This window comes from Bubalus kerabau, chromosome 1, assembly GCF_029407905.1.
Source record: "Bubalus kerabau isolate K-KA32 ecotype Philippines breed swamp buffalo chromosome 1, PCC_UOA_SB_1v2, whole genome shotgun sequence".
NCBI lineage: Eukaryota > Metazoa > Chordata > Mammalia > Artiodactyla > Bovidae > Bubalus > Bubalus kerabau.
In genome coordinates this window covers 15,896,810-16,037,853 of record NC_073624.1, presented here as the reverse complement: position 1 = coordinate 16,037,853, position 141,044 = coordinate 15,896,810, and the positions used below count along the sequence as shown (strand labels likewise).

The 141,044-nt window shown below is 50.1% G+C and overlaps 4 protein-coding genes and 1 long non-coding RNA gene across 5 annotated transcripts; 2 read left to right on the top strand and 3 right to left on the bottom strand.

The window, feature by feature from the left end:
- Positions 1-8,106: 8,106 nt before the first annotated feature.
- Positions 8,107-17,371, bottom strand: LTBR (lymphotoxin beta receptor). The gene is given in 11 exon segments (XM_055568939.1): positions 8,107-10,257; positions 10,259-10,476; positions 10,771-10,999; positions 11,957-11,982; positions 12,295-12,402; positions 15,537-15,628; positions 15,761-15,857; positions 16,228-16,380; positions 16,471-16,596; positions 16,850-16,946; positions 17,064-17,371. Coding segments are annotated over 11 exon segments (1,374 nt in total). The 5' UTR covers positions 17,181-17,371; the 3' UTR covers positions 8,107-10,146.
- A 10,616-nt stretch (positions 17,372-27,987) lies between these two features.
- On the top strand, positions 27,988-53,030 carry SCNN1A (sodium channel epithelial 1 subunit alpha). The gene is made up of 13 exons (XM_055566071.1): positions 27,988-28,316; positions 29,000-29,360; positions 37,426-37,693; positions 39,220-39,413; positions 44,538-44,641; positions 45,250-45,413; positions 45,835-45,933; positions 46,133-46,250; positions 50,323-50,401; positions 50,521-50,578; positions 50,706-50,761; positions 51,132-51,207; positions 51,620-53,030. Exons 2-13 carry the CDS (start codon positions 29,005-29,007, stop codon positions 51,998-52,000), a joined length of 1,953 nt encoding a protein of 650 aa, XP_055422046.1. The 5' UTR covers positions 27,988-28,316; positions 29,000-29,004; the 3' UTR covers positions 52,001-53,030.
- Positions 53,031-54,407: 1,377 nt separating this feature from the next.
- Positions 54,408-57,913, bottom strand: LOC129641345 (uncharacterized). The gene is made up of 4 exons (XR_008709309.1): positions 57,798-57,913; positions 57,465-57,623; positions 56,668-56,730; positions 54,408-54,571 (listed from the first exon to the last, which is right to left on the bottom strand). It is a non-coding gene; the product is annotated as an uncharacterized LOC129641345 (long non-coding RNA).
- A 246-nt stretch (positions 57,914-58,159) lies between these two features.
- Positions 58,160-70,925, top strand: TNFRSF1A (TNF receptor superfamily member 1A). Its single transcript, XM_055568931.1, has 10 exons — positions 58,160-58,463; positions 65,337-65,490; positions 65,715-65,843; positions 66,068-66,217; positions 66,370-66,448; positions 68,620-68,690; positions 68,807-68,920; positions 69,204-69,232; positions 69,434-69,809; positions 69,949-70,925. Exons 1-10 carry the CDS (start codon positions 58,425-58,427, stop codon positions 70,254-70,256), a joined length of 1,449 nt encoding a protein of 482 aa, XP_055424906.1. The 5' UTR covers positions 58,160-58,424; the 3' UTR covers positions 70,257-70,925.
- Positions 70,926-71,207: 282 nt separating this feature from the next.
- On the bottom strand, positions 71,208-86,429 carry PLEKHG6 (pleckstrin homology and RhoGEF domain containing G6). Its single transcript, XM_055568917.1, has 15 exons — positions 86,292-86,429; positions 84,972-85,127; positions 83,551-83,715; positions 82,211-82,306; positions 81,918-81,968; positions 81,504-81,653; positions 80,547-80,657; positions 80,298-80,447; positions 79,972-80,109; positions 79,628-79,747; positions 78,545-78,677; positions 78,320-78,435; positions 73,130-73,275; positions 71,782-72,477; positions 71,208-71,341 (listed from the first exon to the last, which is right to left on the bottom strand). The coding sequence occupies exons 1-15, from the start codon at positions 86,427-86,429 to the stop codon at positions 71,332-71,334; spliced, it is 2,376 nt and encodes a 791-aa protein (XP_055424892.1). The 3' UTR covers positions 71,208-71,331.
- Positions 86,430-141,044: the final 54,615 nt, after the last annotated feature.

Here is a 141,044-nt window from a genome sequence, read left to right as displayed (position 1 = left end):
TCCACGAGCTGGAAGGGTGGTGCTCCCCAGCCTCCATGGGAGCAGTAGCTCCTGTATTCTGGACACTTCCAGACCTTGTTCTATGTACCTCTTTATCTGGTTGATCATTTTTCTTCTTTATAACAAACCTATAATAGTAAACCAAATGCTTTCCCTGAGCTCTGTAAGCTGCTATAGCGAATTATCGAACCTGAGGAGAGGATCTTGGGAATCCCTGATCTGAGCCCCTTGGACAGAAGGGTGGGTAACCTGCTAACACTGAGTATTTAGTGTTAAAACCGAACTAAGTTGTATTAATAACACACCCAATAGGTGTCTGCAGAGAACTGGAGGGTCTCTTGCTGTGGAAAACCCACACATTTGGTGTCAGAAGTGTCGTGAATAGAAACAGATCCCATTAATTGCAGTCGGAGCAGTGGGATTTGCTAAAACAGTCCTGGTTCCCGGAAACTTGTGGTTTGGGAAAGAGAAAGTATAAAGGGTGGGGGATGAGGAACCTCTGATCCCTGATGGCTATCTAGTCACGCGTAGTCTGAAACTGCAGCTTTGCGGTGATGGTTACCAGTGGGATTTAGAAACGGTGGTGGACTGGATTTCTGAGAAGCTGGCTTATTGAGTACATAAGGAAATGCAAAATAATCAGAAGCATGCTAAGTACACAGTCCCACAGTTATTGTTAGCTGACATAGCGAAAGTGAAAATAAAAGGGAGTGATACGGACTTAATACTGGACCAAGCTCACACTGAGGTCAGTCTGAGCATTGGCCACCAGCTTCAAAGCCGCTCCCAAAGGGAAAAGTTGTGCCAGGAAAACAGAAAGCAGGACAAAGCCTCTGCTTATCTCTAAAGTGGTCAACATGGAGGGAGGACGAAATCAGGAAGCGACGGAAGCCAGGGAGTACAGGGAGAAGGAATTGCCTCACTTTGTAGACTGGAATCCTCGGCTCCCTGAGGAACGTTTAGGGAGATGGATGTGAGTGTGTTTAATCTGGGGGCTGTGTCTTTGGTTTTGACATTGCAGAGGCGGAAGAGCATGTTTGTGTTGATGCCGGGCCACTGTTGAAGAATCACATATGGCTGGGTGAAAGCCACTGCACAGTGTATTTATCCTGAGAGGAGGGAACACTCCACTCCCCCCATCAAAGCCAAGTGGAACATTCCAGATGAAGTGGCTTATATGCTTCATGTACAAGCCCCAAGGACTGGCTTTAGGATGACCCGGATACTCACCTGATGAACATGCTCATTATCCGGTCGTAGGAAATGCTATGACTATGGGGTGTCTTTAGGACACACCCTGGTGCCTCAGCTAGTAAAGAATCCACCTGCAATGCAGGAGACCAGTGTTCGATTCCTGGGTTGGGAAGTTCCCCTGGAGAAGGGAATAGCTACCCACTCCAGTATTCTTGCCTGGAGAATCCCATGGATAGAGGAGCCTGGTGGGCTACAGTCCATAGTGTTGCAAAGAACTGGACACGACTGAGTGGTTAGCACTTTCACGTTTCACTTTAGTATGCATACCTCATATAATTTTCCTGCTGCAAAATTGGACCACAATAGCAGAAGCCCTATCAAACTTGCTGTTTCAGCTTCCTTGTGATCCTTTTTTTTTTTTTAATTAAATTTATTTATTTACTTATTTTTGGCTGCACCGAGTCTTCCTTGCTAAGCAGGGGCTTTCTCTAATTGTAGTGAGCCGAGGCTACTCTCTAGCTGTGGGGTGCTGGCTTCTCATTGCGGTGGCTTCTCATGTTGCAGAGCATGGGCTCTAGGTTCATGGGCTCAGTAGTTGTGGTGCACAGGATTACTTGCCACGTGGCATGTGGGATCCTCCTAAACCAGGGATAAAACCAGTGTTCCCTGCATTGGCAGGGGGGTTCCCAACCACGGGACCACCAGGGAAGTCCCCTTGTGTGATTCTTACTGATACTGAGAACATTAAAGTAATTAACAAGAAAAAGGGGTGAGATGGAGGGGAGCACCCTGGGCTGTGCCAGCAGAGTAGAAGTCTTTAGATGGCTATTGAGAAATGAGGGGAATGATGGTGGACTTTTGATGGTGTTGAAACATAGTTGTTGATAAACTCTACTGAAGTTTATCCAATGGACCAATTGGATCCTCTGCTGGTCCATCAACATTAAAAGGCCCCAAACTAATTTATTCCATTTACTCCATTTTGTAGGAGTTTTGCAAATTGGAAGGCAAAAATTATGATGAGAATTGTGCGGGGCAGTGTTTAGCTTAATCCAGGTAAAGACTGATGGATAGGCCAGCGTCTTCTTGGTCCCATTTCCCAGCTGGGGACTCAAGGCCATATGCATGTGAGTGGATAAACAGCTGGGGTGTCTCGGGGAGGTGTTTCTGGGACTCCTTGACAGGACAGCTCAATACACTATGATTTCCATTGACAGATGAATGGATCAAGAAGAAGTGGTACATGCACACAATGGAGTATTACTCAGCCATAAAAAAGAATGAATTTGAGACAGTTCTAGTGAGGTGGATGAACCTAGAGTCTGTAATATAGAGTGAAGTAAATCAGAAAGAGGAAAACAAATATAGTATATTAACACATATATATGGAATCTAGGATAATGTCTTTTAAAAAATTTGTGTAAAGTTTATTTAAATTTATTTTTAATTGAAGGATAATTGCTTTACAGTATTGTGCTGGTTTCTGCTGTGCATCAGCAAAAATGAGTCATAGATGTACATATATCTCCTCCCTGTTGAACCTCCCTCCCACCTCTCACCCCATCCCACCACTCTGGGTTGTCACAGAGCTCCAGTTTGAGTTCCCTGAGGCACACAACAAATTTCCACTGGCTCTCTATTTATATATGGTAGTGTATATGTTCCTAGGCTACTCTCTCCATTCATCCCACACTCTCCTTCCCCACCTGCAGGATAATGTCTTTTACTAAACCAATACATTTACATAGTACAAACAAATAACTGATTACACTATTTTTGCCAGGGTAGGGGGAGATGAAAGAAATAAACTCCAAATTTAGTTCAACGTTTGTCTTTATATAGGTTGGTACTCAGCAGAGACACTTGATGAACCAAGAGCTGACCTGCAGCTGCCAGGGCAAAAAATGAAAATCCTCATTGCTAATGTGCGTTGCTAGGGAATGAAGGTGTGAGTGCTGGGGGCAGGCAGAGCTGCTCCGAGGGTTATCACTCCAGGAACTGTGGGTTATGACTCCAGGCACTACCTGCCTAAGAGGAGTGCCTCTCGGAGGCAGGAACAGACGCCCTTTCTCTCCCTGAGACGGCTGCAGTTTTAACACTACCACCACCAAGAGTGGCCTGACCAGGGCAAGAGCCAGTGTCTCAAAACTGTCATGGAGCTGGATCAGCAAACGGTAGCTTTTGCCCAGACGGAACTCTGGATATTTCTCACAAACTCTCAGCACTCACAGCCTAGACATCTCCTTATCAAAGTTGCTTCTCCATGTGTTCTGATCCATATAAGCCCCCGAGAGTCTCCTCAGAAGTTAAGCTCTTTGTGCTTATCAAAGACAATAGATGAGGTGGGGACATCCTGACCCAAGGCACTACATTCTTACATCGAAACAACTTTCTATTTTTTTTAAGTAATAAGTAAAAGTAAGACTTTATTTTTAAAACATTTTTATTGGAGTCTAGTGGCTTCACAATGTTTAATTTCTACTGGAGAGCAAAGTGAATCAGCTATACGTATACATTTATCCCCTCTTTTTTGAATTTCCGTCCCATTTAAGTTACCGCAGAGCGTTGGGTAGAGCTCCCTGTGCAGGAGGTTCTCGTTAGTTGTCTGTTTTATAGATTTCCCTGGTGGCTCAGTGGTAAAGAAATTTCCCTGCTAATGCAGGAGACACAGGTTCGATTCCAGGGTTGGGAACATCTTCTGGAGAAGGAAATGGCTATCCTCTCCAGTATTCTTGCCTGGAGAATCCCATGGACAGAGGAGCCTGGAGGGTTACAGTCCATGGGGTCGCCAAAGAGTTGGACATGACTTAGCCACTAATCAACAGCAACAAACAGTATTAATAGTGTATACATGTTAAATCCCAATCTCCCAATTCATTGCCCTCCCAAGCAACTTTATTTCTAAAACAACCTTTTTAAAAAAATCTTTACCATGAACAAGTGGATTTAAAACAGCTTCACTGACATCATAAATAAGCAGATCTGAAATCATATCAAACCAATACACAATAGGATTTCCGTCTGAAATGGAACCTGGGGAATAGAAAATGGAGACACACATGTGTACTCAGGAGAAGGGAACTTAAAAAACGAGAGACTGATTTCCATCAAATGCCTGACTTACGGAGACAGACTTATCTCCTGACCAATGAACGCCCAACCAAGGTTTTCTCCCCATTCTGAGGCCAATGAACCTACTTCTGGGACCTTGCCAATAAATCCAGCCCACTCCAAACCCTCAATTTGTAGCTTGCTGGAGATTCCTTTTCCCAAATTGCGATTCTTTTACTGTTTCAGAATAAACTCAATTTCTGATCCTTTGTTCAGATCAACACTGACAAGGTCAAATGGCAGCCTGCAAAACTGAGTGGGCAGTGCCCTGGAAGACCTTCTGTTCATACGATATGATGGTGAACTAGACCAATGGTCAATGACCAAAGGGAGCTGCAGTGATTGGCCAGTATCTTTGAACTCCTATTTTTCAGGCTACATCTATTACAAAGGGTATCACTTGGGAAGCAGTTTCTGACAACTGCTTCCTGCTGGGCCTTCAGACCGGGTGGTGTATGGCTCCCAACAGAATTACGGCTGTGCAACTATAAATCTTAATGATAAAATTCATAACAAGGCCCCCGATTATAATTGACAAGATACAATAGCAGCATGCATGCCCAGTGTGCCATTCCCATTGGGTGCTATGCACTAATACACATCACCCTTGTTTTGTGGATGGAAAGCTATTAAGCACAATAGGAAAAAACAATGAGTCCTGGTTGGAATTAAAAGAGGGGGACATCACGTGGTGGACTTGAGTTCCGGGAGACTGGCCCCGCCTTGAGACACGGGACACTGTGAGAGGCCCCCAGGGCACACTCAGGCTAAACTACATCTAGGTGTGTGTGCTCAGTCATGTCCCATTCTTTGCAACCCCATGGAGTGTAGCCCACCAGGCAAGAATACTGGAGTGGGTTGCCATTTCCTCCTCCAGAGGGTCTTCTCAACCCAGGGATCAAACCCATCATCCCTTGCATCTCCTGCATTGGCAGGCAGGTTCTTTACCACTGAGCCACAGTCACCTAACCCCGGTGGGGGGGACCCAACGTTTTTGGATGCAAAACATGTATCCTAACTGCACAGGGGTCGTTAGTACCCAAAGGCAACAGCACGTACAGTGGACTGGCCCACAGGACAGGTAAAGGCCTTAGGGGACATAGGTGCTGGTCTAGGTATCCTGGGACAAATTGGAGTTTGCTTCAATGAAGAATGACATTCAGAAGAAAAGATTTATTAATTAGGCTAGGCAGAGTTAAGGGAGTTTTCAGGAGCAAAGCAAATGATGAGTCAGCTTACAAAACAATGAGGCTTTAGCAAAGTGGGTCAGGCAAACTCAACCAATAATGCTGGATAATGCTGGACCCAGCTGGGAAAGGGCCTGTACCCTGGCCCAACAGACTGTCTTGACCATGTTATTAGACGGAGGTTGAAGTGGTCATGGGGCAGTGGCCCTCTGCTTACCTGTTGAAGCCCAAAGGGCTCACGTGGGGGAATCTTGTGGCCCCACAAACTTATGGAAGTTCTTTAGGGGGTTATCTCAACCCAGATTAAACCAAAATAAAACATATCCTATGGTGGCTCAAATAGTAAAGAGTCTACCCAGGTAGAGACCCCTGGGTTGGGAAGATCCCCTGGAGAAGGGAATGGCAACCCATTCTAGTATTCTTGCCTGGAGAATCCCATGGACAAGAGGAGTCTATAGTTCATGGGGTTGCAAAGAGTCAGACACAACTGAGCGACTAAGCATGCGTAGTATAGTTAGTATAGCTATTCCATAAACCTAAAAAAATCTGTCCTATAAATGCTACAATCAGTGTAAATGCTCTGACAGATCTCATCAATTTGTCGTAAGGAGTCCGTGGCTACAACCCCTATTCAATATCATACAAGATAGCCAGTGTAACCGTGAGAGTCACTCAGTCATGTCCGACTCTTTGTGATCCCATGGAAATTCTCCAGGCAAGAATACTGAAGTGGGTAGCCTTTCCTTCTCCAGGGGATCTTTCAAACCCAGGGACTGAACCCAGGTCTCGCACATTGCAGGCAGATTCTTTACCAGCTGAGCCACAAGGGAAGCCCCGCCAGTGTAATAAGTGAAGAAAACAAATAAAAGGCATACAGATTAGAAAGAAAGAAAACTGTTTTTTTGAAGACAACATGACTGTTTATTAATCTACAAAAAGCTTCCTAGAACTAAGAAGTGAGTTTAACAGGCTTGTAAGATACAAGGCCAATATACAAAAGTCAATCATATTTCCATATTCAGCAACATACAATTAACATTTGAAATTTTAAAAATGCAATTTATAGTAGCTTCCTCTCTCCATAAAGTACAGATCTTGCATACAAAACTAATGTGTAGGATCTGTATGCTGAAAACTACAAACCACTGTTAAAAGAAATTAAAAAAAAGATGTAAATAAATGGAAAGATATGTTTATGGGTTGGAAAACTCAATATTGTAAAGATGTCAGTTCTCCCCAATTTGAATCATAGAGTCAATCATCTTCACTCAAAAATCACAGCAGGTTTTTTTTTTTAAAGAAATTGGCAAGTGGATTCTAAAATGTATGCGGAAAAGAAACTGAAAGGTACTAAAAAAAGAACAATAATTGGAGAAATTACATCACCCAATTTCAAGACTTAGGAAGCTACAGAAATCAAGACTGTGATGTTAGCAAAAGGATAGACAGAGGCTGATGGAGCCAGCAGAGTCCAGAAATAAAGCGGCACAAATATTATCAACTGACCTGACAAAGAAACAAAGATAATTCAACGGAGAAAGAACAGTCTTTTTAACAAATGGTGCTGGAATAATTAGACATTTATATGCAAAGACCAAATAGTTCAACACATACCTCATACTTACACACACACAAAAAGGCTCATAAGCATAAATTTAAAAAGTGAAACTGTAAAACATCTAGAAAAAATGTTTCCCTTTTATTTATTTATTCAGTTCAGTTCAGTTGATCAGTCATGTCCGACTCTTTGCGACCCCATGGACTGCAGCACACCAGGCTTCCCTGTCCATCACCAACTCCTGGAGCTTGCTCAAACTCATGTCCATCGAGGTGGTGATGACATCCAACCATCTTATCCTCTGTCGACCCCTTATCCTCCTGCCTTCAATCTTTCCCAGAATCAGGGTCTTTTCCAATGAGTCAGTTCTTCGCATCAGGTGGCCAAATTATTGGAGTTTCAGCTTCAGCATCAGTCCTTCCAATGAATATTCAAGACTGATTTCCTTTAGGATTGACTGGTTGGATCTCCTTGCAGTCCAAGGGACTCTCAAGAGTCTTCTCCAACACCACTGTTCAAAAGCATCAATTCTTCAGTGCTCAGCTTTCTTTATAGTTCAAGTCTCACATTCATGCATGACTACTGGAAAAACTATAGGTTTGACTAGATGGACCTTTGTTGGCAAAATAATGTCTCTGCTTTTTAATATGCTGTCTAGGTTGGTCATAGCTTTTCTTTCAAGGAGCAAGTGTCTTTTAATTTCATGGCTGCAGTCACCATCTGCAGTGATTTTTGGAGACCAAAAAAAATGAAGTCTCTCACTGTTTCCATTGTTTCCCCATATATTTGCCATGAAGAGAAGGGACTGGATTTATTCATTAATTTTTTTTTTAATTGGGTAACTGCTTTGCAATGTTGTGTTGGCTTCTGTCATGCAACAATATGAATCAGCCATAAGTGTGTGTGTGTGTATATATATATATATATATATATATATATATACATCCCCTCCCTCTTGAAACTTCCCTTCTCACTCCTGGCACCATTTCTTAAAAAAAAGTTTCCTCCTTTAATTTTATTGAAAAAAAAAAAAGTATAGTTTTTTAAAAATCTAAATACCGGAACAACGATTAAGGAATCATGATGTCTGGCTCTAGCCTATGGCAAGGGCAGGAGGCTTTCATTCTCTGTCTAAAAATACAGCTCACATTATTTACTGCTCAAAAAAGGAAGTTGGATTTAATACTTTCAAGGTCAACCTTAAATAACGCATCCACTGGGTTGGATCAGGAGGCTTCTGGAGTGTGTGCCTTGGCGCTTCCCCACCTTGAAGGGCCCCAGCAACAGTCATAACATTAGACCCAGAGGGTGGCCTTTTATGGAAGGAGCCGTCAGCTGCAGCAGCTCCCCTTGCAGTCTTTCCAGCTAAGACTGTTTCTACTGGGCAGCACAGTAGATAAATTCTGGGGCCCCAAACATTTACAAACAGCAAGAGAGCCTGAGAAGATCTGGAGTTCTTTGGGGGAAGAAAAGAAAATACAAGCATATTCAGAGATGCTGTGGTTTGATACCAGACCACTGGAATAAAGCGAGTCACACGAATTTTAGGGGGTTTCTCACTACATCTAAACGTTATATGTACGCTGTACTGCAGCCTATTAAGTGTGCAGCAGCATTAGGTCTAAAAACCAACATACATGCCTTCATTTAAAAATACTTAATTGCTAAAAAATGCTAACCATCATCAATAACTCAGGGTTGCCACAATTTGTTTAAAAAAAAAAAAACAATAAAGCGAGGTAAGCCTGCAAGACAAGAAGAAATAAAGTAAAAGTCACGGTGCTTCTTCTGGTTGAAGGAGGCCGGCCTCCATCTCTCTATCAGCAGAATGTGAACTTGGCCTCTCAATTTATGTCTAAAGTATGGATCTTTCCCTTCACCCAACCTTGCCAGATATGGCCTTCTCTGGTGTTCCAGGGGCTATGACTCCATGCTTCTGATGCAGGGTATAGGTTTGATCCCTGGTCAGGGAGGTTTGCTGCATGTCACACGGTGCGGCAAAACAGACAAAACGGAAAACCTTGCCAAACACTTTTGTACTTTGTTTTGAACTTGGGGGTTTGAGAGTTGGCTGAGAACTTCATGCCTGCGGGGTATGGAGGAGGTCTAGTGATTTGAGAAAACCAGTCCATTTTATCTATTCAGAGAAATTCTCTTTTTCACCCATCAGGACTCTAGAGCCAGTCTAACAGGGCCTATCCCAACCATGTGCAGTAAACTGGGCAGCTGACTTACCCTCTCTGGGCCTCAGTCTCCTCATATGTTAAATGGGAATAGTCCTCATACCTGCCTCCTGAGGGTTTTGTGAGGGCTGCATAAGGTAAGGTTGCATGGCATTGAGAACACTGCCTGCCACATTGCCAGAGATTGCTGGCCAATACTGTCATCTCCTGAATTCCATATACCAGCCTCTCACACAAATACCTCGTGGGATTATAGTTGATAACATTTTATATTCCATAGTTTTGACCTGTGCCTTTGACATGGCCCCAATGGAATCGTGTTTCTCTATAAATCCCAAGGAAATCAATGGCCTAGGTCTCACTCTCCTCTTTATTTGTATGTGGGTACAGTTCATAAATACACTCACCAATTTTTTTCCTCCCCATCCAAAACTCGCCCTTTTACCTTGAACCCCACCCAAGCCCTTGGTTAGAGAGACTTGCTTTCCTGTCGAGGAGGGGAGGGGTGGGTGGTCTTCCTTGTCACTCCGGCTTCTTGTTGGGTCTCCCTCTGTCCATTGAAGTGTGAGTCCTCAAAGGGCCTCTGAAGCTTGGGGATGTTGAGCACCATGACTCTGCCAGGGGGGCCCCAGTCCTTGAGTGATTGCGTGGCTGGCTCCGTTCCGTGCCAGGCTTGGGATTCGGATACCACGGGGCAGTGGTTAGGGTCACATGCCCTGTCTGTGCCTGAGGCTGAGCTGGTGCAGCCCCAGTAGGCAGGGAGTCTGCAATGGAGTCCTGGGCCTGCTCAGGTGGCCTGGAGAGTCCCGCCGGGGCGCCGTTCCCAGCCAGCGCCGGCCCTGCTCTCAGAGAGGCAATGTCTGAGGCCTGGCCCCTCAGGGTCCAGCTCTCCAGGCCCTTCCCAGGCCCTCAGTCAGGCCTGTGCGGGGAGGGCAGCCTCCCTTCTCCTGGCTCCTCCAGACATCGTCCGGCATGGCTGACGCTTTGGGTTCTTGGCCCTGTCAGAGGGCGTAGCACCCCAGTGTCTCTGTCTCAGCCAGGTGCCAAGCCTTGCCATCCTCCTGGTAGGGCATGGAAAGCCCGGGAGGGCGGGGGGCACCCTCTTCGGGGATGGGGTATGGAGGCTCTGGGGGTGCGGGGGGGTCTCCGGGGCCCCGGGCTCCCCCCAGGACCGGCCCGTTGTAGATATAGATGTTGCCGGTGACCGTCACAGACCCACCGGTGACATGAATGCCGTTGGTGCCTGTGGGAAGGAAGGCAGAGTGAGGGGGCGAGGGGTCAAGGTTGAGGGGGGCCCCCGCGTGCTGCCAGCATGGGACTCTGGCTTCCCCAGGGCCCCATCTGCCATCTCCCCTTTCTGCCCTGTCCCTCTCCATGCGCTTTGGTTTCCTGAGCTCTGTGTTCATTCTCTGTTTTCTTGGTTTTCAGTCTCGTCCCTTCTCTGTAGTCAGGACGCTGGCTGTTGCAGTCTCCTCTTTTCTGCCCAGCTCACACGCTCTCCCCCTGCCCTCCCTCCCTCCCTATCCCCTCTTCTCACCAGGGGCCACCTGGCCTTGTTCTGGGGGCTCAGCATCCAGGTCCCTGGCCTGGCTCAGGGGACTCTGCTGTTGGAGCACCTCTTCCTCCAAACCCGGGTTCGCTGGGATGCTGCCGGAGGCCAGGGCCAAGTCTCCAGGGGCGGGCAGAAGTGGCTTTACCAGGTCAGGAACATGAGTGTTGAACCTTGGGGGCTCCCAGTTTCCATCAGCAGGATTTGATTCCTCTCCCTGCAGGACAGAGGCCGAGAACCAGCCAAGGACGGGGGCCTCAGACTCCATCTTTCTTTAATTCCCACCCCCACCCAGTGCCTAGGCAGCTCCATGCCCCCCTCATCGAGCTTCCTGCCACAGGGCCTTTGCACTTGACGATCCCTCTTCCTGGAACACTTTCCCTGCTACCTCCTGATGTCTGGCCCTCTGTTTTCTTCAGCTCTCTGCTCAAATATCAGCTGACCACAGAGGCACTCTCTGTCTACTCTAAGAGAGTATACCCTCATTGGTTGCCACTGCCCCCCTCCCCCGCCCCCACCATGCTTTATTTAGCAGTTGGGCTCAGTTGCTTCAGTCACGTCTGACTCTTTGCAACCCCATGGACTATAGCCCACCAGGCTCCTCTGTCCACGGAATTCTCCAAGCAAGAATACTGGAGTGGGTTACCATTTCCTTCTCCATATTTAACAGTTGTTACCACTTAATACATAGTCGACTAACTTTATCCTTGCTCCACTGATAGGAAACTCTGGGAGGGTAGAGACTTTGCTTTGCTCACTGCTATTGATGCTAAAGCTGAAACTCCTGTACTTTGGCCACCTGATGCGAAGAGTTGACTCATTGGAAAAGATCCTGATGCTGGGAGGGATTGGGGGCAGGAGGAGGAGGGGCCAACAGAGGATGAGATGGCTGGATGGCATCACCGACTTGATGGACATGAGTTTGAGTGAACTCCGGGAGTTAGTGATGGACTGGACAGGTGTGCTGCAATTCATGGGGTTGCAAAGAGTCGGACACAACTGAGCGACTGAACTGAACTGAATTTCCACAGTGCCTGGCACATAGCGTGCTCAATAAATTATTAGTTGAATGATTAAATGGATGTTGAAGCTGCAGATTCTTTTCTTGCCTGCCCCCCACCCCTGTTCACCTGTCCCCTGTCCCTCCTTGCTGCCTCCCTAGCCTCCGCATTACCTCTGGGTGCCTCTTGAGCAGGGATCCTGGAATAGAAAATGAAACGGCAGGCCTCAGACTCCCAGGCTTTCCCCTCCACACCCCACCCCACAGTATGGCACTGCCCACCCTGGGCTCCCAGAATGATCAGTCTGTCATTACCCTTATCTCCAGCCTCAGAATGAAGGGGTTGGATAGATGTGATGTTTGTGTTGGGGACAAGTGCTGGGTGTCTTGAGGGTGTGAAGGGGCAGAAGTGTTGGCCCTGAGAGAGCTGAATATTCCCTCCAGCCCCCTACCCAACCTGGATGGGCACAGACCCAGGCAGACATCCCTGCCGGCCTCTGAGTCTTTCCTACCCAGCTTTCTGCAGAGAGAGGGGTGGCTCTTCCAGGTGTAGACAAAGACGGTGGTGAGGAGCAGAAACGAGACCAGAGGCAGCAGGATGGCCAGAACTAGCATCGTTCCTGGAGGACAGCAGACAGGACAAGGCGTGAGGACCCGAAGAGAGCAGCGGGTGGATGGGGCAATTAGGGAGCAGCTCTCCAGTTCTCAGGCCACCCAGATGGGAAACGGGGAGCAGGCTTCCCCTCCTGCTACTACTACTGCTCAGTCCTGTCTGACTTTTTCCAACCCAGGCTCCTCTGTCCATGGAATTTTCCAGGCAAGAATATTGGAGTGGGTTGCCATTCCCTCCTCCAGGGGATCTTCTGACCCAGGGATGGAGTCTCTTACGTCTCCTGCATTGGCAGGCAGATTCTTTACCACTTGTGCCACCTGGGAAGTTCTTTCCCTTTGTAGACCCACTGCAGTTCCTAAAGGAGGAGTTGGAGAAACTTCCCCTGGGTTACAGAGAAGGGGCATGGAGCCTGACGTGGGTGGGCTGAGAACCAGGAGAACCAGGAGAGACTCTGCCTCAGATGGAGATGTTTGGGGCGAGTGTGGTTGGCCACTGGCACAGAGGCAGCCCTGTGAGGGTGAGGACAGGCACTTGGGCTGGAAATGGGTGTGGGAGGCAGTAAGGGAGGGTGGGCTTGGGGTTGTGAGCAGACTCAGGCTGTGGGGTAAAGCCATGTTTCTGCAGATTTGGCTATCTGACAGCAAGATATACAGCAGTAGGAGCTGAACCTGTCCTTCTATAGCCATGGATGTGTTTACAGGGGTGACAGAGTCGGTGTCCCGGCTGCTGAACACTGCCTGTGGCTTCCTGGATGAGGGGGGCTGCTGATCTCCACTGGCTTGCCTGGGGCAGCTCCCAGGAGTGTGAGGGAAGGGGAGGCTGGGCTTCTCAGGTGTCTGTGTATAGCCATGGCACCGTTGTCTTCCTGTGGGCCTTGTGCCGCCATTGACAGCATGGAGTCCACTGTGCCTGTCACTTTTTCTGTCACCTGCTCCTGAGGAAACTCAGGAGGACTTAGACATTTAGACGCTGGGAGTTCAGCCTTGGTGGTCCATCTAACTCTGTGGCCTAAGTGAGTCCAGAATGGGAGGTGTGGGGAAGAATTAGACCTGGGTTTCCTGCCCAGTTGTGTGTTTTTCATATACAAAATAAGGAGATTAGTTTATGTACTCTCTGAAAGTCCAGCTCTAAATACCAATCTGAGAATTACAGAGCCAAGGACATGAAGACCTATTAGCATCAAAAGATGTGTGCTTCCAATGGGGGAAGGATGGGGGGAAGGGATAGTTCGGGACTTCGGAATGGACACGTATGCATGGCTATATTTAGAATGGATAACCAACAGAGACCTACTGTATAGCACATGGAACTCTGCTCAATGTTATGTGCCAGCCTGGATGGGAGGGGAGTTTGGGGAGAAGGGATATATATATATATATATGGCTGAGTCCCTCTGCTGTACACCTAAAACTATCACAACATTGTCAGTTAGCTCTGGTGGTGGTGGTTTAGTTGCTCAGTCGTGTCCGACTGCTAGGCTCCTCTGTCCATGGGATTTCCTAGGCAAAAATACTGGAATGGATTGCTATTTCATTCTCCAGGGAATCTTCCCAACCCAGCGACTGAACCCAGGTCTCCTGCATTGCAGGCAGATTCTTTACTAATTGAGCCACCAGGGAAGCCCTGTTAATCAGCTATGGTGGTGGTTTAGTTGCTAAGTCATGTCCGACTTTTGTGACCCCATGGACTATAGCCTGCCAGGCTCCTCTGTCCATGGGATTCTCCAGGCAAGAACATTGGCGTGGGTTGCCATTTCCTCCTCCAGGGGATCTTCCCAGCCCAGAGATTGAACCCAGGTCTCCTGCATTGCAGGCAGATTCTTTGCCAACTGAGCTACAAGGGAAGCCCTCATCAGCTATACACCAATACAAAATAAAAAAGAAAAAAAAAGCTAATCATTTTTGATACACAGTTAAAAATTAAGAATAGAATGTAGAAAAGATTATGATATAGTTGGATGAAAAATTAAGTTACAAACATTCAAATGACTCCACTTTTAGAAAAAATGTTATTTTTTTCTATTGTGTGGAAAAATGCCTGGGAAGATATATTCAAAAATGTTGAGTGGATATGCCAGCTGATGGTTCTGTAGGTGAGGTTAATTTTGTTTATCTGAATTTTCTAATCTACAGTCTGCATGTATTATGGCATGGGTTTTGAAGTAAGAAAGACCTAGAACAGGTCTTCATAATACCAACTACCACATGGGTGATCTTGGGCAAGTCACCTAACCTCTCTGGGCATTGGTTTCCTCATCTGTCAGTAAGGATAATAATAGGACTATTTCATAGGATCATTACGAGGTTTAAATGAGTTAGTGAAAGTCAAGTTCACAGAGTGTCTGACGCACAAACTCTTATTAAATGGAAGCTATGATTATAAAGGCTCAGCCATTTTTTAAAATTAAGGAAATAAACTTTCCTTTGATTGATAACAATGACAGTCATTAGAAACATCCTATAATTCTCTATAGGGCTTCCCCAGTAGCTCAGCAGTAAAGAATCCTCCTGCAATGCAGGAGACGTGGGTTCGATCCCTTGGTGGGGAAGATCCCCTGGAGGAGGGCATGGCAACCCACTCTGGTACTCCTGAAGAATCCCCTGGACAGAGAAGCCTGAGGGCTATGGTCCACTGGAACATGACTGTAGCGACTAAGCACGAGCATGCATATTCCTCTTCCAGGCAAGGAAAGCAATAATTTCACAGAAAAAATCGAGCAAGCGTCAAATGTAGAATCTTCTCTCTAGTGATGGAAGGTGTAACCTACTATACTCAGTAAATGGATTACGTGACGGTGGCATGTCCAAAATGATGACAGTGATATCAGGTACAGTTATATCTATATCTATATATCTATAGTTATAGCTATGTCTATGTCTCTGTGTAGACATACTATTGCATGTAACTTTTAAGTTACATGTAGAACATATAACTTTAAAAGTGCATGTATACACATATATGTGTGTACACGCATACATGTGTGTAAGTAACCTGGCCCAGGGATACTCCAGTTTTTCTTTGAGGAACTTCTTGCCTCAACTCTGAGAGGAAAGGGTTCATCAATTCCCTGTTTTTTTTAGATGGATGGAATTAAGGCATCTTCCCAGATGCCCCCTCCCCATGCCCCTAGTCCCTCCTCACCTGGCATGTCAGGGGGCTCTTGTGGATTTCTGCAGCTGGTGTCAGACTGGGGGGTGCCTGGGGCTTCCTCCACGAGGCCCTGGTCCTCACACCTGTGGAGGAAAGAGCCCAGCTCAGGGGGGCTCCCGGCTGGAAGTGGAGCTGGTCTGTGGAGCTGAGCGTGAGGTGGGCTGTCACCAGCTGGGGCTGGGAGGGCCAGAGGAATGCAGACTGGGCACCCTCACCTGGTATGGGGCCGGCAGCGGGCGGTGGGAGAGGAGGTGTTCTGGAAGTGTCCAGCTTTACAGGGAACACAGTTGCTGTTAGCCTCTATGACTTCATCTGGCAGGAGAGAAGCGTGGGGCAGCCAGGGTGAGTGGGCACAGGGGGCTTCTGTCCAGCTGTGGGCTTCTGTGACACCTGCTGGACGGCCCCCTACCCACCCACCCTCCCCAGTCTGTACTTCACAGCATCTTTCCTTCTCTCCCCATTGCCCAGCTTCCTCTCAGTGCTGGGAGGACCTCGAACCCTGCACCGTCCCAACTCCATTTCTCTGCAGGTTCCACCTGTGAGCCTTTCTCAGGGAGGGAGAAGCATTTTATTACACAGAGAACTAGCCACCTGGGGCGTCACCATGGACACAGTACCCTGCACCCATTCAAGAGCGCCCGCCCAGCCTCCTTCCCACCCTCTGCTGCCAGTGACCTCTGACCTTTGAGCTCGGCCTCGGTGCCAGGCGGGCAGTCGGAGAGTGGCTCGCAGTGCTCACACTCAGAGTTCCAAAAGACGCAGTACATCCCCGGCTGGCAGTGGCACTGGGTCTTGCGGTCGCTAGTGCAAGGCATGAGCTCCACGAAGCCCAGCACTGCGGGGGTGATGAGGGGGCTGCTTGGCACAGGGGCTGTGCTCCAGGACATCCCAGGCCCCCACCCCCACCCTGGAACACCCCACTCACTCTTGTCACAGGGGCGGCACAGCTGGCAGAAGGAGAGATGGTTCCAGTGCTCATTGTACGACTTCTCGGGGCATGTGGCACAGACGGTATTCTGGTGGCGGCTACATTTGGTGGAGATGTGTGTGCCTAGGTTGTGAGAGGAGCAAGAGAAGGGTCAGGGGACTGGGGTTCCCACGGTGCCCTCTGCTGCTCGCTGCGTGACCCTGGGCCTGTCCCGGTGCCTACATAGGATGGCCGGCCAGTGTCTCTCGCCCTCTGTTTCTGCCAGCTGATTTCCCTGGGAGCTGGTGTCCGGTGTCTATCCAAGGAAGCAAGGCGGGCTGGAGCCCCCTGTACCCTGCCTCCCCATCCCAGACTTCCTCTGGCCCTGGTCTCTTACCTGGGGGGCAGCGGGAGCAGCAGAGGCGAAGCTTGGACTCATAGTACTCCTTTTCCTGGTCTCCGCAGCTTTGATTCTCTGTGTGGTATGGGAGCCCCTTCAAGAAGAGATGGAATCAGGGGGGAGAATTATTCAGGGGTCAGCTGGGAGGAGCAGAGGGACATCAGAGGATGGCCCAGACCTCTCTCCCCTAGCTAAGCCTGCCCTCACCTACCTGCATAGGCTCCTCCCTCTCCAGCTGGGGTTGGGATGCGGCCAGGAGACCCCAGACGCCCAGGATGAGTAGCCCCCAGGCCAGGCCGCGGTGGGAGGTGGCCCACGGCAGGAGCATGGCGGCCAGTCAGCCTGCCAGCCGAGCAGAGGGATGGAGGCCTGGGAGGGAGGTGGAAGCCTGGACGTCCTGTCCAGTGGTGGCAGAGCCCAGAGGCTGGGACAGGACTTGATGGACGCGCCCGGGGGCCGGAACGGCCGGGCCTGGCCTGGCCTCCGGGGCTCCAGCGCCGGGGCTCAGGAAGTGGGAGTGGAGCGGCCGGCGCGGGGCGGGGACAGGGAGCGCTGGAGCCCAGGCGGCCTCTGTCGCAATCGGGAAGAGGAACAGGCTTGGCTGGCCGACGACGCAGGGCGGGAGGGGCGGCCGGGAAAGCACGTGAGGGCAGCGGGGCCGGAACCGGGGCCTCCTCCCTTCTCCGCAGGCCTGATTGGAGAGGAGGACGCAGGCCAGGCTGGGCCGGCTGGTGGGAAAGGGGTGGTGGAGCCAGCGGATGGTCCTCAGATGGGCACTCGGGAGCCCGGCTGGGGCAGAGGGGACCCGGGAACAGATAGAGTTCCAGACAGAGCTGTGTCCGGCCAGATCTGAAAAAAATGGATGGGCTTGGGAGTGTCAGACTTGGAGGGTGTGGAGACCCACAGGGAGCCACGGACAGCCAGCCAGACCAGCATCTGGGAACCAGAAGTCCCTCTTGGCAGACTTGCTGGACTCCTGGGTTCCCGCCCTGTTGTGTGAATTTTTAACATAAACTGTAAAAGAGTCGCCCCCCCGCCGCTCCCCTGAGTCAACCCAACCCACAGAGCAGTGGGCACAGGTCACCTAGGAGACACTCCAGAGGGTACAGCAGCCCCTGCCCTCCCCCGCAGCCTCCGTGTCCTCAGAGAATGCAGGGACGTGAAGACCGAGTTCCCATGGTCAGGGGGGCCAGGCTGGGCAACCACCACCCTCAGGCCTAAGACCTCGCCTTAGAGCCTTCGGATCCCTGAGCTGACAGCCTGCCTGTCCAGGCCTCTCACCTTAAGGATGAGGACGCTGAGGCCACGATACCATGTAAAAGAGAGCAGAATTTCAGGAGGGCTTGGTCTGGCCCCTGCCCTGTTTCTTCCTACCATTTCCTTGCATTTCATTAAGGCATCCTCCCCCTCCCTGGCCCACGCCAGGGAGTCTGGTTTCCACGTTTCTGTGCTCCTGGCTAACTCCCACCTGTCACTGAGGGTCACCTGGGCTTGGGGAGGCACCCCACCCTGGGATGCACAGCCACTCCACCCAGATCCCTCCCTGTGACCCGCTGCTTATCATCCGCCAGCCACTGGCCTTTTGTGCTTGGCAACAGCCTGCCCTGAAACTGTAAGTCTGGGTTCTGGGAGCTTCGCACAGAGTCCGGTATGGACCACATGTCCAGTACATATTTATGGACTAATTTGATGATGCATCTGCCTACAATGAGGGAGACCCGGGTTCAATCCCTGGGTCAGGAAGATCTCCTGGAGAAGGAAATGGCAACCCACTCCAGTACTCTTGCCTGGAAAATTCCATGGATGGAGGAGCCTGGTAGGCTACAGTCCACGGGGTCGCTAAGAGTTGGACATGACTGAGTGACTTCAATGTCAATGTCAATGTTGATGATGCCTTGCCCATGTCACATAGCCAGTCCATGGCAAAGCAAGCCTAGAGTCTGGGCTCCAGATGTCTGGGTCCTAGCTCAGTCCAGCAACTGCCTCCTCATGACTCAGGGGAGCCCCTCTAGGCATGAGGGGTTGACTCGCTGGGCGTACATCCTTACCCTGGTAGGTCTGACTGGCTGGACAGGCTCCTAGTGGAAAAGCAGGGGAGCCCTGGGCAGGGGTGCACCACTGGGGTCAGGGGAATCACAAAAGAGTGAACTGGCCTGCCTGAGATTTAGACACCTCTTTTGTCTCCTGGTACAGACCCAGGACTTGTATTCTTCCGGTGAATGTCCTGGGCTGCTCCGGTTGTGGTGGGAGAAGAAGTGTCAGAATGGGTGTGCACTGCTCAGGTCAAGGAAATGGAGACTGGGACTGGAGCAATTAAATGCAGAGAGGTCTGTGGGCATTTTGACTTTAGATCCATTTTTCTGTTTTTTAAAGACATTTATAAAAACTGAAGTTTAGTTTATTTACAATATTGTATTAGTTTCAGGTGGGGTTGTTTAGTTGCTAAGTTATTTCCAACTCTTTTGCGACTCCACAGACTGTAGCCTGCCAGGTTCCTCTGTCAGTAGGATTTCCCAGGTAGGAACACTGGAGTGGGGTGCCATATCCTTCTCCAGGGGATCATCCCAACCCAGGGATTGAACCTAAGCCTCCTGCATTGGCAGGAGGATTCTTTACTGCTGAGCCCCCAGGGAAGCCTGGTTTCAGGTGTACAGCAAAGTTATTTTCTCAGCTTCTTTCCCATTATAGGTTACTATAAGATTTAATTATAATTCCCTGTGTTATATAGTAGGCCCTTGCTGTTTATTTTATATGTAGTAGTGTGTATCTGTTAATCCCATACCCCTAATTTATCACTCCCTGCTATCTCTCCCTCTTGGTAACCATAAGTTTGTTTTCTATGCCTGTGAGTTTACTCCTATTTTGTATATAGAATCATTTGTATTATTTTTTAGATTACACATTTGTGACATTATATATTATTTGCAAAAGTAGGAAGTCAAGAAACACCTGGAGTGACAGGCAAATTTGGCCTTAGAGTACAGAATGAAGCAGGGCAAAGACTAATAGAGTTTTGCCAAGAGAGCGCACTGGTCATAGCAAACACCCTCTTTCAACAACACAAGAGAAGATTCTACATATGGGCATCACCAGATGGTCAACACTGAAATCAGATTGATTATGTTCTTTGCAGCCAAAGATGGAGAAGCTCTATATAGTCAGCAAAAACAAGACTGGGAGCTGACTGTGGCTCAGATCATGAACTCCTTATTGCCAAGTTCAGACTTAAATTGAAGAAAGTACGAAAACCACAAGACCATTCAGGTATGACTTAAATCAAATCCCTTAGGATTATACAGTGGAAGTGAGGAATAGATTCAAGTGATTAGATCTGATAGACAGACTGCCTAAAGATCTATGGACAGAGGTTCGTGACATTGTACAGGAGACAGGGATCAAGACCATCCCCAAGAAAAAGAAAGGCAAAATGGTTGTCTGAGGAGGCCTTACAAATAACTGTGAAAAGAAGTGAAAGGCAAAGGAGAAAAGGAAAGATATACCCATTTGAATGCAGAGTTCCAAAGAATAGCAAGGAGAGATAAGAAAGCCTTCCTCAGTGATCAGTGCAAAGAAATAGAGGAAAACAACAGAATGGGAAAGACTAGAGTTCTCTTGAAGAAAATTAGAGATACCAAGGGAACATTTCATGCAAAGACGGGCTCGATAAAGGACAGAAATGGTATGGACCTAAAAGAAGCTGAAGATATTAAGAAGAGGTGGCAAGAATACACAGAAGAACTATACAAAAAAAGTCTTTACAACCCAGATAATCACAATGGTGTGATCACTCACCTAGAGCCAGACATCCTGGAGTGTGAAGTCAAGTGGGCCTTAGGAAGCATCACTACGAACAAAGCTGGTGGAGGTGATGGAATTCCAGTTGAGCTATTTCAAATCCTGAAAGATAATGCTGTGAAAGTGCTGCACTCAATATGCCAGCAAATTTGGGAAACTCAGCAGTGGCCACAGGACTGGAAAAGGGCAGTTTTCATTCCAATTCCTAAGAAAGACAATGCCAAAGAATGTTCAGACTACCGCACAATTGCACTCATCTCACATGCTAGTAAAGTAATGCTCAAAATTCTCCAAGCCAGGCTTCAACAGTACATGAACTATGAACTTCCTGATGTTCAAGCTGGATTTAGAAAAGGCAAAGGAACCAGAGATCAAATGCCAACATCTGTTGGATTATTCAGCCATTAAAAAGAATACATTTGAATCAGTTCTAATGAGGTGGATGAAACTGGAGCCTATTATACAGAGTGAAGTAAGCCAGAAAGAAAAACACCAATACAGTATACTAACGCATATATATGGAATTTAGAAAGATGGTAACAATAACCCTGTGTACGAGACAGCAAAAGAGACACTGATGTATAGAACAGTCTTATGGACTCTGTGGGAGAGGGAGAGGGTGGGAAGATTTGGGAGAATGGCATTGAAACATGTAAAATATCATGTATGAAATGAGTTGCCAGTCCAGATTCGATGCACGATACTGGATGCTTGGGGCTGGTGCACTGGGACGACCCAGAGGGATGGAATGGGGAGGGAGGAGGGAGGAGGGTTCAGGATGGGGAACACATGTATACCTGTGGCGGATTCATTTTGATATTTGGCAAATCTAATACAGTTATGTTAAGTTTAAAAATAAAATAAAATTAAAAAAAAAAAAAATACTAAAACAAAACAAAAAAAAAAAAAAAAAGAAAAAGCAGAGAGTTCCAGAAAAACATCTACTTCTGCTTTATTGACTATGCCATAGCCTTTGACTGTGTGGATCACAATAAACTGTGAAAAATTCTTAAAGAAATAGGAATACCAGACCACCTGACCTGCCTCTTGAGAAACCTGTATGCAGGTCAGGAAGCAACAGTTAGAACTGGACATGGAAAAACAGACTGGTTCCAAATTGGGAAAGGAGTACATCAAGGCTGTATGTTGTCACCTTCTTATTCAACTTATATGCAGAGTACATCATGAGAAACGCTGGGCTGGATGAAGCACAAGCTGGAATCAAGATTGCCGGGAGAAATATCAATAACCTCAGATATGCAGACGACACCACCCTTATGGCAGAAAGTGAAGAGGAACTAAAAAGCCTCTTGATGAAAGTGAAAGAGGAGAGTGAAAAAGTTGGCCTAAATCAACATTCAGAAAACTAAGATCATGGCATCCGGTTCCATCAGTTCAGTTCAGTTCAGTTCAGTCACTCAGTCGTGTCCGACTCTTTGCGACCCCATGAACCACAGCACACCAGGCCTCCCTGTCCATCACCATCTCCTGGAGTTCACTCAAACTCATGTCCATCGAGTTGGTGATGCCATCCAACCATCTCATCCTCTGTCGTCCCCTTCTCCTCCTGCTCTCAATCTTTCCCAGCATCAGGGTCTTTTCGAATGAGTCAGCTCTTCACATCAGGTGGCCAAAGTATCACTTCATGGTAAATAGATGTGGAGACAGCGGAAATAGTGACATACTTCATTTTTTTGGTCTCCAAAAGCACTGCAGATGGTGACTGCAGCCATGAAATTAAAAGAAGCTTGCTCCTTGGAAGAAAAGTTATGACCAACCTAGACAGCATGTTGAAAAGCAGAGACATTACTTTGCCAACAAAGGTCCATCTAGATAAAGCTATGGTTTTTCCAGTAGTCATGTATGGATGTGAAAGTTGGACTATAAGGAAAGCTGAGCACCAAAGAATTGATGCTTTTGAACTGTGGTGTTGGAGAAGACTCTTGAGAGTCCCTTGGACTGCAAGGAGATCCAACCAGTCCATCTTAAAAGAAATCAGTCCTGAATATTCATTGGAAGGACTGATGCTGAAGCTGAAATTCCAATACTTTGGCCACCTGATGTGAAGAGCTGACTCATTTGAAAAGACCCTGATGCTGGGAAAGATTGAAGGCGGGAGGAGAAGGGAACGACAGAGGATGAGATGGCTGGATGGCATCACTGACTCAATGGACATGAGTTTGAGTAAACTCCAGGAGTTGGTGATGGACAGGGAGGCCTGGAGTGCTGCAATCCATGGGGTTGCAAAGAATCAGACATGACCGAGTGATTGAACTGGACTGAACTGATATTATTTGCCTTCCTCTGTCTTATTTCACTTAGTATGATATCCTCACCTTATTACCAAATTCAGACTTAAATTGAAGAAAGTAGGGAAAACCACTAGACCATTCAGGTATGACCTAAATCAAATCCCTTATGATTATACAGTGGAAGTAAGAAATAGATTTAAGGGCCTAGATCTGATAGATAGAGTGCTGGTGAGCTATGGAATGAGGTTCGTGACATTGTACAGGAGACAGGGATCAAGACCATCCCCATGGAAAAGAAATGCAAAAAGGCAAAATGGCTGTCTGGGGAGGCCTTACAAATAGCTGTGAAAAGAAGAGAAGCAAAAAGCAAAGGAGAAAAGGAAAGATATAAGCATCTGAATGCAGAGTTCCAAAGAATAGCAAGAAGAGATAAGAAAGCCTTCCTCAGCGATCAATGCAGAGAAATAGAGGAAAACAACACAATGGGAAAGACTAGAGATCTCTTCAAGAAAATTAGAGATACCAAGGGAACATTTCATGCAAAGGTGGGCTCAATAAAGGACAGAAATGGTATGGACCTAACAGAAGCAGAAGATATTAAGAAGAGGTGGCAAGAATACACAGAAGAACTGTACAAAAAAGATCTTCACGACCAAGATAATCACGATGATGTGATTACTGACCTAGAGCCAGACATCCTGGAGTGTGAAGTCAAGTGGGCCTTAGAAAGCATCACTACGAACAAAGCTGGTGGAGGTGATGGAATTCCAGTTGAGCTATTTCAAATCCTGAAAGATGATGCTGTGAAAGTGTTGCACTCAATATGCCAGCAAATTTGGGAAACTCAGCAGTGGCCACAGGACTGGAAAAGGGCAGTTTTCATTTCAATCCCAAAGAAAGGCAATGCCAAAGAATGCTCAAACTACCGCACAATTGCACTCATCTCACATGCTAGTAAAGTAATGCTCAAAATTCTCCAAGCCAGGCCTCAGCAGTACGTGAACTGTGAACTTCCTGATGTTTAAGCTGGTTTTAGAAAAAGCAGAGGAACCAGAGATCAAATTGCCAACATCCTCTGGATCATGGAAAAAGCAAGAGAGTTCCAGAAAAACATCTACTTCTGCTTTATTGACTATGCCAAAGCCTTTGACTGTGTGGATCACAATAAACTGTGGAAAATCTGAAAGAGATGGGAATACCAGACCACCTGACCTGCCTCTTGAGAAATCTGTATGCAGGTCAGGAAGCAACAGTTAGAACTGGACATGGAAAAACAGACTGGTTCCAAATAGGAAAAGAAGTACGTCAAGGCTGTATACTGTCACCCTGCTTGTTTAACTTCTATGCAGAGTACATCATGAGGAACGCTGGACTGGAAGAAACACAAGCTGGAATCAAGATTGCCGGGAGAAATATCAATCACCTCAGATATGCAGATGACACCACCCTTATGGCAGAAAGTGAAGAGGAACTAAAAAGCCTCTTGATGAAAGTGAAAGTGGAGAGTGAAAAAGTTGGCTTAAAGCTCAACATTCAGAAAACGAAGATCATGGCATCGGGTCCCATCACTTCATGGGAAATAGATGGGGAAACAGTGGAAACAGTGTCAGATTTTATTTTTTGGGGCTCCAAAATCACTGCAGATGGTGACTGCAGCCATGAAATTAAAATGCTTACTCCCTGGAAGGAAAGTTATGTCCAACCTAGATAGCATATTCAAAAGCAGAGACATTACTTTGCCAACAAAGGTCCGTCTAGTCAAGGCTATGGTTTTTCCTGTGGTCATGTATGGATGTGAGAGTTGGACTGTGAAGAAGGCTGAGCGCCGAAGAATTGATGCTTTTGAACTGTGGTGTTGGAGAAGACTCTTGAGAGTCCCTTGGACTGCAAGGAGATCCAACCAGTCCATTCTGAAGGAGATCAGCCCTGGGATTTCTTTGGAGGGAATGATGCTGAAGCTGAAACTCCAGTACTTTGGCCACCTCATGCGAAGAATTGACTCATTGGAAAAGACTCTGATGCTGGGAGGGATTGGGGGCAGGAGGAGAAGGGGACGACAGAGGATGAGATGGCTGGATGGCATTACTGACTCGATAGAAGTGAGTCTGAGTGAACTCCGGGAGTTGGTGATGCACAGGGAGGCCTGGCATGATGCGATTCATGGGGTCGCAAAGAGTCGGACACGACTGAGCGACTGAACTGAACTGAACTGATATCCTCTATGTCCACCCAAGTTACTGCAAATGGCAGTATTTCATTCTTTTTTATGGCTGAGTAATATTCATATATATATTTGTATGTATACACACACAACACACACTCGTACCACATCTTATTAAACCAATTGTCTGTTGATGGGCACTTGAGTTGTTTCTGTGTCTTGCTTATTGTAAACAGTGCTGCTATGAACCTTGGGGTGCATGTATGTTTTCAAATTAGTTTTTGTCTTTACTGGATACATGCTTAGGAATGGGATTGCTGGATCATATGGTATCTCTATTTTTAGGTTTTTAAGGAACCTCCATACTGGCTATATGCAGGAGCCAGCTGGAAAGGACTTTTGCAACCTCCTGGGCTGCCTTAGACACTCCACCCTTCTGCTCTCTCCTTGAGAAGCCTGGGAGCCACAGTGGTAAAGTGTCATTTAAAAAGTAATTAATTTATGAATTTGGCTGCACTGGGTGTTCTGTACTTGGGGTCTCTGAGCCATCATTGTGGTATTCGGATTCTTTTTTCAGTTGCAGCACGTGAGATCTTTAGTTGCGGCATGCAAACTCTTAGTTTTGGTGTGTGGGGTTGAACTTGGACCCTCTGCTTTGCCAGCTCAGAGGCAGGGAAGTCCTGAGTGTCATTTCTGAAGTCACATAGTTTACAGGTAAAAATGGAAATCATAGAATAATGCCTATAACATGGTCCCATTTATGGAAAAGCTATATATTTGTTTTTAAAAAATATGTGGAAGTCTACAAAAGCACCCAGAAAAGATACAGATGGACACAATGACAGTGGCACCCAGAGGCGAGGGGTGGGAACGGAATGGGCCTGAGCGAGGCTTTGATTGATCTGCAAACTTCTGTGTTATTGGAAAACTGTGTTGTGAGGAAAACAGGTTTTTTTTTCCCCTGCACCTTAAAAGAAAATATTTAAAACGGAGCTATGACACAGGCACAGGCCTCAGGTTTCTATTTTTTTTTTCCACCAGAACAAGCTTGCTCTGGCCCATTCCAGATCTGGAATGCTGCTCTCTCTAAGCTGCCACACCTCAGCAAGTGCTTCGGGGACACTGGGCTCGCTCCCCGGCTCAGCCCAGACCGGGCCTCGGGATCCTGCTCACTGAGGCTTTGAAGGAAAAACTATTTGCCTTGCGGCCTTGGGCCAGTGACCAGATTTCAGGCATCAACCGGCAAACAGACGTGGCAGGGACGTGCCTCTCTGAACCTCTGAGATGGGACAGGCAGGTGCTGGCTGCCCCTCCTGTTGGTAGGATATCCTTTGGGAAGGTGGGGATGGTAGACAGGAGCTTCTCATGGAGCCTGGGAGACAGTCCAGGACCCAGATGGCTGGTGGGAATATGTGAACCTGCCTGACTTTCAAAACCAGGTGCAAGGGAGCCCCAGTTCCCCACGAGACTGTGACTGGTCTGTCTCGGGGTGTGTGGCAAAAGCCCTAAGCAGATAAACCCCCACTTGCCGAAGAATTCTGCTTCTGTTCTTCACGCTACTGCTGTTTGGTTTTGTGTCCACAGAAAACTGGCCTGTCTTTGCGGAGGGTACTTTCTTCAACTGGAAAATGAAGAAAAAGCCAGCCTTTCCCTTCTCCACAGAAGGGTCCCCTAAGGCGCTGGGGAAAGCCGCGTGGTGGGTTTGGAATCCTGATCGACAGCAACTCTCACTTTAAGAGGCCACGGGAGACCAGCCACAGATGGGAGCCTTCGTTAGTTTTGCAAGACCCAGCTGGGATGCTGCCTTCTCCGAGAAGTCTTCCTGAATCTCCTGGGTTAGTGCCTCTCCCTTCCTCCTCACCCCCAGGCTCCCTCGGCACTTGGCTCCCCTCTCTGTTACCAGGATCCTTGTCTTCTGACTTCATGACCTCGAGGGCCTGTCTTCTCCTATCCAGCTGCATCCAGGCTCAGGCTGGGCCTGTCTGCATGTCCCAGCCCCCTCCTCCCGGAGGCGAGGCGAGGTGAGAGGAGCCAGTGGCTACCTCCTACAGGGTCACAGTGGCAGACCTCTGGCCTGGGCTGTATGCTTGGGTCTCTGTGCCTCCTGAGCCCTTCTCTGATCCCTTCCTCCTTTCCTGCTCAGTCCCTCACTCTCTTGCAGGGTTGTCTGGGGCAGAGATTTTGGAGGAAAACAATGGCCCCCACGTTGAGTTTTGCCTTACTTCCAGGGTTGGTGCAGCCTTGGGCCAGGCTCAGCTTCTTCCTCCCCACTCTCTTCACGGCCAGATCCCTCCTGCCTCCTCGGTGCCCGCTATCCCTGGCTCCAAGGCTCTGCCCAAGTGCCCTGGTGGCCCCTCTTCTCTGAGCACACATTCCAGCAACCCCGTGACCACAACTGGGGACATTCCTGGCCCGGCAGCCAATGGTGTAAAAAGGAACAGAATGTCCCAGGGCCCCGCCCAGCCCCCAGCTCCACCTGGACCCCTCCCTGGGCTGGACAGGCTCCGGGTGGGAGTGAGGGGTCAAGAGGGCAGAGGGGTGCTCCTGGGCGGGTCGGGAGGTGTTCACACCTTAGTGAGCAGGGAGGAAGCCTGCAGGCCTTGTTTCCTTCTTCTCCAAGGCCTGGGGGTGAGGCTGACCCAGGGGTGCCCTTGGAAGGATTCCCCAGGGAGGGGCCTGGTTCTTGGAAGCCCACTGGGGGCAGTCCCTCCCCCTGCCTCTCCTTCAGCGGTGGGGGAGGGGGACTCCTTTTGGGGCTGGCTCCCTCCTCCTCACCCCCCACCCTTCTCTCCCTGTCCTCCATCCCTCCCTGCCTCCCGGTCCTTCCCCCTCTCCTCTGTCCACCCACCTCCACTATCTGGCCTTCCCTGTTCTGGTCTCCACACCTTAGTCTCACTCATCCTGATTTGTCCTTTTTCCTTGCTTTGCCTTCCTGTCTTTGCGTTCAGCATCACCTCCTGGTTCCAGACCTCCATCCCTCGCCTGCCTTCTTGTCTCCTGGTCTCCCTGCCTGCTGGCTCCCCAGGACTCCCAGCCCAGACTTTTCTTCTGACCCGCCGTCTTGCTTTTCCAGTCTGGACGCTGCAGGTCACCTGCCCTCAGGAGCCCTCCTCCCTCGGGAGAGCTCTCAGCTCTGACTCCTCCTTGGCCCCTCCTCCTGCCCAGCTCACCTTTAATTGAGATGCTAATGAGGCTTCTGCGGCTTCCATCCCGGGCTGGCAGGCGGGCTCCCCGGTCTGGCTGCTGCACCTGTCAGGTGAGGGGGAGGAGAGGCCGGGCTGCCAGATTCAACTGGAAAGGAACCAGTCCCAGTCCAGCCACAACCTGGGAGTGGGAAGCAGGAGGCAGCCCAGACCTCTTGGAGCCCAGCCGTCCCTGGGGCCTAGAGGGAGTCAGGTCACAGCCCGAGGTCAGGCCCCGGGACCAGAGGGGAGAGTCCAGACTGCAGGGAAGAGTGCGCCGGGCGGGGAGGGAGAGGAAGAGGGCAAGATCACAGCGCCTGACACCCGGAGAGGAAACGGGCAAGGAAGAGAGCCGAGAAACCCAAAGAGAAGCAAAAGGCAGAGAGAGGGACAGAGAGAGAGAGACAGAGACAGAGGGAAGCTAAGACACAGATATTGGAGGAAGAAGACCAAAGACAGAGATTGACTGAACAGAGGAGACAGAGGAGACAGAAAAGGAGAGTCTAGGACAGAAATCAAAGGGAGTTTTATCAGGGAGGCAGAGAGGCCACTCAGGGGAGGCTTGGCTCCAGCTTTTCTGCCCAGACGCTGGCAGGTCAGTAGGCTCCCGGGGACGGGCCTGAGGAGGAAGGGGAGAAAGTGGGCAAGAGGTGGGAGGAGAGTGGGATGAGGGCACGGGCCCCAGGTGATGAGGATGGAGGAGGCACCCAGAGCCCAGAACTCAGCCCGGCCCCTCGCCCTCCCCTACCCCCCAAAGGGCTCATGAAGGGAGACAAGCCTGAGGAGCCGGGGCCGGGCCCCGAGCCTTCGGGCCCCCTGCCGCCCACGGAGGAGGAGGAGGCCCTGCTCGAGTTCCACCGCTCCTACCGGGAGCTCTTCGAGTTCTTCTGCAATAACACCACCATCCACGGCGCCATCCGCCTGGTGTGCTCACAGCACAATCGCATGAAGACAGTCTTCTGGGCCGTGCTCTGGCTCTGCACCTTTGGCATGATGTACTGGCAGTTCGGCCAGCTCTTCGGAGAGTACTTCAGCTACCCCGTCAGCCTCAACATCAACCTCAACTCGGACAAGCTCGTCTTCCCTGCGGTCTCCATCTGCACCCTAAACCCCTACAGGTAACCCGAGTCAGACGTCCCTCTGGGCAGGAGAGGGGAGCCCTCGACGTAATGGGCCGGCCGCTCTGCCCAGGGAAGACTTCCTAGTGCCTGGGCCTTCTCCAGAGTGGGCTTGTTGTACCTACAGTCTCCTCGTCCACCCCTTCATCCTCCTGAAAGTGGGAGGGAGCGCCGATGAGTTCAGAAGGGCAAGGTAGGAATCAGCCCCTCCTTATCAGGAGATAAATCTGATGAAGATCCTGCAAGGAGATGACTGCAGGTGGGGAGGAGGGGGCGGTGGTGGTGGTGGTGGTAGGAGCTGGCTGGGACTGGGCCCTGGCAGGGTGGTCTGGGTTGAGAAGGGCAGTTTGTGTTGGAGAGAGCAAAGTGGGGGAGTGGTGGTGATGGAGCCTTCCATGAGCCTCGAGGCGGGGTTGGGGGGTGAGTGGGGGTGTAGTCCCAGAGCCAGGACAGCAGGACAGGATGGAAGCTGCCCTGGCCAGGCTGTTCCTCCAGAGGCCCAGGTGGCCCTGTTGCGCTGTGCAGTCCACCTGTCCAGGTGTGGTGTTTGGGTGTGTCCTAAAGTTTTGGGTTTCACCCAGTGTTCTTTGCCAATTTTCGGTTTGGAAGCCAGAGGGGATGGTGGTAACCATGGAGAAGACAGGAGGGCAGAGTTGGGTGTTTACACACACCTTTCCTGTGTGTTCACTCGGTCCTGCCACACCTCACACCTTGGGACACCTCCAGCAGGCCAGATATGGCTCTAGGCACCCAGCGAATGGGTTCATCAATAATTCCTACAACAATCGTTGCTGAAGGCCAAGTACTCTGCTAGGTATTGAAAGATAAGATGGAAGAGATAGGCATATAAACAAATAACCTCAGCGCACTGTGACGGGTACCGTAAAAATTGTGAGCTAGAGTCAGAGTGTAAGGTTTATGAGTGAGTGTGTATGTGAACGCATGGATGTGTGTGAGGAAACAAATGAGGTGTGCGTGCAATTGCGAGTGACTGGGATTGGTCACATATCAGGGGTGGTGTAGTGTCATGAGCTGATCAGGGTTGGGACATCCTGTCCTACAGAGAAAACACTGCTCTTCCACTTCACTGATAAACTCCTGTATGAGGCCCAGGTTAAGAGGCCAATTACTGAGAAGCTGCTTCATGCACCAGACCACCGGATGCAGTTAGCAACTCCTCGGGCAGCTCCTTTAATTCTTCCAACAATCCTCTGAGGCAGATGCTGTTATTATTCCTGGGTTACGCTTGAGGAAACTGAGGCAGAGAGCACTAAGGCACACGGTCACAGACTCCACTGTGACTTTCCCTGTTTGTGGTGGTTGTTGTTCAGCCACCAAGTCGTGTCTGACTCTTTTGCAACCCCACGAACTGCAGCACCCCAGGCTTGCCTGTCCTTCACTATCTCCCTGAGTTTGCTCAAACTCATGTCCATCGAGTCAGTGATGTCATCCAACCATCTCATACTCTGTTGCCCACTTCTCCTGCCTTCAATCTTTCCCAGGATCAGGGTTTTTTCCACCCTGTTTGCCTGATTGCAAACCCCTGTCTCTTCTTAATACCCAAAATGTGAATGTGGAATAATGGAGTTTCTGCTCAGATGTTACATCTCATTTCTTTTTCGTTTGTTTTGTTTTTTTTTTGTTTGTTTTGTGCAGCATGTAGGATCTTAGTTCCCTGATCAGATATCAAACCTGCACCCCCTGCATTGGAAGCACAGAGTCTTAACCACTGGACCACCAGGGAAGTCTCTACATCTCATTTCTGAGCTTGTCTTATTCCCTCTCTCAGCCTTCTTTCTCTTCCCCTGGTGCCTGTGGCTTTGCTTCTCTTCTTCCCAACCTCAGTGCTCCCAGCCCTCTTCCTTCCCCTACTTCCCCCACCCTCATCCCCTGGGGCAGTGGGGACGGGAGGGCAGGCAAGCAGGAGGAACTAGCCAATAGTAGGCTCTCAATAAAGACTGTGGTTGAAAGATGTGGGTGAGAGACGGACAGTGTAAGGTTAATCTGTTGAGGCCTGCATATTTTCCAAGGTTCCACAGGGTGCAAGGCTGTGGGCAGTAGAGGAAAACGCCCCAGGGAATAAAAACCAGAGCCCTGGCCTCTGGGGCTTGCAGGCTGGGAGGCAGGTATTCTCACCGATTAAAACAGTCCCTCCTGCAGGAGTTAGTGGGGAGACACCCAGCACCCTGGATAGGAGGGGAGTCAGAGAAGGCGCCTCAAAGCTGGGGCAGGATATGGAGCCCCTACTGTGTGTTCGATCCTGCACTGGGAGTTCTCTAAGCACTACCTCATTTAATCTTGACCGGTCCATGGAGACGGGCATTATTATTTCTATTTTGCAGATGAGGAAGTGGAGGTGAAGTAACTGAGCAGGGTCAAACTGCAAGTAATAATAAAAAATAACAACGAGAACTTCTCTGGTGGTCCAATGCTTAAGACTCTGCACTTCCAATGCAGAGGATGCCAGTTCAATTCCTGGTCAGGGAACTAGGACCTCACATGCCATAGAGTGTGGCCAAAAGAAAAAAAAGAAAAAACACCAATGATAATGGCTAACACATATAGTACTTAATATGTGCCAAACAAAAAAAAATTTATATTAATCAAATGATTTAATTTTCACAACAGATCTCTTATGTAGATACCAGTATTGCTCCCATTTTATAGATGACGAAACTGAGGCCCAGAGAAGTTAAGTAATTGCCTAAGCTCACACAGGGAACTGGTGGTGAAACAGATTCAAAAATCCGTCGCCTCCCCATTACATATAAGCCAGTGAATCTAGGGTCAGTAGCTGAGTCGAAGACCAAGTATGTTTGCTTTCAAAGTTCTTTCTCCCATTGCAGTTTAAGGAGGGGCCAGGCAAAGCCATCCAGGGATGGGGGCTGGTGGGAGCCTGTGGGGAGCAACAGGAGTCCAGAGGGAGGGAGGGGGAGAAGGGAAGCATCCGGGTTATTGGTTCCTGTTCCAGGAGAGAGGCAGGGGTGGGTGGACAGGTTGATGCAGCCTGGTGGGTGGGACCTGCGTGTGACTCATGCTGCTAGCTGGCGTGGGTGCTGGAGGCAGAGGCAAGATAGGTGACTCGAACTGGGAAGCAGGGAGGGGGTGGAAGTCTTGGAAGAGATAGAGGAGCTTGTGAGATAACTGGAGGCAAAGTCAGCCCAGGTGCCCAACTGCAGGTGGCAGGAGTGTGGCCAGCAGAGGGGGAGGGGTATTCTGGGCTGTTCTGTAACTTCCAGGAAAGGGGATAAGGCTGAAGACCTTCATATTAAGCAAGGAGGTGTTGAGAGTCCAATATGAAAGGTCAGCCACAGCGATCCCCATCCACTTTCTGGTTAACAAAGGGCTTTTTTCACCCAAGAGAGGGGGCCAGACAAAGCCACATCCACGGCAAACAGAGCCCAAGAGCATATTTTTTTCATTCAATCCTTGGGGGGACTGAGGCTGGTTTTAAGGAAGAGTGTGGCATTCTTGGACAGCAAAGAAGGTCATGGAATCTTCCTTCCCCTCAGAGAGCTGCACTGAGGGAAGGGAAGGCTCTGAGCCAGGCCATCCAACCTTGACCCTGGGGGGGACCCTGCACTGCCCCCCACTCCCCCCACAGGATCTGGAAAGCAGGCTCTGCATTGGCAGGCCTGGCAGGGACAAAAAGCCACCGTCCCCACACCCCGCCCCCTCGCAGTGATGGACTCCTTTGTGTCAGGAATGTCACTTATCTCTGCAGCAACTGCTGATGGAAAGTTCTTCCTTAGGTAAAGCTGCAGCTTACCTCACTGTAACTTCTGCCTTCTGGCCCTGGTTCTGTCTTTGAAGCAGCTCTAAAGACATCTCCTCCTTCTTTACCCAGTGGTCATCTGTTCAGGGACTCCAAGGACAGCAGTCACCAGGCTGTCTTTTCAGCATCCATTATCATGATCTGATCTTCGTCACAGGCTTACTGGATAAGGAGAAAACTACCAGCCCAGAGTTGGAGGCTCTGAGAAACGTACAGGTTTTGCAAAGGTCACCCAACTCTTTAGGTGGATGAATCAGAATTGGAATCTGGTCTTGGGCTCCACTTTTATTTTTTAACTAATTATTTATTTTTGGCTATTCTTGGTCATCGCTGCCATGTGCAGGCTTTTTCTAGTTGTGGCGAATAGGGGCGCAGGCTTCGCATTGCCGTGGCTCCTCTTGTGGAGCGCCAGCTCTAGGCGCGTGAGCTTCGGTAGTTGTGGCACACAGGCTAAGTTGCTCAGCCCCATGTGGGATTTTCCCCTACCAGAGATCCAGCCCGTATTCCCTGCATCGGCAGGTGGATTCTCAACCGCAGGACCATCAGGGAAGTCCCTGTACTTCTGTTAAGATCACAAAGTCACAGGGCAGTTGAGTGGCAGGCAGTGCTCTCCTGTCTCCTCAGCCTTCTCTTCTCCAACAATAGGTTACTATTATTTTACTATCATTATTACTATTATTAAACTGTTCTTTCTTATTAAAGAACAGTTGTGACCGTAAAAACAGTAGCTGCAGTTAGACAGTACTCACTCTGCCAGCTCTTTTTATCACTATGTTTCTCATATGTTAATTCACTTAGTCCTTATCACCTTGAAGGTAAGTGGTGAGGCTAGGAAATGAACCTGGGAAGCTGATTAGAACTCAGTTCCTATAACTTTTACTGCTTTTTTTTTTTAACTTTTAATGTTATATTGGAGTATGCTGCTGCTAAGTCGCTTCAGTCGTGTCCGACTCTGTGCGACCCCATAGACGGAAGCTCACCAGGCTCCCCTGTCCCTGGGATTCTCCAGGCAAGAACACTGGAGTGGGCCACCATTTCCTTCTCCAATGCGTGAAAGGGAAAAGTGAAAGTGAAGTCACTCAGTCGTGTCCGACTCTCAGCGACCCCATGGACTGCAGCCTGCCAGGCTCCACCATCCATGGGATCTTCCAGGCAAGAGTACTGGAGTGGGCTGCCATTGCCTTCTCCAATATTGGAGTACAGCTGATTAACAATGTTGTGATAGTTTCAGTTGCACAGCAGAGCAACTCAGCCATACATACACATGTATCCATTCTCCCCCAAACTCCTCTCCAATCCTGTCTGCCCCATAACACTGGGCAGAGTTCCCTGTGTTATATAGTAGGTTCTTGTTGGTTATCCATTTAAATATAACTGCTGTTCTCAGGAGCCTGCTGGGCTGCCGTCTCTGGGGTCGCACAGAGTTGGACACGACTGAAGAGACTTAGTAGCAGCAGCAGCAGTTGTTCTTATAATGAGCAATAACAAACAAATCCTAGAATGTCAAACACACACCTTCAACCTGAGCTACATTTTTCTCCTATGAGAGGATGAGGGGCAGCCTGCTAGACTTTTATGAGGGAGATGGTGGCTGAGGACTGTGAGGTTTGGACTAGGCACATGAGGACCACCGTGTGTGTGTTAGTTGCTCAGTTTTGTCTGACTCTTTGTGACCCCATGGACGCAAAGGCTCCTCTGTCCATGAAATTCTCCAGGCAAGAATACTTGACTGGGTAGCCATGCCCTTCTCCAGGGGATCTTCCCAACCCAAGGATCGAACCCAGGTCTCCTGCATTACAGGCAGATTCTTTACCATTTGAGCCACCAGGGATTGTCCTCCATATTGGTGATACCATTTTAGACTCCCGCCAGCAGCAATTTCAGATGCTCCACATTCTCACCAATACTTGATGTCATCAGTCTCTTCGTTTGAGCCTGCTGCTGCTGCTGCTGCTAACTAGCTTCAGTCGTGTCCGACTCTGTGCGACCCCATAGACGGCAGCCCACCAGGCTCCCCCGTCCCTGGGATTCTCCAGGAAAGAACACTGGAGTGGGTTGCCATTTCCTTCTCCAATGCATGAAAGTGAAAAATGAAAGTGAAGTCGCTCAGTCGTGTCCAACTCTTAGCGACCCCCTGGACTGCAGCCTACCAGGATCCTCCGTCCATGGGATTTTCCAGGCAAGAGTACTGGAGTGGGGTGCCATTGCCTTCTCCATGGTTTGAGCCTAATGGATGTTAAATGGTACCTCATTATGGTTTTAATTTACATTTAAGTACTAATGATGCTGAGTGCCTTTTCATGTGTTTAGTGACCATTTGAATATTTGGGGGGTTCCTTTTTAAAACCATGTCATTTTCTTTTTGATTTGTAAGAAGTTTTTATATTTCAGGATTTCTTCTATTTTTTATTCTAGTAAATTTTGCCTACCCCTAGGTCGTGAAGGTATCTTTGATGTTTCCTTTTATAATCTTTATGGTTCTGAATTTTTTGTTTGGGTTGCTTGACTTAATTTTTGTATACAGACTAAGGTAGAGGTTGAGGTTCTTTCTTTCTTTCCCCCCTTTTTTCATACAATATCCAGCATCATCTTTTTTAAAAAAAATTATTTTCCTCATTGAGCTGAACAGGTGCTTTGGTCAAAAATCAGGTTGACCATATATATATTTGAGTTTATTTCTGGATTCTATTCTGTCCTATTGATCTGTTTATCCTTTTTTGTTTGTTTGTTTATCCTTACATAAGCACTGCTGCTGCTGCTGCTAAGTCGCTTCAGTCGTGTCCGACTCTTTGCGACCCCATAGACGTCAGCCCACCAGGCTCCCCCGTCCCTGGGATTCTCCAGGCAAGAACACTGGAGTGGGTTGCCATTTCCTTCACTACACTGTCTTGATTACCATGGCTTTACAGTCTTAAAGTTAGGTAGAGTAAGCACTCCAACTTCGCTCTTCTTTTCCAAACTTGTTTTAGCCATTCTAGATTTTTGCATTTCCAAAGCAATCTTAGAATTGACCCGTCAATTTCTTCAAAAATGTCTGCCGGAATTTTGATAGGGCTTGGCTTGAATCTGGGCTTTCCGGGTGGTTCAGTGGTAATGAACCTGCCTGCAATGCAGGAGATGTAGGTTCAATCCCTGAGTCCGGAAGATCTCCTGGAGAAGAAAATGGCAACCCACTCCAGTATTCTTGCCGGGAAAATTCCATGACAGAGGAGCCTGGTGGGCTACATTCCTGGAGTCAAAGAGTCCCACACAACTTCTCCACTGAGCACGCATGCACGGCTTGAATCAGAGAGCAATCTGGAAGGTGGCATAGGAGTTCCTGATCTACTTATGTCTGCACCTCCTTTTATTTTGGTCTTTATTTCAGCAGGATTTTCAGTGTACAGGTCTTGTACACCTTTCATCAGATTTACTCCCAGTATGTGATGTTGTTTATGCTATTTAATATGGTGCTCTGATTTCATTTTCCATTTTTTTGATCGCTAGCATGTAGAAACATTTTTTGCATATTTTTTTCTGTATCCCGCAACCCTGTTTATTTATCGGTCCTAGGTGTCTGTTTTGTTTTGGTGGATTCTATCCCTAAGGCCCTGCTACTTTGCCTGGACTTTCATGGTGGAGATGACATAGGCCCTGTATTGAGAAGGAATATGAGGATTTATACTGGACAGTGTTTAACTCACGGTTTTTGAGCCCCACCTGAAACTCGTTAAAACTGAGTCTTTGGTGTAGGAGGGTGGGGAAAGGAGACTGTGTGGTATCGGTATTTTTAAAGTTCCTCGGAAGGTTCTAGAAGTGCAGTTGAGACTCCCTGATTTAGAAACTGTCATGTGGCAGACGGTCAAAGGCCACCCTCGCCGAGAAGGGGGCGGATGGCCCATGAACCTCGGGTCCGTGGGAGTGTCTGGGCCTTACCGGCCCACCCCCTCTCCCGCCTTGGGAAACGGCAGACAAGTTCCGGGTTCCCTTCCAGGCCAGGGCGAGTGGGAAGAGAGCACCTCCCGTCTCTCCCTTACGAGAAACATGCGGCAATAAATGCCGTCCCCGCCGGGGCTCACTGTCGCCTCCAATCACCAGGCGGACACACCTGTCTGCGCCTCCCCTCGCCCCCGAGATAGCCCTGCAGACCCCAGAGCTATTCCTCGCAGACTTCTCTGGGCTGAACTGATCTCACCCGTTACAGACGGGGAAACTGAGGCACGGGAGATGGTGGCGTGGGAGGCGGGGGGGGCGAGGATTATTACCAGGCCGCCACCTCCTAGTCCGACCTTTCGCCATCGCCCCTTCCAGGTACAAGGAAATTCAAGAGGAGCTGGAGGAGCTGGACCGCATCACGGAGCAGACTCTTTTCGACCTGTACAAGTACAACTCCTCCAACACCCTCGTGGCCCACGCCCGCTCCCGCCGCGACCTGCGGGAGCCGCTGCCGCACCCCCTTCAGCGCCTGCCCGTCCCGGCTCCGCCCCACGCGGCCCGCGGAGTCCGCCGCGCCGGCTCCAGCGTGCGGGACAACAACCCCCAGGTGAACAGGAAGGACTGGAAGATCGGCTTCCAGCTGGTAAGGCCCGCCACCCCTCTGCTACCTCCCCGCCCAGCCCTGCCACCGTCCGGAGGCCCCGCCTCCTCCCCGCCCCAACCCGCCCGAGTCGGCTTAGCTCCCCGCCCTCCACGACCCGCCTTCGCTGCCAATGATAGTCCGCGCGCTGGCAAGATAAATAGGTTACATACACGAATAAATTTGAAAATTAAAATTAAATAACGTCTCTCTGGGCGCCAGCTTGTGGAGACTCCTCTCTGGGGGCCTCTGTGGGAGCGTTTATGGGGATGGGAAGTCAGATTTACTGTGGAAAAGCTGTTTCTCAATACTGATCCCCAGTGTGGGACTCACTTGGGACCTTCCAGGGTGATGGGGCATTGGGGCTCTGGCAGGCCCAAGACAGGATTGTTGTTGCTGTTTAGTCGCTCAGTTGTATCTGACTCTTGGCGACCTCTTAGACTGTAGTTCACCAGGCTCCTCTGTCTATGGGATTTCCCAGGCAAGAAGATTGGAGTGGGTTGCCATTCCCTTCTCCAGGGGATCTTCCCGACCCAGGGATCCAACCCAGGTCTCCTACATTGACAGGCAGATTTTTTACCACTGAGCCACTGGGGAAGCCCATATATCTATCAGATCAGATCAGTTGCTCAGTCGTGTCCGACTCCTTGCGACCCCATGAATCGCAGCACGCCAGGCCTCCCTGTCCATCACCAACTCCCAGAGTTCACGGAGACTCATGTCCATCGAGTCATATATATATCCTCTCTCTTAAGCCTCCCTCCCATCTCCATTTATTTTTTTAGTTTTCTTGCTATCCTCTCCTTATTCTCTGTCTTGGGCTTCCCCGGTGGCTCCCTGGTGGCTCGGACAATAAAGAATCTGCCTGCAATGCGGGAGACCTAGGTTCGATCCCTGGGTCAGGAAGATCCCCTGGAGGAGGGCATGGCAACCCACTGTAGTATTCTAGCCTGGAGAATCCCCATGGACAGAGGAGCATAGCAGGCTACAGTCTACGGGGTTGCAAAGAGTCTTACATGACTGAGCGACTAAGCGCACACACACACACATATATACATATACACATATATATATATATTTATGGCTAATTCATGTTGTATGGCAGAAACCAACATAATATTGTAAAGAAATTATCCTCCATTTAAAATAAAAAAAATAATAAAGATTTTTAAAAAAGGGAGCGAAGCAGAGAGACGGTACCCAGAGACCAGGGTTCCAGTCCCCTCTTTGATACTGGGACAAACTGCTTGATCCCTCAGTATTCCCATCTGTGAAATGGGGAGAAGAATCCTTGCTTCACCCCCCACTTAGAGGCTGCGTAAATGACCCCAAGGTGTGTGCAGCTTCCAGTCTCCTCCATCAATCCCGTGCTCTCTAGGTCTGCTGCCTTCCAGGCTTCGGCTTCTCCCAGCCTGGCTCCCCGCCCCTATCTATCAGTCTTTAGGACCCCAGACCATTCATTGCTTAACCTTGCCCTGCCCTGCTTACCCTTGCTGCTGGTCCTCTGATGCTCTGGTCTCTGTGTCCAGTGCAACCAGAACAAATCGGACTGCTTCTACCAGACGTACTCATCAGGGGTGGATGCTGTGACAGAGTGGTACCGCTTCCACTACATCAACATTCTGTCCAGACGGAGACAGGACACCTCTCCCTCGCTGGAGGAGGACGTGCTGGGCAAATTCATCTTCACCTGCCGCTTCAACCAGGACTCCTGCAATGAGGCGTGAGTCTTTCCCTGCTGCCAGGCTTCCTGCTCTGCCCCCTCCCCCCACCTCCCCCACTGGTCTCCTTTGCTGGACCATCCTGAGACCCAGCATGGAAGGCACCCTGGAGTGCTGGTTGAATAACTGAATGCCTGCAGGTGGGGAGGAAGGGAAAGTATTGACCTCGGGTCCAAACCTCTGCCTGGGGAATGGCCCTGCAGGACATGTGTGGCTCCCTGGGTCTGCGGCAGTGTCAGATGGGAGCCTTGGGAAGGCTGGGCTTGAAGTCTGGCTTTGAGAAACCAAGGACTGAAGCATGGCTCCCTATTTTTCTGAGGCCTCTTTCTCACTGGCATCAAACTCGAGAATGCCTGAAAGGTCATGTGGGTCCCTACTCCACTGCCTCAGATAATGCAGGCAGCAGTGGGTGGCGGACACTGCGTGAACTGAATCAGGGACTAACCCTGAGTTCCTGCTCTGGCTCTGTTTCTTCTGGACCAGGTGACTGGGCATTCACTCCAGTCTTCAGAGCCTATTTCTTTGTTTGTGAAATGGAGGGAAATGAGATTCTTTCAGTGTTCATTGAACCAATATTTTTGACTTTCTGGACTATGTGCCAGTCACTGTTCTGGGCATTTGGGATACATCAAAGAAGAGGAAAAATATCCTTGCCCTTCGGACACTTTTTCTTTCTTTGACCACACTTGGTGGCATGCAGGAGGATCTTAGTTCCCTGAGCCGTGCCCCCTGCACTGGCATCTCAGAGTCTTAACCACTGGACCGCCGGGGAATTCCCTTGACACTTTTTCTTAAGCGATGAAGCTGATAACATCTGTCTTTGAGTACATGAGATAAGGAGTTTGAGGGCACTTTATACACTGCAGTGAGTCGTGGGTCTCATTGTTGGTGGGAAGTGACAGTCACGCAGGTGAAGTGAGTTGCCCTAGGACAGGCTTGCCCTTGTCCTAGGCTTGCCCTAGGACAGCCAGAGCCTAGGGCCCCCCTCACACAGTGCACTGCCCGCCTGGCATTCTTTCAGTCACATCTCCTTCCATGATGTCTTTGCAAAGAGGTCATGGCTACAGCCAGCTCTCTGAGGGCCGGGGGGGAGGCTAAGAGTAAGGGAGGTCCCCTTCTGTAGCCGCTGCCCGCCCCCACCTTGCCTTCCGTATTCCTCGAAGTTCAGGCACTGTGTCCCTACCTCTACCTGACTGAGGAAGGGCCCGAGGCAGCATCTCCACCCCACAGGGACCCTGTCCCTTCCTTGTCACTGAAGACTGTTGGCAGGGCCAGGTGTCACCTGCTTCTGCCCACCCCCGCCTCCCCTCACCTGGAGCACACACTCTGCCCACACACACCTTTGTTCCTGTCTCGGGTTTGTGTGTTTGTTTGAGGACAAGTAAGACAGTAGCAGCACCTGAGCCTGTGGCAGCCCACAGCTGCCACCGAGTGGCTCTGTCACCCTCTCGCTTTGCCCGCCCCAGGCTCCCGCCTTCTCATCAATGGAAAGTCCATAGTTCATCTCAGTCTTGACACTTAGGTCACTTCCTCACTGCAGAGCCTCATCGATTCTCACCAGAGTTATCATAACCCCCCAGTCTGTCTCTCCACCTCTCGAGCCTCCTTTATTCTGCGACTGCAGGAAGCTTTACTCTTCAGCGTTCTGCCTGCACTTCACTGCACTTAGCTGTTCCAGACAGTCCTGTGTGAAATCCGTCAGTGTCTCTCTGGCCTTCAGGATCGAGTTGAAGTTCTTTATCATGGCTTTCTCAGCCCTCTCCTACTCTGTATTCAATTCTCTTGCTTCTTTCTCTATGATCTTTTAATAACAGCTTTATTGAGTTGTACATCGCATACCACAAAATTCATCCTTTGAATGGATATAATTCAGTAGTTTTTACTGTATTTACAGAATTGTGCAACTATTAACACTGTCTAATTTTAGAATGTTTTCCTGTCTCCCTATGTCGTCCCCTCCTCCAAGCCTTGGGAACCACTAATCTACTAACCACTGTCTCTATGGATTGTCTACTGGGGACATTTCATATAAATGGAATCACATAATATGTGGTCTTTTGTGACTGGCTTCTTTCACTTAGTAAGGTTTATCCATGTTGCAGCATGTATCAGTAATTCCTGCTTTTCTTTTTTTTTTGACTGCGTCACAAGGCAAATCTTAGTTCTCTGACCAAGGATCCAACCCTGGTTCCCCCTGCAGTGGAAGTGTGTAGCCCTAACCACTGGACTCCCAGGGAAGTCCCCCAGTTCATGTCTCTTTTTCACTAAATAGTCTTCAATTGTATGCTTATGCCACATTTAGTTTATCTATGCTTTGGTGGATGAACGTTTGGGTGTCTTTCACTTTCTGGCTCTTATGAATAATGCTGGATGCTGCTATGAGCATTCCTGTACACATGTGTGTATGGATGTATGTTTTCATTTCTCTCAGGTAGATACCTAGGAGTGGAGCTGCTGGGTCATATAGTAATTCTATATTTAATATTTAGAGGAAAGTCAGACTGTTTTCCAGGTATCTGTGCCATTTTACATTCCTACCAACAGTGTGTGAGGGTTGCAAATTCTCAACATCCTTGCCTTGTTATATCTGTCATTTTGGCTTTAGCTGTCTTAATGATTCCCTATACCCTATTTTTTTTTTTTTTTTTTTTTCTGCATCATGAGGCTTGTAGTATCTAGCCCTGACTAGGGATTAAACATGGGCCTACAGCCGTGAAAGCGCTGAGGGCCACTGGACCAGGGAAATCCCTGATTTCCTATACTCTTAATAGAAAATTTATATAGCCCTTACTCAGTGCTAAACACTGTTCTGCTGCTACTGCTGCTAAGTTGCTTCAGTTGTGTCTGACTCTGTGCAACCCCAGAGACAGAGGCCCACCAGGCTCCCCCGTCCCTGGGATTCTCCAGGCAAGAACACTGGAGTGGGTTGCCATTTCCTTCTCCAATGCATGAAAGTGAGAAGTGAAAGTGAAGTCGCTCAGTGATGTCTGACTCTTAGCGACCCCATGGACTGCAGCCTACCAGGCTCCTCCGTCCATGGGATTTTCCAGGCAGGAGTACTGGAGTGGGCTGCCATTGGCTTTTCCGAAACACTGTTCTAGGTTTCATTTAATCCTCCCAGAATCCCTGTGAAGTCAGTACTAGTATCATCCCCATTTTACAGATGAGGAAGCTGCGATCCAAAGAGATCAAGGGCTTGGGCTGGTCCCCTAGCTGACAGTCATTAGAGCTGGGGTTCAAGTCCAAGTAGCTTTGCCCTGGAGTCCGTACTCTTCACCATCATGTCACACTGCTTCTCATACACCCTCGTAATGCACTCGATGTGTTTCTCTTTGTATGTGTTTTTACCAAGTGTGTGTGTAATGTGGACGTAAATGGTGTTGTATTATGTACCTCATGTTGCCCTTCACTTTTTAAACTAAGCTCTGTGAGTTTAAGATTCATCTATGGTCTGCTCTATGGATTCCACCTGCTGCGGACAGCCTGTGGTGTCCTTGTCCCTTCCCCTCTGAGCAGGGCTCCCAGGCCTTGTAGGACTGGCCTCTTCCTCTTTCGTCCCTCCTTGAGCACAGCCTGTGCTCTGGAAATGCTGCCATCCTAGCTCTTCCCAGAATGTGTGCTAGTATTTCACATTTGAGCCTGCTTTTTGAGGCCGATGAACTATTCCAGATCATTGAGCTCCATCTCCTCATTTTATAGATGAGGACAGTGAGCTTAAGGAAAATGGTTTGCTTAAGGCTGTATAGTCATCGCCTCCGCTCCCATCTCCGTCCAGCCTTCTTCCCTCCCCTACTTCTCTTCCTTCCTCCTCTACCACCCCCAGCCCAAAGACCTGTTCCCCTCTTCTCCCTGCCACCCCCATGACTGGGGAGTTAGAACAGATAACCCCTGTTGGCTGAGGAGTTCAGTTCAGTTGCTTAGTTGTGTCTGACTCTTTGCGACCCCGTGGACTGCAGCACGCCAGGCTTCCCTCTCCATCACCAACTCCCGGAGCTTGCTCAAACTCATGTCCATTGAGTTGGTGATGCCATCCAATCATCTTATCCTCTGTCATCCCCTTCTCCTCCTGCCTTCAATCTTTCCCAGCTTCAGGGTCTTTTCTAATGAGTCAGTTCTTCGAATCAGGTGGCCAAAGTATTGGAGTTTCAGCTTCAGCATCAGTCCTTCCAATGAATATTCAAGACTGATTTCCTTTAGGATGGACTGGTTGGATCTCCTAGCAGACCAAAGGACTCTGAAGAGTCTTCTCCAGCACCACAGTTCAAAAGCATAAATTCTCCGGTGCTCAGCATTTTTTATAGTCCAACTCTCACATCCATACATGACTACTGGAAAAACCATAGCTTTGAGTTAGATACCCCCTGTTCCCATGTGGACTCTGGCTGCATCTGCACAGCCTCCCCGTTGGGGGACGTGTGATTTGCTGTCAAATCATGTTCCTATTGTAGCAACACAAATCTGGGACTCCTTTCTCTCTGTTCCCAAGCCTGTCCCAGCCCTGCTTTGTACCTCCCAGTGGGAGGCATGCCATTGCAAGACCTGTTCCTGCCCTTGGATCTGACCTTCCTGGTCTCACTGTCTTGCCCCACCCCCCCACCACCACTTCCTTTCTCTTCCGTTCATTCATCAACTATTTGTTCTTGATCTCCTGTGTCTCCTACATGCTAAGAGCCATGCCATTAACCCAGAGATGATTCAGCCATGAAGGCGATGTGTTTCCTGTCCTCAAGGAAATTATAATCCGAATGGGGAAGTAAGATATAGACGTGTGAGAAGCCAGGGATGCTGTGAGAATTCATAATGTAGTGCAGCACCGAGATGGGAGAGGCCACAAGGCCAATGAGGTGGGGTGGCCTGGGGGGCGAGCCTGGGCGGGAAGGTAGCTGACCCGGGTTTGAGTCCCGTCTCATGCTTGCTGCTTGTGTCACCTTGGGCAGCTTACTTGACCTCTCCGAGGCCGTGCTTCCTCTCTTATGAAGTGGGGATGATGCCTAGTGAGAGGGCCTGGGTGAGGCTCCAGCACCTCATCCGCACATAGTAGGTGATCAGGAAACAAAGGGCTCTGAAAGTGCTCTCCCTGACCCCTGCACCTTCCCCTCTGACCCCTCTCTCTCTCTCCTGAATAGGAATTACTCTCACTTTCACCACCCGATGTACGGAAACTGCTACACTTTCAACGACAAGAACAGCTCCAACCTCTGGATGTCCTCCATGCCCGGGGTCAACAACGGTGCGCTGTCCCGACCCCAGCCCCAGCCCCTCCGCTGCCCTGTGTGCCCACATCTACCTGCCTTGAGCTCCTGTCCTAGAAATGCTCCAGGCCTCACTGTAGCCCTTCTGTATCCTGGAAAATCCTCTTTGCTTTTTCTCCCCTGTGGGTATCATGTATTCCATCCCAGGTGTGATAGGAATCCTGTCCTGGCTCTGGCTGGCCCTGCACCCCAAATCCAGCTCGTGCGTGTACGTGCTTGGTCACTAAGTCGTGTCTGACTCTTTGTGACATCATGGGCTGTAGCCCGTCAGGCTCCTCTGTCCATGGAATTCCTAGGCCAGAATGCTGGGGTGGGTTGCCATTTCCTTCTCCAGGGGATCTTCCTGACCCAGGGATCGAACGCATGTCTCCTGCATTGTCAGGTGGCTTCTTTACCACTGAACCACCAGGGAAAGCCCCCAAATTCAGCTCAGGGGTTGCCAAATCCATTTGCAGGTCTTCCTTAACTTGCTGCCCTGGGAGGCTTAGAGACCAGGCAGGGTGGGAGGATGGGTTTCCACACCCTGATGCTTCTCTCAACCAATGTGCCCTGCCCCCTGGCTCTGTTCCCCCCCCATTCTCCCCAGGTCTGTCCCTGACACTGCGCACAGAGCAAAATGACTTCATCCCACTGCTGTCCACGGTGACCGGGGCCCGGGTGATGGTGCATGAACGGGATGAGCATCCCTTTATGGATGATGCTGGCTTTAATCTGCGGCCTGGCGTGGAGACCTCCATCAGCATGAGTAAGGCAAGGATGCTGACCGGGAGACCTGGGAAGGACCCCAGATGAGGGGCAGAGAGAGGGCTTGGAGGATGACAGCTAGAGGGCCAGAAGAAGTTGTGATGGGTGAGCTTCGAGCATGTAGCCGTCTTCAGGAGCAGAAATCTGGGGCGAGGGGCCGGCCAGGCTGAGTGTGCATTAGGAAGTAGGTTTCTGAGGACTACACGTGGGATGAGAACACTGGGAAGGGGTTCAGAACATGCTGAGGGTTTCAGGGGATGCTCCAGGCCCAGTGTCCTCAGAAGTAGCCATGGGGGCATGTTGTTAAATGACCAGGCGGGTAGGAAAGATGGCAGGAAGGACATACAGCCAGGGACTGAGGGAAGACTGAGGTCAAGAAGAGGCCTGGACCTCTTGCTCTGACCGCTTGGTGTCTCTGGGTTCTTAGGAAGCCGTGGACAGACTTGGGGGTGACTATGGCGACTGCACCAAGAATGGCAGCGAGGTCCCAGTGGAGAACCTTTACAATACCAAGTACACGCAGCAGGTGAGGCCCAGCCTGTTTCCATGGCAACCAGCGTAGGTCAGCCGTAGCCACCAGGAGTGCGTGATGGGCGATGGGGACTGTGGAGAGAGGGGTGGAGGCGCACAGGTGGGGCTGGTTTGTCCTCCCTTCCCCTGCCATCTGGGGCTGTGTGGGGGTGGGCAGGCCTGACCCTGTCCCCCTTCGCGCTCCCCTCCCCCAGGTGTGCATCCATTCGTGCTTCCAGGAGAGCATGATCAAGGAGTGTGGCTGTGCCTACATCTTCTACCCACTGCCCGATGGCGTAGAGTTCTGTGACTACAGGAAGCATAGTTCCTGGGGTGAGACTGCGGGAGGCCGGCCCCCACTCCCACCTGAGCCCAGGACTATCCCAGGAGCCCTGCACTCTCAGTGCCCCCTCTGTGGCTTCCGGCTCCCACATTCTCCAGCCGGTTCTCCCACCAACTCCTGTTTCCCAGTTCTTAGATGCCGCCCTGTCCATTTTCCTCTCACTCTTTCCTCTCTGTTCCTCCCTCACCGTTTTTCTCTCTCTTTTGACTTCTGTGTGTTTATAATCGGATGTCCCCATTTAAAAATAACTTATGGGACTTCCCTGGTGGTCCAGTGGTTAAGAATCCACCTTGCAAAGAAGGGGACGCAGGTTTGATCCCTAGTCAGGGAATTAAGATCCCACATGCTGCAAAGCTACTGCCCCCACGAACCATAAATAGAGAATCCGTGAGCCAAAAGGAAAGATCCTCATGACACAATTAAGACCTGACCCAGCCAAATAAATGAATAAGCAAATGTTTTTTTAAAATAAAAATAACTTGCAGCAAAAGGAAAGAAGAGCACATGAGGAAGATCTCCCTGGGTTCCTTGCTCTGCAGGTAGCATCCTGCTCACTCTCTAGGGTACCAGCAGGGCTGTTGCTGGGCGCTGGTGAGACAGTGCTGGATTCAGGAAGAAGAGACTAGAAATTGTGTGAATCTGCCTCATTCCCTAACACCTTCCAGTTTATGTATGTTTTATCATGCACATAATATATCAGTTCAATAGGAGCAGGTGTATCATTTAGAAATGACTTGTGGGAGAACTAGAGGAGAGCGCAGTCAAAAGAATCTGGAAGACACTAGACTCTCCTCCTGGCCCTGGTCTAGGACCAGATCAATCTCTTTTCCTTTTATTTACAGCTGAGTTATTCAGCAGGGAAGCTGAGAGAGAAAGAAAGTCCCCAGCAAGAGAACACAGAACATAGAAGGCAGACATAGAACATAGAGGGCAGGCGTCCTTGGTTCACACCCCCTTATCTGGCCCAGCCGACCCCTCCGAGGGCACAGGACAGGGACATGATGGACCCCAGGGTGGAGAGCAGCCTCCGTCTGTGCATCTCTGCCTGCTTTCTTTCCTGGTGCTGCTCTCTCAGTCCTTCCCCGACCCGTGCCCTGCAGTCTCAGCCTCTGATTTCTGGCTTTCTGGCCTTGGAGAATCACAGTGCATCTGAGCTGGAGGGAAGTTCAGAAGCCGTCTTGCCTGATGGGCCCCTTTCTCAGACGAGCAAGCTGAGGCCCAGAGGGAGGACAGGATGTCCCAGGACATGCAGAGCAGGCACTCTGCCCACTGTTCCCCGGGCCCCCAAACGCTGATTGCTAAGTGGTTGTGAGTTTGAAAAAGATCCTTGAGAGAAAAATGACCTTGCTGTTTGCTAGAAGCTGTGAGGATAAAGGAGAGAAACTTGGCTGAAGATACAGTCTGCTGAGTTTCCTAAGGACTGCTTGCTCCCCAGCCTAATTGCTTCCCAGTCTTTCTAATTAAAGATTAATTCTGTGATTAATTATATACCCTGGTATTCAGAGGGATTTGGGTCAGAAATGAAGAAGGACCCGGGTGACTGAAAGTATCAAGAATAACAAAAAAACCTTACTTAGAACCTGGGAAACAGGGATGAAGGGGGAAGCTATGGTCCCATTGAAAGTGAAAGTGAAACTCGCTCATTCACGTCCTACTCTCTGTGACTCCATGGACTGTATAGTCTGTGGAATTCTCCATGCCAGAATACTGGAGTGGGTAGCCTGGCTGTTCCCTTCTCCAGGGGATCTTCCCAACCCATGGATCGAACCCAGGTCTCCTGTATTGCAGGCAGATTCTTTACCAGCTGAGCCACAAAAGAAGCCCAAGAATACTGGAGTGGGTAGCCTATCCCTTCTCCAGCGGATCTTCCCGAACCAGGAATCAAACTGCGGTCTCCTGCATTGCAGGTGGATTCTTTACCAACTGAGCTATCAGGAAAGCCCTTAAAAGTGAAAGCCTCCCAGTCATGTCTGACTCTTTGCGACCCCATGGACTATACAGTCTATGGAATTCTCCAGGCCAGAATACTGGAGTGGGTAGCTTTTTCCCACTTCAGGGCATCTTCCCAACCCAGGGATCAAACCCAGGTCTCCCGCATTGCAGGTGGATTCTTTACCAGCTGTGCAACAAGGGAAGCCCGTGGTCCCATTATTCTTTTTTTGGTAACAGATGTACTGAGATAATTCATTTCCTGGATAACTCACTCATTGAAAGTTTACAGTGCAATTTTAGTATTATGTGTGCCTAGTCACTCAGTTGTGTCCAACTGTCTGATCCCCTGACCTGTAGCCCTTCATGTTCCTCTGTCTGTGGAGATTCTCCAGGCAGTACAGTTTTAGTTTTTTTGCACAGTCATGGAACTGTGTGACCATTGTTGCAATCAGTTTAGAACTTTCTCACCGCTCCAAAAAAAAAAAAAAAAAAAATTGTACCCGTAGTGGTCTCCAAGCTTGCCATTCCCTGTATCCACAGGGCCTCCCCCTACCCCCCCACCCTGGCCCCTCCGAACCACTCAACTACTTTCTATCTACTATAGATTTGCCTCTCCTGGACATTTCATAGATCACAATATATGATCCTTTGTGATTGGCTTCTTGTACTTAGCGTTAATATTTTCAAGGTTCATCCACCTGGTATCAGGTGTTCATCCACTTGGTATCAGGGCTTCCCTGGTGGCTCAGCTGGTAAAGAAGCCGCCTGCAATGTGGGAGACCTGGGTTGGGAAGATGCCCTGGAGAAGGGAAAGGCTATCCACTCCAGTATTCTGGCCTGGGGAATTCCATGGACTGTAGTCCATGGGGTTGCAAAGAGTTGACTGAGTGACTTTCACTTTCACTTTCCACCTGGTAGCATATATCAGTACTTCATTCCTTTTTATGGCTGAATAATATTCATTATATGGATAGACTGTATCTTGTTTATCCATTTATCAATCAATGAACGTTTGGGTTGTTTCCCCTTTTTAGCTGTTGGGAACAATGCTGCTGTGAACATTTGTGTACAAGTTTTTGTGTGGTCAATGTTTTCAGTTCTCTGGGGTGTGGAATTGCTGGGTCATTTAGTAGATTTAGGGTTTCCCCAATGGGTCAGTGCATAAAGAATCTGTGGGCAATGCAGGAGACGAAGGGGACACGGGTTTGATCCCCGGGTTGGGGAGATCTCCTGGAGAAGGGCATGACAACCCACTCCAGTATTCTTGCCTGGGAAATCCAATGGACAGAGGAGCCTGGTAGGCTAGAGTCAGACCCAACTGAGCAACTGGGCGCACGTGCATGTAGTATAGTATTTTGTGTTTAACCTTTTGAGGAACTGCCAGCCTGTTTTCCACAACAGTGGCACCAATTTATATTCCCAGCAGCGATGAGTTCCAATTTCTTCATGTCCTCATCGACACTTGTCATTGTCCTTTTTCATTGTAGACATCTTGGTGGTGGTGGTTTAGTCACTAAGTCGTGTCCAGCTCTTCGCGATCCCATGGACTATAGCCCACCAGGCCCCTCTGTCCATGGGATTTCCCAGGCAAGAACACTGCAGTGGGTTGCCATTTCATCTCCAATAGCCATCTTAGTGGGTGTGAAGTGGTATCTCATTGTGGTTTAATTTCATTATTCTTATCAAAAATTGTTCCCACTCTTCTTTTTCACTTTTCAACATTTGTCTGTATCCAGAATTTGCCTGCAGTGTGGGAGACCCATGTTCAATCCCTGGGTTGGGAAGATCCCCTGGAGAAGGAATGGTAACCTATTCCAGTATTCTTGCCTGGAGAATCGCATGGACAGGGAAGCCTGGGTGGCTGCAGTGCGTGGAGGTGGCAAAGAGCTGGACCCATGACCGAGCGACTAACACGTTCACTTTAATAAAGGCGTAGCTTGTTGTTTTTATTTTTTGCTGGACGTGGCTTTATTTCTTAAACATATTCTGGTGCTGCCACTCAGGAGCCCTTCCTGTTTTGCTCCTTAATACTCTTCTGCAGTGGGTGCCAGGGGTCTTGGGAGACCCGGAGGGTGTGGGTGGAAAAGGTGGAGGGGGCCTAGGAAAATGAGCACCTCTCTGCACCCGCAGGCTACTGCTACTATAAGCTCCAGGATGCCTTCTCCTCGGACCGCCTGGGCTGTTTCACCAAGTGCCGGAAGCCATGCAGGTGAGCATCCCCTCCTGGAGCCCAGGTTGGTCGTCTGGGTACCACAGAGGATCCTTGGTCCAACTTTGAATGGGAGAGCCCACCCCTCCCGCCTCACTGAGCACCTTCTCCATCCCCAGTGTGACCATCTACAAGCTCTCTGCCAGTTACTCACAATGGCCCTCCGTGACTTCCCAGGTACTGTATGTGTGTAGCGCTGCGGTCGTCTCTGGGCATATGTGTATGAGTGTGTTTGACCCCACCCCCAGCTCTGTAAGCCTGAAGAGTACGGGGGTGACCCCACTGACACCTCATCCCCTCCCAGGACTGGGTCTTCCAGATGCTGTCCCGACAGAACAACTACACCGTCAAGAACAAAAGGTCAGTCCTACCCCGATCCCGGGCTTCCCTGCCTGCTAATGCAGGAGTCTCGGGTTTGATCCCTGGGATGGGAAGATCCCTTGGAGAAGGAAATGGCAACCCCCTCCAGTGTTCTTGCCTGGAGAATTCCATGGAAAGAGGAGCCCAGCAGGCTCCAGTCCATGGGGTCCCAAAAGAGTTGGACATGGCTGAGTGACTAAACAGTAATAATAATTCCTTTCCCTGGGTCCCAGCCCTGGGAAAGGAATCTGTGGGAGGGAAAGCAGACCCAGAAAGAGGGATGGGTACAGTTGATTGGAGGAGAGTGTTTTTGAGCAGCAGAGAAATTAACCCTGGGCCGTCTCTTCCCACCCTTTCCCCTACTCCAAAGGGATGGAGTTGCCAAACTCAACATCTTCTTCAAGGAGTTGAACTACAAATCTAATTCTGAGTCTCCCTCAGTCACGGTACGTCCTGCCCCACTGAGCCTGGGATTCTCTGGGGGCGGGGGGTCTTAGTCAGGGAGCTGTCCGTGAACACAGGGGATTACCTTTGTGGGGCCTGAGGGTTTGGGCCTCGAAGGTGGGGGACCAAGGGAAGGGGAGAGGGTGAGCATTAGAAGGGTGGAAGGATGCCTGTTGGGGTGAAGTCTGGGGTGGGGGGAGTGCTAGATGATGGGGAGAAACCTCTCGAGACAAGCCTGGGTGTTAGCCATCCCCACGGTGGCTTCATTCTTGGTTTTCCCTGGAAGAAATCAGCCAGCAGTCCTGTGCTCCCAGAGGAGGGGAGCAGAGGCCAGGGGCCCTGGGGTCAGGAGAGGCTGAGGGGAGTGGAGATGGGCTCCCTGCCAAGTGCTCAGCGTGCCTCTGTCCCTCACAGATGGTCACGCTCCTGTCCAACCTGGGCAGCCAGTGGAGCCTGTGGTTCGGCTCCTCCGTGCTGTCTGTGGTGGAGATGGCTGAGCTCATCATTGACCTCCTGGTTATCACCTTCCTCATGCTGCTCCGGAGGTTCCGAAGCCGATACTGGTCCCCAGGCCGAGGGGGCAAGGGCACCCAGGAGGTGGCCTCCACTCTAGCTGCCTCCCTCCCCTCCAGTTTCTGCCCCCACCCAGCTTCCTCCTCCTCATCCCTGCCAGACCCTGCCATCTCCCCGGCCTTGTCAGCCCCTCCACCTGCCTATGCCACCCTGGGTCCCCACCCAGCTCCATCAGGCTTGGCAGGGGCCAGCACCTCTGCCCACGCTCCGGGGGAGCCCTGAGAGGGAAGGACGGTATCCCCTCCCCAAGGCAGGCACTTCCCTTGGTGGGAGGGACGCAGCCTTGGCAGGATTCAAGAATGTTTGGCGGCTTCCTGTCAGAGCTGCCCAGCTGCCCCTGGTGTATGCGTGGGTGGGGGGTGGGGGGGGAATGAAGCAGCATGGATAGGGGGCTGCGGAAATTGCCTGGAGACCCCGGCCAGCATTACCCCAGTTCCTCCCCGTACCCGCTGGTCTTGCCTGGAGAACACTTTGCTCTCCCCCACCCCAGTGCAGCCAAGTCCTCTTTTTCCTTGGATCGGCTGAGCCAAACTTGGATCTCTGACAAACAACTTTCCTAGGAAACAACTGATGACCAGAACAAAACACAGACAAGGGCACACAAAGGCGTGTGTGGTTTCCTTCCTAAAGATGGCTGGATTCGGCCCCAGAATGGCCCTCCACACTGACTTCCAGTGACACGGGCGTTTGCGCCTCTTCTTGAACTGGGGTGGGGAACCCCACCCCAAAAGCCCCCTTGGTTAGTTGCTAGGCAATTCTGTTTGCCTGACTCCCAGGGCAGGAACTGGGGCAGCCCGATGTAGTGAAGACCTGGATTCTCAGTCAGCCTCACTACCCCATCCCCCCGACGGAGCCTCTCCCGGCGCCTCTGCCCTGTGTCCTTGTCCTTTGTAACTCTGCGTATTTGCTCAAGCTATTTCCTTAGCCTGGAAGCCTCCCCCACCCCCATCTGTTGGAGGACTCCTATGCATCCCTGAGAACCCTGCTCGGATACCATTACTTCTGTGAAGGCTTCTTCCCCACCCTGTCTTCCCCAGATCTTACCACTTCCCTCTCCCGTGGACTCCCATCACATCCGTGGGAGTGCTGATACTGCATTTAATTTTCCTGTTCATTTGTGTCTGTGTTCCCAGCATGACCGAGCTCACTGTGGTTAGGGATTGAGTCTTATTCATTCATGTATCCTCACGGTCTAGCCCAGTGTCCCGCTTGGAGCAAGTAGGCAGGTACTTAATAAATATTGTTGCATAAAGGATGTCTGGAGGGACTTCCGTGGGTCAGGGAACTAAGATCCCCCATGCCATAGGGCGTGGCCTAAAAGAAAATGTCTGGAGAGCTGGATGGCACCATGAGGGGGCCAGGGAGTGCGCGCAAGTCCCACAGTTCTGGGTTGGGGAGTGCGGCACAGGACAGCCTCCCATTCCCCTGGCTGCACGATGGGAATAACCATCCTTCAGGGGCCTTGGGAGAGACAAACCATCTTGCTAGTTCTTCCACGGGCATTGCTGAGCGTCTGCTCTGTGCCCATCACCACGTTCAGGTGGGAGGTGAAGACAGGTGCCCTCCATCAGGAGCCCTGCTGTGCAATGCTTGGGGTAAGGGTCCCTGTCCACAGTCTGGACCCCTTTCCTTCTCGACTTTGGTCACCACCATCTGTAATCTCTCCTGCTGAGTACCACTCACCACCCAGCTGCACCCCCTCACCTGCCCGCCTCTCCATCAGCTGCCCAGTGCTGGTGGAAGAGGATGAGACTCAGCCCAGCTTCCTGAGGAGCCTCGAAGCCTGTGTATTCTCATTCTCACATCATCACAGACAGAGCAGCAGCGGGCATCTTCCCAGCTTTTAAAGGAGACGCTGAGAGATGTTGGAGTGGAACCCCGGTTTCCAGACCCCCAACTCCTCCCCCAACACCAGCATCAGCCCTGAGAGCTAGGCGTCACCCTTCCTCACCCTCCTTAGGGCCGAATCCTGATGCCTTGCTGGCTCTCCTCACCTCCCCCCCCCACCCCCCAACCCTTGTGATCTGCTTGACCTGAGGAGCCACGAGAATCTTGGGAAAGAGGGGGAGATGGCAGAGGGAGGGGCAAGGTAAAGGTCGTGAGCAGGAAATGATGCGATGACTCTGGACTTCCCTTTCCTAGACTCACAGTGATGAGGGGAAAGTGCTGGTGTCACAACAGTTTCTTCTCTGAACCCTCAGGTTCAGCCTGCTCCTGTGCTCTTTGGCCCCAGCCCGCCCTGGCTCCCTCTCCCCTGACTCAGTGGGCGGGGCCTGTCAGACAAAGCTGGAGCTTTTAAGGATGACAGAAGGCAGCCCCTCCTCCCCATCCTTCCCCTGCCGCCCCCAGTCCTCCGGAGTTTCTCCTGCCAAAAAAGCAGGTCCACCTAAGGGTCTTTCATTCTCCCTTCCATCGGTGTGTTACTCCTGCACACTAACTTTTGGGGTTTTTTTTAACTTAAAAAATAGTTTATTTCCTTCTTCACCAACATCCCCTCCCCCCACACACGTGAACATCCTGACCATTCTTCAAAGCGTCACAAATTCAATAAAAACTGATGTTAATGTATTCATCTGACATGATGATTCAAGATAAAGTTGATTTTAAAAGCAAACATGCCAATTATGGGGGCTTCCCAGGTGGCGCTAGTGGTAAAGAACCCACCTGCCAATGCAGGAGACACAGGAGACTCAGGTTTGATCCCTGGATTGGGAAGGTCTTCAGGAGGAGGAAATGGCAACCCGCTCCAGTATTCTTGCCTGGAGAATCCCATGGACAGAGAAGCTTTGTGGGCTACAGTCCACAGGGTAGAAAAGAATCTGATAAGACTGAAGTGATTTAACATGCAAATGTGGGAGGGGACTAGGGCAGGTACCAGTAACACGGGGCATACATTTTTCTAGAGTGTTTATTTTTTATGTTTTGACCGCGCTGTGCGACATGTGGGATCTTGGTTCTCCAACCAGGGATCAAACCCCATGCCTCTTGCATTGGGAGCACAGAGTCTTAACCACTGGACCAGCAGGGAAGTCTCTCTAGTGTTCATTGAAATGGGTAGTGATCAACACATGTGCATCATATGAGCAGTTATCCAGAATGAGCACATGCAGGAGAGGGGTGCTGTCTGTTTCCTCCTTTCTAGGTCTCAGGTTGATCAGACAGGTAGAGGAGACAGAGTTCACGCTGTCTCATTTTCCTTATGGAGCTTATCAGGTGAAGTGACTTGTTCAAGTTCATGATTAATACAGAACCAGGTCTCCCTGTGACACATGGGGTTGGCATGACTGGGCTGGCGCTGGGATCCACGTCACCCCGACTGGGAGTCCAGTGTCCTTTTGATGACTCTGTGCTACTGTGGGGTATGTGACATGTTATGGAGAGAGGGGACTCTGTTATCTGAAGCTCCTTTCCCTTCATCCTTTGCTCCACAAGCCCTAATGGCCAATCTTAGTTTGCCCCCTCTCCTTTTTTTTTTTTTTTAATATTTGTTTATTTAGTTTTTGTTGCGTGGGGTCTTAGTTATGGCACACAGGCTCTCTAGTTGAGCTGTGGAGGCTCAGTAGCTGGAGTACAAGGGCTTAGTTGTCCCGTGGCCTATGGGATCTTAGTTCCCTGACCAGGGACCAAACCCATGCATTGGAAGGCAGATTCTTAATCACTGGGCCCCAGAGAAGTCCCCTGCCCCTCCTCTGTTTCTCCGTCTCTCCCTCACCATGACTCCTTCTTCCCGGGAGGGCTTATGCTTGTGTTCTCACCTCTTCCACAAGACTAATTAGCTGTTCATATTCCTAGATCTACCCACCTCTCACCATCTTTTTTAAACAGAATTTTATTGAACAGTTGAATACTATGTTTCTCAAGGCTTTAAGCTTGCTGCGTAAATAGGCATTCATCCTAAACAATGAAAGAAATTCTCCTTTTGTGCCAGGCTATGTGCAATGGCATTGGCAGTTGGAACAGACTATTAAAAATTTCTTGGAACATTAAAAATAGGACACTGACACCGAAAACTAACACAACATTGTAAATCAACCATATTTCAATAAAAAATTTAAAAGAAGAAGAGAAAAAAACAGAACATTAAAGTTGTTAGTGTTAATACAAAATATTAACATAATTATCACTGGGGAATTCCCAAGCTGTCCAGTGGTTAAGACTCTGCGCTTTCAAAGCAAGAGTGTGGGTTCAACCCCTGGTCAGGGAACTAGGATCCTACATGCTGAAAGCCATAGCCAAATAAATGAATAAACCACATTGCTACCACTGACTGATCCTAAAGGAAATCAACCCTGAATATTCATTGGAAGGACTGATGCTGAAGCTGAAGCTCCAGTACTTTGGATGCTGGGAGAGATTGAGAGCAGGAGAGAAGGGGGTGACAGAGAATGAGATGGTTGGATGGCATCACCAACTCAATGGACATGAGTTTGCTCAAACTCCAGGAGATGGTGAAGGACAAGGAAGCCTGGCATGCTGCAGTTCATGGGGTCACAGAGTAGGACATGACTTAGCAACTGAACAACCGCAACAACCACTGATTGAATGCTTAGTATATGTCAAACCCTTGCTAAACACTTTACGTCATTTATCATCCATGCATGCGGTGTGAGGGGTACCAGCAAGCTTCCCATTTTTAACATGAGGTGTCTCTTAGTGTCTTCACACTGGAAACTGGGCTGACTTTTGCACTGTATTTCAATGACTCGGCTTCTTTAAGAGCTCTGCTTTGGGTCCACTCATGCTGCACTTGGAGCCTCCCTGGGTGATGGTAGAGGTGATCCTCACCCTCTGTGGGTCCAGCTTTAACCCTCTAGTATCTCAGAAGCTGGAGGATGGGGTGGAGTGAAGTCAGCCGGAAGTAGGGGCATCGAGGCTCCATTCACACCTACCTGGGATCACAGAGGGGAGGCCAGGAAGGGCCAGAGAGCGTGGATTCCAGGGTTGAGGATTAGCTGGTGGATCAAGAGATCAGTAGGTGAGGAGCTCCAATGCCAAGTCACAAAACCCTAGGCCCTCCTCACTCCTGTCTGTTCTCCTTGTATTTCTAGCAGTCTCAGCAGCTGGAGAACTCGGGGCCTGGATTGAGTCTTGGGGATGCTCATCGCATCCAGAAAGCATTTGGGTGAATGTTGTACTCTGCTGTGGGATTCATCTGGGAGACGTCCTGCACGGATGGGCATGGGATAAAACATCCTAAGAGTCGAGGGTGGAGTCTGACTGACTCAAAAGGACTGAGAGAGAAGTGGCGATTATCTATTGCAACATAACAGGGCCCTTGGTCCCAAGTCAGGAGTCTGCGGGCTGGGCTGGCCCAGAAGGGCACATGACCTGCACGTCTCTGGGCCTCAAAGCATGGACACATACACACTGCCATATGTAAAATAGACCGCCAGTGGGAATTTGCTGTATGACTCAGGGAACTCAAACCAGGGCTCTGTAACAACCTAAAGGGGTGGGAGGTGGGAGGGAGGTTCAAGAGGGAGGGGACATATGCATATTTATGGCTGATGCATATTGATGTATGGCAGAAACCAACACAATATTGTAAAGCAATTGTCCTTCAATTAAAAATCAATTAAAAAAACAACAACAAGGGGGGGGGCTGTAATAGATTATCTTTGAGGGCAGTTTGGATCGATGTATCGGAATACTTGGGAAAAGGGCACTAGGAACATTCTAGCAATACCTGATGGAGTGAGCTGTAATTCCATTAAGCCTCATGATGTCACCTTCCCCATGGAAGCTGGGCCAGGCACTGTGGCTCTCATTTTGTGACCGAGGTCTTCTGGGAAGTTCAGCCAGAAACAGCAGTTGGGGGTCCTGCCCAGCACAGATTGAATGAGACCTGGTGGGTTGGGGAGTGGGGCAGGTCCGGATCCCCAATCAGGGTTAAGCTTTACTCTGAGGTTTGAATTGCAGGTGTACATTCCCAAGAAAGTGAGACATTAGGATGTCATTGGAGATCCCTGGGAAAAGGGGAAGAGCCCTGAGGACTGGGATCAAGTCTGGCATCACTTACCTGACTGCGACAGCGTGAGAGAGGGTCTCTTCATTACGCAGACCGGACCACAGAAGACCACCCAGCTAAAAAAGCAGAGAGTTCTGAGCTGGAACCCAGCGAATCTGACTCCAAAGCCCTGTCTTTCTCCTTCTGTTCACTTGGAACAGGCCCGGTGTTGTGGGAGAGGAGGCAGAGGGCCGGCAGGGGCGCACCTGGGTGTTTTTTTGGGGGGGGGGCGTGGTTAGGCCCTGGCACGTGGCCGCTGGATCCCGGAGCCCTGCCTCTGTCTGACTACAAAGGGTTAAGGGACCTTGGGCCCCCCCCTTCCTCCCGCCTCCTCCCGCCTCCACCCCAGGCTCTTCCTGTCCTAAGTTGCAATACCCCATCTGCCTCTCTCCTTTCCCCTCCCACCTCCTCTCAGCTCAAGTTTTCTCGGAGTTCTCCCGGCTAGGGGCCGCAGGGCTGGCCTTCCGGGTTTGAGGTCCTCCGGGTTGGGCTGTGTCCCCGCCCCAGTCTCAACCCTCCACTCCCCGACCCGAGGCCCGGGCTCCACTGGGCACACGCAAGGACTGTGTTGCTGCCACTGTGGCGGGCCGCCACTGCCGCAGCCCTGATGGGGGATTGAGAGGCCACAGCTGGCCGGACATGGGCCTCCCCACCGTGCCTGGTCTGCTGCTGCCACTGGTGAGACGGGGAGGGGCCCAGAGGAGTGGGCAGGCGGGCGAGGGGCGCCTGGGGCTGGGAAGGGTGGAGGGCCTGGCCCGGCCTCAGGCCTGCGCGGGCCTGCCCTCACACACTGCCCCACTCACCCGCGGCCCAGAGCTGGGGACAAGCTTGAAAGGCCAGGAGGGAAATGGACCCAGGCCTGGGCAGGCTGGGAATGTGGTGGCAGGTGCCCACTGGGTAAGGAGAGGCAGTTTGTTAGGAAATCGAAAGCAATGGGAAAAAGAAGGTGGGTCCTCTCAGAGTCCGGATGGTTCTGCCCGGCACGTCGTTGTGTTGGGCCGCGGAGAGGCGAGGCTATCTGGGCGCAGGGCTGAGAATGCAAAGCAGGGGCTGGAAGCGTTCGTGAAGTGGGGAAACTGAGTCCAGGAGAGGCCCTGGGCTGGGGGCGGTGGGCTTGGGATGCTATGTTGGGGGCGTTTGGGAAGGGAGTGGGTAACTACATAGGGGCTGGAGATCCTGCGGCCTCCCCAGGCCCAGGCCTCCCGGCCCCCTGGGGGACACCCTTCACCCTTGGTCTGTGGCCTCTGGCTGTCGGACTGACCCCCCTCCAAGGCCGCAGAACCCCAGGGCCTGTCCCCCGGCCCCCTCCCCCGACCCCAGCAACAGATCACTTGCTTTCTTCTTCCACAGCTCAGTTTGGGGAAGTTGGTAGACACTTGTTTTCGTCACTGGAAAATGTCCCTTTCTCTTGCCTCAGCCTTCTTTCAGTGTATCCTTGACACCACCCCCCCTGACCCCGCAGTGGTTTGGGGGCAGAGACCCAGCCCCTCGCCTCTGCCTAGTTCGGGGGACTGCGTTGGCCACTTTCTCCTGGTTCACTCTTCCTCTGCCCAGTCGCCACTCCCCACTTTGACTCCCCCAACCTCTTCTCCCCTCACCCTCCTCCCGCCAGCATCTCCTGCTGTGCGCCCTAATCATTCCTTCTTTTCTGTCAAGTCTCCCCACAAGTCAGACTCCTCGGAGCCTCCTTTTTGAACCTTTCTCTCCGGTTCCTCCCTCTTCTCTGCTCTGGTCCACCTTTCCCGACACTAGTTCCTCACGAAGCACCCCCCCCCGCCCCCCCATCTCCTTCGTCCATTCTTCCACACCCCCAAGCCCACCTTTCCCTTCTTTCCTGGCTGTTCTCACAGGCTCCCCCCATTTCCCTCTGCAGCCTTCCTGACTCCTCTTCTCTCCTGGGGCAAACCACCCGATCCAGTCCTGTCTCCCTCAGGTACTAGCTGTCTGGACTTGAATGGGTTACGTAACCCTCTACGTCTTGCTTCTTTATCTCTAAGATAGACAGAATAGTCACCACCTCATAATGTCGTTGTTTTGGTTTGTTTTGTATTTAATTTTATTTTATTATTGGGGTATAATTGCTTTACAGTTTGTCTTAGTTTCTGCCGCATAGTGTCATTTCAAAGATGACATAGATGGATATAGATCAGGTATTTCATTCCTTTATGCCTGCTTGGTGCTGGATACTGTTTTAGGTGCTGGTAGTGAACATAGTCTTTGCCTTCACGGGATTTCTGATCTAGTGGAGGAACAGAGTATGGCAAATGGAAAGCACTCTATATTAATGAGAGCTTTTCTATTGTTAGTAGTAATAGTGTGTGTGTGTGTGTGTGTTGCTTAGTCATGTCCAGCTCTTTGTGACCCCATGGACTGTAGCCCGCCAGGCTTTTCTGTCCATGGAATTTCCCAGGCAGGAATTCTGGAGTGGGTAGCCATTGCCTTCTCCAGGGGATCTTTGTGATCCAGGGATGGAACCCGGGTCTCCTGCATTGCATGCAGATTCTTTACTTTCTGAGCCACCAGGGAAGCCAGTAGTGGTGGTTATTGCTCAGTGGCTTCTGCATTTGGAAAATAGAGATACAGGGGGCCTGGAAAGATAAAGAAAGGTGTCAGGTGCCTGGGGTTGCGGCTGATCCAGCCCAGGTTGGGGTGTGACAGCTAAGGGAACAAGCTTAGCCTGGAACTGGAGGGGACAAAGGAGGCGTGCGGTGCTGGGTAAGGCTTCCCTGGGCCAGTCAATGAGCAGTGCAGGGAATACTGTGTGTGTGAGGGGGGAGAGGGTAGTGGAGGTGGGAAGAATGCAGGAGACACTGTGACGGAGCACACAAGATCTTGCTGCACCCAAAGAGCTTACAATCTTGTAGCCAAGACAGCTTACAGAAAAAAAAAAAATGATTTTAATAGCGTGATGTGGTGCCCTGGAACACCAATGGGAGGCAGAACCAGGAGGGGGGTGAGTGCTGTCCTGTCTGCGGATCAGTGCCCAGCTCCCTCCCCAGTCACCCATCTCTGACCTAACTAAGAAGTGTTTTGTGTCTTCATCTCATCTTCCCTGGCATTCCTATGGGACCTGCACCTCAAAGGTGCTCCTCCCCGGTTTGTTGAGTGAATAAAGGATGGAATGAGGGAGGGAACGCCTCCTGGGAATTGGGTTTTGGAGCTGAGATTTGAAGTCACAGACAAGCAGGAGGCTGAAAAAAGGGATACTGGTCTGAGGGAGAGTTTGGGCTTCCCTGGTGACGCTAGTGATAAAGAACCTGCCTGCCAGTGCAAGAGACACAAGAGACACAGTCTCGTTCCCTGGGTTGGGAAGATCTCCTGGAGGAAGAGGAAATGGCAACCCGCTCCAGTATTCTTGCCTGGAAAATCCCATGGACAGAGGAGCCTGGTGGGCCACAGTTCATGGGGTCGCAAAGAGTCAGACACGATGAAGCGACTTCGTACACACGGCCTGGAGGAACAGAACAATGGGGTTGTGTGTTGGAGGCTGGTGGTGGCAAGAAGCTCAGTGTCTTGACTGTTAGGGGTAAGACTCTGTTGAGGTACAAAAAAAGTGAGAGGGGCTCCCCTGGTGGTCCAGAGGCTAAGACTCTTGAGCTGTCGATGCTGCCGCCCTGGGTTTGATCCCTGGTTGGGGAACTAGATCCCACATACCACAACTAAGACCCTGCACAGCAAAATAAATAAATAAAAATAAATAGTAAAAAGAAAAAAAAAGAAAAAGTGAAGGAAAATTGAAGGAAGTAGGGGAAGGGACGGAGAGAGAATCTTGACTGTGATCCCTGGTAGAGGAATTCCGTTCATTCATTCATTTCTTCATAAATGATTCTCTCAGGTCCGCTGTGTCCAGGAATGTGTCCAGAATAGTAGCAGGTACCTCTTCAAGTTCTCATTCAGGGAAGGAAGGAGTGACCTATGGAAATGATGTTCAGGGTCAGGCGAGAAAGATTCCTACACCTGTGGGTGCAAGTTGAAGCTTGAATGCAGATAAGCAAGGGTGTAGGCTGGACTGGAGCAGGGAATAGGCGAGAAGACAGTGGCAACAATCTGGGAGTGAGGCATCCCATGGAGAGGGCTGAGAGATGACCGAGGCGGTCTGGCAAGATGGACTACGGACCTGGATTGTGGCATGGGAGGGATGGTGACCCTGAGGAGAGAAGGGTGGCCAAGACAAGTTGATGTTGTGATATCTGTCTGGATCAGGAGGTCGATGGGTTTTGTTTGGGGGCATGTAGAAGGTCTGGGAATTCGCCAAGTGAAGTGCGTATCTGACAGGCTCAAGCAGAGGTTCTCACACCCTTATCAGCCTCGTGTTCAGGCAGAAATGTTCAGACTCTTATCTGTAAGCGCTGCCTTCACTCACCAGGGATGCTCAAAAGGAGAGGAAGGCTTGCCAGCATCTCCTGTGAGACTGTGCAAGTGGCTGTGCGACTGTGTGGGAAGGAGGGAGGAGTTTTCCCCTGGAGATAAATATATTCCTACAGCCCAGCACTGACTCCCATCTTCCCACTTTGGTTATCACTGGCTTTTACTGGAGTGGAAGAGAGAGAGTCATGAAATCAATCAATCAAACCACATTTATTTTGCCCCTATAGTTCTGTGTGCGGGGGATTAGACAGTATCTCTGACCAAAACACTTTCAGATCTCTCATCGCATAGTTTATGGTCTACTTGGGGAGATTGTTATCTAGTCACCCAAAGCTGTTTTGTTATGGTAAGAGCCCAAAATAGATATAATAAATTCATGGTTTTAAAGTTCACAGGGTGGGGTTTGCATGGGATATGCTGGAAGGGGGGAAGCCTCGCTGATGGGGGGCTTCAGGGGAGGGAGGCCGGGCCTCAGCAGAGCCTTGGAGGAGAAGCTGTCTTAAGCTCCCCAAAGATTTTGACATCAAATGAACAAAACGCACTTTAATGAACAAGTGAATGGGGGACGGAGAGTGAGGCGGCTGGTCAGAGCGAGACCACAGGGTCTCGCTCTGCTGTCAGCTCTTCCACCCGCATGCAGGCCCAGCGCAGGAAGTCGCACTTAAAAGCCTCCCCAGGCGGAAGTTGTGGGGGAGTTGGAGGGGTGCTGGGCCACCTCCTCAACTGTCTCTCCACAGGCACCCCAGCTTCCTGCCTTTGCCCTGCTCCAGGCCACAGACACTCAGGTTGACTGGGGTCTGGGCGCTCAAAGCTCACCCTCTGTTTCTACTGTTTTACTGCAAGCCTGCCAATGCAGGAGACATAAGAAATGCGGGTTCAATCCCTGGGTCCGGACAATCCTCTGCAGGAGGGCATGGCAACCCACTCCAGTATTCTTGCTGGAGAGTCCCATGGACAGAGGAGCCTGGCAGGTCTCAAAGAGTCAGACAAGACTGAAGCAACTTAGCACAACACACACTGCAAGATGCAGTGGCTAAAGATGTGCTCGGTGCCAAGGGATGGTGCCCACTAGTGGGGGGACCTGAGGCCCTGGCTCCTAGGTTCCAAGTGGGCTGGCTGGGGGTGCGGGTGGGGACTAGGGGGGCCCCCCTGGGGACATGGTGCTGGTTGTCTTCCATCCCTGCTTACTTGCTCCCTCCCTCATGGAACTGGGCATTCAGGGCTCTGGAGTTTTTCTTGTGCAGCCTGTGGGCTTGCGGGAGGGGCTGAAGAGCCTCAGAACTGGCCTTGTTTCCTAAGGATTGTTCAAGGACCCCAGGGAGGTCCCCAAGCCCAACCCAGCTGGCCAGAACCAGCTGAGCTGTGGGAAGGCAGTGAACTCAGCTGGGAGGGCAGCCTTGGTTCGCTCCCTTCTGGACATAGGGCGCTCCCTTCTGGAGCTAGGGCAGGTCAGGGGCCCTCGTTGTAGGGGGACAGGCAGAGCTGGGAGGAGGAGGGGTCTGGGTGAGGCTAAGTCTAAAGGAAGGATGCTGAGGGGTGGGAAGGAGCTGAGTGGCCCTCCGGGAGCGGGAGGGGCGGGTAGTGACCTGAGAGGGGGAAGCCCGAGGTCACTGGAGACTTCCCTTTGGGATGGAATGGGATAGGGAGCCATTTCCCAAAAAAGTGGGCCAAGAGGGATTGAGACCCATGGCCTGGCTGTTTGAAGGAGGGGGGGAGGAAGAGGGACGCTGCGTGGGGATAGAGCCTGGCCCCCAGGAGGAGGGAATCAGATGGGGTCCAGATTGCGTGCGGGGTCCTGGTCCCATCAGCCTTTCAGCTGACTCATGACCCTTGAGGAGCCGGGGGAAGCGACGGGTCCCCTCTCCCTCCCCTGGATTCCCTCCCTCCCTCTGGCCTGAGTCACTGGGCGGAGCTGCTGGGAAAAGATTTCCCTTTCCCGGATCTGAGTTAACCCCCAAGTTGCTGGGGATTGCAGCACGAGGCATGTGGCCTGAGAGAGCCTCTTTCCCTCCTTCTTGGGAAGCTCATTTCCTCATCAACCCACCGTCCCTGGAAAGCTGTACCCCCACCCCCTCAAACCCTGGCCCAGACCTGGACCCCCGCCCCCATTCTTTTTCCTGATGCTGTCTCTGCAGGTTGGCTCTGCTTCCAGCCGCCTGGAATGTAGTTCCAAGGTCCCGTGACCTTAGATGCTATGAGGCCTTCTTCGGGAAAGGAACTGCACATACAGGATTGGGAAGCCCTTCCCATAAACATCCCCAAACTCTTCCTGTTGCCCTGGAAGCCCCAGGCCTGTTGTCAGGGGCTGTGGCACGGGGCTGGGGTGGCTAGGGAAGGGTGCTGCCCCTGGGTAGGGGAGGCGCCCTACAGGGTTGCAGCTGGGTTTCTGAGTATAGCTTCCTCTGGCTGGCGCTGGGGCTTCTAACTGCTGCAGCGACACCCAGCGGGGGACTGGGGTGTGACCTGCTTATACCTTACCTGCTCTGGGCTGCCAAGCCCTCCTGTCCCAGCTGGGGTCTCTGGGCTCTGATTAGCCTGTTGCTCTCAAAGTTTAACAGGGCTTCCCTGGTGGCTCAGCGGTAAAGAATCCGCCTGCCAGTGCAGTAGACATAGAAGACTTGGGTTTGATCCCTGGGTTGGGAAAATCCCCTGGAGGAGGAAATGGCAACCCACTCCAGTATTCTTGCCTGGAGAATCCCATGGGCAGAGGAGCCTGGTGGGCTACAGTCCATGGGGTCACCAAGAGTCGGATATGACAATGTAATACAGGAAAGGGCACAACCCTATAGGTTCGCCTCTGTGAATGTTCACAAAGTGAATACACGGTGAACACAGCACCCAGATGGAGAAATGCCACCTCAACCTTTAGGGCTGCTCATTGGAAGGAAAGAAAGGCCTGTCCTCAACCCCTCAACTGAACACCTGCCCTGGTCCAGTCCTGAGAGCTGGTTTGGGGAAACAAGGATAAAGTACAAGCCGCACCTGGGATCTTCCAGCCTTGAGTTGGAGGGAAAAGGATGGGAAAACGAGAGAACAATGGCGATTGGCACAGTGCCGACAGCCCAGGCGGAGTGTAGGTGGGGGTGTCCCAGGGAGAAGATTTGAGAAGGCTTTAGACTTGCTACCTCTATGATCCCCATCCTTCCTTTCCTGAAGGTCCTTCTCCATCTGACTCCTCCCCAGGTGCTTCCAGCTCTGTTGGCAGATGTGTACCCCGCAGGGGTTCATGGGCTGGTCCCTCACCCCGGGGACCTGGAGAAGAGAGAGAGTTCCTGTCCCCAAGGAAAATATAACCACCCGCAAAATAGCACCATTTGCTGCACCAAGTGCCACAAAGGTAAGAGAAAGATCCCCGTGGAACTCCTCAGTCAGGAGGCCCTGCTTCTTCCTTTGCATTTTCCAGATGTTCTAGAACCTGGCTTGGTTGCCTCTCCTGGTCTGGGGCTTTCTCCCTCCTTTCCTCTCCTAGGGACTTTGGGAGGTGCCCAGGCTATCTTCCCAGGCCTGGAGCTCCTCCCCTGAGCTCCTGGCTGCAGCCTAATTCCAACCCCTGAATCACAGGTACCTATCTGTACAATGACTGTCCGGGTCCAGGGCGAGACACGGACTGCAGGGTGTGTGCTCCTGGCACCTACACTGCCTTGGAGAACCATCTCAGACGATGCCTGAGCTGCTCCAGGTGCCGGGACGGTGAGTCTCAGGAGGGCGCAGGGCTCTGAACAGACTGGGTCAGGTGGGTGTTCGGAGGGGTGTGCAGTCTGTTTCTAGGGGAGGGGACGGGTGTGTGCTGCTGGGGGTGAGCAGGGATGTTCGTACACAAGTGACTGAGTGCATGGCTGTGAGTGCGCGTTACACAGAGAGACACACCAGATGAGGACCATGGGGGCTCATACCCCATCTCCTCCCCTCACCAGAAATGTTCCAGGTGGAGATTTCGCCTTGTGTAGTGGACCGGGACACTGTGTGTGGCTGCAGGAAGAACCAGTACCGGGAATACTGGGGTGAAACTGGCTTCCGGTGTCTGAACTGCAGCCTCTGTCCCAATGGCACAGTGAATATCCCCTGTAAGCATGGCTCTCCCAACCCCACTCCTCGCCCCATCTCCGTCTCCAGAGGAGGGTCTCCACCTTGCTGTACCCCTGCCCCTTCTAGCCCTCCCCCTTGCCCTCAGGGTGAGGGGCGTCCTCTCTCAGCTGTGCTGCTTGTCTCCCCACAGGCCAGGAGAGACAGGACACCATCTGCCACTGCCATATGGGCTTCTTTCTAAAAGGCGCCAAGTGCATCTCCTGTCATGAGTGAGTCCTTCCGCCAGCTGCTGAGCACTGGATTGGGGTGGGAGGATGGAGAGGTTCTAGGGGGTGCTTTTGCTCCCACGGGATGCTTTTTTTTTTGTAAATTTTTATTTATTTATTGGCTGCGAGAGGGCTTTCTCTCATTGAGGAGAGCAGGGGCTACCCTCTAGTTTTGGTGCACGGCCTTCTCATTGTGGTGGCTTCTCTTGTCGCAGAGCACAGGCTCTAGGGCACTCGAGCTTCCGTAGTTGTGGCACATGGGCTAGAGTTGCAGTTCTGAGAGCCGGGGCTCAGTCATTGTGGCGCACAGCTATAGCTGCCTTGAGGCATGTGGGATCTTCCTGACCCAGGGATCAAATCCGTGTCTCCTGCATTGGCAGGCAGATTCTTAACCACTGGACCACAAGGGAAGCCCGCTACTGGCTGTTTGGTATGGGAGACACTTCATGTCGAGATACCAGCCAGTCTTCCCTGCCCCCAACATGTTCAGAAATCTTATGAAGTCTTTGAGGAATAGAGGCTCATACCCTCAAGGACTTGCAGTTCCTTTTAGACATTCAGATCTTTTTCTGAAGACATTCAGATTCTTGGGCAACAGACTCTGCTATTGATTCTAGGAATACACGCTTACATCTCTGAAATGAGACTGCATCTTACAACAGTTGATGGCACAGGTGACAGCTGTGTGTAAGATGTAAATGATGCCTTTGATTGTTGATCTTAGGTTTGATACAGCATGGTCTTTCTTTCCCAGTCCTTTTGACTACACCTTCTCACTTCTTGCTTTGCACACTTGCTTCCAAAGAGGAAACTCTGAGGGCTCTAAAGTTCAATTGCCCTGGGTTTAAACCTCAGGCTAGCCACTGTATTGGCTGTGTGAGCTTGAGCCAGTGACTTAACATCTCTGAGCCTTAGTTCTTCTTTACCTTTAAAGTAAAGATAATGACATCAGGTTGGCAAAGTTGTAAGAACCACAAAACATAACTACAAAGTGCCTGATGAGAAATTAGTTTCTTTTTCCCACTAGTCTCTTTTTCTTAAAATCACTTTTACACCCTTTCCACGTGGTTCTCCGTGTGAGCTTGTGAAATGGGCAAAATCAGCTCTCCTTGTTTGCAGATTCCTGCGGAGAACTCACCTCCTCAAGTTCCTTCCAAAACCCTTGATGTAGTTCTCATCCTTCCGTGCTGCCTGATGCCAGCTCCCAACATGGGAAATTGTTCTAGTGTTCTCTGGCTTCCCCCAGCAAGATGTGTTTTTTAATGGTTCACACGTGTGCTGGACCCCCTCTCCAAGTCAGGTGCTGGCATCAGCAGTGTCATCTAGAGAAAGCGTTCTTGCATCTCTCTGCCACTGGATTCTCATCAGTAAAACAATGATAAAATAATTCAAAGGACTTCCCTGGTGGTCCAGTGGCTAAGATTCTTCTCTCCCAATACAGGGAGTCTGGGTTCCTTGATCATGGAACGAGATCCCACATGCTGCAACTAAGACTCAGTGAAGCCAAATATTTAAAAACAAACAACAACAACAACAAAAACAGTTCAATGACAGCATGTATAAGTGTTTACTACATGTCAGGCATAATTATTTTACTTAATCCTTAGTCCAAGTAGGATCCCTGTTTTACTGATGAGAAAACCGAGGCTTACAGGTGAAGTGATGTGCCTGTAGTCACACAACCAGTCTGGTGACTCTGACTCTGACAGGTGGCTCGGTGGTAAAGAATTCACCTGCCAATGCAGAAGACATAGGAGACACTCATTCAATCCTGGGTCAGGAAGATCCCCTGGAGAAGGAAATGGCAACCCACTCTAGTATTCTTGCCTTGGAAATCCCACGGACAGAGGAGCCTGGGGGGCTACAGTCCACGAGGTCACAAACAGTCAGATGTGATGAGCACGCACACACTGACTGCTTTTAACTCTTTCTCTACACAGCCTCTTCAAGATCAAATCCAACTCTAAAATGAAATGATTCTGGGATCAGCTAATTTTTTTTTCCTTCCACTGCATCAGTTGCCAAGATAGGACTAATTTCCATTCTATCGCAAGATAGCTAAATATTTGTAAAGGGCAGACTTTCCAACAATCTGTATGGGTCTTTCTATTTTTTCCCTCCTATATTCCTCTTAATGGGGGGCCCCTACTCACCAGCACTGTCTCTTCTTTTAGTTGTAAGAACAAGGAGTGCGAGAAGTTATGTCCAACCCGACCTTCAACTGGTAAAGACTCTCAGGACCCAGGTGAGGAGAACTATCCTAATGCCCAACCAAGCCCAGGGGCCCTTTCCTGGTCTTGCCCCTGCCCCCATCCATCTGGTCCTGCCCTCACCTCTGACCACCTTCTGCTCTGTCTCCAGGCACTACAGTACTGTTACCCCTGGTGATTGTCTTCGGGCTTTGCCTGGCATCCTTCGCCTCTGTCGTCTTAGCATGTCGCTACCAGCGGTGGAAGCCCAAGCTCTACTCCATCAGTGAGTGGGGACTTTGGGAGGACAAAGGGATAAGGGAGGGTGGGGTGCACAGGCACGGAGGGAGATTAAGGGTATCCTCTTAGTTCCCTGCCAAGGACCCCGCTGGCCCGAGCTGGTACAGGATGGCTGGTGAGATCTCGTACTGCATCAGTGATTCTTTCGTCCCTGGGGTCATATAGGCCCTGAAGCGTGTCACCACAAGGGCCCACCACCAGTCCTGCGATGGGCACTAGGGCTGAGAGAGGAAGTGAAATTTGTGACGCTCTGTTTCTTTTTTTCTCAGTTTGCGGGCAGTCGACTCTGGTAAAAGAGGTAAGATGATACCGGGGAATGACCCCCAGGCTTCCCTAACTGTCCACTACTACCTTGTAACACCCAAAGCACCCAGAATCAACCCCTCGCCCTAGGTCTCCCCTGATTCCCTCTAGCCCGGCTCCCATCCATAATCCAGAAGAACTGGGGCTATGGAGCTGTTTATCCTCTTGCGCTAATGCTGTGCCGTCCCTTCCTCAGGGGGAGCCAGAACTCCTGGTCCCGGCCCCAGGCTTCAACCCCACCACTACCATCTGCTTCAACTCCACCCCAAGTTCCGGTCCTGTCTCCATTCCCCCTTACATCCCCTGTGACCGGTCCAACTTCGGAGCCGTCGCATCTCCCTCCAGCGAGATGGCCCCGCCCCATCTAAAGGCTGGCCCCATCCTCCCGGGGTCTCCGGCCTCCACCCACCTCTGTACCCCGGGGCCTCCGGCCTCCACCCACCTCTGTACCCCGGGGCCTCCGGCCTCCACCCACCTCTGCACCCCGGGGCCTTCGGCCTCCACCCACCTCTGCACCCCAGTCCAGAAGTGGGAAGCCAGCGCCCCCAGCGCCCCCGATCAGCTCGCGGATGGTGAGTTCCTCATTCATCCTCTCTGGGAACACCGGCCCCGCCGGGGAGGCGGGTGGGCGGGGCGCCCTGAGTTGCAAGCGCGGTGCCGGGCCAGGCCGGAGGGCCGCCGCTCCAGGCTCACTGCGCTGCCTCCCCGCAGCCGACCCCGCGACCCTGTACGCGGTGGTGGACGGCGTGCCCCCGTCGCGATGGAAGGAGTTGGTGCGGAGGCTGGGACTGAGCGAGCACGAGATCGAGCGGCTGGAGCTGGAGAACGGGCGCCACCTGCGCGAGGCGCAGTACAGCATGTTGGCGGCCTGGCGGCGGAGCACGCCGCGCCGCGAGGCCACGCTGGAGCTGCTAGGCCGAGTGCTGAGGGACATGGACCTGCTGGGTTGCCTGGAAAACATAGAGGAGGCGCTGGGCGGCGCCGCCCGCCTCGCGTCCGAGCCCCGCCTTCTCCGGTGAAGCCCCGCCCCTCCGACTGCGGGCCGCCCCGCCCTGCAGACGGCTGCTTCCTTCCTGCGCCAGGCAGCCCGGAAGGATCTGCGAGATGCCCTGTGGACCTCCTGTTTTTTTTTTTTCTGGAGAGGAAGTCTTGGAGGAGCAGGCACGATCTGGCAGCCACTGACCTGGTGCTACTCAGTGTACATAGCTTTTCTCGGCTGCCTGAGTGTGTGTCTGCGTGCAGTGCGCGTCTGCGTGCAGTGCGTGTGTTTGTGTCTCTGTATGTGCGTCTGTGTGATGTGGAGTGTGTGTACTCGTGAGAGAGGCCGAGAATGCCCGGAGCCCAAGGCAGTGGTTGCGAAGATGAGGGGCGCCCTGCCTTATTGCCTGTTTTTTGGACTTGGAGAACCCAGCAAGGCGACTTGGGGACCCTACGTCGATCCCTGAGCCGGTTTCGCAGTAGATAAGTCATCTTTGTATCCACTCTGCACATCCACTCATCCACTCTGTACACTAATAGAAACTTTGTCCCCCTGCCTGGACCAGCTGAACTGTCCCCAGGCAGCGGGGGAGCACAGAACAATGGGGCCTCCAAAGGGAGCTGTTCAGTTCAGTTCAGTTCAGTCGCTCAGTCGCGTCCGGCTCTTTGCGACCCCGTGAATCGCAGGGACTTCTGTAAATACACTAAAATCTTCCAAATTAAAGCTCTGCCCTGGAGGGACTGGTTTTTCTGAGTGATGATGCTGTTGTGGGAGGCTGGGGAGGAGGAGGCCAGAGCCCTGATCCTGGTGGGGCACAGATGGAGTCAACCTGTGCTCAGTCTGTTACAACCACCCTGACCCCCACCTCAGGTTGTCTTTGCTCCGCCCTCATCTAGTGCTGCTTGGACGGTGGTTTTCACACACAACTTTATGTGGGGTTTCGGGGTATCTGTGATACATAAATGTACAGTTCTTGATCCCCAAAGTCCTCTGAGCAGGAGGGGCAGGATGCCTGGGGAAATGTCCTTGAGGTAGAGTCCCAGGGTGGAGGTGGTGACCAGCATTCATCAGAAGAGATTTCCTCCTGGAGAAATGCTAAGGGTCTTTCATGTTCCTCACACCTCTCTGAAAGGGAAAGAAGCAGGTATCAGGTAGACGTGGGTGAAGAGTGAAGCTAAAGGCCTCTCCCTGCCATGACACCACCACCCCCATTCCTGCCCTCCTTTATTTTTGGCCTTTGCGCAGTGGCTAAGTCATGTCTGACTCTTTGTGACCTCGTGGACTGTAGCCCACCAGGCTCCTCTGTCCGTGGGATTTTCCAGGCAAGAATACTGGAGTGGGTTGCCATTTCCTTCTGCAGGGGACCTTCCTGACCCAGGGATCAAATTTGTGTCTCCTGCATTGGCAGGTGGATTCTTTACTGCTGATCCACCTGGGAAGCTCTCCTATGTTGACCCATCTCACAACCACCCCCCCCACCCGACCACTACCTCTTGCATCCCCGCTGGTTCCACACTGGCCTTTCCCTCCACTCTGTCCCAAGCCAGCTTCCGTTCTGCACTTACGATGTGGACAGGGGTGTGTCCAGGTGTACGACATGAGACCCTCGCATCCTCTGCAGTTGGACCCGAGTCAGCTTGCGAGGCCTGCAGTCTCCAGGCTCGGGGACGCCCTCAATCCTTTGACTGGCCAGTTCCTCACGGATCTCTCGGAGCATGTCCTCGGGCCGGAGTGGGTGAGGGGAGGGGGTGTAGTCTGGTCCCTGGAAGAGATACCCCTCTTCTTCATCCCCTGAGGACTCCCAGGGGCTTTCCTCAGAAGAGTCAGCGTGGGTTGGGGAGGGGCACAGCTGCCCCCGGAGCTGGGCCCTCTGCAACGTTTCCACCACCACATTCTCGCCCGCTGAGGTCCGGTCTTCTTCCTCAGACCAAGTCGGTGGGTCTACCCTGGGAAGACTGCCTGCTTTCCGGACACCTTCCTCTGGCAGTACAGGGGCGCTTCGGCGTTGGGGAGCCTGGGGGTCAGAAGGCTGGGGACGCAGAGGGACATCTCGGAGTTCCAGGGTGGAGAAGGTGAGGCGAGGGTCCCGCCGAAGGGCCCTCAAGCGTAGACGGCTCAGTGAGGAGTGGGACTCTTTGGGAGAGCCTGGGATGAGAGTGCCGTAGCCAGAGTCCGAGGTGTCATCTGGTACCGAGGGGGCATCATCATCTGTGTCTTCTGTCACCACCAGGTGGGGGATGACAGTCGAGGACTCGCAAGTCCTACAGTTAATAGCAAATGGTCAGAGTCAGATGCTGAGGGGTCAAGTTCAAGTCCAGGGAATCTCCCTCGATCTCTCCATCCAGAAATGGCCCCTCCTTCAAACTTATTTTGGTCTCACTGTTTGCACTTCATTGATTGTTTTTCTCATCTCACTGGCTAGACCACAAGCTTCTTTAAGGCATTTTAGCCCCTACGTTCGGGTCCAGAAACTTGTTATCAAGTATTTGCTCTTTCCTGAGCTCTGCTGAGTTCTCACCCACCATGGCTGGAGTCTTTTTTTCCTCTTTAACAAACCAAGATGTTCAGCAACTGTGTTATTTTGGGTGAAGCTCTCACATTATCTGTTCAGATTTGAACTAGCCGGGTTCCTACAGCCCTGACATTCTGCAAAACCCCTGGCCTGGGGAGCCTATTCCTCTCGGTGAGTTCTCTCCTGTCTGTTTCCTTTACTCTGTGCCCACCCAAGGCCAGCTAACCCAAAGGCGGTCCTTTACAGGGCTGGTGCCAAACTATAGCCTGGGTTCCTCAATCAGGTCCCACCCCGCCCCCGCAGCCAAACTTGTCATTTCTAGCCTCATAGATTCCCCTTCCTCTCCTCCCAGCCTGCAGCCCCCCTACCCTGGGAGAACTTGTGCTCCCTGTGGTTCTTACCTGCACTCCGTGCTGTTCTGAGAGCCCTCCTGGGAAGGCGTGGAGGGCCTGGTGCATGGGGACTCCCCATCTCGGTCCCGATAGAGGGCCAAGAGCTCCCTCTTCTGTTGGATGTACTCCTCTGCCTTCAGCTTTTGCAGGGTGGCCTGGAGTGTGGAAACTTTCATTAAGAGCTCTCCTTTACTGAGCACCTGTTGTATGCCAGGTACCATGCTAAGTGCTTTACAAATATTATCTTACTTCATCTTCTCCACCACCCTATGAAGCAGATTTTTTTTTGCTCCTACATTACTCCCAGAACTTCCCTGGTGGCTCAGTGGTAAAGAACCCACCTGCCAAAGCAGGAGACTCGGGTTCGATCCCTGGGCCGGGAAGATACCTTGAGAAGGAAATGGCAACCCATCCCAGTATTCTTGCTTGGAGAATCCCATGGACAGAGAGGCCTGGCGGGCTACAGTCCATGGGGTTGCAAAAGAGTTGGACATGACTTAGGACTAAACCACAACAACTTTATTCCTGAGAAACAGAGACTCTGAGGTTAAGTAATTACCAAGGTCATGCCTTGGGAAAGTGGGATGGAGCCAAGATTTGAGCTCTTGAGCTGGTCCTGGGGGTAGGTGGGGGAACAGAAGTGCCCTTTCCCAAGCTGTACCATTCTTCCTGCCTGTCATGCCCCCCTGGCAAGCCCTCTCTCTGGTTTGTTTTTTCCTTCAAGAAGCCATTCCTGATTGGTGGTGATAGTGGCATAATTGCTCTGAATGATGCTGGATCCTCAGGTTACTCTTCCTCCTACCTGCAGGATGGGCAGGGGTATGCTTTGTCCTGGGCTGAGGACTCTGCTGTCCCTCAGAGATGAGAGCAACATCGTTCCAGGAGGAATGGAAAGAGGATATACCACATTTTGTCCTCCTTAGCATTTTCCTACGGGCACCATCAGAATAAAAGAGTGATGTCTGATAAGTTGTTCATAAAGTCCTTCTACATGCATATGGATATTGGATACACATCGCCACCTGGCAGGGTGGAAGCATGGATGTTAGCCCATTTTACAGATGAGAAAACAAGACTTAGAAAGATGAGTGGACTTGAACCAGGCCTTTGTGAAGAAGCCTTTGTGAGTCCTAGTTCAATAACTGCACTATTTTTCAAGGGCAGCCTTAAAGGGTCAAGAACGATCCAAGGAAAACTTTTCTCTTGGCGGCAGGGAAAGGCGGCAGCGGAACCCTTGGAAAGGCTAAAGGCGGAGGTTTGGCAAAAACGCCGTGGTGGCAGCTGCTGCAGGCAGCGCTGGTCCCGGCACAGGCTGAAATGGCCGTATCTCTGTGGAAATAATTGAAGGACTTCCATGCTGGTGAGCAAACGGTTCCTGCCTGAGCCTCACGCCTTCCCTCCCCAAGGGCCAGCAGCTGAGAGACAACATCTGGCACAGCAGGGGGCTGCTAAGACCACACCCCCAAGCTCTACTCTGGTTGGTTGATTCCCATTAAGAAATTTGAATGTGCTCCGGCCCCACCCCACCCAGAGTGGAAGTACATAATCGGGCAACTCTTAGGCACCAGGACCTTCCCAAAGCCTCTCTAGAAACACAGCAAGGTAAAGGGGAGCTGGGTCTGTACGAGAGACATGTTGGAAAAATGGATGAACCGAGTCAGGAAAATGACCTAGGGTTCCTATTTTCAATTTTCCCACCCTGGCTTCCCAGTCACTGTCTCCTGCGAGGATTCTCAGCAGTCTCTTAAGACTTGGTATGTTGGCCAGAGCCAGGGTGATGGTTCCTGGGGGCAGGAGACCACCATGCCAGGCCAGGTCCTGTGACCTGAGTGTGGTGAGGGAAACGAGGTGGGAGGAGCTGGTCTTGGGGTCAGGGCAATGCTGGGGCAGCCTGCTTAATGTTCAGGACCCAGGGATCCAACCTATATCTCTTGCATCTCCTGCACTGGCAGGTGGATTCTCTACCACTGATTCACCTGGGAAGCCCACCCTAGCCCTAACCCAACATTACGAAATGATCCCCAAAGAGTCTAGTTAATAACCATCACCATATGTTGTTACAAACATTTTTTTTCCTTGAGAAAAGGACTTTTTAGGATCTGCTCTCTTAGCAACTTTCATAGTTCATCCTTATCTCTCACCTGAACTCCAGTCTGTTTCCATATTTCCACAAACCCCCACAAGCCCTTAAAAGATCTCTGGGCTTCACAGGTGGCTCAGTGGTAAAGAATCCACCTGCCAATGCAGAAGATGAAAGAGATGTGGGTTCCATCTCTTGGTTGGGGGGGGGGGGAAGATCCCCTAGAGAAGGAAATGGCAACCCATCCCAGTATTCTTGCCTGGAAAATCCCATGGACAGAGGAGCCTGGCGGGCTACAGTCCATGGAGTTGCAAAAAGAGTCGGACATGACTGAGCACACTTGCACTGCTAAGAGATCTCTACTTGGCTGTCTTCTACGACTTCATTTCCAAAGGCTTCTGTTTAAAACGAAACCTCACTACCCCAGCCCTACCCCACCCAGGAAGCAGCAACTAAACAAACAGGTTTCCCTTTCTGATGATTTCAGTTGTCTTTGCCAAAGGTTTCCCTTTCTGATGATTTCAGTTGTCTTTGCCAAGGCAGCTTTTCACACAGGAACCTTGCAAGCAAGTCATCCTTGGTCCTTGTGGATCTGAGTTACCACGAGCTGCCACCACATTGCCTGCTTAATCTGAATGGTTTCTTTGAATCTTCCCTGTGAGACAAGGACTGTTATTTAAATCCATTTTGCAGGTGAAGAAATGGAAGATCAGCCTCATAACTCCCCCAAGGTCACCCATTCAGTAAGAGGCAGAGCTGGGGTCTGAACTATGCATTCAATATAGGCTTCTCTTAGTCTCCCTAAGGCTCACCTGTCTCTTCTTTCTTCTTTAGCTCCTTTCTTCTTTTTCGCACCATGTCCCTAAGGCCATGGCACTCAACCTCAATGTTTCATACCCAAACTAGTACGGTAAATCTCCTGCGACCAGTCTCTCCCTCTCTCAGCCCACCGTCACATGGCCACCTAACAATTCAAGACCAGACACACAGATTTCACCATGGCCCTCCCTTGCTCAAGAATCTATGGCAACTCTTGTGTCAGCCTGCTAACTAAATTCAGACTCGTCCAGTCCACACTCTTCTGCAGGCCCTGGGGTCCCTGTAGAACTCGGCCTGTCATCACTGGCTCCACACAAAACCCTTCCCTACAGACTCAGAAGGTATGCTTACTGTCCCCCCCAAATAAATCCAGCCCAATTCCTCCCTTGAGTCTTCTGCCTGGGGTCTTCCCATCCTTAAAGTCCAACTCAAATCTTCCCTCTTCTTAAAAAAAAAAAGTTTATTTATTTCTGGGTCAGGTCTTAGTTGCAGCATGAAGGATTTTTATTGTGTCATTCGAGATCTTTCACTGTGGCACTCGGGCTCAGTTACCCTGCAGCATGTGAGATCTTAATTCCTGGATCAGGGATTGAACCCACAACCCTAGCACTGCAAGGTGAATCCTCAACCACTGGACCACCAGGGAAGCCTGCTTCCCTCTTCTTTGGCCATTCTGCTCCCATAGTGGGTTGAATAGTGGGCCCAGACAGACAGGTCTAGGTCCTGACTCCCAGAACCTGTGAATGTGGGTGACCTTGTTTGGAAGAAGGGTCTCTGCAGATGGGCACAGACTCTAAGTGAAGGATCTCAAGATGAGGTCATCCTGGATCTGAGGCTAATGAGCAGTGTCTAAGAGACAAAAGAGGGATACTGGGACACAGAGACACACAGAGAGCTGGACCACGTGAAGACAGAGGCAGAGAGTGGAGTGATGCTGCCATAGGTTAAGGAACACTTGGAGCCCCTATGAGCTAGAGGAGGCATTGAAGGATGCCCCCTAGAGCCCTGGAGAGGACACCTCGATTTTCAACTTCCAGCCTCCAGAGCTGTGATGGAATACATTTCTGTCATTTTAAGGCACCGAGTGGTAACCAACACAGCTGCGTTTGGGGAACTTCGTTGGTGGTCGAGTGGCTAAGACTCCATGCTCCCAATGCAGGGGGCATCTGGGTTCAATCCCTGGTCAGGGAACTAGAACTCACATGCTGCAACTAACTAAAGATTCCCCATGCCACAACTAAGAACTGGCACAACCAACCAACCAACCAACTAAATAAATAAATATTTTAAAAACTATAGCTCCATTTGGGTCTCGCTGCTTTTGAACTCTAGTTTTTGTTGCAGGAATCTGCCCAGGGTCACTCACCGGGTTAACATTTTCATGGGCTCTGTGTCATTTACAGGACAAAGTTCAAGTGCCCCAAGCATGGCATCTGGAAACCACGTGATCTGGCAGGGCACCGCTGCCCTTGTGCTGGATGCCCTGGTAATGCCACCCACTAGGCTGGTGATGGTCTTAACACACACAACTGCCTCCAATTTCCGACCTTCACACGCTCTGCTCTCCATCTGGAATGTCTTTCCCACCCACCTCGTTCCCCCAACGTGCCCCAAGAGATCCACCAACTGGGCTCAGACAGTAGCTCCTTTTGAAGCCTTCTCATCATCCCTACCCTCTGCACAGTTCCTGCCCCAACCAACGCCCAGACAGAGTGAGCCACGCTCTACTCCGTCCCTTCCACACGCTTCTGTCGCGTGTACACTCATTTGTCTAGATAGGCTGTAGCGTGTATTATGTGATGGCAGAAATGGCATTTTATACTTTTCTGATTCCCCAGCCCCTTGCCTTTCGTACGCAGCAGGTGCCCTGTCTGCTGACTGGAAGCCCAAGTTCAGCAGTTAATTGTTTCACAGCCTCGAAACCTTCAGGGAAGTGTGTCTTGGCTGGCCCAGAAATGGGCATCCAAGCCGGCCAAAAGCTTTCTTCTAGGCTCTTTTTTCTTTTATACGTTTTTTTTTTTTTTCAGCCGTGTCCCATGGCTTGTGGGATTTTAGTTCCCAGACCAGGGACTGAACCCATGCTCTTGGCAGTGAAAGCACAGAGTCCTATCCACTGGACCACCAGGAAATTCCTTCTTGATGGTCAAGGCTGTGTCTTCCTCTGAGAGCACACCAGAGGGGCAGAAGTTCTGGTCTAAATCTGAGTGCTTCTCCCCTAGCTTCTCTCTCCTCTCCTTGATCCTCCCCTTTTGTGTCTGAGCTCCAGGGCCCTCCCCAGCCCCACGCCCGGCATCACACACCTGGGCCTGCTGGGTCTTCTCCAGCCACCGGGCCCGGTCGGCAGTGCTGGGACAGTGCACGGTGAGGGCGCTGGAGACACACTGGAATTCAGTGAGGTGGATCAGCAGGAAGCTGCCTGGGGGCAGGAAAAGGTCTGCTTCCAGGGCTGGACCTTATCTGATCCCCAACCCCACCTCTGCTTCTGCGGCCGATGGGAAGGGAGACAGAAAAGAGAAGAGACTTACTGGGATCACGGAGTGGCCGGCACACGAGCTTCTCCAGCATGAGGGGCGGGCGGATAACCTTGGCTTTGTCCGCCTTGCGAGGGGGCTTGGTCACCAGGAGCACATCAGAGAACAGGAACAGGTACACATCCAGCTAAGGGCGTGCAAGTAGAGAGACAAGGGTCAGCTGGAGCAGGGGTGGAGAGACAGGGGTCAGGCATGGGTGTGCGGGCAACACAGAGCAGCGGGAACTGAGAGCTGGGAGCCCCTCAGTGTGGGCACGTCTCTTTACAGGAAAGAAAGTGGCTGACTTGAGTCACAGCAACCAGCAGAGCAAGGCCAGAACCATCTCCTCCTCCCAACACACACAGACACACACAGAGAGACACATGGACACAGACACAGACACAGACACACACAGAGAAACATATGGACACACACACACACATAGAATACAGACACAGACACAGAGACACAGAGAGAGACATATGGACACACACAGACATAGACATAGACACACACAAAGATACACACAGAGAGACACACGGACACACACACAGACACACACACATAGAATACAGACATAGACACACACATAGACACACAGACACACACAGAGACATATGGACATGAACACACACAGACACACACAGACACAAATACACAGACACATACAAAGACACACAGACACACACACAAAGACACACAAAAACACAGAAACCCATAGACATACACAGACATAAGACACACACAGACACACAGAGACATATGGACACACACAGACATAAACACACACACAGACACACAAAGATACACACAGAGAGGCACATGGACACACATACAGACACAGACACACACACGCAGAATACAGACATAGACACACACAGACACACACAAAGATATACACAGAGAGACACATGGACACACACAGACACATGGACACTGGCAGAGATACACACACAGAGATACATACACAGACACACACATAGGCACACACACACACACACAGCCCCCTCCTCCCATTTCCAGCCTCTGATCCAGCCTGGCTCCCAGGGCCTCTCCCTTCTTCCTCTTCCCTTCCCTCCCATCCTCCCTGTTTCTCACCTTCCCTTCACGTCCCTCCTTCACACGAGCGGGCCCCTCCAGCAGCAGCTGCCTGGTGTGCTCTGGAGCCACCCCCATCATGGGGGCCATCAGGTCCAGGGTGGAGAATGGTCGCAGGTTCTGAGGGTGCAGAGAGCAGAGTGGGCACCGGAAACCCCGCCCCTTGGAGGAGTGCCTCCGGTTCACCCCCCTAAGCTCGCCCCGGGGCCCGCCCCCTGCCCCTCGCCCCCCGCCCAGCTACTAGGAACGACGGCCACACCCAGAGCCCTTGGCACCTCTGCCCCTCTCCCTCCAGGCCTGGGGACCTTACTTTCCCGAAGCCCCCTTCCCTCTGTCTCTCTCACCTTCTCCACCTCCTCGCTGGACGGCTCCAGCACCTCGTAGGGCCCGATGCGCCGGGCTGCAGCCACCAAGCTCTCCTGCTCTTCGCCCTGGCGCACCTGCTTGTTGATGTGTTGCAGGAATGACTCCATCGCTGCGATCTGGGGGAGCGGGAAGGGAAGGGTGCGGAGGAAGACGGCGCGGCTCCTCGCCGGTTCATCCCACCCACTGACGACATCAGCGTCACACGGGCACATACGCACGAGGAAGGAGACCTCAAGGGTTCCCGGAGCTGCGCCCCAACACACCAGCCCCCGCCTCCCGCAGGGGTCAGCCCTGCCAGTCCTACCATGGCGGTCAGGGCCTCCCGGGCCTGGGGATTGGGGGTCCTCTTAAGCACAGCCTGGAGCAGCAGAGGGTACTTGGTGATGCGCTGGTGGGGCTTGATGAGCAGGTCTCCCAGCATCTGCCTCCCCGAGAGCTTGTGCTTCTCACACCACTGCCAGGGAAGGGGGGCAGGGGTGAGGGACTGTAGGCTACCTTTCTGCGTTGGACCAAGGTCCGCCGCGTCCCCCTTCCCCAGCGAGTCCTCTCCCACCTGCACGAAGATGTGGAAGAGAGGGTTGTGGTCCTGCTGCTCCCGGGCGTAGGCCATGGTCTGCCTCACTCTCAGGCAGTATAGGACGTAGGGCTGGAAGCGCTGGCTGCACTGGAGGGACAGGTGTGGGGACGGGGAGCGGGCAGGGGAAGGCGGGATGAGATGCCGGCTCCAGCCACACACAACACGCAGAGCAGCCTGGCCTAGACCCTCCAGTGCCTGCCAGTCCAGACCCTCCTCAACTTCCAGCCCCCCTCCCTGGACTCCAAGGAGGAGTTGAGGTCCTGAGGGGTCAACCCGCTGCCACCTCTGAGCTCCATCCTCAGCCCCTGCTGTGCCCTGCTGCTCTGGATTTCACCCACCATCAATAATTCAGCAGACTGTTGTTAGGGTGCTGCAGATCCCATTTCAGCCCAGCTGTGGAGTGGCGACCTGAGGCTTGCCCAGAGCCCTGCCCTGGAGAAGGGGGTCACAGAAGGCCCCCAGGAGACTGTGCCCCCACCTCTCTACCCCAGCCCAACCCTGCAAGGCCATGCTTCCCTGGCTGGGGAACTGGGTGGAGGTTGGATCCCCAGCCTCTTGCTTGCTAGTGGCCTGTGGTCTTTCACATTCCCTCCCCCCAGGCTCCCAAGGGACAAGTCACTAAGGCCCCAGTCTTGTTTCCTGATGCTTGTCCCTGAATCTCTGTCCCCGACATCAGATTTCATTATGTGTGTAGCCCTTCCCTGAGACAGTTGCCCTCTGGGATGTTCAGAAGCCCAAAGAGCCCTGGGGACAGAGGTCATACTGGTGAAATGAAGGCAGGAGATGAACTGGTATTTGGGGGTAAGGGCCGTGTCTTTGGACTTGCTTGAATCACAGCAGCATTCCGGTGGCAAGCGCTTGCCCTGCGGACAGGACCCCTCGGGGCCCTCCCAGTTCCACCCCATCTGGAAGCGGCCCTTGTGCCCTCCTCACCATCAGGAAGCCGTCCTGCAGGCTGACCGGGTCCAGAGGCTGGCCTGAGGCTCGTGTCTCCTCTAGGATGGGCCCCAGCACCTCTTCCCAGAAGCTCCGGTGGGCTCGAATCAGGTTGGGGACGTTTCCAAACAGGGTCTCAGCTGACACCTGGGGGAGGGGATGGCACTCAGCCATGTGTCTGGGCAGGTGACCCGTGGGCTGCACTGGCCACGGACAGGCAGGCCAACTGAGCCTGGGTGCGGGGAACTGGGTTCTAGAGCAAGAAGTGGAGTGGGGAGGGCGGGAGGTTGGGGTCCTAGTAGATGGGGCAGTGGCATTTCAGTTCTCTGTGACCTTGTCCCCCCAGGCCCTGGGCTCAGTCCACCCACACCAATCTGTCCCCCCCCCCCCCCACACCGAGTGCCCACTCACTTCCGTCAGCAGACCCACGCGCTGCAAGTTCAGCAAACCCGCAGCTAGGAGCTGGATGCAGGGAGAGAGAGGGTCTTAGTGCCTGGTCTCCTCCTCTCGGACCCCAGCCTCACCCTTCACAGCATCCCCACCCCCATCTTCAGTATCGCAAACCTCTCTCCCAAGACCCTGGGCAGGGGGCTCTAGGTATCCTGCCCCTCCCTCTCCAACAACCCTGCCCTGTTCTGGTCTGGATGATGGGGGATGATTCAAGGGCCAGGGCCGGGGCTACTGGGTGGCGGGGGGTGGCTCACATCCGTCATGATCTTGAGCTTCCGCACATAGATGAGCTCCGTGGTCAGTAGCTCCCACAGGGCCTCCTGCTGGTGGCAGAGCTCCCGGCTCATCTCCTGGGTGGGGATGAGGCTGGTGAACGATGACAAGACCAGCTGCTGCCGTCTGCTAAATGCTACCGGACATGCGTCCTAGACAGCCTTTAACCTTCTCCGTCTTCCAGTGTGGAGGGGGTGTTTGTCATCCTCATGTCATGAGGCGATGGAGGCACAGAGAGGCTTGTTGTCTTGTCCAAGGTCTCACTAGTACCTGGCAGAGACCTAGTACCTGGCGGGGCCTCACTAGTACAAGTCTGGGTCTCACTAGTACCTGGAGGGGTCTCACTAGTATGTGGGGGTTTTACTAGTACCTGGTGGGGCCTCACTAGTACATGGCAGAGTCTCACTAGTACCTGGTAGGGCCTCACTAGTACATGGTGGGGTGTCACTAGTACATGGCGGGGTCTCAGAAGTACCTGGCGGGGCCTTACTAGTACCTGGTGGGGCCTCACTAGTCAATGGCGGGGTCTCACTAGTACATGGCGGGGTCTCAGAAGTACCTGGGGCGGGGGTCTCACTAGTACCTGGCGGGGTCTCACTAGTATGTGGGGGTTTTACTAGTACCTGGCAGGGCCTCACTAGTACATGCGGGGTCTCACTAGTACATGGTGGGGTCTCACTAGTACCTGGCTGGGTCTCACTAGTACCTTGTGGGGCCTCACTAGTACCTGGCGGGGCCTCACTAGTACCTGGTGGGGTCTCAGAAGTACCTGGGGGGGGGTCTCACTAGTACCTGGCGGGGCCTCACTAGTACCTGGCGGGGTCTCAGAAGTACCTGGGGGGGTCTCACTAGTACCTGGCAGGGCCTCACTAGTCAATGGCGGGGTCTCACTAGTACATGGCGGGGTCTCAGAAGTACCTGGGTGGGGGGGTCTCACTAGTACCTGGCGGGGTCTCACTAGTATGTGGGGGTTTTACTAGTACCTGGCAGGGCCTCACTAGTACATGGTGGGGTCTCACTAGTACCTGGCTGGGTCTCACTAGTACCTGGTGGGGTCTCAGTAGTACCTGGGGGGGGGGGTCTCACTAGTACCTGGCGGGGTCTCAGAAGTACCTGGGGGGGTCTCACTAGTACCTTGTGAGGCCTCACTAGTACCTTATGGGGTCTCACTAATACATGGTCGGGCCCAGATCTGAAGCTTCAGTGACATGCCTCTAAGTGCTGTCCCCACGGACCCCACTTCCCATGGCCTTTCCCTCCTCTGGGTCAGAGGTGAGGGGGGTGTATGTGTGTGTCTCGGACCCCACGTGGTCAGGCTCACCTTGTGCCCAGGCACCAGCTCCTTCCAGGACTTCTCAATGGCCACGCTGTTGTCGTTGCCCTCCCCAATCTCCCAGTGCTGCCGGTCCTCCCGGGGCAGGCGGGGCATCCCAAACATGCTGAAGGTATGCAGCCTCACCTGCAGCTCATGGGCCTTGGTGACTTCCTGGGGGCGCCAAGAGGGGATTAACCACCTGGCCGATGAAGGGCTGCGTGTGTGCATACGTGCGTGTATGTGAGAGAGCTCATCTTTAGGTGGGTTGATAAGGAGTCTGGGGCCCTTGAGGAGAAAGGAGTCTAGAGCCCTCCAGAAGGAAAAAGGGGTCTGGGGGTCTCAAGGAGAAAAGGACAAACTTTTTACACTGTTTTGTCTTAGTCAATATAACAATGTATCTTGCTTGAGGGAATGTTTCCCCTTAACAAGAACCTTCTGACTAATCTTGTTATCTTAAGACATATATTGTGGGAGTGAGTCTGGTGAAAGTGAAAGAGAAGTTGCTCAGTCATGTCCAGCTCTTTGTGACCCCATGGACTATAGCCTACCAGGTTCCTCCTGTCCATGGTATTTTCCGGGCAAGAATACTGGAGTGGGTTGCCATTTCCTTCTCCAGGAGATCTTCCCAACCCAGGGATTGAACCCAGGTCTCCCGCATTGTAGGCAGACACTTCACCGTCTGAGCCACCAGGGAAGTCCATTAGCTCTAATCTTGTTAATTTAAGCTGTATGTTGTGAGAGTGGGCCTGGTAAAACTCTATAGGGCCCTGATAAGACTAGGGAGGGGGACACTCTCCGTCCCCCTTCTGATGTCTGTGTCAGAAGCTTTCTCTGTCCCCTTTCACCTTAATAAAACTCTGCTACACAAAAGCTCTTGAGTGATCAAGCCTGGTCCCCGGTCCTGAAGCTAAATCTTCAGAGATCATGAATCTGACATGGTTCACTGTAAGTTATCATATGTGTGTGTGCGTGTGCATGTGTGTGTGAATGGGAGGTAACAAGCAGCTCTGAGCATGAGTGGGGACATGCAGGCCTGGCAGGGGCAGGGAAGATCAACCCTGGCTGGGATTACAGGGGTCGGCACAAGGCTGGAACCCGTATGGAGAGGAGCCTTGTCTGCAGGAAGGTCCCTGACTCCGGGCTCCCTAATCAGAAAGACAGCTTCCAGGTCTCTCCTGAGTCAGACCCCTTCAGAGGGACCTTCAGGTGGGGGCCCGAAGGGGGCTTAGGGAACCAGCGGTCCCGGGAATATTTGGACAGTTGCCCGTAAAGTGGACATTCTTATGAGACAGCCTGGCTGGGAGATGCTCCCCTGAGAGGGTCTCTAGTTAGAGCTGCACTTGGCTTCTTGGAGGGACTCTGGTGTTCTCAGCTCTGATTGCAGCTCAGGCTGGGAGCTCGGTGATGGGAGGAGAGGGACCCCTCACCTTGAGTTTGGGGGAGTGAGGTGTCCCGACCCCAAAGGGACTTCTGTGCGTCTTCTCAGGCTCTGGTTCTCGAAGCCTCAGGGGAGAAAGGCGTCGGGCCGGGCCAGAACCCGTGGTGAAGGGGACGTAGCCCTGGAGGAGTCGGCGGCTGGGATCCTGGAGGAAGAGCAGGGGGAGCTCTGGGCGTGCCCCCTTCCCGCAGAGGTCCCAGAGAGGCAGAGTGGGGCCCGGCTTAGCTCTGGACAGCGTCCCCTACACCTGCCTGAAAGTTGGGCTGGCTCACCGCTCCCCTAAAACCAGTTTAGTGTGAGCCGCCACTCCGGCCCTGAGTCACAGTGGTCGCTGCCAGGAAGGCTGCCTAGATGGGCAGGAGCCAGTTGGGCAGGGCAGAGGGGCCAGGGGTAGACGCAGCCTCGTGCAGAGCAGGCACAGAGGCACGTACGCGACTGGGCTCTGCGTGTGCCCCAGTGTCCCCAGCTCCCGTGTGCTCCCTACACTCTGGCTGTGTATATGCACAGGGCCCGGTGCACACGCACTCTGCGACCCACGCACACATGTGTGCCCTCCCATCCCATTGGGAGTGGCTGCCCTTCTATGGGAGAAGTTGAGGCTTGGGCTAGCAGTCCCTCCTGGGCAGGCCTGGTCACATTCCTTGACCTGCCTGTGGCCTCACTTACACCATAGAGACTTCCTAGTCTCCCTTCCCACCCTCGGTGGTGTCCCATGGCCAAACCCTCCTCCAGTCAGACGAGGGATATCCCCAGCTGGAAACAGAATTGACCTCAAGGTGGAGGGAGGCCAAGGGAAAGGCCGCTGGGCCTCCACGCCCCTTTCCTTGGTCAGCGCTGGAGGCCGGCTGGTGGGTGGAGCCGGGCTGGAGCCAGGCAGGCCCCCACACCCCTCCCCACCTGTAGAGTAAGGACACCTTGAACCTTTGCTCTTCCTCCAGGCCTGACTCAGAGGAAGGCAGGTCTCAGGGAGCCGCTCACAAGCTCTTCCCTAGTAAAGGTGGGAGTCTGGGAGGCACCGAACCCTGGGTTTGGTGACCTCCCACCCCCAGCTCCGTGCCTCCAACAGCACCGAGGGCCTGGCCCCTCCTGGCTCTCTGCCTCACCTGCTCCTTCTGTCTGGGGTGAGTGTGGAGTCCCGGGACCCTGGCCCCACACAACCATCCTCTCCCTCACAATCCAGGAGAGAAGGCGGGGGTGTGGGCTGGGAAGAGTGCCACCCAAGGCCTGGCAAGGGGACAGAGACTTGAAAGCCCGGGTGTCCTCCCGCCTGCCCCGCCCAGATCACCTCTGGGGCACGGCCTGGACTCACCAGCAAAAGACCTCCTTGGGGATAGACATTGCCTGGAGGACTCGCGACCGAGGCCTGATACCTGCCTCCATAGGTCTCAATGCGGGAGGCCACCAGCCCTTGGAGGGGACTCTTATCAGGAGGACCCAAGGCCTGCATCCCTTCTCTCCTGGGTCACCTGCAAAGGCTCATCACTCCACTGTGCAGGGGAAAGGGGCCCCCTGAGGCTGCAGAGAGAATATAAGGATCAAAGGGCCAGCCTTGGTTAGCGGAGGGTGCCGGGATGGAGACAGAGGTGGAGGGGGAGGGGAAGAAGAAGAAGGGAAGGGGAGAGCCCAGTTTGCTTGTTGGGAGAGTACAGTGGCCTCATCGAGGACTTGGTGGGGGTTGGGGGTCTCCCACAGGCTGGGCAGAAAGCCCCTTGGAACACACCCCCTCATTCACATGTGCACACTTGGGATACCAGTTCCTGCACTGGCTTCAAAGGATGCTGACATCCTAAAGAGTAGCTGGGATCAAGGGTTACAGACAGGTTCCCTGCTTCTTGGGTGCCCCCAGGTGAGGGGGATGCCCCTTGCACCTAGCAACATCCTTCCCTCCCCAATACACAGGAGTGGAGGTGCGGGTGGGAAGTTGCCGGGGTGGGGGTGGGGTGGTGTGCAGGGGTGGTGAAGACAGCCCAATCTGCCACCTGTTTTTGCACAGCCCACAAGCTAAGAATGGCTGTTTTACATGTTTAAATATTTGGAAAAATCAAAAGAAGAATAAATTTAAAAAGTACATAAAATCATGAAAAAGAAGAATAGTTAACAACACAGGAAGATTATATTCAATTCAAATATCCATGTCCCTAAAGAAAGCACTATGGGATCACAGACACATTCCCTGCTTGGCCAGTTGCGACTTCCTCCCTGCTAGCTATGACAGAGACCGCAGCGGCTTCGAAGTCTGAAATATTTACTCTCTGGCAACCTATTCCAATATCCTTGCCTGGAGAACTCCATGGACAGAGGATCCTGGCAGGCTACATACAGTCCATGGGGTCGCAAAGAGTGGGACACGACTGACTAACACACACACACACCCCCTAAAGGAACGCCCCACCCCTGGACCCTCAGGCCATGGGCAGGTCTTAGACCGCTGGCCTTAGAGATGAGCAGAGAGGAAGCGGGCTCTGTCTGGTTTCGCCAGCCTCTGGGAGCTCGTCGGTGAGGCTGGGAGACACGCGAGGGGCTCCCTCCCCTCCCCCTCAACCTCGGTAGAGGCCTCCCCGCTCTCTGGGTGGGCGGGGCTTGGAGAGGAGAGACCGCCTAAGCAAGTGCTGGTGTCCCTCCAGGTGGGCCCCGGAACCCCGCTCCGCCTCCCCTTACCTTTCCTCTGATTTGTGAGCAGGGGAGAGCAGTGTTCCTTGCCTCGCAATAACCCTCCCTCCTTGGGCTCCGAGTCCCTCTCCCCGCAGCCCCGGGTCCTTTCTGAGCTTTGACCCGTTTCCCTTCCTCTGGACCCCGCGCCCCCCGCCTCCCGTCCCGCCCCGCCCTCCTGCTGTTCACCTGTGCCCGCAGGTGTCCCGGCGCCCGCTGCCCGCGCCGTCAGCCCCGTGGTCTCCGACGACGACTCCCCCGGCGATGCCCGCCCCGCGGCCTGGCCGGGTCTGGGACCGAGCGGCCCGCAGGACCGGGGCTGCGCGGAGCCGGGCCGAGAGGGCGGGGGCGGGGCAGCGGGCTGGCTCCTCCCTCTCCCGCCAGCATCCGACCCGCCGCGCAGCGGGCGCCCTCGGTCCTTGGGCACCAGGCGGCTCTGCCTCGCTCCGCAGGGCTCCCTCCTCCCTTCCCCTCGTCCCTGAAGTCGCCACCCACCCAGTCCGGCCTGTCACCCTCGCGCGCTGCCCTCCGGGTCGGCGGTGGTAACGACCGAGTGATCCGCTGCAGGTGCCCACCTCGCTTTCCGCGTCGGTGAGTGGCCGGCTAGCCCCGTGCCCCGGCCTCGGCCTCGTCTTCCTCCTTTAACCAGGCAGGAGAGCAGGACCGGCCGCAGAAGGGGCCTCGGGGGATCAGGGACCCCGGGGGCACTGCCCCCTTCTGGCAGCGGAGTCCAAAGTGTGACCCTTATCTCTGCTTGTCGGCTCCAGCCATCTGGTGGAAGGTTGGACTTCACCTTTGCTCCGGGAATGGCGCCTGATGCCAGGCTGAGGCTGGCCCAACACTTCTCCCACTAACCAAGTCTGGGGGTGGGCGGACCCCACTCTTAACTGGCAAAGAGCCACACTCCCGCCTTCAGGAGGGCATCTGAGCACCTGCGGCCACTAATAAAATAGACACTGTTCAAGGAAGGGCACACTTCACATTCCCAAGTCAGGACACATAGTCTGACAGAAACACTGGATATCAAGAATCAGGAGTGTCCATAGATGTGCGGTCACTGTCATCTCACACTCGGGGAGCCAAAGACCCAGTGGAGGGTGGGAGGGAGGTGGGGGCAGGTCTGAATGCAATTGCTCCAGCCCTCCACCGAGTCCTGTGGTCTTCTCCTGTGAGTCGGCTATGCGGTGATACATGGACACTTTCTTTGCTTTCAAAAGCTCCCTCTCTTATTGTATCGCTGGCATATTGAACCCACCAGTAATCTCAGGCGTTCCAGTCCTCGCTGACTGTGACGGCTCTGTTTGATGTGGAAGAGGGATCTTTATCCTTTGGTACTTGCTAATTTCGTCCACCTCCCTCCTATTTGCCCTCCAAGTATTCTCTTGTTCTGAGCTTGCTGTGATGTGATTGCTCTTGTTCAGAAGAGATGTTGTATCTTCAGCTCTATACATCCTTACTTCCTGTTTCCTGCTTTCCAGTTGATTCGGATCAGTTTTAGGGAGAGCAGGAGGATGGGGCAGGAACTAGGATGGAGAGAAGCCTTTTTCCCATTCGTGTGTGCGCGCGTGTGAAAGATGGAGAGAGAGACCCAGAGATAACAAGACTAGCCATGAGGGAAAGACAGCCAGTAAACAGGAGGTGGTGATTACTGGCAGTATTAAATGACACCCCAGACACTGCTGGTGGCAAGGATGCCCTCCCAGTTCTCCAGGAAGGAAGTGGAGGGAGTAAGAATGGAATTGAAATTGAGAGACCAGAGGCAAGCCTGGACTTACAGGCTCTGGGGAGAGCTGGCTGGACTGGCCCAGTGGACATGAGGGCGTTAACCCTTTCACTTCCCTCTAGGCTGAGATCCAATCTCCACCAGCCACTGCCCCAGGGCCTGTCTTCAGCCCCTCTGGGAGGCAAGGTTCCCAGGGAAAGCTGGAGTCTAGAAGCTGGGGGAGTGGCCAGCAGGAGTGTGTGGGCTGGGAGGTCAGACTCTTAAGTTCTATTTGTTCTACTCTGGCCTCCTTAGATGGTTCCTCTCACAGTCTCCCTTGTCCTTCCGTGCTGTGGAGAAAAGACCCCTGCCTGTGATAGGTTGAGAGGGGAACACAACTCAGGGAGCTGAATGCAGCCTAAAGACTTGAGAGATTGGCGGGTTGGCCTCTACTGAGTGGAGCTGGGGTTGGGGTGGGGACACCTGGATAGTGTCTTTCTTCCTGGCAGACCCCTGCCTTCTCTCATACACTTCCCTCTTTTTTTTGACTGCACCACACAGCTTTAGGCATCTCAGTTCCCTGACCAGGGATTGAACCTGCATCCTCAGCAGTGAAAGCGCAGAGTCCTAACTGCTGGACCACCAGAGAAGTCCCCTGGCTTGAGTCCCATTTCTCCTCTGAGCCTCCGTTTCTGCCCCAGTGCAGATGACCCCATCAAGTCCCCAGCTGGACCCCGCAGCTAACAAGGTGTCATCTGTCCAGGAGCGGAGCTCTGAGGACCAAAAGTGTCTGTCCAATACAGCATGAGGGTAACTTCTGGGGCTGGTGTAGGGAACCCCAAGTCCCTCCTGCCTTTCCTCACAGGTGGGAAGGTCAGGGAGATTGCCCTGATCCCTGAACTCTGCCCAGCCCACACTTCTCAGGGCGGGGTGGGGGCCATCTGGGTTAATGAGGTGCTGGCAGGCACTGGCAGCCAGGCAGCTGATTGGAGGTGTGTCCTTCTCTAGGCAGAGCTGGGAAGGGTGAGGTTGGGCGGGGGAGCTGAGGATTCCAGCTGGGAGGCACCAAGGCACGTGAGACAGATAAAACCAGGAGGCCAGGCCAAGGGGCACAGCTGACGGCGCCTTAGATGGGAACTGATGTCCTCCCTCCCTATGCTGCTTACTGGCAGTGTTTTCTGTGTCAAGGTGCGAGGGGTAAATAGAATACGCATTCCTAGTATGAGTATCCATATTGAATAGTACAGGCTTCCCTGTAGTACCCTGTAGTTCAGCTGGTAAAGAATCTGCCTGCAATGCAGGAGATCCAGGTTTGATTCCTGTGTTGGGAAGATCCCCTGGAGAAGGGAATGGCAACCCACTCTAGTATTCTTGCCTGGAGAATCTCATGGACAGAGGAGCCTGGAGGGCTACAGTTCATGGAATTGCAAAGAGTCGGACACGACTTAGCGACTAAACCACCACCACCCACTCCAGTGTTCTTGGGCTTTCCCTGGTGGCTCAAGCAGTAAGAATCTGCGTGCCATGCGGGGGACCTGGGTCCAATCCCTGGGTTGGGGAGACCTGGGTTCAATCCCTGAGTTCGGAAGATCCCCTGGAGGAGGGCATGGCAACCCACTCCAGTATTCTGGCCTGAAGAATCCTCACAGACAGAGGAGCCTGTCAGGCTACAGTCCATGGGGTCACAAAGAGTTGGACATGACTGAGCAACTAAGAACAGCACAGCAGCATTCCTATTACAGAGATAGTCCCTGACTTTCAGGAGATTACAGAAGAACGGGGAGCCACACAGACTAGTGGGGAACATTGGTATGTAAGTGACATGTAAGCAATGAACCAAGAGCTGTGGGAGGGACTAATAACTACATAGGGCAGCCAGGGAAGGCTTTGTAGAGGAGGCGAACGTTGTGCTGGGGCTTTGAAGATAACTAGGAGTTTGCTAGGTAGAGTAGGAGGGAAGGGCATTTCTGGAGGAGGGAATGGCATGAACGAAGACAAAGTGTTTAGAAAGGAAGGGGAAGGGGCTTCCCTGGGGGTCCAGTGGTTAAGAATCCTCCTTCCAAGGGGAAGCTGATTCAGATTAGGGGACTAAGGTCCCACATGTCTCTGGGCAACTCAGCCCTTGCACCACAACCAGAGTGCCCTCGAGCTGCGATGAAGACCCAGCACAGACAGAAAAAAAAAAGAAAGAGAGAAAGTGGGGAAGGGCAGGACTCCCAAAGGCCTCCTGAGAGTCTGCCCTGATGGCCTCCTGGGGACATCGCCCCCTCCCAGCTTTCGATTTCTGGGTGGTGGCTTGAGAGGACTAACTTCTTCCTGGTGTTCAAAGACCTGAAATGTATGGTCCCGGTTATGCTTCCTGCCTTTCACCTGCTGCTCCTCTACTTTGTCCCTGGACCGTCCCCATTCTCTGAATCTACATCAGCTTCCCTGGCTCCATGAACTTGCTCAAGCACATTCCCCTGGCCAGCATAGTTATCACTTCTGACCCCTTGTCCCCGTATCTCCACTTCCACTTCTTTCAACATCCTGCATCCTTCAGTACATTTTCCTGACAGTTCCTCAGCCAGAGCAATCACTTTCTTTCCTGCTTTCAATGCCTTGGCCACCAAGCTCCTTTGAAAGGCACCACCTAATCTTGCTGCTGTGGGTATAGGTGCCCACGTCCCTCACTGGACTCCTGGCTCCTTGGGAGCTGGGACACCCTAGCACAGGGGCTGGTGCAGGCCTAGCATCGCTGTCTGTGGAGTTGAATGGCCTTGACTTACTAAAGGACCAAGATAGAATGAACTTGTAGGTAGAATATCATATCTCTGCTCCTGCCGAAGTAACCACCTTTGTTTTTTAAATACTTGGAATGCTTCCCTAATTTCATTGGGGCATTCCTGGTTCATTAGTGAAGCTTCAGCGTTTCCTCAGTCGCGCTCATCTAAAGGCTCCTGGCTCCTTAAGACAACCACTTCACGTAGGTTTTACCTCGCATACCAATTCTGATGGATTAATAATGGAGTCTTCTAGAATATTTTGTCCAGGGCTTCCCTGGTGGCTCAATGATAAAGAATATGCATGCTAATGCAGGAGACACGGGTTTGATCCCTGAGTTGGGAGGATCCCCTGGAGAAGGAAATGGCAAACGACTCCAGTATTCTTGCCTGGAAGATTCCATGGCCAGAGGAGGCTGATGGGCTACATACAGTCCATGGGGTCGCAGAGCTGGACACATCTGATCACGCAGATGATCTGATCACATCTGAGCACACCGCACGCACCTGTCCCCAGAGGGCCCTGGTCTCCCCTAGTGGCAACCCTTGGAAGTGCAGTTAGATTTTACTTGGTCTGCGGGGCCAGGAGTGGCCAGGCCCCCAAGCCCTGGCCTTTCTCAGTGAGATGGCAGCTGTGTGGTCTCACAACTCCGTGCAGGAAGGCTGCCTAACGTCCTTGGCAGATGGTCCTCGCTGCTGCCCGATGACCGCCAGCAAGGCTGCTGCCCAGGTTGTCCCTTTGTTCCCGCAGCTCTGATCAGTGACCACCCCTTCCTCCAAGTAGTCATTTGATTTCCTTCCTCAGGTCTGCACTGACAGTGGGTGTCCATCTGCTCAGCCCCAGTGACTCAGAAGCACACAGAATGAAGAATTTTAAGGTTCTGGGTCAGTCTTTGCAAAAGTTTTCAAAGTGAGTGTAGCTCACGACCCCCAACCTCGGTCAGCTTCTATGAGCACTATGGCCCTTGTCACAAGTCCAGGCTCACAGCCAGCTCTTCCTTGTGAAATACACAAAATATATGTGTGTTTCGAGGTTCATTTGCCCAGGGAGATTGACTGTCAGCCCATCTCCTCATGACGCATCTTGCCCAGCCTGGGAAGGTGGGCGGCTCTTTCACTCCTAAAGCAGATGCTAGCACAAGAGTCCTAAATCAGTATTTATAATTTGATTTGACAACCCTGAATTTCAGGAAGTTCTTTCTCATCTCTGACCCAAATACCTCCTGCTCAAGCTTAAAGTAATTTCCTCATGTTCAGGGGAATACCTGTCTCTGTATCATGGGCCCCTTTTAGGATAATTGATCCACAATTTGGGTCACAGTTTGTGGCTTCCTAGGTGTCGCTAGTGTTAAAGAATCCACCTGCTAGTGCAGGAGACTTAAAAGACCCTGGTTTGATCCCTGGGTCGGGAAGATCTCCTGGAGAAGGAAATGGCAACCCACTCCAGTATTCTTGCCTGGAAAATTCCATAGACAGAAGAGCCTGGCGGGCTACAGTGCATAGAGTCACAAAGAGTTGGACACGACTGAAGCGACTTAGCAAGCACACCCGGGTCATTGTAGCAGCATCCCGAAGCCTTGGATCCACTCCCCATCCTTCAGAGACTTAGATTCTCAGTTTGGGGTCGTGTGGGCAGCCCCTAGGTCTCAAGAACCCTCCTGTGTGCCTGGAACTGTGTTCAGTGGAGACAAGTTAGCTCTCTTCCCTGCATAACCCAGTGGAGTGGGGCTGCCTGTATTAGCCCATTTGATGGATACAAAAACAAATCTCAGGTAAAGCCCCTTGGCCAAGGACATGGAGCCACTATGTGGAGCAGCACATGGAACATCCAACAAGGCTTCAGGGCGGGCATTGGTCCAAGCACTAGCCTCACAGGAGATCTCTGTGAGCATTCTGGAGAGATGTCTTCTCTGACCTCGCCCTCATTTCATCCCCATTTTATGCTTGTCCCATATGGCACTTGTGGTAAAGAACCGTCTGCCAATGCAGGAGACTTAAGAGACACGGACTTGATCCTGGGTCAGGAGGACCCCCTGGAGGAGGAAATGGCAACCCACTCCAGTGTTCTTGCCTGGACAATCCCATGGACAGAGACTTGTGGGCTGCAGTCCATGGGGTTGCAGAGAATTGGACACGACCGGGCACACAAGCGTTATGTTCATCTCTACCCTGATTCTGTATTGATCCTTTGCATCTGCCTAGATGACCTTCAGTCATGGCCCCATGCGTTCCTTACTGTCTTTGTTCAAAGACAGGCCCTTCACAAGGGCTTCTGGGGCAGCTGAATTTGACTTCTCCAAGTCTCCATCCTTGTACATAAAATGAGGATAATAATACTAATTTTTGGATCATTATGATAATAACAGCTAACTTTTTATTAAAGCAATTACTAGGTGAAGGCATAATTTAGCACTTGACATATGTCATTTCATTTAATCCTCACCAAAACCCTTCGAGTTAGATATTAACCTTATTATAACAGATGAGGAAACAGGCTCGGAGAGGTTACATAACATGCTCACGAGGACAAAGTTAGCAAGAGGAGAAGCCAGGATTTGAACTCAAGTTGTCTGGCCCCCAAGCCTGTACCTCTCACCTCTCGCCTGTAGAAAACAAATGGGTTACTGTGGGCAAGCCTGTCGTGAGATGGTGAAGGACAGGGAAGCCATGGGGTTGCAAAGAGTCGGGCGTGACTTAGTGACTGAACTGAACTTAACAGAAAGCCTGCCGTGGGGCTAGGAAACCAGAGGAAACTGCCTGCCTAGTTTCCATCTGAAAGGTTGTCTCAGCATTCAGAGAGACAGAAGTCTCATTCCTGAAGCCTTGAGAAGTGATGCTGGCCTTTGCTCAGGGCTGTCCTGTGGCACAGGGCCCTGCAGCTCACCACCAACACTGCTTCCTTAAAAAAAAAAAAAAAAAAGCATCTTCACGGGATTTTGCTGTCAGTCTAGGGGTTAAGACTCCACACTTCCACTGCTGGGGAAATGGGTTCGATCCCTGGTTGGGGAACTAAGATCCTGCGTGCTGAGTGGTGCAGCCAAAAATCATCTTCATATATCACCCCATCCCCCAAATATTACTCCTCACATCTGTTCAGCCTCTCCGTTCTGTCTCCCCAAAAGCCCTCTTCCTGATCATCCGTCCCGAAGCTGCATCTTCTTGCCATTAGAAAGCCACTTGCCCTGGTCCTCTGGCAGATTTTTCTGGGAAGCCACTGTGCTCAAAAGCAGGTAGTCAACTCCCATGAGGATGGAAGATGCTTGTCTTGGTATCCGGACTCTGGGCGTGTCCGAGGCTGATGGGAAACCCTAACGGGCTGAGGGGCCAACCAAGAGGGGATTTAGAGAACTACCTTCCTCATGGGCCTCTGTCCCATCCCTCTTTTCCTTCCCCTCCTCCAATCCCCAGGGGAGGGATGAATGGGGAGTCATTTGACCTTACTGACTCATCCAGTTCTGCACATTCTGCACAACTCAGATTGATTCCTGCCCAACCATCAGACCCCTCCAGTCCCTGCGCCCTCTCCCAGCTTTGGGTCCTGTTGCTTTCGCCACCCCCGCCTCTCGCCCTGCATTCACTGTTACTAAACTTTCCACGGTGGGTGTGCATCTCCTTAACTAGGCTGTGTACTCCTTCAGAGAGGCAGCAACAGCACAGCTGTCTAGCTCAGGTGTGGAGTCAGGCAGCCTTGGTTTGAATCCTAATTCTGACACTTTGGCTATGTGGCCTGGGCAAGTTATTTAATCTCTGTGTTTCTGACTCTTCACAACGGAAGCATCTATCTCATATGATTGTATGAGGACCAACCAAAAGTGTTGAAAAAGCAAAAGTGTAAGTTGCTCAGTCGTGTCTGACTCTTTGCAACCTCATGCACTGTAGCCCACCAGGCTCCTTTGTCCATGGGGATTCTCCAGGCAAGAATACTGAAGTGGGTTGCCATACCCTCCCCCAGAGGGTCTTCCCAACCCAGGGATCGAACCCAGACCTCCTGCATTGCAGGCAGATTCCTTACCATCTGAGTCACCAGGGACCAAGTGAGTTAATATTAAAAAGCACTTGGAATGTGACCTGACACTGTATGCTCAATACAAATTTATAATATAAATAAAATGCAGCAATGGACAAATAATTAATTACTGTTGGAATAATTAGGCTTCAGAGCAAATTAACAACAAGAAGAGAAGATACTACAATACTAGTAAGTGCCAGGCTTGCAAAATATGTATTTAACGATTGTTGTTAAATGCATTCTTTATAGGAGAATATTTACATCACAGTGCTGTTAAAAGTTAATCTAACAAGGACACAGTAGGAATAAACAAATGAGCTGAGAAATGACTGATGATTGACCAGCAGGAGATGATCCAGCAAGGAGGAGACATGTATCCAAATTAAAAAAAAGAAAAAGAATGATTTTCCATTATCCAATAATTTAGGGGCCAAAGTTAGTGAAAAAATTTTCTACAAGTCATTAAATGTTTGTAAAAATATAAAACCCTGAAATGCCTCTGATACATGTCCCTTTAATTTAAAGACCTCAAGTAATAGCTCAGTTGGTAAAGAATCCACGTGCAATGCAAGAGACCTCGGTTCGATTCCTGGCTCGGGAAGAGCCGCTGGAGAAGGGAAAGGCTATCCACGCCAGTATTCTGGCCTGGAGAATTCCATGGACTCTGTAGTCTATGGGGTCACAAAGAGTCGGACATGACTGAGTGACTTTCAGTTTTACTTTCTTTAGGATTCAGCTGTTGAAAGTAAATGTGAAACTTCTCACTTCCTCCTCCTGGAAGTCGTGTAAATATGCAGAGGAGAACAGACCCAGACAACACGGCTGAGGGTACCTGCCAAGCTCTTGAAGGCTGAGAACAGCCAGGGCGCAGGTGCGCCTCAGAGCAGAAAGCCTCCATTGCCCAGATGCTCTTTAAGAATCATGAATAGTTTTAAGATAGACGGATAAGGCATGGTGTTGCGCCACCGGTTCATCACCCGCATCATGTACAGTACCATCACCCTTGGAATTTCACCTGTTTTGTGCTCAGGGATTCACCCTCAGGAATCAGGCATTCTTGGACAATGGGGGGCAAATGGAAATGAATAGCATCATGGGGACTTCCCAGTGGTCCAGTGGTTAAGATCCTGTGCTTTCTTGGCAGGGGATTTGGGTTTGATCGGTCTAGGGAGTTCTGCCTGCCTCAAGGTGCGGCCCCTCTGTGATATATCCAAGTCTAGAACACCCCAACGGGGCCCAAGTATGTTTTTATTTATTATTATTTATGGACTCATTTTCTATTAAATGCTTTATGGACTCATTTTCTAATAAATCCTCAAAAAAGTTTTTATTGCAGTATGTGCTGTACTTAGTCACTCAGTCGTGTCTTTCTCTTTGTGACCCCATGGACTGTAGCCCACAAGGCTCCTCAGTCCACGGGATTCTCCAAGCAATAATACTAGAGTGGGTTGCCATGCCCTCTTCCAGGGGATCTTCCTGACCCAGGGATCAGACCTGCATCTCTTATGTCTCCTGCATTGGTGGGTGGATTCTCTACCACTAACGGCACCTGGGAAGCCCCAGTTGCTGGGGTAGAGCAAATTAAATCAGTTATACATATAGATTTTTTTCCTCATATAGATCATTAACGGAATATTGAGTAGACTTCCCTGTGCTATACGGCACATTCTTATTATCTATTTTATATACGGTAGTGTGTGCATATCAATTCCAGTCTCTCCACCCCCCTGCCCCTTACTGCCTGATAACCATAGGTTTGTTTTCTGCATCTGTGACTCTATTTCTGTTTTGTAAATAAGTTCATTTGCACCTTTTTAGATTCCACATGTAAGCACTATCATGCTATATTTATCCTTCCCTAAGATAAATATTTATCATGCTATATTTATCTAAGTGAAGTGACTTACTTCACTCTGTGTGACAATCTCTAGGTCCATCCACAAATTATCTTCTTCTTAATGTCATATTGGAGAAGGGCATGACAACCCACTCCAGTATTCTTGCCTGGAGAATTCCACGGACAGAGGAGCCTGGTGGGCCACAATCCATGGGGTCGCAAAGAGGCAGACACACACGACTGAGAGACTAACACTTGTGCCCAAAACAAAAAGATATATGTGACAGAGAAGACATGAAGCTGGGTCACAGGCTTGTGGTGATTCGATTAAAAGAGAACTCATCAAAATTGATATTTTGGTGTCATATTGTTTGGGGTCACAAACCTTTTGCATTCCAAGCATTAATAAAATCAATTCAGTTCAGTTGCTCAGTAGTATCTGACTCTTTGAGACCCCATGAATCACAGCACGCCAGGCCTCCCTGTCCATCACCATCTCCCGGAGTTCACCCAAACTCATGTCCATCGAGTCAGTGATGTCATCCAGCCATCTCATCCTCTGTCGTCCCCTTCTCCTCCTGCCCCCAATCCCTCCCAGCATCAGGGTCTTTTCCAATGAGTCGACTTTTCTCATGAGGTGGCCAAAGTATTGGAGTTTCAGTTTTAGCATCAGTCCTTCCAAAGAACACCCAGGACTGATCTCCTTTAGGATGGACTGGTTGGATCTCCTTGCAGTCCAAGGAACTCTCAAGAGTCTTCTCCAACACCACAGTTCAAAAGCTTCAATTATTCGGCGCTCAGCTTTCTTCACAGTCCAACTCTCACATCCATACATGACCATACTAGATGGACCTTTGTTGGCAAAGTAATGTCTCTGCTTTTCAATATGCTATCTAGATTGGTCATAACTTTCCTTCCAAGGAGTAAGCGTCTTTTAATTTCATGGCTGCAATCACCACCTGCAGTGATTTTGGAGCCCCCCAAAATAAAGTCTGACACTGTTTCCACTGTTTCCCCATCTATTTCCCATGAAGTGATGGGACCGGATGCCATGATCTTCATTTTCTGAATGTTGAGCTTTAAGCCAACTTTTTCACTCTCCTCTTTCACTTTCATCAAGAGGCTTTTTAGTTCCTCTTCACTTTCTGCCATGAGGGTGGTGTCATCTGCATATCTGAGGTTATTGATATTTCTTCCGGCAATATTGATTCCAGCCCAGCGTTTCTCATGATGTACTCTGCATATAAGTTAAATAAGCAGGGTGACAATATGCAGCCTTGATGTACTCCTTTCCCAATTTGGAACCAGTCTGTTGTTCCATGTCCAGTTCTAACTGTTGCTTCCTGACCTGCATATAGGTTTCTCAAGAGGCAGGTCAGGTGGTCTGGCATTCCCATCTCTTGAAGAATTTTCCACAGTTTATTGTGATCCACACAGTCAAAGGCTTTGACATAGTCAAGAAAGCAGAAATAGATATTTTTTTCTGGAACTCTCTTCCTTTTTCCATGATCCAGCGGATGTTGGCAATTTGATCTCTGGTTCCTGTGCCTTTCCTAAAACCAGTTTGAACATCTGGAAGTTCATGGTTCACATATTGCTGAAGCCTGGCTTGGAGAATTTTGAGAATTACTTTACTAGAGTGTGAGATGAGTGCAATTGTGCGGTAGCTTGAGCATTCTTTGGCATTGCCTTTCTTTGGGATTGGAATGAAAACTAACCTTTTCCAGTCCTGTGGCCACTGCTGAGTTTCCCAAATTTGCTGGCATATTGAGTGCAGCACTTTCACAGCATCATCTTTCAGGATTTGAAATAGCTCAACTGGAGTTCCATCACCTCCACTAACTTTGTTCGTAGTGATGCTTTCTAAGGCCCACTTGACTTCACATTCCAGGATGTCTGGCTCTAGGTGAGTGATCACACCATTGTGATTATCTGGGTCGTGAGCATTGCAGGCAAATGCTTTAACCTCTGAGCCACCTGGAAAGCTATTAATAATAATAATCAGTAACAAAAGTCCAGGAGGGGTGAGAGGCTGAGGCACACCTGAAGTGTCTCATGTGGTGTGTATTATTTTTTACCTCCTCCCTCCCTTCCCTATTAGACAAAATTATTTTCAGCAATAATCATGAAAAGAAATAATGTCATTTCATATTTGTCCTGACTCAATGAGAAATGTTTAACGTGTGATTTTTCTCTCTTTTTCGCTGTTTAAAAACAGAAAACACCTATTTGTCCTTTAGATCTCAGGCCCCTTAAATGTTGGGGCCTTCTCTGACCCCTGGAAGTGTCCTCCGTAAGTGTCAAAAACCCCATGAAATGTTAGTAGGAAGATGAGGGAAGAACATTTCATAGAGTAAGGACTTCAGGTAGGAAAGTCAAGCGCCCAGACTTTCCAGCGTAGGGAGTTGAGGAACAGAAATAAACTCAGGATGGGGGGCTCAGGGTCAAGTGGATGCTGGCGGTTGTGAGCAGGAACTCCAGAATGGCCCATGGTTTATCTGTGTTTGCTGGCCTTGCCAAATGTCATGGTCTGCTGTTCCAGGAGGTTCTCAGAGACCAATCCAGAAATCCAGGGCCCTGCCCTCCCAGGGTTGCCCGGGCAACCTCTGTTGGTAAAGAGTCCTGTTTAGTACCTTCTGACTCATGCTTACCTGTGGTTTCTATGACTGCCACCAACAATGAAGCATAAATCCATTCCTGGAGGGTGGGGTCCGCAGGGTGGGGCTGCCCTCTTCCTTTTTCTGGCTCAGAACCCAGCAGAATTTCCCAGACTATAGCAGAGATAATGGGGGTTGGGGGAGAGTCTTTGTCTATGGAATTTCAAGCGTGGGTGTCCTTGGGAGGGGATTCAGAGAGGCGGGGGGGCAGGAGCCGAGCAGGGTAGAGGCACAGGTCTCTGCATTGGGGCCTGGAGTTCATGCAGAAAGAACAGTGTGGCCCCAAGCTTATCAGAAGCCCTCTGTGTCTAAATCATTATGGAGAGAGAGTCTTCGGGTATAGAAGAGTTAGAGCAATGAGACTTCCCTGATGGTTCAGTGGTTAAGCCTGCCACCAATGCAGGGGGCTTGGGTTCAATCCCTGGGCAGGGAACTAAGATCCCACATGCTGCAGAGTGGTAAAAAAAAAAAGCGTTAGAGCAAGATTCAGGAGACCTGGGTACTTTCTTCACCAGAGACAAACAGGCTCTGGTCCTCAGGATGGTGGTGGGGATGATAGACTGGATTTATAAACACAAAGCTGGGGGCGGAGTGTGGGAACAGGCTGATGACAGCTGGTAAGGGCACACACAAAGGAACCAAAAGAAAGGCAGCCAAAGGGACAGAGGGTCTTTTTAAAAGACCATTTCATACTGACTCACTTTGCCATACACCTGAAACGAACACAACATTGCAAATCAACTATACTCCAGTAAAAATTAAAAAACAAAACAAAAAAAACACACCATCTCATCGCACACATTTGCGCAGTCCTAGAGGTTACAAAGCACCTGCGTGTCCATTTTCTCATTTGCTTTCCATAGAGCCATGTGAGGAAGCCAGAGCAGGAAATACAGTCTACCCTAGAACGGGGAGACTAAGGCTTATCGAAGTTGACTAACTTAGTCAAGGTCAAAACCAAGACTAAGATCTAGACATCCTGGCTCCCAGTCCAGTGCCCTTGAAAAACCAGTGCTTTTCCAGCTTCAGTATCTACAGACCACTTTAGTGGGTGTCCAGCACACACAAAGTGCCAAAATTTTGGACACATTTAAAAAATGATCACAAACTCTAAAATAGAATAAAAGAACACTTAAAAAGGTAACAAATCAATGAGAAAGATATATACGAAGCCTTCACTAAAGAATTTATATTGAGGTCTATGTCAGACAGTTTGAGTCATGTCTCATGTTTGAGTCATATCCAGCCAGTTTTTTTTGTTGTTCTGTTTCCACTCAATTAGGACAAGTTAAGGAATGAGCTTGAGTGCTTCGTGAGACAGGCCTGGATAACAGATGAAACTTACATTCAGAACTGTGCAGAGCATCCTCAGGGAAGATGGTTTGCTGAACAATTAGGACCAAAGTCTACAAGTTGAAAGACTATTTTAACTGGATGGTGGTTTAGTCACTTAGCTGTGTTCAACTCTTATGACCCCGTAGACTGCAGCCCACCAGTCTCTTCTGTCCACGGGGATTTTCCAGGCAAGAATACTGGAGTGGGTTGCCATTTCCTTTTCCAGGGGATCTTTCCCACCCAGGGATTGAACCCAGGTCTCCTGCATTGCAGGTAGATTCTTTACCTTCTGAGCCATCAGGGAAGGTGGGGGCAATTAGGGATTCCTTATCCAATCCTTGACTTGGCTCAGCTTTGGAAAGTACTTCTTATTCTGAAGGGCTTCCCTGATAGCTCAGTTGGTAAAGAATCTGTCTGCAATGCAGGAGACCCTGGTTTGATTCCTGGGTTGGCAAGATCCCCTGGAGAAGAGAAAGTCTACCCATTCCAGTATTCTGGCCTAGAGAATTGCATGGACTGTACAGTCCATGGGATCGCAAAGAGTCGGGCACAACTGAGCAACTTTCATTTCACTTTCTCATTCTGATGTAGAATTACAAGTTGTGTGTGTGTGTGTGTTTGTTTACCATTTTATCAAAGTAGTTTTAAAATTCTCCTAATTATATGTTTTTAATTTCTTTTTCAAAGAAATCAAATTTTGGGACATAGTAAAACTTTGATGAGGCAACTGTGCCAGAGTTTTAGCTTTAAGAAATCCTGATGTTTTATGCCAATGTTCAGTTCAGTTCAGTCACTCAGTTGTGTCCGACTCTTTGCAACCCCATGAATCTCAGCACGCCAGACCTCCCTGTCCATCACCAACTCCTGGAGTTCGCTCAAACTCATGTCCATCGAGTCAGTGATGCCATCCAGCCATCTCATCCTCTGTTGTCCCCTTTTCCTCCTAGCCCCAATCCCTCCCAGTATCAGGGTCTTTTACACTGAGTCAACTCTTCTCATGAGGTGGCCAAAGTATTGGAGTTTCAGCTTTAGCATCAGTTCTTCCAATGAACATTCAGGACTGATTTACTTTAGGATGGACTGGTTGGATCTCCTTGCAGTCCAAGAGACTCTCAAGAGTCTTCTCCAACACCACAGTTCAAAAGCATCAATTCTTCAGCACTCAGCTTTCTTTATATGCAATTGGAGAAATTCTCTTTATTGGTATTCTTATTTATTGTCATCCCACATTTCATGTTTGTTTGTTTGTTTTTTTTTTTTGGTTGTGAGGCATGTGGGATCTTAGCTCTGTGACCAGGGATCAAACCCATGCCCCCTTACATTGTAAAGCAAAGTCTTAATCACTGGACCACCAGGGAAGTCCCCACATTTCAAAAATTCATATAGTGAAAAGGAAGAAATAAAACTGTTTTTATTTTCAGATGATATGGTCTTATTTATTTAAAAAAAAAAATCCCCTGAAGAACTGATGAAAAAAGAAACCCAAACAAAAAACAAAAACCCAATCCTGATTAGAGATAATAAGTAAGTTCAGCAAACCTGAGGGATATAAGATCAATATAAACATCAGTTTCATTTCTATTTGCCAGCAATGAGCAATCTGAAATGAAGAAAGCAATTCCATTTATAATAGCATCAAAAAGAATAAAATACTTAGGAATAATTTAACCAAATAAGTGCAAGTCTTGTACACTTTGAAACATCGAAAGAAATTAAGGACATTTAGACACATCTAAAAACATCCTTATTCATTGTTTAGAATACTTAATATTATTAAGATGGCAATGCTCACCAAATCAATCTACAGATTCAATGAAATCTCTGTTAATACTGCTTTTCTTTTTTTTTTTTTTCAGAAATGGACAGGCTAATCCTAAATTGCATACAAAATTGCAAGGAACCAGGAATAACCAGTACAGTCTTGAAAACAGAAGGACAAGGTTGAAGGACTCACACTTGCCAATTTTAAAACTTGTGACAAAGCTACAGTAATTAAGACAGTGTGAAATTAGCATAAGGACAGACATAGATGCTGCTGCTGCTGCTGCTGCTGCTAAGTCGCTCAGTCGTGTCCGACTCTGTGCGACCCCATAGACGGCAGCCCACCAGGCTCCCCCATCCCTGGGATTCTCCAGGCAAGAACAATGGAGCGGGTTGCCATTTCCTTCTCCAATGCATGAAAGTGAAAAGTGAAAGTGAAGTCGCTCAGTCGCGTCTGACTCTTAGCAACCCCATGGACTGTAGCCTACCAGGCTCCTCCGTCCATGGGATTTTCCAGACATAGGTGAATGGGATAGAATTGAGAGTCCGGAGACAAACTCATACATTTATGATCAATAAAGGTGCCAAGACGATTAAATGGGGGAAAGATTAGCTTTTTCAACAAAAGATGCTGGTAAAAGTAGATATCCACATACAAAAGAATGAATTTGAACCCTTCCTTCATACCAGAAACAAAACTTAACTCCAGGGACTTTCCTGGTGGTCCAGTGATTAAAGCTTCATCTTCCAATGCAGGGGGTGCAGGTTCCATCCCTTGTTGGGGAGCTAAAAACCCACATATCTTGAGGCCAAAAAACCAAAACAGAAAACAGAAACAGTATTGTATATAATAAATTCAATAAAGACTTTAAAATGGTCTACATTAAAAAAAATCTTTAAAAAAAGAACTGAACTCAAAAGAGATCAAAGACCTAAATGTAAGAGCTAAAACTATAAAACTATAGAAGAAAACATATGGAATTTTGTGTGACCTTTGATTAGGCAATGGATTCTTAGAAATGAGAACAAAAACACAAGCAATCAAGGAGGAAAAAATACAAATCAATTGGACCTCATCAAAAATAAAACTTTTGCCGTCAAAGAACACTAATAAGAACATGTAAATACAGCTCACAGGATGGGAGAAAATATTTGCAAATCATATATAAGATAGGGAGCTAGTGTCCAGACTATGAAAAGAACTCTTACAACTCAATATTAAAAAGATCACCTAGTTAAAAAACTGGGCAAAGGGTTTGAATAGATATTTCTGCAAAGAAGGTAAACAAATGGCCAAAAATCACATGGAAAGATGTTTTTAACATTATTAGTTACTGGGGAAATGTAAATCAAAACGATAATGAGATGCTACTTCACATCCACTAAGATAGTTATAATAATTATAATTATAATTCATAATATATAATTATAATATAACAGCATCGACAAGTGTTGATGAGAATGTAGAGAAAGTAGAATCCTCATACATCGCTCCTGGGACTGTAAAATATTTCAGCTGCTGTGGGAAGCAGTTTGGCAGTTCCTCAAGAGGTAAAATACAGAATTACCATCTGACTCAGCAATTTCATTCACGTATACCTGAGAAAATTGAAAACATTCATTCACACACATGCTCTTGCATGAATGTTCATAGCAGCGTTACTCAAAATAGCCCCAAACCAGAAAGAAGCCAATGTCCATCTACCGATGAATAAATAAACAAATGGGGTCTATCCGTACAGCAGAATATTATTCAGCTGTAAAGAGGAGTCAAGGACTATTATGTGCCACAACATGCATGAACTTTGAGAATATGGTGCTAAGTGAAGGAAATCAGACAGAAAAGACCACATAGTGTAAGGAGCCATTTATATGGAAATATCCAGAACAGGCAAAGCCATAGAAGATAGAAAGTAGATTAGCAGTTGCCAGTGATTGGGGGAAGAAGAGAATTTAGACTAACAGCTAATAGGTATGGGGTTTCTTTTTAGGGTGATAGGAATGTTCTGGAAATTAGACAGCATTGATGGTTGTACAACAGAGTGAATATACTAAAAATATACACTTCAAAATGGTGAATTTTGGGACTTACCTAGTTGTCCAGTGGTTAGGATTCCACACTTCTATTGCAGGGGCATGCGTTTGATCCCCTGTCAGGGAACTAAGACCCTGTATGCCATGCGATGTGGCCAATAAAAAACCCACTAAATTAAAAAAAAAGTGAATTTTATGCTATGTGAATTGTATCTCAGTAAAAATGCTAAAACAAAACAGAATTGATGTGAACTCCTCTGCCCTCCAGCATCTATGTACTTCCCAGGGCTTGGCAGAAGGAAGCAGGTTCCTGTACTTCTATTTCTATGACCATGTTGAAAAGAATGTATCCTTCGTGACTGCAGCTTGACTCACGATGAAAATGTTTTCTATTTCCTCCAACACTGAATTAGGTTCAGGACACGTATTGAAGACTGCCAATGGTTCTCTGAATTAAGCAGTGTTCAAACCAGTGTTCATGTAACGAGAATAATAACTCACCTTTATTGAGTACTTCCTTAATTGCTGGATGTTTGATCTTCGTGGCAGCACGAGGGATCTTTAGTTGTGACGTGCAAACTCTTAGTTGCGGCATGTGGGATCTAGTTCCTTAAACAGGGATTGAACCCAGGCCCCCTGCACTGGGAGCCCGAGTCTTAGCCACTGCACCACCAGGGAAGTCCCCACCAAGTGTTTTCGATATGCCAGACATTGCTTTATGTGTAGTTCCTCACTAATCTTAAGCACCTCTGTAGCAAACAGGCATTGTTATTACTGTTAACAGCATCATTCCCAGTTTTCAGAGGGAGAAACTGAAACACAGAGTCGGAAAATCCCCTTTGTTAGAATTCCAAGGTATCTTTTTCATTTACCAAATAACCTCTAATAAAACAAAATATTTTCCTCTGGCAGTAGAAAATTTTAGAGATAAGTGGAACAAAAATTCAGTGACTACTTTGCCATCGTCTATGTTTTCCCCTTTCTAAAAGCTATCGCATAGTCTGGATGTGAAAATTTTCACCAGGAGACTTGAATGTTGACATCTGTACCTAATGGCGATTGCTCGTGAACTTGGCGTGCCATTGTTCTATGACATCCAGCAGTGGCATTTCATCAAACTGCTTTCTTGCCAAGTAGTTATATCACTAACTCCACAACTGGTTTGTCTGTCTTTTCTGTTGTGTCTTTTCTGTTCTGTTGCTCTGAAGAGTGAGGGCAACTAGAAGTGATGTGCTCTATTTGGGGGCCTTTTTCTATCTCTATAATGAAATTAAATTTTTATTCTGCGAAATGCTATATTGGGCTTATTCTGGAACAAAAAATCAGTAGGCTTTATCTGTGACCAGTACACAGGTTTTGATGACTGAGCCTTGATTTGACATTTTAGAGTTGATAATGCACTGGTGACAGGGTGAATCATCAACAAAACCCCGTTTCTAGGACTTCCTTGGTGATCCAGTGGTTAAGACTCCATGCTTCCATTCCAGGCTTCCACTGGTTTGGTTCCTGGTCAGAGAACCAAGATCCCACATGCCACATAGTATGGCCAAAAAAAAAAAAAAAAGACTCCCAAACCCTCCAGTTTCCAGATAATGTTTATGGCAGTTTCTATTTGCAGTTTCTTTTTTTCTTATTTGCAAAATAATCGCTCATATTTTCCTTTATCCCAGCCCCTTTGGACATATTATACCCCACTGAATGCTGTTCGCACTTAATGGATGGTATTGTTCTGAGCTGTCAGATCCCTATTATTACCTTCGTCGCCGCTTTTATGAGTCAAGGAAGCACTTTTGAGGCATTGGTGATTTTTTTCTAATTTGGGGCTAGAACAGCAGAGCAATAGGGACATACAAGGCACATTCTACAAGGTAAACAAAAATGTGCATACAAAAGGAAAATGATTTGCCAGTGTCGACTACTCCCATTGACAAAATATTTAAGAACATGAAATATTTAAGATTGCAATACCTATTAACATAATGAGACGCAGTGATAGCTGTAATCAATGCCACATTTCAAATTTGTAAAAAGTGGTGAACTAGGGTGCTTATTGGGCTTCCCAGGTGGTGCTAGCGGTAAAGAACCCATCTGCCAATTCAGGAGACCTGAGACACAGGTTCAGTCCCTGAGACACAGGTTCAGACCTGAGACACAGGTTCAGTTGGGGAGATCCCCTGGAGGAGGGCACAGCAACCCACTCCAGTATTCTTGCCTGGAGAATCCCATGGACAGAGGAGCCTGGTGGGCTACAGTCCATGGGTCGCAAAGAGTCGGAGACGACTGAAGTGACTTAGCACACACGCAGGGTGCTGATTACCTCTTCCCCTAAAACTACCCCCAGTCTACCTGTGGGCTCAGTGATACAACTTGCCTTGGAAACATTTCAAAGGGACAAGAGATTTTAAGTTCCTCAGAGATAGGCTGTGGGGAAGATGACGGAAGAAAGTAGACAAAGGCCATCCGAGGTGCTGAGAGAGCCTGGTAGCCGGGACTCGGAATCGTGCAATTCTCCCCTTTGGCCTGGGAATCCTATGCAACAGTTCTGTTACCACCAGAGGGCGCTGTAAAACTAGAGTTGGTAGCCTTGAACCTGCTGAGTCGCTTTAGTTATTCCCCAGGCATTATTGATCTTTTTAAACTTTCTTTCTTTCTTTTTTAAGACAAAATCTTCCATGAAATGGTCTAGATTTTCTTTCATTTTGTTCTTTTCTTTCACAGTTCATCCCACAGCCAGCTTAAATCCCTTGAATATCCAAAGGTGAGTTATGGCTGTATTGGGTCTTCGTTACTGCAAGGGCTTTTCTCTAGTTGCAGCAAGCTGGAACTACTCTGTAGCTGCAGTGCTCAGGCTTCTCATTGGAGTGGCTTCTCTTGTTGCAGAGCACCAGCTCTAGAGCACAGGTTCAGTAGTTGTGGTGCATGGCTTAGTTGCTCTGAGGCATGTGGGATACTCTGGGATCGGGGATCAAACCCATGTCCCTTGCATTGGCAGGTGGATTCTTTAGCACTGAGCCACCAGGGAAGCCCCTGCCCCAGGCATTCTAGACAGCTAACTTCTAGCTTTGTTTTTCTCCCTTATACTCAGGGCTCTTAACCTGGTGACCCTGGTCAGTCATCTAGTCATCAGTGACCATCCAATATTTATGTGTAAAATATGTATGCCTGTGTTTAGCTTCATTATTGTATCTAGAGAAGGCAATGGCACCCCACTCCAGTACTCTTGCCTGGAAAATCCCATGGGCGGAGGAGCCTGGTAGGCTGCCGTCTATGGGTCGCGAAGAGTTGGACACGACTGAAGCGACTTAGCAGTAGCAGCAGCAGAGAGAAGGTTGTTTTTTTTTTTTTTTTTTTAAAAGCTGTTCTGGGTATTAGTTGCCATTCTTGGGATCTAGTGCCCTGACTAGATGGAACCCAGGCCCCGCTGTATTGGCGCAGAGAGTCTTATTACTCACTGGACCATCAAGGAGGTACCTAGAGGTAGGTCTTCTTATAATTTTTCTTTTTTTGGTTTTATAGTTTTAAATCAAACTCTCAAAGGGATTTGTGAGCTTCCCATCCCCCCAAAGCAACAGCATCTCCTTGAGAGTGCAGAATGCAATGATGTTAGGTACTGTTGACATCTATCAGTAGTAAGCACTTGTTATATGTAATGTAACAGAGGCTGAGTACATGTTCAGTCATGTCTGGCTCTCTGTGGTCCCATGAACTGTAGCCCAACAGGCTCCTCTGTCCATGGGGTATTCCAGACAAGAATACTGGAGCAGGTTGCCATATCCTCCTTCAGGGGATCTTCCCAACCCAGGGACTGAACCCGCATCTTCTACATTGCAGGTGGATTCTTTACCCCTGAGCCATTGGGGAAACCCAACATAACAATCTCTAAAATTTCCTTGCAAAATGTCCCCATTTTTCAGAAAACCAAAAAAAGACTTACAAAACCCCCTGAAGTTCAAAGAGATGAAAGTACTTTGCCTCATATCACACAGTTAATAAATGGCAAGGCTGAATTTAATTCCAGGAATGGTTGGCTTGAACTGCACTCTTGCTACACTGAGAAATAAAAGAAGCCAGAGACTCATCTCGTTCACCAGTGAAGACTGAATGTGTCCAGCACCCTGAGCTGGGTGCTGGGATAGAGGGGGAACAGGACAACCCTGCTTCCAACCTTCTTGGAGCTTAGTGCCTGGAGGTGATGGTGGCGATGGTGGTCATGTCAGCAGGAAACAGGCAATAAACAATAAGCCTGTAATTGCAAATCGAGAAAGGCATTCTGAAGGAAACAACAGGAACAGAGACAAAGAAAAATGGGGAAATTTATAGATAGTTGGAGCTGAAGCTGCAATACTTTAGCCATCTGATGTAAAGAGCAGAATCTTTGGAAAAGACCCTGATGCTGGGAAAGATTGAAGGCAGGAGGAGAAGGGGGCGACAGAGGATGAGATGGTTGGATGGCATCACTGACTCAATGGACAGGAGCTTGAGCAAACCCTGGGAGATGCTGAAGGATAGGGAAGCCCGGTGTGCTGCAGTCCACGGGGTTGCAAAGGGTCGGACACGACTCAGCAAGTGAATAACAGTAACAGATAACTGGGCCAGGGGAAACCTGAGCATGCTAGCTCAGAGTAAAGGGTGGAGGTTGCTGTGAGAAGAGGTAGAGACAGAGTCTCTCAGGGAGGGACAAGCCTGGTCTGGGTACACATATGAGAAGCGTCCGACATGGCTGAGCAGGGGACCCAGAGCAGAGGTGAGGGTGACAGAGAAGCAGAAGTCATCCGGGCTTTCTAGACCAGATAAGGAATTCAGATCCTATTCTTAGAGAACTTGGAAGCCATTCTAGGGAAGAAATACCAGCTAATTTGTTTTTTCTTATTTTATTTTTATTTTATATACATATATGTTTTAATTAGAGGATAATTACTTTATAATATTGTGATGGTTTTTGCCATACATCAACATGAATCAGCATTAGAAAAGTGAAAGTGAAGTCGCTCAGTCATGTCCGACTCTTTGCGACCATGGACTGTAGCCTACTAGGCTCCTCTGTCTGTGGGATTTTCCAGGCTAGAGTACTGGAGTGGGTTGCTGTTTCCTTCTCCAGAAGATCTTCCCAACCCAGGGATCGAACCCGGGTCTCCAGAATTGCAGGCAGACGCTTTACCGTCTGAGCCAGCAGGGAAGCCCTGAATCAGCATTAGGTATACATATGTCTCCTCCCTCTTGAGCCCCTCTCCCACCTCCCTCCTCATCCCACCCCTCGAGGCTGTCACAGAGCACAGACTTTGGGCTCCCTGCATCATACATCGAACCCCCACTGGCCATCTGTTTTACATATAGTGATGTATTTGTTTCAGTGCTATTCTCGCAAATCATCTCACCCTCTCCTTCCCCCAGTGTCCAAAATGTCTGTGTCTCCTTTACTACCTTGCAAGTTGGATCGTCAGTACCATCTTTCTAGATTTCATATATATGCATTAATATATAATATTTGTCTTTCTGACTAACTTCACTCTGTATAATAGGTTCCAGTTTCATCCAGCTCAGTAGAACTGACTCGAACGTGTTCCTTTTCATAGCTGAGTAATATCCCATTGTGTGTATGTACTACAACTTCCTTATCCATTCATCTGTCGATGGACATCATGTTCTAGCTGTTGTAAATAGTGCTGCAGTGAACACTGGGGTACAAGTGTCTTTTTCAATTTTGGTTTCCTCAGAGTATATGCCCAGTAGTGGGATTGCTGGGTCATATGGTAGCTTTATTTCTAGTCTTTTAAAGAATCTCCATGCCATTCTCCACAGTGGCTGTATCAATTTGCATTCCCACAGACAGTGTAAGAGGGTTCCCTGTTCTCCACACCCTCTCCAGCATTTATTGTTTGTAGACTTCGATGATGGACATTCTGACCGGTGTGAGATGATACCCCATCGTAATTTTCATTTGCATTTCTCTAATAATGAGATGTTTTTAAGTGTAAAAAACTCCCACACAATGCCAAATTTATCATCTGAACCATCTTTTTAGGCTTACAGTTCAATAGTGTTAAGTACCTTCATATAGCTGTGCAATCAATTTCCAAAACTCTTCATTTTGTAAAACGAAAATTATGTACCCATCAAACAACAACCTCCCATGTCGCCCTGCCCCCACCTCCTGCAGCCCTTGGCAACCAGCCTTCGTCTCCTTCTGTCTCTGTGGATGTGACCACTGTAGGGACCTCATGTAGGTGGAATCATACAGTATATGTGTGTGACTGGCTTATTTCTGGTAACATTATGTCCTCAAGGTTCATCTGTGTTGTAGCCTGAATCAGAATTTTCATCACCGGGGAAGAAGAGGACCCGGATCAGAGGCCACGGTGATGGGTGGGTCTTTCCCATGGATGCTGCCTGGTAGAGTGAGTAGTTTCTGGGAAGAGCAAGCCTGGAGCCAGAAGTCCGGTCTTCAGGGAAGGAGGGGGAGTGGCCAAGAGGCCAGAGGACGACAGTAAGCATTTACCTTTCCTGATACTTTTCCTGTTAGCTGACATGTAAGGGGTGGGAGGGGGGGATAATCTCTCATTCCCCAATCGTTGTGGAATTAACGTGTTGCTTAAATAAGTGGTCTACAAATTGTCATTATACAATGACCTAAGTCTTCCTTTCCTTCTCTGAGTTTGGGTGCATAATGGCACCTGCCTCCCCCAGGGTGGCTGTGAGTGTGAAATAAACGCATAATCTAAGCACAGAGTTGCTCAGTCGTGTCTGGCTCTTTATGACCCCATGGACTATACAGTCCATGGAATTCTCCAGGCCAGAAAACTGGAATGGGTAGCCTTTCCCTTCTCCAGGGGATCTTCCAAACCCAGGGATAGAACCCAGGTCTCCCACATTGCAGGCAAATTCTTTACCAGCTGAGCCACTAGAAAACTAAGATCATGGCATATGGTCTCATCACTTCATGGCAAATAGATGGGGAAACAACGGAAACAGTGGTAGACTTTATTTTGGGAGGCTCCAAAATCACTGCAGATGGTAACTGCAGCCATGAAATTAAAAGATGCTTACTCCTTGGAAGGAAAGTTATGACCAACCTAGATAGCATATTCAAAAGCAGAGACATTACTTTGCCAACAAAGGTCCGACTAGTCAAAGCTATGGTTTTTCCAGTGGTCATGTATGGATGTGAGAGTTGGACCATAAAGAAAGCTGAGCGCAGAAGAACTGATGTGAACTGTGGTGCTGAAGAAGACTCTTAAGGGTCCATTGGACTGCAAGAAGATCAAACCAGTCCATCCTAAAGGAGATCAGTCCTGAATATTCACTGAAAGGACTGACGCTGAAGCTGAAACTCCAATACTTTGGCTACCTGATGTAAAGAACTGACTCATTTGAAAAGACCCTGATGCTGGGAAAGATTGAGGGCAGGAGGAGAAGGGGCGACGGAAGATGAGATGGCTGGATGGCATCACCGACTCAGTGGATATCAGTTCAGTTCAGTCGCTCAGTCGTGTCCGACTCTTTGCGACCCCATGAACTGCAGCACTCCAGGCCTCCCTGTCCATCACCAACTCCTGGAGTTCACTCAAACGCACGTCCATCGAGTCAGTGATGCCATCCAGCCATCTCATCCTCTGTTGTCCCCTTCTCCTCCTGCCCCCAATTCCTCCCAGCATCAGAGCATTTTCCAATGAGTCAGCTCTTTGCATGAGGTGGCCAAAGTATTGGAGTTTCAGCTTTAGCATCAGTCCTTCCAAAGAACACCCAGGACTGATCTCCTTTAGAATGGACTGATTGGATCTCCTTGCAGTCCAAGGGACTCTCAAGAGTCTTCTCCAATACCACAGTTCAAAAGCATCAATTCTTCGGCACTCAGCTTTCTTCGCAGTCCAACTCTCACATCCATACCTGACTACTGGAAAAACCATAGCCTTGACTAGATGGACTTTTGTTGGCAAAGAAATGTCTCTGCTTTTGAATATGCTATCTAGGTTGGTCATAACTTTCCTTCCAAGGAGTAAGCATCTTTTAATTTCATGGCTGCAGTCACCAGCTGCAGTGATTTTGGAGCCCCCCAAAATAAAGTCTGACATTGTTTCCACTGTTTCCCCATCTATTTCCCATGAAGTGATGAGAACAGATGCCATGATCTTTGTTTTCTGAATGTTGAGCTTAAGCCAACTTTTTCACTCTCCTCTTTCACTTTCATCAAGAGGCTTTTTAGTTCCTCTTCACTTTCTGCCATAAGGGTGGTGTCATCTGCATATCTGGAGTTATTGATATTTCTCCCGGAAATCTTGATTCCAGCTTGTGCTTCTTCCATCCCAGCGTTTCTCATGATGTACTCTGCATAGAAGTTAAATAAGCAGGGTGACAATATACAGCCTTGACGGACTCCTTTTCCTATTTGAAACCAGTCTGTTGTTCCATGTCCAGTTCTAACTGTTGCTTCCTGACCTGCATATAGGTTTCTCAAGAGGCAGTTCAGGTGGTCTGGTATTCCCGTGCATATAAGTTTGAGTAAATTCCGGGAGTTGGTGATGGATAGGGAGGGCCTGCAGTCCATGGGGTCGCAAAGAGTGGACACGACTGAGCGGTTGAACTGAACTGAACTGGCACAGAGGGCTTCTGGTGGAGACGCCTAGGGTGAGGAGGGGCGGGGCAGGGGCTGGGAGTGGGCGGGGCGCAGAGCGCAGAGTGGGGCGAAGGGGCCGCAGGGCTTCCCGGTGGCCACGAGGGGGCGCCGCGGGGGCGGAGGGAGCGGGTCTCCGGGCGGGCGGGTGACTCACGGCGGCGGGAGGCAGGGGGGGAAGATGAGTTGCCCGTCCTCCGGCTTCCCGCTCCCGCCGCGCCCCGGCAGCCGCCCGGAGCTGACCCTAGGGAGGGGCCCCGGGGGCGCCGCCCTGCAAGTGGCAGGGCCCGCGCCTCCCAGAAGCGGGGGCGCTCTGGGCCTAGCTCTCGTCGTCTTCTCCTTCGGGGCTGGGGCTTCGGGAGGAGACTCCGCGCGCGACCGGGGCTGATGATCCAGGGCGGCGGGCGCCAGCTTGGGAGCCGCAGAGGCGCTGCCCCCGGGCTCGGGGTGGGCGGTGGTATTTCCTGCGGGGCCGGAGGAGGGGGCTTCCCTGGGGAGCCGCTCCCGCCAGGCCGGTGGGGTCCGCTAGGATGCTCTGGGTGCGGTGGGCTGCAGGCGGCGGCGCAGAGAACCGGGTCACCCCGCCCTGCCGCCAAAGCCGCACGCAGTAAACCTGCCCTGTTCCTTGGCGCGCAGGCTGTTTTCACCTCTTTAACCTGGTGCCCGATGCCCGGTGCCCGGAGAGGGTCTGACTCAGACCTTGGGGGTCAGAGCTGCCCAAGACCTCGCGGAGCCTGGGCCAAGGCCTCGCGTGGGCGATCCAGCCCAGGCAGGGAGGTGACTTGTCCAAAGGCCCCAGAGGGGAGACCGAGCTCCTGAATCGGGACCTCCTACTCACCAGCCCGTGGAAAGTGCTTAAAACAGTTCCTGGCACCTAGTCAGCCATTATGTATAATAAATAATATATATGCCTAATAGCTCATCTTTGTGGGGTACTTACTGTGTGCCCCTACGTGTTCTTCATGGATTGCTTGATTCTCACAACTGCACTAAGACATGAACACTATTCTTATCCTTATATGGGGGCTTGGGAAACATGCTCAGAGAAGTTAGGTAACTTGCCCAAGATCACACAGCTAGGAAGTAGTGTGTGGGAGTTAAATCCAGACCTCTTGAATTCAGAGGCTGTGTGCATGAGACTGACTTCAAATATTGGTGAGGTGCAGGTGTTAACACAAAAATTAACTAGTCGATCTAAGAAAGAAATGGGAGATTTTTATTGGCGCCAAACTGCGGGGTTATAACCTGAGAACAGCCTCTCAGAAAGCTTTGAGAACTGTTTGGCCTGTTAGGGGCTTCCCTGGTGGCTCAGATGGTAAAGAGTCTGCATGTAATGTGGGAGACCTGGGTTCAATTCCTGGGTGGGGAAGATCCCCTGGAGAAGGAAATGGCAACCCACTCCAGTACTCTTGCCTGGAAAATCCCATGGACAGGAGACCTGGTAGGCTCTAGTTCGTGGGTTGCAAAGAGTTGGACACGACTGAGCGACTTCACTTCACTTGGCCTGTTAGAGGTCAACACGTGGTTGTGTAACAAGGTTTGAGAGAGGGGGCTGTACATTAAATGACAGGTTATTGACAGTTTACATGATCCAGATCCACAGGCGCAAAGCACAGTCATGGATTATCATCTTACAAGATTAAGAAAGAAGTTTATCTCTTAAGGAATTGCGACCCTTTATGAGATTAAGAAAGATCATGATCGAAGAGGAGGTTGGGTTAATGCAGAGACATCACACATGTACGCACACACACATATGCAAAGAGGGGAGGAAGGAACCGAAAACGACAAAGAAAAAACTAATGTTTAAATTATGACTTGCCTTAGAATTTGAATTTTATTTCATCGCAGGACTATGCTGCAGGTGGTTTGCTTCTCAGGGTGTCTGAAGAACAATAGTGTTAAGCTGAGAGCTAGCTAGATGCTAAGGGTGGGGGTCTGGTGAGCTCTGTCCCTCCAACCAGGGGCCCAAGTTCTGCAGTTTCCCAGGTGCCACAGGACAGAAGAGAAGCACTGGGTGTCATCTCATCTGGTCACTGGCTAGCCCTCTGCTCCCTGGTCTCTGGCCCCCACTTCTGGCTCCTTTGGTGGCCCACACTCACTGCTTGGGGGAACATTGCCTTTAGCAGAGTTTCCCAAATACCTGCCAACAGAGAGAGACTGACTTGAGGATGTTAGACACATAGATCCCAGCCCCTGGCAGAGGCAGAGGGGTGATTCTCAGCCTTGATTTTACATTGGTGCTCAGTGGACTTTATGCCTAGGTCCTCCCACCTGGAGATTCTAATTAGAAAGATCTGGGGATCCCCCTGAGTCTTGGGGTGATCCTTGAGTGCAGCTGAGATTGAGCGTGGTTGCTCCAGTGCTTGAGTCCGGAGGGTGGAGGTGGCCTTAGCAATCTCTATGTTTAAGAAGCTGCTCCTGTGATTTTCAGGTTGCTCCCCGGTTTGCCAACCTCTGGTGTAGAACACACTTTCTTCTAATTGTCTTTGAAGACTGCCCCAGATTCTTACAACTGAACTATCTGCCTTATGCGTGTGAACTGCCTCACTGGTTGTCTCAGAAACTTTGCATCAATTCTCCCATGCAAGAAAGGGAGCAGGGTCCCTGCTTAGCTTCTCCTAAGCCCCTACCTTAGTTTATAGGAGTTCTCTCCTTACCAAAGACCAGCATTCTCACCCATCCTGTCAGCTTCATTGCTCAAAAGTTCTGGGCAGGGTGGTGAGCTCCTCTGAGCTGGTGGTCACCTGGAGGCGGAACTCTTGCACCCCGAGGGCTCAGCCCTGTTGACAGCCCAAGGACCTCAGGGACCCTCACGCCCATCCTCTTTCCCCAGGTCTCAGTAGACAGTGTTGTCATGACAAGTGAGCTGGCTCTAGGGACTGCTCCCCCCTTCCTCTGGGATGTGTTTTTAGCCCTCTTTTTTCAGTGTTGTCCTCTGCCCTGGGGGCTTCCCAGATGGCTCAGTGGTAAAGAATCCACTTGCCAATGCGGGGGAGACTCGAGTTGGATCCCTGGGTCTGGAAGATCCCCTGAAAAAGGAAATGGCAACCCACTCCATTATTCTTGTCTGGGAAATTCCATGGGCAGAGGAGCCTGGTGGGCTATAGTCCATGGGGTCATAAAGAGTCTGACATGACTTAGCAACTAAACAACAACAATAAAATAACAACTTCTGCCCTGGAGTAAAGTTACATCTATCATCCCCCAGCTTGATAGCCAACCTGTGAATCTGGCTACTGTGAGTTCTTCTGGTTTCTTGGTGCTCATGTTAGGTGTGAGGCTAGGAGTCTAGGGACCTGTGTTCTGGACTGTGTGCCCCCAGGGCATATTACCACCGCCTGTAATCCTCTGCCCATCACTCCCGGTCCTCTGGCACCCCTGTGCCATCTCAGTCAGATCACCCCCTCCCCGATCTCTGTCCCTGCCTGCGTGCTCCACCCTCCACCCAGAGCTGCCATCCATTGTTCTCCTTGGGAGTGGGTGCATCATGGGAAATCACTGTTTGGGGCCAAGGAGGAAGGAAGGAGGGACGGGACTGGAAGGGGCGGGTGATGGAAAAAGTGACTGCCAGCCATTGCCTGGACGTGAGCCTGGAAGGCAGGGCAGGGCGGTTGCCCTGGTGATGATCAGAAAAGCAGGCCACCACTGGTTCCCTGTCCTCGGCATTGAAGGCTACTTGCGTGTCTTTCCTGTCCTCCTCTGATAGCTTTAGGCTGCCTCCTGGGACAGGGTCCAGACCCCTAGATTTAACTCTTGTGCCTCAGGTTCCCAGTCTGGCCAAAGGAAGGTAAAGAGCATGTGCTGAGTATTCCATCTGCCCCTGCAGACCTTCCAGCCTTCTCCACACGCTCTGTGCCCCAGCTGGCTCACCTTTGTGGGCCCCTCCTCCTGGGCTCTCTTGCTCTCTGGCTTTGGGTCAGAAGCCCAGGGGGCCTCACCATCCCTAGCTGGTCTCCCTCAACCCCCACCTACCCCTCTGTGATTAGCCCCTCCCTGGGCACCCCTTTCTCTCCATCTGCTGCTGGGATCCTGGCTGCTGGAGGGATCCTGTTAACAAGGAGGGAGGGATGAAAGAGGCCAGGCACTTCAGGACTCCTTTCTCTGATCAGGCTCTGGCAGGCTGGCTGTGTGGGCGGGGTAGCCTTGAAGGTGTAATCTGAGCTGTACCCAGAAGCCTGCCCTGCCCAGAAATAGCTCGGCTGAAATCCTGAAGTCCAAGGGTCATTCTCTGGATTAAAGAGTTTCCCTGTATTTCTCTATTGCATATAGGGTTATCGTTACCATCTTTCTAAATTCCATATATATGTGTTAGTATACTGTGTTGGTGTTTTCCTTTCTGGCTTACTTCACTCTGTATAATAGGCTCCAGTTTCATCCACCTCATTAGAACTGATTCAAATGTATTCTTTTTAATGGCTGAGTAATATTCCATTGTGTATATGTACCACAGCTTTCTTATCCATTCATCTGCTGATGGACATCTAGGTTGCTTCCATGTCCTGGCTATTATAAACAGCGCAGCGATGAACATTGGGGTACATGTGTCTCTTTAAATTCTGGTTTCCTTAGTGTGTATGCCCAGCAGTGGGATTGCTGGGTCATATGGCAGTTCTATTTCCAGTTTTTTAAGGAATCTCCACACTGTTCTCCATAGTGGCTGTACTAGTTTGCATTCCCACCAACAGATGTATCGAACAGTCTTTTGGACTCTGTGGGAAAAGGTGAGGGTGGGATGATCTGAGAGAATAGCATTGAAAGATGTATATTATCATATGTGAAACAGATCACCAGTCCAGGTTAGATGCTTGAGACAGGTGCTCAAGGCTGGTGCACTGGGATGACCCAGAGGGATGAGATGGGGAGGGAGGTGGGAGGGGGGGTTCAGGATGGGGACCACATGTAAACCCATGGCTGATTCATATCAGTGTATGGCAAAAACCACTGCAATATTGTAAAGTAATTAGCCTCCAACTAAAATTAAAAAAAAAAAAAGTTTTTCTGTAAAGATTCCATATTCCCTGGGAAGGTGAGTACATTACTTTCATTCATTTCTCAATGTATTTTGTAATAGTTTTAGCAGATAAGAAGCTTGACCATAAGCTTCAAGATACGAAGACTATCTTCTTTGTGTAGACATGGGTGGCATGGGGTCTGGTGAAAAGTAGGCTTAAAAACAATCTGCTGAATAGATTCATTCCCCATTCAATAAATGTTTCTTGAGCGCCTACTGTGTTCCAGGTGTTCTAGATGCTTGGGATACATTAATGAACAAACAGATAAAGAACCCATTCAGGCAGAGAGATGAACAGTATATTTTATATACATATATATATGTGTGGCGCTTCCTCGGTGGCTCAAAGGTAAAGAATCTGCCTGCAGTGCAGGAGCCGTGGGAGATGCACGTTTGATTTTTGGGTCAGGAAGATCTACTGGAGGAGGTCATGGCAACCCACTCCAGTATTCTTGCCTGGAGAATCCCACGGACAGAGGAGCCTGGTGGGCTACAGTCCATAGCGTTGCAGAGTTGGACACGACTTAAGTGACTTAGCGCGCATACATGTATATGTGTGTGTGTGTCCAAAGCCTGCTACCTCCTCTGAAGAACGTCACTGAGCCCCACAGTCCCATCCAGACTTCCTCTGTCCCCTTTGCTATAAGCAGACTGTGCCAAGTTGCTCTTTGTGACCATCATGGACTATAGCTGCCAGGCTCCTCTGTCCATGGCATTCTCCAGGCAAGAATACTGGAGTGAGTTGCCATTACTTTCTCCAGGGGATCTTCCTGGCCCAGGGATTGAACCCGAGTCTCTTATGTCTCCTGCTTTGGTGGGTGGGTTCTTTACCACTAGCACCACCTGGGCTAAGCAGACCAGTCTCTTCAAGTTTCCTTGGTGTATCTTATTTCAGAGACAGTTGACAAGGAAAGCAGAGGCTTCTAACAAAGGAGATACTTGAGGCTACTAGGGAGTTTTTACGGTTGTATGTTGTATAATAAACCCCACACTGGTGAAACTTAACGCTGTGTAAATGACTGTATTAAAAGCAATCAAGTACTGCTTGATCCAAGAAGGTGACGTAGGAGGTTCCTGAACTCACTTTCTCCTATGAGCACAGCAAATCTATAGCAACATGTGGAGAAATTCCATCAAAAAATCCAGAAATCAGTTGAGTGAATTCTATACATTGGATGAATGTATAGAATTTGTTGAATCCACATCAAAATGAGTAGAAAGGCTGAGACATAAACCCCATCCTACACAGTGCTATGCAGTCAGGAGGGGACTCAACTCCCAGTGTCTCCCTGGGGAGCCAAGGCTTTGGACCTAATATCTTGTGCTCTAGCTTTTAGGACTTCCACTTTTGGGGATGGGCCTGAGACAGGAGATAGATGGGCCCTAGGCTGAACAGTTTCTCCCCTCTGGACAGAAACTCCATGATAGCAGATACTCTATAAGTGCAGGATGATGGAGGCTGGGCCCTGCCCAGATAAGAGATAAAAGGCCACATATTCCTCATTCTTGAAGTTAAGGAGACCTCTTCAGCTGCATATGCCCAGAAAGGCTCCTTGGAGGTTTAAAAGGGAGGGAGTGCCATGTGATATCAACTACCCATAGGCCTCTTCACTAGACTCCATCTTGGCTAAGAGATGAGCATGGACACATGGGAGGACCCTGAAATGTACCAAGTATGGACTCAGAACCAGGCCAATCAAAATGACTGGCCAAAGGAAACCAGGAAGAAATGTCCTATATACGTGATTCAAACTTCCATGAGGGTGCGACTCAGCGACTGTCTCTCTGAGGCTGGACAAGTGGTCACTGACAAGGCCCTGGCTCCTCAGCTTTGCAGAAAAGAATTACCACAAAGACAGAAAGTAGTGAAACAAGTGAAGCACTTATTAGGAGGAGAAGAGTACAGTATGCAAGGATAGACACATGGTCACCACTGTGACCTGGCTTCCATATCTGGCTGGGAACTGAAGCCCTATTTCAAGCCACTGCAGGCTGAGGCCACCTGAGATCAGCCCCCCAAAACACCTAGCTCTGAAAGTCAATGGGGCTTGCATCCATAGGATCCACAAGACTATAGCAAATGAAGAAATAGTTCTTAATGAGCTACCTACATCCAAGCTTAGTGGAGACGGAGCAGACAGAAATGTTCTTTTCTCAGTCTTTTCCTGAAGGAGTCCTATGTGCATAACTTAAAAACTGTTGCTTCAGAGTCTGGCTTCCAATCTGTCTGCATCTAGATTGAGATCAGACAGATATCTTTGACTTTAGGACACTGACAGGTCTCTGCATATCCTCAACTACTGGGAGCCATGGAGAACAAAGAATGCAGCGTGGACGATCACAGAGGCTTGAAAGATAATCAAGAACCAGCCTGTCAAGAGCTGAGCTGAGCTGAATGATAAAGTGCATCTGCTACTTGAGACCAGCCTGTCAAGATTGGGACAGGTGGCTTTTTTGTCTATTGCACAGAAAACAACATGGAAAGTAAAGGAAAAAGAAGAAACAGAAGCATATGCTTCAAAAAAGAAAGAAAACAAGATAAAGAAATGGACATAAATTACTTACTAGATAAAGAGTTCAAGATAATGGTCATAAAGATGCTCACTGAGGTCAGGAGAGCAATGCATGAACAAAGTAAGGGTTTCAACAGAGTTAGAAAAATATAAGGAGGTACCAAACAGAAATCACAGAGCTGAAGAATTCAGTTACTGAACTGAAAAATTCAATAACGGGGATCAATAGCAAACTAGATCAAGTGGGAGAAAGGATTAGTGAACTTGAAGACACGATAGTGGAATTCATCCAATTAGAGGAGCAAAGAGAAAAAAAAAAGGGTAAAGATAGCTTGTGAAAGTGAAAGTTGCTCAGTTGTGTCTGACTCTTTGTGATCCCATGGGACCCCATGGGCTATAGTCTATGGAATTCTCCAGGCCAGAATACTGGAGTGGGTAGCCATTCTCTTCTCCAGGGCATCTTCCCAATCCAGAGATAGAATCCAGGCCTCCCACGTTGCAGGTGGATTCTTTACCTGTTGAGCCACCAGGGAAGCCCAAGAATACTGGAGTGGGTAGCCTATCCCTTCTCCAGTGGATCTTCCAGATCCAGGAATCAAACTGGGGTCTTCTGCATTGCAGGTGGATTCTTTACCAGCTGAGCTACCAGGGAAACCCTAAAGATAGCTTGGGAGATGCCATTAAGTGGAGCAATATTCACATTATAGGAGTTCCATGAGGAGAATAGAGGGAGAAAAGGACAGAAAGTTTATTCAAAAAAGTAATGGCTGGGACTTCCCTGGTGGTTCAGTGGTTAAGAATCCATCTGCCAGTGCAGAGGACATGGATTCGAACCCTGGTAAGGGAACTAAGGTCCCACATGTCTCAGAGTGACTAAGTCCACGTGCTGCAACAGCTGAGCCTATGCTCGCTGGTGAGCCCACGTGCCACACCTAAGACCCAACAGAGCCAAATAAATAAGAAAATTTTTTTAAAAGAAGACTCTGAGTTTTCAATGCAGGGATTGTGGATTCAATCTCTAGCTGGGGAAGTTCTGTGTACTATGCACCCGGCCTCCTCCACCAAAAAACCCCAATATGTCATTATGAGAATTAGTATGAAGTTTACTCAGAAAACTAAAAATAGAACTACCATATAATCCAGCAGCCCCACTTCTGGGTGTTTATCCAAAGGAAAGGAAAACAACATCTCAGAGAAATATTAATATATGCAGCCCCATGTTGGTTGCAGCATACTCACAACAGCATGATACAGATACAACCTAAATGTCCCTCAACGGATGAATAGATAAAGAAGATATATACACAATGAAATACTCTTCAGCCATGAGAAAGATGGAAATTCTATGGTTTGTGATGACATGGACAAAACTTGAGGGCTTTATGCTAAATGAAATAAGCCAGACAAAGACAAATATTCCATGTTATCTCTTATAGGTAGAATTTTAGAAAGTTAAACTCATAGGGACAGAATGTAGAAAATTAATTGTCAGGGCCTGGGTGTGTGTGGTGGGGTGGGGGAAATAGGGAGAGGTTGGTAAAAGCTTGCAAACTTTCAGATGAATAAGATCTGAGGATCTAATGTAAACATGGTGCCTTTCAGTTCAGTTCAGTCACCCAGTTGTGTCTGACTCTTTGCGACCCCACAGACTGCAGCACGCCAGGCCTCCCTGTCTATCACCAATACCCAGAGTTTATTCAAACTCATGTCCATTGAGTCGGTGATGCCATCCAACCATCTCATTCTCTGTCGTCCCCTTCTCCTCCCGCCTTCAATCTTTCCCAGCATCAGGGTCTTTTCAAATGAGTCAGTTCTTCGCATCAGGTGGCCAAAGTATTGGAGTTTCAGCTTCAGCATCAGTCCTTCCAATGAATATTCAGGACTGATTTCCTTTAGGATGGACTGGTTGAATCTCCTTGCAGTCCAAGGGACTCTCAAGAGTCTTCTCCAACACCACAGTTCAAAAGCATCAATTCTTTGGTGCTCAGCTTTCTTTATAGTCCAACTCTCACATCCATACGTGACTACTGGAAAAACCATAGCTTTGACTAGATGGACCTTTGTTGGCAAAGTAATGTCTCTGCTTTTTAATAAGCTATGACTTAATGGTGACTTTAGATGATAACGATGCATTGTAAGGCTTCCTTGGTGGCTCAGATGGTAAAGAATCCACCTGCAATGTGGGAGACCTGGGTTCGATCCCTGGGTCAGGAAGATCTCTTGGAGAAAGGAATGGCAACCCACTCCAGTATTCTTGCCTGGAGAATTCCATGAACAGTGGAGCCTGGCGGGCTATAGTCCTTGGGGTCGCAGAGAATCAGACACAACTAAGCAACTAACACTTCACTTCAATGTAGTGTATAATTGCAATTGTCAAGACAGTAGAACTTAAATGTTATTGCAAAGAAAGCCCCTAAAACAAAAGATAGGTATATGAGGTGATGGATATGTTAATAAATTGGATGGGGTAACCCTTTCATAATGCATATGTCCATCAAATAACCACAATATACACCTTAAATATCTTACAATTTTGTATGTCAATTATACCTCATTAACTCTGAAATACAATAAATCAGGTAGCTTCTGTGAGTGTGTGTATCAGTATTTGTAGCTGCAAAATATAAAACTCTTGGTCAGAAAAGTAATTTATTTTAAGATATTTGATCCCCAGGAAACTTCCAGGAATAGCAAAGAGAACAGCTTGCAAGCCACACAGACCTATTACTAGGCCAGCGAAGGCGCCCCCATCCCTAGTCATGGGCAGTGCATCTCATATGGCCAACATGGGTCCCCTAGACACAGGAGCCTCATGTCCTCAAGCGTCAGACGTCCATGCCTCCGTCTCCTCCGTTGCCAGGAGATGTAGCCCTACTGGGGTAGCCGTACCTGCCTTCTCACACTCTTTCTTCATTCACAGTTTTAAACCTCAGTTGGTTGCCTTGGGTGGGTGGAGCTTAGGTCACATGCCTGCTCCCTGGCTTAAAATGAGCCTGGGAAAGCAACTTTTCTGGCTTCTACCGGGTTCTGTCAGTGCGTGTTCTTGGTTTTAGCCAACAGAAACTGACTCTGGTTGACTTAAGTGGAGGGAATTTACTGCAAGAAAGGTAGGAGGAAAGCAGGGGGGGGGAGTCAGTCTTTTAAGAGGCATCTACTATGTGCTTAGTCATTCACATTCTTTCTTTTAATCCTCCTGTCAACCTTGTGAATTAGGTATTGTTACTCCCACTTCATAGATGAAGAAGCTGAGGCTCAGTGACTTTAAGGGACTTGCCTAAGATTGTATAGCTGGTAAGCAGCAGATACAGAAATAAAATCTAGAACGTTTCGATTTAAAATTCCATGCTGCTTCTGGAGTTTATTTTTCTCTTTTTATGTGCATGGATTGCCCCAAAGCTCCAAATATTTTCACCACTGGAGTCCTGGCAGCATCAGCCAGTGGGGTGGCTGCCAGGGGCTGTGGCAGCAGAGGAGACTGGGAGGCGGGGTATGCCTGTGTGGGTCCTTTGTGTCAGGTATTTATAAACCTGGATCTTCTCCCTCACAACAAACATCAGAGGTATTTCTTCTGGCTCTCAGATTCAGGTAAGGTCTCCTCCCCTCTGTTCACAAGAACACTTCCAGCAGAGGCAGTACCCAGAGGTCAGGTGAGGCCAGGACAGCTGGGGGTAAACTATGGCTCCCAGATTATAGGTACCCTGGGGACTTGGGGTGCCATAGAGTCCCTTGGACAGTAAGGAGATCAAACCAATCAATCTTAAAGGAAATCAACCAGGAATATTCATCAGAAGGACCGATGTTGATGCTAAAGCTCCAATCCTTTGGCCACCTGATATGGAGCCGATTCATTGGAGAAGACCCTGATGCTGAGAAAGACTGAAGGCAGGAGGAGCAGGAGGCAACAGAGGATGAGATGGTTGGATGGCATCACTGACTCAATGGACATGAATTTGCGTAAACTCTGGAAGATGGTGAAGGACAAGGAAGCCTGGCATGCTGCAGTTCATGGGATCACAAAGAGTTGGACGCAATTGAACAACTGAACAACAACATGGGACCAAAGGCCCGAAACCTGGTCTGCAGGATTTTGTCCCAAACCACGTTGCCTTGCCTCCTTCGGCCACGAATGGTTGGTTCAGCCTGAGCACTACAGGCTGACCAGGGCCCATGATGGGCTTTGGTGTCAGGGCTGTGGCTATATCAGAGCGCTGGGGATGGGCTGGGCCTTATGGTTGAGGGGCAGAAGCAGGAAGAGGCCCAGAAAGAGCAGAAAAAGAGGCGGCCCACCTGAGAGGTGATCGCACCCTGGGTCCTGGGCACTGTTCCCTTCCTGTTACATGGCTTCCTGTAGGGTGGTCATTCCCAGGGCCTAGAATCCTTCAAGCCTTCTTGCTGTGAATTCCTTACAGTTATATTTTTAGACCTAACGGAGTGAGAGAGATTGTGGTGACCCAATGAGATCAATGAGGAAAGACCCGGATCACACACCCTGATGTGGTCTGCCCACCATATCCTTGTTGGCCGTCCTTGGGAAGCTGTCATTGCCCACACTCGGGTTCCTGGTTCCTGCAGTTCAGAGTCACAGGAATGCCTCAGGACCAGAGCCTGACAAGGGGGTAAGATGTGGACTAGAAGCCCAGGGGGAGAGAGAGAAAGGGCCAGAGGGACCGGGGGTGCACCGTGGCTTCCACTCACGACATCATCACGGAGCTCGGCCACGGGGTGTGTTGTAAATAGTGTGTTCCTCATGGGGCCAAAGCACGGGTTTGTATTTTAACGTGTGTACTGACTCATTTAACTGTTTCAAAATTCAGAAGACACAGAAGGGAGTGCACTGAAAGTCTCCCTCCTTCCCAGCCGGCAGCTCCCCTCCCCTGGCAACCACTGGAGAGTTTTCTCACCCTTCCGGAAAGTTCCACGCACACAGAAGCAAACTCACTCACACGGCGCCCTGATGACACAGATGTTAGCCCACGATTCCCTTTGTCCTGTGCCTGGTTTTCTTCATTGTGAATAAGTGACTAATGTTCTCCTGAGTGAGGGGAGATTAGACGCCATCCTGGAACAGGTAACAGAGCTGCAGTCTGCCTGGAAGGTGGACACAGTGGGCGGCAGCCTGTTCTGGGCAAGCCCTCAGGGAGGTTGTGTGTGTGTGACTCTGTATGTGTGTGAGAGTGTGTATGTGTGTGAGGGTGTGTGTGAGTGTGTATGTGTGTGTGAGTGTGTGTGTGTGAGGGTGTGTGAGTATATGTTTTTGTATGTGTGAGAGTGTGTATGTGTGAGGGTGTGTGACTGTGTATGTGTATGAGGGTGTGTGAGTGTGTATGTGTATGTGTGTATGTGTGTGAGGGTGTATGAGTGTGTATGTGTGTGAGAATGTGTGAGTGTGCATGTGACTATGTATATATGTGTGAGGGTGTATGTGTGTGTGTATGTGTGTGAGAGTATGTATGTATGTGTGAATGTATATGCATGTGAGGGTGTATGTGTGTGTGTGTGTATGTGTGTGAGGATGTGTGAGTGTGTATGTATGTGTGTGTATATGTTTGTGAGGGTGTATGTGTGTGAGTGTGTGTGTGTGTATGTGTGTGAGAGTGTGTTAGGGTTTGTGAATGTGTATGTGTGTGTGTGTGTGAGAGTATGTATGTATGTGTGAGGCTGTATGTGTGTGAGGGTGTATGTGTGTGAGGGTGTGTGTGTATGTGTGTGAGGGTGTGTGTATGTGTGTGTGTGTGTGTGTGAGGGTGTGTGAGTGTGTATGTATGTGAAAGTGTGTGTGAATGTGTGAGGGTGTGTGTATGTATGTGTGTGAGTGTGTATGTGTGTGTGAGGGTGTGTGTGTGTGTATGTGTGTGAGAATGTGTATGTGTGTGTGTGTGAATGTGTGTATATGTTTGTGAGTGTCTGTGTATGTGTGTGAGTGTGTGTGTGTATGTATGTGAGAGAGTGTGTGAGTGTGTGTGTGTATATGTGTGTGAGGGTGTGTGAGTGTGTATGTATGTGAGAGTGTGTATATGTGTGTGAGGGTGTGTGTGTGTGTGTGTATGTGTGTGTGTGAGGGTGTATGTGTGTGTGTGAGGGTGTGTGTGTGTGTGTGAGGGTGTGTGTGTATATGTGTGTGAGAGTGTGTATGTGTGTATGAGGGTGTGTGAGTGTGTATGTGTATGTGTGTATGTGTGTGAGGGTGTGTGAGTGTGTATGTGTGTGAGGGTGTGTGAGTATGTATGTGTATGTGTGTATGTGTGTGAGGGTGTGTGAGTGTGTGTGTGACTATGTATATATGTGTGAGGGTGTATGTGTGTGTATGTGTGTGAGAGTATGTATGTATGTGTGAATGTATATGTGTGTGAGGGTGTATGTGTGTGAGGATGTGTGAGTGTGTATGTATGTGTGTGTGTATGTGAGGGTGTATGTGTGTGAGGGTGTGTGAGTGTGTATGTATGTGAGAGAGAGTGTGTGTGTGTGTGAGGGTGTATGTATGTGTGTGAGAGTGTGTATGTGTGTGAGAGTGTGTTAGGGTGTGTGAATGTGTATGTGTGTGTGTGTGTGAGAGTATGTATGTATGTGTGAGGGTGTATGTGTGTGAGGGTGTATGTGTGTGAGGGTGTGTGTGTATGTGTGTGAATGTGTGTGTATGTGTGTGTGTGTGAGGGTGTGTGAGTGTGTATGTATGTGAGAGTGTGTGTGAATGTGTGTGTGAGGGTGTGTGTGTGCGTGTGTATGTATGTGTGTGAGTGTGTGTGTGTGTGAATGTGTGTGTATGTTTGTGAGTGTCTGTGTATGTGTGTGTGTGTGTGAGTGTGTATGTATGTGTGTGAGAATGTGTATGTGTGTGTGTATGTGTGTGAGGGTGTGTGTGTGTGAGTGTGTATGTGTGTGTGAGTGTGTATGTATGTGTGTGAGAATGTGTGTGTGTGTGAATGTGTGTGTTTGTGAGTGTCTGTGTATGTGTGTGTGTGTGAGTGTGTATGTATGTGAGAGAGAGTGTGTGAGTGTGTGTGTATGTGTGTGTGAGGGTGAGTGTGTATGTGAGTGTATGTGTGTATGTGTGAGAGTGTGTATATGTGTGTGAGGGTGTGTGTGTATATGTGTGTGAGGGTGTGTGTGTGTGTGAGAGAGGGTGTGTGTGTATGTGTGTGTGAGAGTGTGTATGTGTGTGAGGGTGTGTGAGTGTGTCTGTGTGTGAGAGTGTGTGTGTATGTGTGTGAGTGTGTGTGTGAGTGTGTATATGTGTGTGAGAGTGTGTGAGTGTGTGTGTGAGGGTGTGTATATGTGTGAGGGTGTGTGTGTGTATGTGTGTGAGAGTGTGTATGTGTGTGAGGGTGTGTGAGTGTGTATGTGTGTGAGAGTGTGTGTGTGCGCGTGTCTCCAGGAAGCCTTTGGGAAAGCCCTAGTGCAGAGCTCCACACTGCACTTGGTTCTAGGTCTGCTGTCTTAACCCTCAGACTGGGTTTCCTCCCGACAAGGGGGAGTGACAAGAATATCCCTTGGGGCTGTTAGGAGGGTGGGACAAGGATGTGCTGGGAAACCATCCTGCCAGGTGAGGGGTTATTCTCAGCTGGTCAGACTGGAAGAGGTTCTCCATTTCCCCGCAAGGGCATCTTGACCTTCTCTGCTGGCCTCCCGCCCACTGCCTCCTTCTCCGGAACCGACATCATCTCACCCTGGGGAGTCAACAGAAGCCTTTGCCCCAGCCTCTCACCCCCCACCTTCCTGCCCACAGATTGGCTTTAGCCCCACCTCACCTCTCTCCCGCCCTCTCTTGGAACCTGAAACATTCTATCTCCGCCCTCTACCCCCACGTCTTCCACCTTCCACTCATTCCTGGTTCCCTTCAGCCCCTATTCCAACATGCTCAGATTTTTCCATCTGGAATAGTAAACTTGGGCTCCCCTGGGGCTCAGATGGTTAGAATCTGCCTGCAATGCAGGAGACCTGCGTTCAAACCCTGGGTGGGGAAGATCCCCTGGAGAAGGGAATGGCTACCCACTCCAGTATTCTTGCTTGGAAAATGCCATGGACAGAGGAGCCTGGCAGGCTACAGTCCATGGGGTTATAAAGAGTTGGATACGACTGAGCGACTAACATTCACTCAGTCATAGCAAACCCTCCCCTGACCCCACATCACCCTAAACTGCTGTTTTTCTTCCCCACTGCAAAGTCAAATTCCTTGAAAGATGAGCTTAGCCTCAAACCATGAACCCTACTCTTTCCTTCACTTCTTAGCCAGTCTCACAATTAAAAAAATTTTTTTGGCCATGCTGCGTAACATGTAGGATCTTAGTTCCCTGACTAGGGACAGAACCCATGCCCTGTGTAGAGGAAGTGTGGACTCCTGAGCACTGAACCACCAGGGAATTCCCCTGTCATATTTTTTAATAGAATATTTATGGAGCTCTACCTGTCAGGTGCTCTTCTAAGCACTTGTATGTAGTGACCCACTGAATACCCGGAACAACAAGTCAAAGAGGTAGGTACTGTTACTAGTCCATTTGACAGATGAGGAAACCAAGGGGGAGAGATTGAGTGTGGTCACGCTGAGTACAGTCCACACCCAGGGAGTGAGTGGTTGCAAAATCAGGCTTTCTGTCTAGCTCTCATGTGCATGGATCCAGGAAGCAGATTCATGCCAGGTCAGCAACCAGCTCTTTGTCCAAACAATGGCACCTGTCAGTGATTGGAACACTTGGCTTGGCTTGGAACACTTTGATTTCTTCAGTCTTGGTGTTCCTCTTTCTCTTCCCCTTTCTTCTCCCTTTCCTTGGGTGAATCCACCCATTCCAGGGGTTGCTGGGTGCTCACTGATCTCCTAAGCTATAATCTGCCAGGCTCCTCCTGTCCATGGGATTTCCCAGGCAAGAATACTAGAGTGTGTTGCCATTTCTTCCTCCAGGGGATCTTCCCAACCCAGGGATAGAACTTGTGTCTCCTGCATTAGCAGGCAGATTCTTTACCACTTAGCCCCCTGGGAAGCCCCTTGATTCCATTAGGGGTTTACAAAGACTCCAGTCCTGCGCTGTTTGCCGCGGTCAGTTAACCACTGGGATCTCAGCTTACAGGTCACTTTCTCAGGAGGCTTCCAAAGACCATCTCTCTGTATGCTCTTTACATCCACATCTGGCACTGTCAGATCGCTTCTTATTCTGGACTGCAATCGTCTATTTCCTGGTTTGAGGGCCCTGTCCCCCACCACGACTGGGGAGTGTGTTTCCTTTTAGATCTGATGGCTCCATGCCTTGCCTGTTGAGAGCACTCCATGAATGTGTGCTGAGTGACATTTCAATGATGCGGATCTGGCTGGAGCTGTGGGAGGGAAAGGAATTGCAAAGTTGTGGTTTGGTTCAAGAGAAATCAAAGAGAGGGAGGTTCAAGAGGGAGGGGACATATGTATACCTATGGCTGATTCATGTTGATGTATGGCAGAAACCAAGGCAGAATTGTTAATAGGAAGTTAGGGACTTTGGGAAAGTCATGCCCACACAGCTATGTTTAAAATGGATATCCAACAAAGACCTATTGTTAAGCACAAAGAACTCTGCTCAATGTCAAGTGCCAGCCTGAATGGGAGGGGGGTTTGGGGGAGAATGGATCCATGTATATGGATGGCTGAGTCCCTTCTCTGTTTACCTGAAACTATCCCAACACTGCTAGTCGGCTATACCCCGATAGAAAATAAAAAGTTGAAAAAATAATGTAAAGCAATTATCCTTAAATGTTAAAAAAAGATAATTTAAAGAGAGGAGGAATAAAGTAGGAGTTTGGAATGAACGTATACACATATTATACATAAAAGAGAAAACCCAAAGGACCTGCTGAATAGCACAGGAAACTCTACTCAGTATTCTAGAATAACCTGAATGGGGAAAGAATTTGAAAAAGAATATCTATATCTATATCTATATCTATATCTATATCTATATATATAACTGAATCTCCGTGCTACACACCTAAAACTGCTGCTGCTGCTGCTAAGTCGCTTCAGTCGTGTCTGACTCTGTGTGACCCCATAGACGGCAGCCCACTAGGCTCCCCCGTCCCTGGGATTCTCCAGGCAAGAACACCGGAGTGGGTTGCCATTTCCTTCTCCAATGCGTGAAAGTGAAAAGTGAAAGTGAAGTTGCTCAGTCGTGACCAACTCTTAGCGACCCCATGGACTGCAGCCTACCAGGCTCCTCCGCCCATGGGATTTTCCTGGCAAGAGCACTGGAGTGGGGTGCCATTGCCTTCTCCAACACCTGAAACTAACACATTGTAAATCCACTATCTTTCAATTAGAGTAAAATAAAATGAATGCGAAAAAAGATAAGAAATATCTAAATAGATGCTGTCCATAGAAATTCACTGAACTGTAGGAAAATAAAGTATGACTAAAAATATGTGTGCCAATTTGGCAAGATTGAAAAAAGAAAGAGAAGAATCAAAAAGAGAAGCACAGAAGCATGGAAATGCACATAGCCGGGCAGGCTTGTCTGGGCCCCGCTTCTCTCATCTTCCCCTCCAAGGGCGGCGGGAAGAACCTAGGTTCAAATGGGGAGGATCTGTGTTCATGTCCTGCCCCACCACCTGCTGCAGTGTGATCTAGAGAAAGTTCCTCAACCGGTTTGTTTGTTTCTTATTGACAGAAGCCACCCGCACCCACAGGGCAGTGGGCCAGGGTTCTGCTCTTTCTCTGTCCCCAGGTATCCTTGTGCAAATGGCCCCAGTCTCCATACCTCTGTTGTCCAACTTAGAGTTGAGAGCCTGGGCCAGACCCTTTCCAAACACATTCCCATGTTCAAACCCCCTTACCTCTGTGTATACTTAGATTTTACTTCTGAAAGTTCAACCCAGCAACGAACATTTCTCCCAGAGGAAGGAGGTGATGACATTTTACCTGGCTGTCCTACACCCACAAGATGGCACAGCCCTGCCCACCTGGAGGAGCAGTTATAGAAGCTGTTTATGCAGATGGAACAGCCCGTACCACAGGGCTGCTTGGGAAATACACTGACTCTGGGTGCCTAAACACGAAGAGCTAAGACCCGCAGCTGACAAGAAAAAAAAAACAAAACCGCACAGTTTTCATGCAAAGCTTATCTCTTTCAACTTCACAACAGCCCTGGGTGGGGAGGGGTATAGTCTTGAGTAGAGGGTAGGCTGCCAACCTGGAGCCCCAGGAAGAGCTGATGCTGTGGATCAAGTTCAGAGGTTGCCTGCTGCAGAATGTCTTCTTGCTCAGAGAAGGGCAATCTTGCCTTCCACTCAGGTCTTCAACTGATTGAATGAGGGCCGTGTCCCCGCCACATTATGGAGGGCAGTCTCTTCACTCAAGTCCATAGATTTAAGATCTCATCCAAACACAACCCTATAGAAACACCCAGAATAATGTTTGTTTGCATGTCTGGGCACCAGGGTCTAGACACAGTGACATATCACATTAACCATCACAAGGGCTTTTTGTTTAATCCCTACAACCTGGGAGGTAGGTCTTGGGGTCTCCACTGATGATTAGGAAAGGGAGGCTCAGAGCAGTGATGAAGTTGACTCAGGGCTGTAGTGCATACCATCACCAAGGGGCATCTCCCACTACTACACAGAGAGTGCTCCCTGGGTGTTACTCAAAAACCAGCACCCAGGGGCCCAAAGCAGGGACCTATGAGGTCATGATCAGGACCCAATGGAAATGGATAGCCATTTCAGTTTTTCTTCATAACTCTGTTCCTTCTAGGATTGACAAGGGTCTGTGCTTGGGAATCATGAATCAACTAGACAACCCATTGATAATAATAATATCTCCATTTTATTTTGCTTTGATGCCTTATAGTGTTACAGCTTCATAGTGCATTAAAGCTGAGCATCCACAGTGAAGAGGGGAAAAGAGCTCTTTGTGTTGCAGGCTTCCCTGGTGGCTGAGTTACGGTAAAGAATCCGCCTGCCAATGTGGGAGATGAGGAGATGTGGGTTCGATCCCTGGGTCGGGAAGATTCCCCTGGGAAGGAGATGGCAACCCACTCTGGTATTCCTGCCTGGAGAATCCCATGGACGGAGGAGCCTGGCGGGCTATAGTCTGTGGGGTCGCAAAGAGTAGAACACGACTGAGCACACAGGCTTCATGTTATCCTTCATCGGGAGGACTCTGCATGTCAAAAAGCTAAGCACATCAAGACCACTTACACTGCTGGAAATTTTCCCAGTGGAAATAAGGATGAATACTTCTTATTTACGTAACAAGTTTTCCCAGGTTTCATTGGCTTGTGGGTATTAGAGACAGTCACAGTTATGTTAGTTACTAAAGAAAAAAAAAAAGACGAACAGAAGGGAGACACTGGGCAGCTGGGAGTGCACACCTCTCACCATCTAGATAAGATTGCCTCATTTCTTCATACCTTACTGTGGAAAGTCTAGCATCTTCCTCCCCATGCTTCTCTTGGTCAATTGGCCCTGACTTCCTGCTTCAGGCCAACAGCAATCTTATCACCACTCCCCGCGACGTTCCTGTTTGCCAACCTAGCAAGCTTTTCCGTTATTTCAAAATCCACCTCCTCTGCCCCCGCTGAGAGGCATCGGTGCTTGTGGCCGGCTTTCCAGGTGCCTGGCGGGGGTGATGGAGGGAACGCACAGAGTGGGGGCTCTGGCTGGACAGGAGCCCACCTGTTCTTTCCAAACGAACTTCTCGAGGCCTTTCTGCAGCCCAGTTCTGGCTCCTGGTTGCTTGTCCCTCCCTATTTCCTCACCTTCCTTCCTCTGCCTTCTCATCACTATCCTCTTTCTCTCAGAAAAGAACGTTAAATTCCTCCTGGTTTCCTTCATGGGGAAATTCCATCTTTTGTCATCCAGAGTGGTTGTCTTGGCTCCGGGCCTCACCCTGGTTGTCCTGGGAGTGGGCAGAGGCCTTCTGAGAATTCTTCATGAGAGAGGCGGGCCTCCTCCCTTCCCGGTCTGACTCCTCCCGCCACGGGAGCCTGTGCTGCCGCTCCCAGGGCCGGCCAGTTGAGACCAGCACAGGTCCCCATGGATCCCAGCTGGAGGCCCCCTGGGTCTGACCCACATGGCTTTGTGATTCATCCACCCCTGTGGCTTGTCCACAGTGAGTGGGCACCCTGGGCTGATGGCAGAAGGGTCTGGTCTGGAAATTGCCCTTGACTTCCTGGTGTCTGGACAACTCTGTGCTCAGGTGGACACCCAGGACAGTGTTCACAGGATTCATGTCTCCCCCCCGGCCTCTCCCCAACTCACTGGGAATACTCCAGGCTCTTGTATTCAGGGACCTTCCTCTGCCTCGCAGGAATCTACGTACCCAGTTCTCTATGGTGGGTATCGAAGGCTGGACGTCCAGCCCCAGGGAGTTCTGATGCCCAGGCTCTGGAGTCCTCTGCAATCCTGAGATGTTCTATGCTGCTGAAGCAGTTCCCTGTTGCTCAGCTGAACCCTTGGGGTCCTGAAAGCTCATTCATGCAAGTCAAGATGCTCTGTTTCCCTGAATAATGCCTCCCGATGACCCAGCCTTGGGCACACAGGGACACCGCTACTGTTCTCAGAGCCTTCCTTTCTGTGTGACCTGGTAAATTGCATGCTGAGGTGGACAGCCTTGGTTTAAGTGAATTCTTGTGGTCTCTTAGCCAGAGCTTGGACAGGAGAGGATTGAAAAAGGAAAAAAAAAAAGTCAAGCTCAGTGTATTTTCACAATAATTTTTTGTGATAACTTCAGTGCTACCTTTAGAATGGAGCTGGGTCCCCATTTCCCCACTCCCCGCTCAGTGGGATCTCTGATCCTGTACCCTCTGCCTGAACTTGACCCAGGAGCTCTGGGTCCTGTGGCCTGGCCTCAGTTCCAGAAGTCAGCTTGTGCCACTGGCTGGTGTGGGATCACGGAAGATTGAGCTGTGGGAATGACACTGACATGCTGATTTAATGTGACTGTAATTGTCTATCTAGACAGGAGATCAGAAAAAGAATATCTGGGCAGGGGCTTGGCCATCCTGGTGGTGGCCTTGGTGGCAGGACAACCAGACAATGTTTGGCCACCTGATGTGAAGGGCCAACTCAGTAGGAAAGACCCTGAAGGCAGGAGGAGAAGGGGATGACAGAAGATGAGATGGATGGATGGTATCACTGATTCAACGGACGTGAGTTTGAGCAAGGTCCGGGAGTTGGTGATGGACAGGGAAAGCTGGCGAGCTGCAGTCCATGGGGTTGCAAAGAGTCAGACATGACTGAGTAACTGAACAACAACTGCCCTCCAGGAGCCTGTGTTCTCCTCGGGGGAGACAAGTTGGGGTGCTCTGGCTGGGGAAAGAAGGCAAGCAGGTGAAGGGGGTAGACAACAATGAGGAGGCCAGCTGGGGAGTCCTCACTGATAGGATGGCACCTTAAGAGCAGTGAGAAACACGTCTGGGTGTATATGGGGGAGAGTTTCTCAGACAGGAGAACAGGAAGGTGGCTGCCTGCTTGGATTCAGCCACAAGGAAAACCATGAGGACAGAGAGCTCATGGAGACCAGATCGGGCAGACAGCTTGCAAGCCCTTGTAAAGATTGGCTTTCAGGGACTTCTCTGGTGGTCCCATGGTTAAGAATCTGCTTGGCAATGCAGGAGACATGAGTTCGATCCCTGGTCCAGGAAGATTCCACATGCCTCAGAGCAACTAAGCCTCTGTGGCACAGCTACTTAAGCCTGCGTGCTCTAGAGCCTGTGCACCGCAACTAGAGAGCTGCCCCGGCTCGCCGCAACTGAAGCCCGCGTGTAGCAGTGAAGATCCAGCACAGCCATAAATAAATAAAAAATTTTAAAATAATATAAAAAAAAAAAGACTGGTTTTCCATTCAAGGAAGATACAAAGCCCTTGAGGGGGTTGAGCAGAGGAGTACATGATCTGACTTACCTTTTTCCAAGGATGAAAGTAAAGGTGTTAGTCACTCAGTCGTGTCCGACTCTTTGCAGCCCCAATGGACTGTAGCCCACCAGGCTCCCCTGTCCATGGGATTCTCCAGGCAGGAACACTGAGTGGGTTGCCATTCTTCTCCAGGGGATTTTCCCAACCCACGGATCTAGTCTGGGTCTCCTGCATTGCAAGCAGATTCTTTACCATCTGAGCCACCAGGGTTCGTGTTCAGTGCTATATAGTACTTCATCATGTGTATATGTGTGTGTGGGGGAAATAAACAACAATTTACTTGTCCACTCTCCTTCCATAAGCTCCTGGCCTGCTCTTTGCAATAATAAGCTGTTACTAACAGCTGTTACAAACACAGTTTTCACATCTCCTAGTGTTCCTGGGTGAGCATTTCCATTGGGTGGGGGTACTTACGAGATGAATCACTGGGATGAACATCATCTTGAACTTCTGACCACGTATTGGATTTCCACCTCCACTTGGATTTCTGACTGGTGGATGTAAAATCTGACTTCTGATTTCCTCACTAGCAAGTCTCGTCCTAAAGTCTCCACGTTATCAGTAAAAGGCAACTCCATACTTTCTGCTGCTCAGGTCAACACCTTCGTGTCCTCCTGACTCTAAACTGTCACCGAATCCTATTAGACTGACTTTACCCTTTCTAATTAGATCCTCCTTGCCTACTACCCTGGTCTAAAGCACCATCATCTCTCACCAGGATTAATCCAATAGTATCTTTTTAAATACAACTCTTTAAAAATTTTTTTATTTATTTTTGGCTGCCCTGGGTCTTTGCTGTGTGTAGCCTTTCTCCAGTTGCGGTGAGCAGGGGCTACTCTCCAGTTGCTGTGCTTGGTCTTCTCGTTGCGGTGGCTTCTCTTGTTTTGGAGCACAGGTTCCAGAGCCGTGGCACGCGGGCTTTGTTGCCCCGAAGCTTGTGGAATCTTCCCAGAGCAGGGGTTGAACCCATGTTCCTTGCATGGGCAGGTAGGACTCCCACCACAGGACCACCAGGGAAGACTTAAACTGCATCCTCTTCCTTGGTTTCCCTACAGAGGGAGCTTTGGGAGACCCAGGTCAGGTCAGGACCCTTCCTCTCTCCACACCCTGCGACGGCAGCACCTCCTTCAGAGGAAAACCCTTGGAATATCCTCGGAATGGCCTATGAGACCATCTGTCTCTTGTTTCCTGTCTGATCTGCTCTCTGTGACTCTCTTGCTCTCGCTGGCTTCTGCTCTGTCCCTGGGACCTGCCGACACCCTGCTGCCTCAGGCCTTTGCACTGGTTTCTATACTAAAATAGCTTCAGTGTTCTGCTTTATTCAGTGTTTATTGTCTGTGTCCCTTAATAAAAAGCGCTTCACAGGCAGGGCGTTTGTATCTCCAGCACCTAGAATGGTGCTTGGCACAATGTGGGTCCTGGGTGGCTGTTTATTGGATGAATCAATGAGCGGATGAACGTTCTGAGCTATGTAACCTAAGCCAGACAAAGAAGAGGTGACGTCAGGAGGGGCGAGAAGCATGGAGCAGGTGGCAGGGTCAAGGGACAGAAGGCCCTGGGTAGAGTGGGAAGATGGTTGGGTTTGGGGTTCTAGAGGAAGGAGAGACAGGAGGGGATGAGAGGGTGCGTACGTGGGTCGAGTGATGAAGACGCTTTCTGTTCTCCTGCCTCATTGGCTGCTGCTTCTCAGGAAACTTTGCTGGTTCCTCCTCTCTAGACCTGGAGAGAAGTCACGAAAACTTGTAAAATTAAGTTAGTGAAAGTGTTAGTTTCTCAGTCGTGTTTGACTCTTTGCGACCACACAGACTGCAGTCTGCCAGGTTCCTCTGTCCTTGGAATTCTCCAGGCAAGAGTACTGGAGTGAATAGCCATTCCCTTCTCCAGGGGATCTTCCAACCAGGGGTTGGACCTGGGCCTCCTGCATTGCAGGCGGATTCTTTACCATCTCAACCTCTGGTGAAGGTCCCAAACTAAGTTAGTACATCTATTAAAATAAAATAGAACAGAATAGGAAATAGCAGAGCTCAACGTGTGTAGGAAGGGTAAGTGTCATGACAAAGCTTTATTTCACTGAGGTTGTATACATGGTGCACATGTGTCCTGAGTCACACATAGACAAACAAATTTAAAGCCACTGGTTCTGAGTGTGGGTGAGGAAGTGGAAGAGCTCAGGGGCCAGGCCATTAGAAGGATTTTGTTGTGAATCTTGAAATCATCAATGCTTCCTAGAGGGTAGTGCTAGAGAGGATAGTTTACCAAGGTCAAAACTCTTCAAGAAATGCCCATGGGTCTGAAAGTGGTCTTTCCTCCTTGTCCAAGATTTCTTATTCTAAATCTTTCCAGTGGTCCTCCAGCCCAGAGCAGCTGGTGGCTTCTTGCCCACCAGTGATTCCAACCTGCCTCAGTATCCGAGCAACCTGCCTCCGATGCTGGGTCATGGTCCTGGGCTGGGTTTCCTCACTCATACTTCTCACTCTTTCCAAGTATGCTCATCAAGAAAACAGAAGCACAATGTTGAAATGGAGTAGGACCCTATGGCTCTTACCACCCGCCACCCCATATCCTCTGCCTGCCTTTTATCTATGGAAAAACTTTAGCCAAACAATAAGTTTAATCAGAGAAGTGAGAAAATGCAAACACAGGAAAACAATCAAAGGAGACCAAATAACAATAATTAGTCATTAAGCATAGTCAAAGGATCTTAGTTCCTCCTCCAGGTTTATAGATAATATTCTGAGCCATATCCTGTGGGCTGTCTTGTAGATACTGAAATCCCCACAGGGTGGAATAATTTAACTACATGATGACCAGGCTGTTGCCATGACATAAGCTGCCACAATTCCGAGAATTGGCCTCAAGGAAATGAAAACAAACTGACTATGGAACTGAAGATTAACTGTACTTAAAACAATCTGGATGATGCTCATCAGACCACTGACGACCAATTTCAAGAGGACGGTCGAGCTGACTATGCTGTTTCTGCACGGAGCCCCCTCCCTCTGTCTATAAAAGCTCTAGCCCCTTGATTGTCAGAACTGGGAGTCACCTTTAGACAGGAGTCTGCTCTCCCCCAACTGCCTCTGGTTGCTGGCATCCAAAACAAAGCAAACTTCCCTTTTGCATTTGAGTGGTGAGCAGGCCCCACTTTTGGTCACAGTGTCAAGGTCAGTCACCATCTTTGGAGCCCTTCTGTGTGCCCCTCTTGCAACCCCCCAAGGCACACATTACCTCTTGTTTTATAGAGGAGGGGTAGGAGTCCAGAGGTTGAGAGGCTTGTCCAAGGTCACTTAGCGTCAGAGGCAGGGTTTGTACTCAGGTCCATCTCACTCCCAGGTGTAGCCGTTGCCAAGCACTTTCCAACCTCCCCTACCAGCTGACTGATCCACTCTCATGGACCATCTCCACAGCATGAGGTTCAGATTTCATGCTTCAGCACAACTACAAAGCACTCATTTCGGGGATGTTGTGTTCTATAGCTCTGACACCAATTCTCCAGCAGCAGCTGGGTGTCCTACAGTTTAGCTCTGTTCTGACACCACCTGCCCAGAGATGGCACCATATTTCACAGGTTGGTGGCTCAATCCCACAAGACTGTCCACCCCACTTCAGATGTCCATGCATGTCCAGGTTGTTACCTGTGCTCTGGCCAACTATACATGAGAGGTTCCCACGATCCCATCGTAGGCCATTAACTTGCTAGAGTGGCTCAGAGAACTCAGGGAACCAGTTTACTTACTAGATTATGGGTTTATTACAAAGGGCATGAAAGGATATGAGTCAACAGCCAGATGAAGAGATGCATGAAGTAAGGCCTCCAAGGCAGGAGCTTTTGTTCCTGGGGAGTCTTGAGGCTAGCACACTACTCATGGATGTGTTATTATGGTTCACCAGGCTGGATGCCCTCCAAATCCTGCCCTTTCGGGTTTTTATGGAGGCTTCCCTGATGGCTCAGAGGTTAAAGCATCTGCCTGCAATGCGGGAGACCTGGCTTCGATCCCTGGTTCGGGAAGATCCCCTGGAGAAGGAAATGGCAACCCACTCCAGTATTCTTGCCTGGAGAATCCCATGGATGGAGGAGCCTGGTGGGCTACAGTCCACGGGGTCGCAAAGTCAGACACGACTGAGCGACTTCACTTTCTTTCTTTCATTATGTAAACATAGTTGATTAAAACATCACCCATTGGAAGATTCAACCTCTAACCCATTTCCTCTTCCCAGAGGGTGGGGCTGAACTGTTCAAACTTCCAATCATCTGGTTGTCCTGGCAACCAGCCCCATCTTTAGGTACTTTCCAAAAATCACCTCATTTG

Bases quoted from the DNA above. Each gene is read 5' to 3' on its own strand.
- SCNN1A (XM_055566071.1), top strand. From the start codon at position 29,005: ATGAAGGGAGACAAGCCTGAGGAGCCGGGGCCGGGCCCCGAGCCTTCG. The intron at 29,361-37,425 runs GTAACCCGAGTC...CGCCCCTTCCAG, and splicing joins TGCACCCTAAACCCCTACAG to GTACAAGGAAATTCAAGAGG. The intron at 44,642-45,249 runs GTGCGCTGTCCC...CATTCTCCCCAG, and splicing joins CATGCCCGGGGTCAACAACG to GTCTGTCCCTGACACTGCGC.
- PLEKHG6 (XM_055568917.1), bottom strand. From the start codon at position 86,429: ATGCAGGCCTTGGGTCCTCCTGATAAGAGTCCCCTCCAAGGGCTGGTG. The intron at 81,969-82,210 runs GTGAGCCACCCC...CCCTGCATCCAG, and splicing joins AGCTCAAGATCATGACGGAT to CTCCTAGCTGCGGGTTTGCT. The intron at 78,678-79,627 runs GTGAGAAACAGG...GCACGCCCTTAG, and splicing joins AGGAGGGACGTGAAGGGAAG to CTGGATGTGTACCTGTTCCT.
- TNFRSF1A (XM_055568931.1), top strand. From the start codon at position 58,425: ATGGGCCTCCCCACCGTGCCTGGTCTGCTGCTGCCACTG. The intron at 65,491-65,714 runs GTAAGAGAAAGA...CCTGAATCACAG, and splicing joins CTGCACCAAGTGCCACAAAG to GTACCTATCTGTACAATGAC. The intron at 68,921-69,203 runs GTGAGTGGGGAC...TTTTTTTCTCAG, and splicing joins GCCCAAGCTCTACTCCATCA to TTTGCGGGCAGTCGACTCTG.